This window comes from Oryza glaberrima, chromosome 4 (assembly GCF_000147395.1).
Source record: "Oryza glaberrima chromosome 4, OglaRS2, whole genome shotgun sequence".
NCBI lineage: Eukaryota > Viridiplantae > Streptophyta > Magnoliopsida > Poales > Poaceae > Oryza > Oryza glaberrima.
In genome coordinates this window covers 12,705,797-12,832,030 of record NC_068329.1, presented here as the reverse complement: position 1 = coordinate 12,832,030, position 126,234 = coordinate 12,705,797, and the positions used below count along the sequence as shown (strand labels likewise).

The window sequence follows — 126,234 nt, the reverse complement described above, 5'->3', positions numbered from 1 at the left end:
AAAAAAAGAAAAAAAGTTGTCTCTCGAGTAAAAAGAAAAAATGACAAAACAAAATTATGGCAAATTAATGGGATCCATGCTTATTAAGTTTTTAATCCAAATCCTTTTTAGCATGGATGTGAACAAATAATATTGAGGCTATGATAAAATCTTTTTAATCCACTAACCTTTTACAGGAAATAAAAAGACAACTACGGAGCAGTGGACAATAACTCCAACATTCATACCACGCTCCTTGGTCTAGGAGAAGACAAATGCTCAGGGAACCAAGCAGAACAAATGCAAATTCATACCACGCTTCTTGGTCTAGGAGAAGACAAATGCTCAGGGAACCAAGCAGAATAAATGCAAAGTTGTATTGCATTCTTGTATTCGAATCAAAGCATGGTAAGACCTATCTTGTAAGAATTCGAAACACCTTGTGCATCCTCGCCTCACATATGTCCACCCTGCTAAGGTACCCACCACCTCTATTGCTGCCATAAAAAACAAAAATAAAACTATAAAAATATAAAAATAATATAAAAATAAAAACAAAATAAAAGTGAAATAAAATAAAAGTACATTTAGACACTTCATGCGTATAGAGTTACTTGAATAAAATTTGGCTCATCGGTAATTTATCCCGGTAGAAGCCCATTTTGCTTTCCATCTTTTTTTAAATAAAGACAAGGTACAAAACAAGTGTGGGTGAGTCTTTCAAGAACTCCTGATGCGCAACAGCATCAACTCAACATGACAATGTGATGAACACTAGCCCACGGCCGTGCACAAAATTCAGCAAACAGAACCAAGTCCTGGCTGGGTTGGCCAAACCAAGTGTTCGCCCTATCCTTACCCGGCTGGGGTCTGTAACCCTTCTGCCGTGTGGTCAGGTTTGCACGTCTCCTCCCTTATCCTCCCTTGTTTGTGAGTTAAACTTGGAAGAAAATTTGAATACAATTTAGTTTGACTCCAAATGAAAATTGAAAACATTAACTCTCGACAAATAAAGATCTCCTATGATTAATCATGTATACTTTTTATTCTTTGCTGACACTTGTCACTTGTGAACAACTATCTATATAGGGAACCTTGCTCATCTAAGTAATTAATATTTATGATATGGTTATGATGAAAGAAATTCCTGTCCAACTGTCATGATACTTGGGATTTTATTATGTGAAAAATAAAAAAAATATATTTTAGAGCAATACTCCTCGGTGACTATAGTATTACCTACCAAGGCCATATATGATTCTCATTGCAAAATCCTGATTTATATTTTTAGGCTGCTTTACATTACATTGAGCTTTGTCAAATTATTGTGACTCGTGTGAGATGCATTTCATACTTTAAGGTCACACTGCTCATACAAAGTATGGGGCATGAAAAAAAAAGAAAAAAAAAGAAGGAGAAAAGATATAGCCATGCACTCTTTCAAATTTCCAATGAGAGAAAATTGGAGGAGGAGGTATGTCAAAGGAGTTGTTATCTTTCATTTTTTCTTTTCCCACCCACAAAACAACCATACACATACCCATAGACATATCACACACATGCACACTCTTGATCAAAGAGTATGACTTGCGATCTCCTTGGGTCCAGTCTTTTGGCTTTGCAAAATATGTGATGTAGGTATGCACCGATTGATCCCTACCGAGCTCCACATATACAACCTTGTAGAATAGGGACAATTCGGCAAACTATGCCTTGGTGAGGATCCACAAATCAAACCACATGAGTAACTCGAGAGAAAGTCATTCGAGGAGTATAGCTACTTTGCGAAAATATATAAAAACCCAATATATTGACAAGAGGAACAAGGACTTGAGTTATGACCGTTCCATTCATCAATTACCCAAGACGGTAAGTTAGACACTGCAAAGTTCACAGGTACAGGTATAGCTTAGAATAATTTGTGTACTTGAGTTATATCTAGGAAAAGTTTATTCCACATTAATCCTTAACCTTTACTTGGGACGAGTAAAGAGCTAAGTGTGGGGGTATGTTGACGACTGTTAATTACCAAATTAACGCCGTCAATACCTGCATAAAACCATAAATACAAAACATCGAACAAAGTGGTAGGGTTTATTTCTAACAATTTCCACGAGTGTTGGTGTATATTTATATGCAGGTGATAAACTACATAAATTGAGAAAAATATTGTGGAGATTATGGTTACCCCATATCTACATGGCGGTTATATTCCAGCTGGATATACGGTACCAAATATATATAGATAGAATATCTTTATGAGGACTCGGGTTAGATTCTAAACTTGTATGTCAAGAAAATACCTGGGATCCTAGTCGGTTACGATTGTATTTTATCTGTAATCCCATATTCCGTTAGGATATGGACTGTACTTTGTATTACGGATCCCTTCCCCTATAGAAGGAGGGGTCCGGGTTCCTCTCGGGACGATTCTTTTTCTCCCAATCATACAATCAATAACAAACTCGGCGGAATCATCCCCGGACAGGAGTAGGGTATTACTTCTTGAATAAGAAGGCCTGAACCTGTATAAAATTCCTTGTCTCCAAACCCATCCACTTTCCTAGCTTGATAGCCACCCCCTTTTATTAGTGTCGAAATCTTGTTTCGACAGTTGGCGCGCCAGGTAGGGGTAACGTCAAGTTCTCGCCAACTAAGTGCGATGGGTTTCGTTTCTAGCATCGACGACTTCGCCTTCCCTCCCGGGCAGGCATTCCGGTTCGGCAGCCTCAACTTCATCACCAACGACTTCGGCAAGATCTCTCTCCTTGACTCGGATTCAAACCAGTCGGGGAGAGACCAGGTCCCCGTGCCGTTCGGTATTCCGAACTCGGCCGAGGCCTACTCCAAGATCATCTCTCCCAAGTCGGCTTCAAACCACTCGGATGAGATCCAATCTACTCTTCCGCGACCAGATCAAGACGACGGGTCCTATCCCTCAATCCTGATGGAACTTCCTGATGATTTGGCTGCTGTCTTCACAGTCAAGACATCTCCCACTCGAAGATCTAGGCGAGCACCGGCTCCGGCCCTGATCCGATCTAGATCCAGGGAGGTTGGCGTTATACTCCAACCTCTCGGGATAGTCTCGACGGAAGAGTTGGATGGTTACCTCAGCTTCCTCGGCGTCAGTTCTCGACCAACCGAGATCCTCGACTACGATGATTTCGGCTACCACTACGACCACGGCGACCTCGACAACTTCGACGACAGCTATGAGGATAACTACACGCCCCTCTTCTTTGGCGTATTCATGGCTGACAACGAAACGGAGGAACAGCGCCAAGCCCGAGAAGCGGACCAAGATCGTGCACGGCAAGAAGCTGAACGTCGCCGACTGGAGGAAGAGCGACAGCGACAGGAGCGAGAACGACTACAGCGTGAGCAACAAGATCGCGAACGGATTGCAAAGGAGGCCGAAGATCGACGGCAACGCGCCTTGGAATCTGGGCGCCGAGCGAGAGAGCTCATTGGGCAACAAGACGTCGATGGAACAGCGGTCTTTCGCACCCCCCAGCAGAACGCGGTTGCAGCAATCACTCTCCTCGACACCCTCCTCAAGGAAGACGCACTCAACCAAGCCGATCACGTTGTCAACATCTTGAACCAGACGAAGACCATGATCGCTGCCTCGGTTCCAGCCAACTCCGCAAGCACCCGCACCCCGACCGGTAGCCGAGTCTCTCACCTCCAATCTCATGATTATCATCAGCCAAGCCTCAGCATCATCGGCACAGGATCTAGTCGTAGGAGCAGGGGTCACGACGAACGATCTGTTCACTCGCCTCCCGAACATCACAGGGGGCGCCGAGTCGAATGGCCTCGCTCTCCACCTCACCAGCGTCCCATCGACCTTCGCGACACGATCAACCAGCGCCGTGCAGCACGAGGTCACCGCCATTCACCAAATCGCTACGACGATGACGTGGATGGAGTAGCTGCCTTCACTAATGACCTGCATCGAGTGGATTGGCCAGCTGGCTTTAAGCCGACTGGAATTGAGAAGTATGACGGCACCACTAATCCGGAGTCTTGGCTCACCGTCTACGGATTCGCAATCCGCGCAGCAGGAGGAGACAGCAAGGCCATGGCAAACTATCTACCTGTGGCCCTAGCGGACTCCGCCCGGTTCTGGCTCCACGGACTACCCCATGGCACGATCGGATCATGGGCGGAACTTCGTGATCACTTCATCGCCAACTTCCAGGGCACCTTTGAACGCCCCGGCACACAGTTTGATCTCTACAACGTCGTTCAGAAGTCTGGAGAATCCCTTCGAGATTACATCCGACGCTTCTCCGAACAACGCAACAAGATCTCCGACATTACCGACGACGTCATCATCGCCGCCTTCACTAAAGGCATTCGCCACGAGGACCTAGTCGGCAAATTCGGACGTAAACCTCCCAGGACGGTTAAGCAGATGTTCGAAAAAGCCAACGAGTATGCCAAAGCCGAAGATGCTATTACTGCGTCCAAACAGTCGGGCACCACTTGGAAGCCAAAGAAGGACGCGCCGACCGCAGGAGGGAGTGGAAGTAACAACCACAAGGATCGCAAGCGTAAGCCCAAAGAACTTGTGGCGACCACCTCTCCATCTTCCCGACAACGTTCCCGCGTCAACACCTTCGACAAGATAATGAACTCCCAATGTCCGCATCATCCCAACTCCAACCACGTGGCCAAAGATTGCTTCGTCTACAAACAGTTCGCGGAGCAATAAGTCAAAAACGCACATAAGCCTTCAGACGGAGATCAAGGCACATCAAAGAAGAAAGATGATGAAGACGATGCCCTGACTGGTTTTCAAGATCCTCGCAAAGAACTTAATCACATCTTCGGCGGACCCCTGGCTTATGAGTCTAAGAGAAAACAAAAGCTAACAGAACGGGAGATCAATGCGGTTCAGCCTAACACGCCCCAATATCTTCGGTGGTCAGAGATAGCAATTAAGTTCGACCGCTCGGATCATCCCGACCGAGTGGTCCACCCGGGGCGGTACCCCCTGGTACTAGACCCAGTGGTTCGCAATGTCAAGCTCCGACGGACTCTCATCGATGGTGGCAGCGCACTCAACATCCTTTTCGCTAAGACCCTGGACGATATGCAGATTCCTCGCACGGAATTAAAGCCGAGTAATGCACCCTTCCACGGTGTTATCCCAGGATTGTCAGCTACACCACTCGGCCAGATCACTCTTCCAGTTACCTTCGGCACTCGGGAGAATTTTTGCACAGAAAATGTTTGTTTCGAAGTCGTTGATTTCGAGACAGCATATCATGCTATACTTAGACGACCGGCTTTAGCTAAATTTATGGCCGTCCCACACTACACCTACATGATGATGAAGATGCCTGGTCCTCGAGGAGTCATATCACTACGGAGCGACATCAAGCAGGCCGTCACATGCGACAAAGAAAGTTGCGAGATGGCCCAAACCCACAAGACTACTCTCGTCCGCAAAGAGATCCGACCGGCTGCGACCACGGCAAGCGAGGGAGAAGTGCCCGCAACCAAGCTGACGAAGACCGAAGAAAGTGATGCCAAGACGAAAAAGATTCCCTTAGATCCCTCCGATCCTGATAAGACTGCTGTAATAAGCGCTGAGTTAGATTGTAAATAGGAAAACGCGCTCATCACCTTTCTTCAGAATAATAAAGATATTTTTGCGTGGAAACCATCCGATATGCATGGTGTCCCCAGAGAGGTGATTGAGCACTCTTTACATGTTAAGGAAGACGCCAAACCCATCAAGCAACGACTCCGCCGTTTTGCACAGGACAGGAAGGATGCGATCAAGGAGGAATTAACCAAGCTGTTAGCAGCAGGCTTCATTAAGGAAGTCCTTCATCCCGACTGGCTGGCTAACCCAGTCCTGGTTCGGAAAAAGACGGGGCAATGGCGCATGTGTGTCGATTATACCGACCTCAACAAATCTTGTCCCAAAGACCCTTTTGGGTTACCTTGCATTGACCAGGTGGTTGACTCAACGGCCGGCTGCGAGTTACTCAGCTTCTTGGACTGTTACTCGGGATATCATCAGATCCGACTAAAAGAATCCGACTGCTTGAAGACCTCGTTTATTACACTCTTTGGGGCCTACTGCTACATCACCATGCCCATTGGATTGAAGAACGCAGGAGCAACCTATCAACGCATGATTCAAAGATGTTTTTCAACTCAGATCGGTCGCAATGTCGAAGCTTATGTTGATGATGTAGTCGTCAAGACCAAGCAGAAGGATGACCTGATTGCGGATTTAGAAGAAACTTTTACAAGCATTCGTGCTTTCAAGATGAAACTAAACCCGGAAAAGTGCATCTTCGGAGTACCGTCGGGGAAATTGCTCAGATTTATGGTATCTCAAAGAGGCATACAAGCCAACCCGGAGAAAATCAACGCCGTCCTCAACATGAAACCGCCAAGCTCCCAAAAAGACGTCCAAAAGCTGACTGGCTGCATGGCGGCGCTCAGCCAGTTCGTTTCACGACTCGGCGAGCGGGGGATGCCTTTCTTCAAGCTGCTGAAGAAGACTGATAATTTCCAGTGGGGGCCCGAAGCACAGAAAGCCTTTGAAGACTTCAAGAAACTCCTCACCACTCCACCAGTTTTGGCCTCGCCATATCCGCAAGAGCCGCTACTGTTATATGTGTCGGCGACCTCCCAGGTTGTGAGTGCGGTCCTGGTTGTTGAGCGTGAAGAGGAAGGCCATGTTCAAAAAGTCCAACGTCCAATTTATTTCGTTAGCGAGGTTTTAGCCGACTCCAAGACAAGATATCGTCAGGTTCAAAAGTTACTATATGGTGTCCTAATTACCGTCAGGAAATTATCTCACTACTTTCAAAGTCAGCCGGTCACGGTAGTCACATCGTTTCCACTCGGGGATATACTTCACAATCGCGAGGCAATAGGACGGATCACGAAGTAGGCCTTAGAGTTGATGTCTTTGGACATATCGTTCAAGCCACGAACTTCGATCAAGTCACAAGCTTTAGCTGATTTCCTTGCCGAGTGGACCGAGTGCCAAGAAGACATGCTAGAGGAAAAGATGGAATATTGGACTATGCATTTTGATGGGTCGAAAAGGCTCACAGGCACTGGAGCTGGGGTCGTCTTGATTTCCCCGACTGGAGAAAGATTGAGCTACGTATTGTGGATACATTTTTCTGCGTCCCATAACGTGGCGGAATACGAGGCGCTACTCGATGGATTAAGGATTGCAATCACTTTAGGCATTCGCCGATTAATCGTCCGTGGAGACTCTCAGTTGGTTGTTAATCAAGTCATGAAAGAGTGGTCATGTCTAGATGATAATATGACCGCTTACCGATAAGAGGTACGCAAGCTGGAAGATAAATTCGATGGACTCGAGCTCACCCATGTCCTTCGACATAACAATGAGGCAGCCGATAGACTAGCCAATTTTGGTTCAAAATGGGAAGCAGCCCCTTCTGATGTGTTCGTTGAGCATCTTTATGAACCAACTGTCACACCCTAAAAATTTCAAATATATAAATTGTTGTTTAATTGGAATTATTAGAATTGATTTTAAAAGCCTAGAAGAGAAGATCTAATTTTAAATAATAAATTCCAATATAAAATGGGGCTAGATAAAATTTTATTAAATACTTTGCTTAATTCTATAATTTCTAGATTTTTCTGGGATTTATTTGAGCTAAGGAAGTATTTTTAATAAATGGAATTGCATTTCATGAATAATTTAAATGGAAAAAGGTTTTTAAAAGTCTCTTTTGGCTTTGGGCCGAAAGTCGGCCCAAAACCTTCTCTCTCTCCTCCTCGGCCCAAGTCGGCCCAGTCCGCAGCCGCAGCCGTCGCTCGCGCGCGCGTTCGCCCGCTGACAGGTGGGGCCCGCCTGTCAGACTCGTCGTCTTCCTCGCGCCGCCGCCGCCCGAAACCCTAGCGCCGCGCTGCCGCCGTCTCTTTCCAAATCCGGCCGATCCTTTCCGTTTCCGGTGAAATCAATAGAGGGGAAATGATCTTCTCGATCTCCTCTACCTTTTCCCTTTTGGAACTTCGGCTAAAATCGTTTGGAAAGCGGAGGATTCGATCTCGAATCGGATCGGTCTCTCTCCTCCGAACCCTAGACTTTCCTTCTCGTCGCCGGCCGCCGTGGGCCTTCGCCGCCGTGTTCTTGCCCCTATAAAAGGATCCCCGGTGTCTCCGCTACCCGTCGCCACCCTCGCCTTCGCCTCTCGTCGTCCGTAGAGCCCTAGCGCCGTGAGTCCTCGCGCCGCCGTCGTCGCCGCCGCTCCAGCCGTGCGCCGCCGTCGCTCCAGTCGTCGCCGTTGCTCGGGAAGGCCGCCGTCGTGGTCGCCGTCGCGTCGCCGTCCTCGTCCACCCCTCCGCCGTCGCTGTCGACCGCCGGGACATCGTCGCCGTCGTCAAGCCGAAGGTTGCCGCCGCTTCTTCCTCGTCGCCGACGTCGTCCGGTCATCGTCCGCCGTCGCTTTGGTCGCCGGTGAGTTCGCCGTGCCGACCGCTACCCGTAGGTGCTCTCCGTTCGCGCCGCCACGCCGTCGTTCGCCGGCGAGCTCGCGCGGTTCGGTCGCCGCCGGTGGTGACGTCATCGCCGACGTCACCGATGCCGTCCGCTGTGGTCCGGCCGTGGACCGGTCGATCTCGGCCGTTCGTTTTGAATGAATCGATCTCGGCCGTCCGTTCTCGTGAACCGTCGCCGTGCACCCGGTCCACCGCAAGCCCTAGCCGCTGACGCAATAAATCCTCTTTTCCTTTTCAAAAATAATTCATTATTGCGTCATAATTCAATTAAAATCCATATAAGTGTTTTAATCCGTTTTAATCTTTAAAAATTCATAACTAATTCATCTTAGCTCGGATTTAGTTGGTTCAAGTCTCTAAATTTTTCTAAAATTGAGATCTACATGTTAAAAATATCCACATGTACTGTTCATACTTGTTTATGTGCTGTTTTGGTGTTTTGCTCTTTTCTGTTTAGATTCCGACGTTTCCGGAGAGTCCGTTTTCGCAGGAGAAGAATTTGAAGAGTTCCAAGGCCAGCAAGGCAAGTCACACAGATCCCAAACAACCCCTTTGAGCATGTTGATCCCATTTAAAGCTATTGTTTCTATTCAACTATTGCATTTATTTTCGAATGTCATTGGGTGGAATTAACCTATTGTTTGTTATAGCCCTTTTGTTCTTGATTACTTTATTCCTTGATACCTTGGGTTCTTATAAATTGACTAGTTGAGCTTTATATATTGGTTCAGCTAGATATTAGATGTGATTGCTTAGCCATGCTTAGAAACATTAGCACACTATTGGGATAACTTATGACTCCCTATTATTCAATGATGGCTTAATGATAACTCATGATGGTTAATCATGATTGGTTAATTAATTAATTTGCCTACTAAAACCTGTTAATGGTGGGTTGTGAGCACATGGTTTTGATGGTCGTGCTCATGACAATTAAGGACCGGTTCACGAGTTTCGGTTGTGAAACATTAACCGTGCCAACCACAAGCCAGCGTGGGCAACGGCTTTACCTTTTGTATAGCATGGTTCATTGCGGGGCACCAGACTGAGAAGTGGCGGAGATAAGCCCACGGGGGTCGCTGGGGAGTCCATGCCTTGTTTATAAGGGGGTGATTATGATCCAGGAACGGTGCGCTGTGGTGGATTGTGTTGTGCGAGGGGTACTGTCACAGCTCCTTTCTGAGGTACCGTGGTGGTATCAAGGCGCATGGTGACATGTCGTGGGGCTGTGTCTTGTGGGTACAGTGGTACACCTCTGGCCAGAGTAAAGCTATTCGAATAGCCGTGCCCGCGGTTATGGGCGGGTTTAACAATGTCTTTCGTGATTAGTCTCATACCTCTCATCATAATAAAAGATACTATGACTGGTAATAATTTGATTAGCTCCTGGTTTGGAATGGTATATTCCTGGTTTGGAGATAGAACTGTGCAGCCGGGATTGGTTGTTCAGAATGGTTGGGCCTATGCAACAGGGTATGTTGTATAGCGTTGGAATAATATTGTTTAATTATTACTCAACTGTTTTACTAAATTCTGAAATGTTTATTAAATGCTGTTTATGCAAATGAAACCCTATTATGCCATCCTTTGTTATCTTGTGCACTTGCATATTTGCTGCGTGGCTTGCTGAGTATGTCATATACTCACCTTGCAATCATTCATCAGAGGAGGAGTTCTACAGTGATGCTGATGGTGTGGAGGATTAGGTGTAGCCCTGGTCAAGCTGCCTGTGGAGTGGAATCGTCTGCGCCGTTTATCTTATTTTCCGCTGCTTAGATCTTTATTGATTGAGAGGAACTATCTACCTCTGTAATGACATTTTATTCGCTTATTAATTAGAGTAATAATTGTACTCTATTATCAATTTGTTATTGTGTGCCTCGGCTGATTCCTGGACGAGGGTTCGCGCACATGTAAGCGTTTGGAATTTTGGATAGAAATTCCGGGCGTGACAAATTGGTATCAGAGCCTCCTTGACCCTAGGTTATGCCAAATGGTTACCCATAGAAGCCCTCTAAAAATATTGGAAAAATAGAACTATTCTCCTCTCTTTCTCTTTTAATTAAACCAAACAAATGGCACATGCAGTTTATAATTCCTTTAATTGTTCTCATTTAAAAAAATTATTTATTATTATTCCTGTGTTATTAGTACCGTACATCTATTACTGTACTAATGACTCATTTGCCAGCAAAAGTTTTACAACGTTGTTCTATTTAATCTTGCTGCAATGAAATAAATTTAGCATGTTGATTTTACAACTTTTCTTTTATTTTATTTCTTTTGAAACCTGTTGTTCAAAAGTGCAAAATTTGTGATCTTGTTTCCACCTGTTTCAACTTACCTTGCAAGCTGGGTTTACTTTATTTACTTATCTTTTTACCTGGATTTTCTAAATTTATTCAAATTAATCCAAAAACTTGTGCTATTAATTGGACAAATGTCTTAACTCCCTCCTTTTACTTGTCTTTAGATGCCGCGCTACAAGCCTGAGTACTTGTTTGGTGTTGAGGGATTTGTCCAGGAGTTGCGTACGATGTCCTTTGCCATAGGATTTGGGACTGCCCCTATGTATGCCCAGATTCCTCATGATCGGGATGAAGAGAAGTGTCGAGTCAAAGCCACCTTAAACAGTAATAGTGAAGATATCCCATCAGTGATGTTCGAAGCTGGAGGGGGAAATTATATTCATGCATGTCAGGAGGTGGCAAGGATCGCCATAGGAGAGCTCCGTGATCGCTACAGTGATCAGTTGGCCGACACTGAGTATCGCTACCATCCTCGCCAACCCCAGGGAAGTGACCGTGGCAGCTACCTTGAGACTGAGGGGATTGAGAATGATGCTACCACAAGGCATTTGGTTGAAATGCTGTGGGCTATGGATGAGACCCGCGCGGAGGTTGTGCTAGCAGCTCAAGATCGTGAAGACCGGAATCGTGGAAAGAATTGCAAGCTAGAAGACAAGGTGGATCGTTTGGAGAAAGAACTAGCCGCATTGAAGGGGGAAGCACTGCCGCAGAAGGCCAGGGTTCGTCTTACCGCAAGGAAGAGAGCTCTATTCGTCCCTCGCTACCAATTGGCGCCAAAGGTCCGTGTGGTGGAGAAAGAAGTTACCCCAGCCCTAGCAGATCCTCCGGTCGTCAATATAAGTGATGATGAAGGAGAAGAATCGAAGCGCACCCATTCAAAGGTCGAGTGGGGAGCCACTCAAGATGATGAAGACGAGCCGAACGAGCCTTCAATCAACTCCGATGCCCGGAAGACCTAGAGTTCCTTGTCAAGCCGTTGTCCTAGATCGTTGTGTTAGTTTGCTTGTTTTAAGTTTGGTTGTGTGTGTGGGTCCTGCATGTGGTTTACATCAGTGGTGGGATGTAAGTGCATGCGTTTGTTTGCTTTCGAGTGTTAGGTAGTTGGTGAGTTTAGTGGTGTGAGAGAGTCTTCAGTTTTGTAATAATGAAACTCAGTTAAGATCAATAAAAGTTAAGTTAGTGGGAAAATTAATTCTCTGTCCTAAGTAGTTTTTCCCGGTTTCTCTTCCTGTGCTCTTGCCTGTGCCAGATGGTGCTCACTCGCAGCAACGGGAATGGCCCCAACAACAACAACAACAACAACAATGGAGAGAACCCCACACTTGCTCAAGTCCTGGCTCAACAGGCACAGCTTATGAACATGATGATGCAGCAACTCCAGAACCAGCAGAATCAGGGAAATAACCACGCACCTCCCCAGAACAAGTTAGCAGAATTTCTTCGTGTGAGGCCGCCCACTTTCTCTAGCACCACTAATCCTGTGGAAGCTGGTGATTGGCTCCACGCCATAGAAAAGAAGTTGGATTTGCTTCAGTGCACCGATCAGGAGAAGGTCTCATTTGCATCACACCAACTGCATGGCCCTGCCTCTGAGTGGTGGGATCACTTCCGCCTTAACAGGACTATTGCTGAACCTATCACTTGGCTTGAATTCACCGCTGCTTTTCGGAAGACGCATATACCATCGGGAGTGGTGTCTCTCAAGAAGAAAGAATTTAGGTCGCTCACCCAAGGATCTCGCACGGTCACCGAGTATCTGCACGAGTTCAATCGTCTGGCTCGTTATGCTCCAGAAGATGTGCGCACTGATGAAGAGCGCCAGGAGAGGTTCTTGGAAGGACTTAATGATGAGCTTTCTTACCCACTCATGACTGGGGATTACCATGATTTCCAGAAGTTAGTGGATAAGGCTATTCGTCAGGAGGACAAGTACAACCGCATGGAGCAGAAGAAACGTCGGATTGCTCACTTCAAGGCACAACAAGGGAATAGTCAGAGGCCGCGTCTTACTTTAGGACCCCAGTCCATGCCACAAGGAGGTTCTTCGTCTGTTGTTCGTCCGCAGCGTCAGTTCTTCAGCAACAATGCTGGCAACAACATCCGAAATCAAGCTCCACGTCCTGTGGCAGCTCCAACCCAACAACAGCCTGCCAAGAAGGAGCAAGGCAGCAAGCCCGGAGTATGCTTCAACTGTGGTGAACCAGGACATTACTCTGACAAGTGTCCGAAGCCCCGACGCGTGAAGGTTGTCCCTACCCAGAGTAACTTTACCGCACCTACGCCAAAGGCTCGTGTCAATCATGTTGCTGCTGCAGAAGCTCAAGGTGCTCCAGATGTGATTTTAGGTACGTTTCTTGTTAACTCAGTGCCTGCAACAGTGCTTTTTGATTCTGGTGCTACACATTCATTTTTATCTACGAGTTTTGCGGGAAATCATGGGATGGAAGTAGAAGATCTTAGACGTCCTTTGATGGTTAGTACCCCGAGTAATCAAGTACTCTCTTTACAACGTAGCCCCTCTGTCAGAATAGAAATTCAAGAAGTGCCATTCCTGGCCAATCTTATCTTGTTAGAATCCAAAGATCTTGATGTCATCCTAGGGATGGACTGGTTAGTCAGGTATAAAGGTGTGATAGACTGTGCCAACAGAAAAGTAACTATCACCAGCAATGATGGTCGAGTTGTAACAGTTCATGCACTGTCCTCTGAGTCTTTAAGGTCAAGTCTGAACCAAATAGCTTTGGAAGAGATTCTTGTAGTACAGGAATACCCGGACGTGTTCCCGGACGATTTACCTGGTATGCCGCCTAAGAGAGATATTGAATTCAGAATAGATCTGATACCCGGAACAACTCCGATCCATAAGAGACCTTACAGAATGGCAGCCAATGAGTTGGCAGAAGTCAAAAGGCAAGTCGACGATTTGCTTCAAAAGGGATACATCAGACCAAGTTCATCTCCATGGGGAGCTCCAGTTATTTTTGTGGAAAAGAAAGATCATACCCAGAGGATGTGTGTGGACTATCGTGCATTAAATGATGTGACTATCAAGAATAAGTACCCGCTGCCCAGAATTGATGACTTGTTCGATCAGCTTAAAGGTGCCACCGTTTTCTCCAAGATAGATCTTCGATCAGGGTATCACCAGTTGAGGATTAAAGAAGAGGATATACCTAAGACGGCTTTTACCACTAGGTATGGATTGTTCGAATGTACTGTTATGTCTTTTGGACTTACCAATGCCCCCGCTTTCTTCATGAACTTAATGAATAAGGTGTTTATGGAATACCTAGACAAGTTCGTGGTGGTCTTTATTGATGACATTCTTATCTACTCCCAAACAAAAGAAGAGCATGAAGAACATCTTCGTCTTGCACTAGAGAAGCTGCGAGAACATCAGTTGTATGCCAAGTTTAGCAAATGTGAATTTTGGTTGTCTGAAGTGAAGTTCCTTGGTCACGTCATATCAGCCGGAGGAGTTGCCGTTGATCCTAGTAATGTGGAATCCGTAACCAACTGGAAACAACCGAAGACAGTTTCAGAGATTCGCAGTTTCCTGGGTCTTGCAGGTTATTACCGGAGGTTCATAGAGAATTTCTCCAAGATTGCTAAGCCCATGACACGACTGCTTCAGAAGGATGTAAAGTACAAGTGGTCAGAAGAATGTGAGCAGAGTTTTCAAGAGCTGAAGAATCGCTTAACATCAGCTCCTATTTTAATTTTACCTGATCCAAAGAAGGGTTTCCAGGTGTATTGCGATGCATCTAAGCTTGGCTTAGGTTGTGTTCTGATGCAAGATGGGAAGGTGGTTGCCTATGCATCTCGTCAGTTACGCCCGCATGAGAAGAACTACCCTACTCATGATCTTGAGTTGGCTACAGTGGTTCATGCATTGAAAATTTGGCGTCATTATCTTTTCGGTACTCGTACAGAGGTGTACACCGATCACAAGAGTTTAAAGTATATCTTCACTCAGCCAGATCTGAACATGAGACAACGGAGGTGGTTGGAATTAATTAAGGATTATGACATGGGAATTCATTATCACCCGAGAAAGGCTAATGTTGTAGCAGATGCTCTTAGCAGGAAAGGTTATTGCAATGCTACGGAAGGACGACAGTTGCCATTGGAGTTATGCAAGGAATTTGAAAGATTAAATTTGGGAATTGTTAGTAGAGGTTTTGTTGCAGCCTTAGAAGCAAAGCCTACTCTAATTGATCAAGTTAGAGAAGCTCAAATTAATGACCCCGATATTCAAGAAATTAAGAAGAATATGAGAGGAGGAAAAGCTATCGGTTTCTTGGAAGATGAGCAAGGAACTGTATGGTTGGGCGAGAGAATCTGCGTCCCAGACAACAAAGGTTTAAAAGATGCAATCCTGAAGGAAGCTCATGATACTTTGTACTCCATTCACCCTGGTAGTACCAAGATGTACCAGGATCTCAAGGAAAGATTTTGGTGGGCAAGTATGAAGCGTGAAATCGCAGAATACGTAGCAGTATGTGATGTTTGTCAGCGAGTCAAGGCAGAACATCAGAAGCCCGCAGGTTTGCTGCAGCCTTTGAAGATTCCTGAATGGAAGTGGGAGGAAATCGGTATGGATTTCATCACTGGTCTACCCAGAACATCATCAGGCCACGACTCTATTTGGGTGATAGTCGACAGACTTACCAAAGTGGCTCATTTCATTCCAGTAAAGACAACATATTCCGGAAGTCGGTTGGCGGAATTGTATATGGCAAGGATTGTGTGCTTGCATGGTGTCCCTAAGAAAATAGTGTCTGATCGAGGTAGTCAGTTTACTTCACAGTTTTGGAAGAAGCTTCAAGAAGAGATGGGTTCTAAGCTGAACTTTAGCACTACTTATCATCCGCAGACAGACGGACAAACCGAAAGGGTAAATCAGATTTTGGAGGACATGTTGAGAGCTTGTGCTTTAGACTTCGGTGGAAGTTGGGATAAGAATTTACCTTATGCAGAATTCTCGTACAACAACAGTTATCAAGCTAGTCTTCAGATGGCTCCTTACGAAGCGCTGTATGGTCGGAAGTGCCGCACTCCGCTTTTGTGGGATCAAACGGGAGAACGTCAGGTTTTTGGGACTGATATCCTAAGGGAAGCAGAAGAAAAGGTAAAAATCATTCAAGAAAGATTGCGTGTGGCCCAGTCCCGTCATAAGAGTTATGCCGACAGTCGTCGTAGAGATCTAAGTTTTGATGAAGGAGATTATGTGTACCTTCGTGTCACGCCTCTTCGAGGAGTTCATCGTTTCCACACTAAAGGAAAATTGGCACCGCGTTTCGTGGGACCATACAAGATTGTCAGTAGAAGAGGAGAGGTCGCTTATCAGTTGGAGTTACCTCAATCTCTAACAGGAGTCCATAATGTGTTCCATGTGTCGCAATTGAAAAAGTGTTTAAGGGTACCAACCGAAGAAGCTAATCTTGAACAGATAGAAGTCCAAGAGGATCTGACTTATATTGAGAAACCGATCCGTATCTTGGAAACAGATGAGAGAAGAACCAGGAATCGAGTGATCCGTTTTTGTAAAGTTCAATGGAGTAATCACTCGGAAGAAGAATCAACTTGGGAACGAGAAGATGAATTGAAGTCAGCTCATCCGCATCTGTTCGCCAGTTCTTCCGAATCTCGAGGACGAGATTCTGTTTAAGGGGGGTAGGTTTGTCACACCCTAAAAATTTCAAATATATAAATTGTTGTTTAGTTGGAATTATTAGAATTGATTTTAAAAGCCTAGAAGAGAAGATCTAATTTTAAATAATAAATTCCAATATAAAATGGGGCTAGATAAAATTTTATTAAATACTTTGCTTAATTCTATAATTTCTAGATTTTTCTGGGATTTATTTGAGCTAAGGAAGTATTTTTAATAAATGGAATTGCATTTCATGAATAATTTAAATGGAAAAAGGTTTTTAAAAGTCTCTTTTGGCTTTGGGCCGAAAGTCGGCCCAAAACCTTCTCTCTCTCCTCCTCGGCCCAAGTCGGCCCAGTCCGCAGCCGCAGCCGTCGCTCGCGCGCGCGTTCGCCCGCTGACAGGTGGGGCCCGCCTGTCAGAGTCGTCGTCTTCCTCGCGCCGCCGCCGCCCGAAACCCTAGCGCCGCGCCGCCGCCGTCTCTTTCCAAATCCGGCCGATCCTTTCCGTTTCCGGTGAAATCAATAGAGGGGAAATGATCTTCTCGATCTCCTCTACCTTTTCCCTTTTGGAACTTCGGCTAAAATCGTTTGGAAAGCGGAGGATTCGATCTCGAATCGGATCGGTCTCTCTCCTCCGAACCCTAGACTTTCCTTCTCGTCGCCGGCCGCCGTGGGCCTTCGCCGCCGTGTTCTTGCCCCTATAAAAGGATCCCCGGTGTCTCCGCTACCCGTCGCCACCCTCGCCTTCGCCTCTCGTCGTCCGTAGAGCCCTAGCGCCGTGAGTCCTCGCGCCGCCGTCGTCGCCGCCGCTCCAGCCGTGCGCCGCCGTCGCTCCAGTCGTCGCCGTCGCTCGGGAAGGCCGCCGTCGTGGTCGCCGTCGCGTCGCCGTCCTCGTCCACCCCTCCGCCGTCGCTGTCGACCGCCGGGACATCGTCGCCGTCGTCAAGCCGAAGGTTGCCGCCGCTTCTTCCTCGTCGCCGACGTCGTCCGGTCATCGTCCGCCGTCGCTTTGGTCGCCGGTGAGTTCGCCGTGCCGACCGCTACCCGTAGGTGCTCTCCGTTCGCGCCGCCACGCCGTCGTTCGCCGGCGAGCTCGCGCGGTTCGGTCGCCGCCGGTGGTGACGTCATCGCCGACGTCACCGATGCCGTCCGCTGTGGTCCGGCCGTGGACCGGTCGATCTCGGCCGTTCGTTTTGAATGAATCGATCTCGGCCGTCCGTTCTCGTGAACCGTCGCCGTGCACCCGGTCCACCGCAAGCCCTAGCCGCTGACGCAATAAATCCTCTTTTCCTTTTCAAAAATAATTCATTATTGCGTCATAATTCAATTAAAATCCATATAAGTGTTTTAATCCGTTTTAATCTTTAAAAATTCATAACTAATTCATCTTAGCTCGGATTTAGTTGGTTCAAGTCTCTAAATTTTTCTAAAATTGAGATCTACATGTTAAAAATATCCACATGTACTGTTCATACTTGTTTATGTGCTGTTTTGGTGTTTTGCTCTTTTCTGTTTAGATTCCGACGTTTCCGGAGAGTCCGTTTTCGCAGGAGAAGAATTTGAAGAGTTCCAAGGCCAGCAAGGCAAGTCACACAGATCCCAAACAACCCCTTTGAGCATGTTGATCCCATTTAAAGCTATTGTTTCTATTCAACTATTGCATTTATTTTCGAATGTCATTGGGTGGAATTAACCTATTGTTTGTTATAGCCCTTTTGTTCTTGATTACTTTATTCCTTGATACCTTGGGTTCTTATAAATTGACTAGTTGAGCTTTATATATTGGTTCAGCTAGATATTAGATGTGATTGCTTAGCCATGCTTAGAAACATTAGCACACTATTGGGATAACTTATGACTCCCTATTATTCAATGATGGCTTAATGATAACTCATGATGGTTAATCATGATTGGTTAATTAATTAATTTGCCTACTAAAACCTGTTAATGGTGGGTTGTGAGCACATGGTTTTGATGGTCGTGCTCATGACAATTAAGGACCGGTTCACGAGTTTCGGTTGTGAAACATTAACCGTGCCAACCACAAGCCAGCGTGGGCAACGGCTTTACCTTTTGTATAGCATGGTTCATTGCGGGGCACCAGACTGAGAAGTGGCGGAGATAAGCCCACGGGGGTCGCTGGGGAGTCCATGCCTTGTTTATAAGGGGGTGATTATGATCCAGGAACGGTGCGCTGTGGTGGATTGTGTTGTGCGAGGGGTACTGTCACAGCTCCTTTCTGAGGTACCGTGGTGGTATCAAGGCGCATGGTGACATGTCGTGGGGCTGTGTCTTGTGGGTACAGTGGTACACCTCTGGCCAGAGTAAAGCTATTCGAATAGCCGTGCCCGCGGTTATGGGCGGGTTTAACAATGTCTTTCGTGATTAGTCTCATACCTCTCATCATAATAAAAGATACTATGACTGGTAATAATTTGATTAGCTCCTGGTTTGGAATGGTATATTCCTGGTTTGGAGATAGAACTGTGCAGCCGGGATTGGTTGTTCAGAATGGTTGGGCCTATGCAACAGGGTATGTTGTATAGCGTTGGAATAATATTGTTTAATTATTACTCAACTGTTTTACTAAATTCTGAAATGTTTATTAAATGCTGTTTATGCAAATGAAACCCTATTATGCCATCCTTTGTTATCTTGTGCACTTGCATATTTGCTGCGTGGCTTGCTGAGTATGTCATATACTCACCTTGCAATCATTCATCAGAGGAGGAGTTCTACAGTGATGCTGATGGTGTGGAGGATTAGGTGTAGCCCTGGTCAAGCTGCCTGTGGAGTGGAATCGTCTGCGCCGTTTATCTTATTTTCCGCTGCTTAGATCTTTATTGATTGAGAGGAACTATCTACCTCTGTAATGACATTTTATTCGCTTATTAATTAGAGTAATAATTGTACTCTATTATCAATTTGTTATTGTGTGCCTCGGCTGATTCCTGGACGAGGGTTCGCGCACATGTAAGCGTTTGGAATTTTGGATAGAAATTCCGGGCGTGACACCAACTGTGCCCAGAAAAGAAGCAATTGAAGCCATGGACACTCAAGGTGTAAGCATGATTGAAGCCGACTGGAGAGAACCCCTCATAAAATTTTTGACCAAACAAGAACTCCCTCAAGACAAAAATGAAGCCGAGCGGATTTCCAGGCGCAGCAGACTTTACATTATTCATGAAGCTGAATTGTACAAGAAAAGTCCATCAGGAATACTGCAGCGCTGTGTATCTTTGGAGGAAGGGAGACAATTGTTGAAGGATATACATTCTGGTATTTGTGGTAATCATGCTGCTCCATGGACCATTGTTAGCAAAGCTTACCAGCAAGGTTTTTTCTGGCCTACAGCTATGTCCGATGCAGACAAGATTGCGCGGACATGCGAAGGTTGTCAATTTTTTGCCAGACAAACTCATTTGTCAGCCCAAGAGTTGCAAACCATCTCATTGTCCTGGCCGTTTGCGGTCTGGGGGCTTGACATGCTCGGCCCATTTAAAAGGGCAGTCGGCGGTTACACGCATCTCTTTGTGGCTATCGACAAATTCTCTAAGTGGATTGAGGCTAAACCGGTCATTACGATCACAGCAGATAAAGCTAAAGATTTTTTCATCAACATTATGCATCGGTTTGGGGTACCTAATCGGATCATCACTGATAATGGCACTCAATTCACTGGCGGAGCATTTAAAGACATTTGTGAAGACTTCGGCATTAAAATTTGTTACACCTCCGTGGCACACCCTATGAGTAACGGACAAGTCGAGCGCGCTAACGGCATGATACTGCAAGGGATCAGAGCACGAGTTTTTGACCGACTACGCCCCTATGGTGGCAAGTGGGTAGATCAGCTGCCGTCCGTACTTTGGTCTTTACGCACTACTACTAGTCGGGCTACCGGCCAGCCACCGTTCTTTTTGGTTTATGGCGCAGAAGCAATGTTGCCGAGTGAAGTGGAATTTGAATCACTACGATTTCGGAACTTCAATGAGGAGAGCTATGAAGAGGGCCGAGTAGACGACATCAACCGACTACAAGAAGCTCGAGAAGTAGCTTTAATTCAATCGACTCGATATTTGCAAGAGTTGCGCCGTTATCATAATCGGAATGTTCAATCGCGAGCCTTTTTAGTCGGTGACCTGGTTCTGTGGAAAATTCAAACAACACAGGATCGACATAAATTATCTCCCTTATGGGAAGGACCGTTCATAATTGCTGAAGTCACTCGGCCGGGTTCTTATCGACTCAAGCGCGAAGACGGTACTCTCATCAACAATTCTTGGAATATCGAACACCTTCGTCGATTTTACGCTTAGACATTTTGTTTGTATCTTTCCTATTTGACTGCTAACTTCAAGTTTTTTTTCTTGAAGTTTTCAGTCAGGGGGCTACTATAATAATAATGGAGTGTGATTTTTATCAATTCAATTTGCTTACTTGATGTATCATTGCCCTGTTTGATTTCTTGGCTTAGTCAATGAGGACTAAAGGTTTTTTAACAACTTTTGCGGGTTTTAGGCTCAACAAGGTTTGACAAAAACTTTTAAGAAATCAGGAACTAAGTTAAGATATTAAGCACAGCATAAATTCATCAGTATTGTACAAATTGTGCCTCCATCGTCATTAATCGTCAAAATCATTGGTACATTAATCAGTATCAGTTTTTTCATCATCAGACTTATCAGACCCAGTCGGCCGAAGGTCGACATCTTGGAATCTCTCAACTACATCAGCAGCAATTTGTCAGCCGCTTTCTGCACATCACTGATGAGGTCAAGAGCAGCTTCTTCGCTCATCCCGTCTGCAAAGCCATCAATGGCATCAATATCAACTCTTGGATAAAGGGATTTGGTCATCGCCAACGCCAGACTTGCTCTCATACTTCCAGCTTCTTTGATGTTCTTAAAATATGTATCCGGAGCAACTCTCAGCTTGTCGAAAATTTCAGAAGCATCAAGTGCACTCGGGCCGTTGTTATTGAAGAACATCGCTTGAACAATTGGGGCAGCAGCGTTAGCAACCTCATCCCGGGCTCCTTCAAGTTTTTTGATCTTGCCAACCAGGACGTCGAATTGAGCTTGAGATTTGATCTTGCGGTCTGCATCAACAGATTCACATTAATAAGTCAGCATATGGAGGATAATGGCTTTTGAGGTATTGATTGTTGATACCTTCAACTTCCTTTAAAGCCAGGTCTCTTTGTTTTGCCAGTTCTGCCTTGTCATTTTCCAGAATTTGAATCTGCTTCTCCAACTGAGATATCTTGGCAGCTTGCACTACATTGATTACGGTTAATCAAGATTGCAAAGATAATAGTATGAGTCAGTTGAGCAGAGTTTGTGCATACCTTTTGATGAGCCACTCAGTTCAAAATTTGATTCCTAGAGATCAACGATCCGATCCCTCAGATCATGTTCATTCTTCCTGGTAAGTTCTTTCGCTTCGTGCAGTTGAATCCTGGTGGGTTCGAGGGTCCCGAGATGAGGGACTAACCTCTCTAAGGTTACTGTTTTGGCTTCGTTCCTAAGATGAATCCTCTGCAAGACAGTTTAATTAGCGCATGAATTAAATGGCAAACAAGATGGTTGAGATCAGGTACCAGAGGGCTTACATTTACAATGCGGGTTGCCTGACCAAGTGCCTTCTTCAGTAGGCATAACTCTTCGTCCTCTTTTTGCTTATTTATCACGATCCCTTGAGGCTGCATGTTGTCATCCCACCATTTGACCAGAATCGGAGGGCGTGAATCCTCAGCTGCTTGTATCCGGAGGATCTCTTCTTCATCACCAATTATTGGCCCTAGTGTATCCATGAACGAAGATGAAGCAGCCAAATAAAGTCTGTTGGATCAAAATGATTTCAGATGGCATGTCTACCTGTGATGATTCCCGGTCGGGGACGAGTGGACTTTGGTGCCTTCACAGGAGATCTGGTTTCTGATTCATTGTCAGCATCCTTCCCGAGCGGACTGTTCGTTTGAGCTTCAACCTCGGGAATCTTTTGGCTTGGCCCTGCATCCGACTGGTTTCCAGTCGGGGGCTCCTGGTTAGCACCGACTTCAGCTTCGGCCGACTAGTTCCCAGTCGGGGGCTCGTTGCTGGGTTCTACATTGTCGGTTGCCGGTTGTTTGTCATTCGGACGATCTTCTATAGGTTGCCTAGTTTCTTTTGAAGGGTTTGCCTCTATGTCAGCCGGCTCGGGGTCCTTTTCGGAAGGATCTATGTCAGACGGCTTCCTACGAGTTTGAGTTATGCTGTTAGTATTATTTCAACAGTGGGTAAGCTGCAAGACAAGGAAGATGGCCAAATGATTTGTACCTGGAAGACTTTCTGATTTTTGGCAAAGGACGACTGGAGGTTTTCTTCTTCGGATTAGTTGGCTTTGGGGATTTTCCAGTCGCTCCTTTGTCTCCGAGCCTTCCGATATCATCGCCTTCGCTTAGAACCAGCTTCCTCTTGCGAGCATCTGACTGGCCGACTGGATCGGAAGCACTTGGTCGAGCGTCAGATCGGATTTTTGGTCCTCCACTTGCCTGACCAGTCTGCTGGCGAGGTGATCGGCATTGAGCAATTGGAGGAACCGATTTCATCAAAGCAAATTCCTGGGCATGATATTTCAAACTTTCAATTAGCTTAACAGAGGGTAAAAGCTTACTTTTGAGGAAGGTTGAAATGTTTGAGTGCATACCGGTGGAGGAGGGTTGAATGCGTTGAATGGCACAACGGGCAGCAGATGTGAATAGCTGACAACAATAGCGTTTGAGAAGATCTTGTACATTCTTTCTTTCATGACCTTAAAGTCAAGAGAATCTGGATCTTCCCGATTTGGATCATGCTTGCCATCAAACTCAAAAGCTGTGCGGGACCTCTCTTTGATTGGAGCTAATCGACTTTTGATGAAGTGCCGAGTGATCTGTTCTCCCTACAAACCTTGTTCCTTCAGTTTTAGCATGCGTTCCATCAATTCCATTGCTTGAGCAGCTTCATCTCCCATAGGCAATGAGTTCAATGTGTCCTGGTAAACCGGAGGAAGATAGCAGTACTCGGGGAGTGCGGGCTTAGGATTCTGAACATAGAACCAGTTTGCATGCCAGCCTTTGTTTGAGGTTTTGAAGGGTATGGAGAAATATTTTTGGCTCAAGGTTCCTCTGAGTTGGAAACCAGCTCCCCCAACGACGCATGGTTTGCTCTTATTTGGCTGGGGCTTGAGGAAGAAGATGCGGCGGAACAAGGCGAAATGAGGCCTAATGCCCAGAAAAGCTTCGCAGGCATGAATAAAATTGGCAATATGCACTATGGAGTTTGGATTCAGATGATGCAAGCTAATCCTGTAGAAGTTCAGAATGCCCCGGAAAAATCTTGAGGTTGGAAGAGAAAATCCGCCATAGAAGAAATGAGCAAATACCACGATTTCGTGTGTATCGGGGGTCGGGAATGCCTCACCAAATGCCGGTCGCCACCCGATGATCTCTTTTGCTGGAAGAACGCCGTGCGCCACCATCTCCTTCAGATTGTCTTCCATCACATCGGAGGGTGCCCACTGACTCTCGAAGCTTTCTCTTTCTTCTGCCATGAATGTGAACTGGATGATTTGATTTAGTTCGAGATACGGCTGGAAAGGGATGGGGAATCGGAGCGGTGGATGCGGGGAGAAATTTCGTGAAGTTTTTGAGGGTGGATTGGAGCGGATTGATGAACCCTAGTTTGCCCGGCGCAGTTTTGCACTGTAGCAGGAAATGGGGAAAATGGCGAGAGTCTCGGCGGGGAAGACGAAGAGACGTTTTTCGCTTCGGTATTATTAGGGTATCGGGAGTACTAATGGGCCTGGGCCTATATAGTACTTCAGCCCAATACTATAATCAGCGTGGCCTGTTGTGATCCCTAGGGACTTAGGCACTTTTTGCTTTGGCAATTTGTGTTCACAATGGTGTGGACCAATGCTGTTAAAATCCTTTTTAACGCGATTTAATAATTCTTTGGAATTATTATGATGCACATAAAAAGGTGTCCGACAGAAAGGTGTTATACCATTTTTTGTAAGCTTTATTAGGCTGCAAAAGCTATTTGGGTTGATTTGAGATGACTGGTTTATTAATAGTCATTCTTTTAGCATGTTATATGCTTATTTTGGTTATGGTAAGGGTCACAGCCTTGGTTATTAGACTCATTAATTACCATGATTTTCTATCATGTTTGGTGGGTCATTTTATGAGATTTTTACTCGGATTCCTATCAAACATGTCTATTTTTGGACCTTTGAGTGTTTATTACTCGGCCCTTTTCATATTTTTTGTCCTTGATATATTCAAGTGAGAAGCAGTCGGCTGGGTATTTTATTGAGTACCATGCATGCTTCGATATAAAGTCGCTCGGTTCTTGACTATATGTTTAGTTTTTCAACTAATCACATAGTCAGGGGCTACACCTAATTAGGTGCGTCTACTCGATGCACCATGTTTTATTTTCGCCCTTCACAGTCTTTTAGCACTCGGCAAGCCGGAGCAAGTTGAATTGAAGCACTCGGATTATTGTTTTTTGTTTCGAGAAGACTATTTGGTCAACTGCGAAGGTCTCGGGGGCTACTGTGGAGATTATGGTTACCCCATATCTACATGGCGGTTATATTCCAGCTGGATATACGGTACCAAATATAGATAGAATATCTTTATGAGGACTCGGGTTAGATTCTAAACTTGTATGTCAAGAAAATACCTGGGATCCTAGTCGGTTACGATTGTATTTTATCTGTAATCCCATATTCCGTTAGGATATGGACTGTACTTTGTATTACGGATCCCTTCCCCTATATAAGGAGTGGTCCGGGTTCCTCTCGGGACGATTCTTTTTCTCCCAATCATACAATCAATAACACACTCGGCGGAATCATCCCCGGACAGGAGTAGGGTATTACTTCTTGAATAGGAAGGCCTGAACCTGTATAAAATTCCTTGTCTCCAAACCCATCCACTTTCCTAGCTTGATAGCCACCCCCTTTTATTATTGTCGAAATCTTGTTTCGACAAATATACATGGAGGATGAGAATCAAACTCGTATCCGAACTTATGGAGTTTTGTACCCAAAAACCCAATTAAACACCTCCAAATGGGCCAAACATTCATACCAATGGATTGAGGGGCCGAAAACCGGAGCGAACGGAGCCATCCCGGGTTCGGCCGAACACTAAGTTCAGCCGAACCCTCATGGAGGCTGCTGGCCCAAACCCAAGTTGCGTTCCGTCGATAACACTTTCCTGATGACGGTTATGACTATTTCCGGCGCTCCAACTGTCATCCAAATGGACGCTTGGCATGAGGAGAGGGAAGATGCTCATAGGATTCCATGGAGGATCTCCACACTCCCAAGCAAGCTCCACCTATAAATACCCCTCCTCATCCTTTATTCCAACACACACCAATATGTAGAGGTGATTACAACAGGCTCTTAGTATACTTTAGGTTCTTTATATGTTCTATAGTATAATTCGAATGGGAAGAGAGTGAAGTAGAAGAAGTCGGAGGAATTCCGAAGTTGTTGGTAATCCTCTCCTTATTCTTATACTTTGGTAATTACTCTGCTTCAATAGAAAAATCATTCTGAGTAATTAAGATTTGCAAATCATTCTGAGTAATTAAGATTTGCTTAGTGAGAATTATTCTTGGTTAGTTCCTAATTAGCATACGGGATCATTGTTCACTATAGTCAATTAATTATATAGTGATTGCTTTAGTGTTTAGCTAGCACTAGAGTAGTTATTAAATGCGTAAACGTGATGTCTAGGTAAGTAATTTCCAGTGGTTGCTGCGTATCCCATAGTACGTTTGAGGTGGGTGTAGAGGTGGTGACAGCCCTCAAGAGCACTTAAGTCCTCCCTGTCTGGATACGTAGTAGAGCGACATCTGGGAACAGCGTGTTGCTATTGCTTGGAGTACCGCGTTAGGATTAAAATTAAGCTTTCCTTAGACATTGTTTCTCACTAGGAAATCCTCTCTACCCTTTGCCCATATTTATCTTGTGTCCTTAGATGAACTAGAGGAAGAGATAATCACACACGTTCCCTTGGATTCGATGCCCTTGGAATACTCCATAGGGGAAGTGCTACATCGGTATATCCGTGCGCTTGCGAATTCTATCTGTGATTGTAAGAAATACCAACATTGTTCCTGTTAAATAAATCATGCTTGTTTATGGTTTACATAATGCCTGATATTTAATTTGCTCCTTATATCCTAATAATACTACAAGATTCATGCATTTTTTGAGTACGCACTCGATTTTATCTACTATATATCTTGTCTTCTACAAAATATTTTTCAGGAACAATCGAGCACTCGAGTAGATTGTGGTCGAGTACACACCTTTATTGAGAACGTTCTCGGTAAAGGCTGAGTTGTCGCTCCCAACCTACCAACGGAGACCGACGACCTATCTCATGTATAGCGCACGCAGGACATGGCTGGACTATTTGAAAATTGGTTGTTAACGGATAATTCCCCGCGAACGTTGTCGGCTTGATCACCCGGCATGATTGTGAACAGATATCCGAATATGCTATAAGTTGGGTACGTGAGTCATGCTGGCCACATGAGATGCACATGTAATAACCAACTCTAGCGCCCCTATAGGTGATTGAGAGATGCTTGCTCCTGGTTAATGACTAGACTGTTGTAGCGACGTCTTGCCGCCGATCAGTTTAAATTCACTTGTGGACCATTGAACTCCATCCAGCGTTGTCGAGGACTCCATGTCTCTACGGTCTTACACCGGGATCGACCAAGTGAGTATGACAAATATTGATAAGGGGAGTCGTGGATAACAAGAGATGCCTTTGTGGATACGGTTTGTTTCCATATGCTTATCAGTTGCCCCAAGGTGATCGAGCAATGCCTACTCCAGGTTTTCAACCAGATGGTCGTAGTGATCTTTTGACACCTAACGCGACAGTCAATATGGTCATGATAACAACAACCGAGACCGACAGGATTGCCGTAGTCACCCGGACGACAACGTCCAGGACTAACAAGATTAGGGCGACAACGGACAAGATTAACGACATCATGACATCACATGGCGACGACGAAACTCCAGATCCCAAGACTTCCAGAGGGCCCGAGGTTGAGGCTGTAGGTCCGGGAGTTGAACCTCTGACTACGATAATCCCTCATCGACTTCGTCATCATCAGGAGGCAGTTCTTGTAGGTCACGAGAACGCCGTCCATCTGTTTGTCATGCCCAGAAATTCACTGGTAATTTCTGGACTTATTTGTGCATAAAATCCTCGTCCAAGAATCAGCCGAGGTACACAAACTGACAATTTAATATACAAATTCATCATAATAATAACGTTATATACTTACAAAAGAATAGAAAACAGCAGCGGAAAAACAGTCTAGCGATGGCTCCGGCTCCACTCCCATAGGCAGCTCAACTGGGGTATAAGCCAAACGTCTTCTCCTTCTGGATCCTTTTTCTTCAACTGAGGTTTGATTGATTATTGCAAGGTGAGTACATGGAATACTCCGCAAGCCACATAGCAAATATGCAAGTGCACAAGGATACCAAAAGGATGGTATAATATAGGGCTCATTTGCAAAAGCAGCATTTAGCAAACATTCAGGAGTAGTAAAATAGTAGAGTAATTAATCATTAATATTAATCAACACTAAACAGGCTTGTACCCACTCAATTTATGACAGGATAAAGTTGAATTCTTAGTTGATGTAAGATTGGTTCTCTACCTTATTTGGGATTACCTTTGGGTACCATATGACCTAGAGTGGTGGACTTTGCAGTGTTAGTAGACAGCATAGAAAGAAGGCTGACAACATGCTCCATATTTCTGCCTCATGGAGGAAGATTAAAATTGATCAATTCAGTCCTTTCATTAATCCCAACCTACTACATGTCCTTATTGCAGCTACCAGTTCTAGTCATCAAGGCCATTGACACAGCTCGAAAGAACTATCTGTGGAGGGGGAATAACCCTTCTTCTACAAGGAAATCTCTAACCTCCTGGGACAGGGTGTGCACCCCTAAAGAGAAAGGAGGTTTAGGAGTAATCAATCTGAGAGTTCAAAACACAGCGCTCCTCCTAAAGCACATGGTCAAATTCTATAATGGTGCTGATTTACCCTGAGTAAAGCTGATCTCACAAACATATTATGATTCTAAAGTTCCACACTTGATCGTGAATAAGGATTCATTTTGGTGAAGGGATATCACATCTCTTGCAGACATCTTCAAGGGGATAGCCAAATGTGAAATCAGGACAGGAACAACTGCCCTTTCCTGGAATGATCTATGGAATGATGATTTTAAATGCACTAGCTACCCCAATCTTTTTGCTGTGACCATGTATAAAACTGGTTCAGTGAAAGCCATGTGTTCAAGACCTTTAGAAGATTCTTTTACCCTATCCCTCTCAGATGTGGCCTATTTTGAATTTTTGCAGCTACAGCAATCTCAACATACAGTCAGGAATGGGGGATGCTTGGAATTTTATCTGGGGTTCAGACAAGTACACAGCTAAGAAATTTTATAAGCTTAACTTTTCTGCGTTACAACCCTCCAAACCCATGATTTGGTTGTGGAAAACAAAATATGTCATGAAAATAAAAGTTTTTGCTTGGCTCCTGTTCTGTGACAGACTCAACACAAGAGACATGCTGGATAGAAGACACTGTGCCAAAGAAAATGATGACCTCACATGTGTTTTGTGTAATGCGGATTGCAGAGAAACAAGGTTACATCTTTTCTTCTCCTGTCCGTTCAGTATCAGTTGTTGGCAGCACCTGGGAATTGAGTGGAATCATAATTTGGAGTTTTTCTAAATGATCGCCCTAGCAAGAATCAAGTTTGCTCTGACGGGCTTCCTGGAGATTTTCTTTTTGGTAGCTTGGCACATATGGAAGCAAATGAATGGTTTAATCTTTCAAAACGTTCAACCCTCCTTCCAAGCCTAGAGATCACTTTTTGTCAAAGAAGTTCTTCTGCATATATGCAGAATGAAGGATCCCTTAAAGCAATTTGTTTTTAATTGGGTACAAACCATATAGTCTTTCTTGCGGTTTCCTCTTGTAACTCTGTAAAATTACAATGTTGGACAAAGCCCTGGCAGTAATTCCGGTAAAAAAACACTGAACAGCACACCCATGCTGCACAGGCCCAACCATCCTGAACAACCATACCCGGCTGTACAGATCTAACTCCAAACCAGGAGCTAAGTAAATTATTATTAGTTATAGCATCAATAATTATCGTGAGAGGTCTTAGACTAATCATGAAAAACATTGCTCAACCTGTCCATGACCGCGGGTACGGCTATTCGAATAGTTTTACTCTGGCCAGAGGTTTACAAATTTACCCACAAGACACAACTCCACAATATGTCACCATATCATCATGTGCCCATGCTGAACATGTCACCATTTGTATAGTTGTGACAAGACCCCTCACATAGCTCAACTCAAAGCAGTGCACCTTTCCTGGATCATAATCACCCCCTCAAAAAACCAGACGCATGGACTCCACAGCGACCCCCACGGACTTCTCGCCGCTTCACAGTCTGGCGCACCAAAATGAGCCTTGCTATACAAAGTGTCCAGCCGTTGCCCATTCTGACTTGTCGTTAGTACGGTTAATGTCTCACAACAGTAGCTCGCGAACTGGTCCTTAATTGTTATGAGCACAACCATCAAAACCATGTGTTCACAACCCACCATTAATCAAGTTTTAGTTCACAATTAGTTAATAACCAATCACGATTGACCATCGTGAGCTACCATTAAATATCCATAAGTCATAGTGAAGCATGATTTATCTCATTAATGAGCTATTGTTTCTAAGCATGGCTAAGCATCTATTATAAGCATATAGCTGAACCAAACCAATATATAAGGTTCAAGCTAATCAAATTATAACCCATAGGAAAATAAAGTCATCTTCGGCCATAATTAATTGGGAAAGGCTCACCACCCGATGACATTCGAAAATAATGCAGGAGTTCAAATAAAACAATAGCTTTAAACGGGTTCAACATGATCAAAGGGTTATTTGGGATCTGTGTGACTTGCCTTGCAATAATCGGTCTCCAGTTAGTCTTCTAGAACACTTCCGATGCACTCACGAACCTTCGACACAACGGAAACGACAAGCTAACACACAAAACGAGGAAAAAGACTAAGAAACTCCAAATAAATAGTACATAAAAAGTAAAAAAAAACATGTAGATCATTATTTTAGATGAATTATGAGACTTGAACGGCCTCATTCCGACTTTATATGAATTAGTTATGAATTTTACAAAATTAATTCCAATTAAAGCCTATTAAAGAAAAAACTATTCCAAATTGATTAAACAATTTACAAACGATTTATAACTGAGATTAAAGATTAAAACAACCTCCAGAAATTATTGGAACGAATTTAGTAAACGACATATAGTAAAAAGAACTAATATGCCATCGAAAAGGGATAACAGGATTTATATTGATTTTTGGATGGCTGAGAATAAACTTGACCGAGTTGACCAAGATCGGATAGCTCGGATTGATCTGGCAAGTGAACCTCAACGAGTCAATTCTACGTGACACGGGATCACCCAAATGATCAACCGAAACCGGCGAATGGAACCGGCGGTTCTGAACGGCTCTAAACTAAAGGACGACTCAACGTGGACGAACGAACGAAACACGAGAAACACCTCGTTTGAACGAATGAGTGAACGGCTCAACTATGGCTGCGGCTAAACCGGTGAGCTAGACACGATTCACGATAAAGCCCTGGTACTGCAAACGATAGGTCGGTAGGAATTTAGGGATGCACCAATGAACAAACCACAACAACGACGACTCGGGATAGCGGCGGTGTTGCATGGTCTGGGGCAGCGGCTAGGAAGCGACGGTAACACGGTTTAGCAGCGGCACGATTGCGGCAACGACTCGGCAAGGCGCGGCAGCGGCAATGACCCAACAACGACTTAGCAAGACGGCTACCGAGTGGTAGCAATGGCTCAGCTGAGCCGGCAATGTGGCAGCGGCTACGGTGCATTGGCGAGGCGGCTAAGCGGCAAGCAACATCACGTGGCTAGGGTTAGGGCGACGGCACAGCCGGTAGCGACGGTGCACGGGCTAGGGCAGCAACGCGCCGAGCAACAACGCGATAGGCATGGCTGCGGCAAAGCGGTAAACAGTGGCAGCGGTAGCGATGCACGACAGCGGTGGCCGCTACAAGCGGCTCGGCAAAGCGACGGCAACGCCGCACGACGTGCAGGCGCAGCAGTGGTGACACGGCAGCGATGACGCAGCAAAGGCGATGCCGCAGCAGCGGCAACAGCAAGCGACACGGCCGACGTGGCAAGGCGGCAGCCAGCACGGACTCTGGCAGCGGCGCAGGGCTTGGACAGCAGCGGCGACACTAGGCGGCGGCGTGCAGCAGCTGTGGCACAGCGAGCAGCAAGGCGGCGGCATCTAGTGGCACAGCGACACGACAAGAGATGCGCACGGCAGCGGCACAACAGCGACTGCACGAAGACATGAACGCAGCTACACAAAGATTAAACCTAGGGAACGGAAAGGAGGCCTCACCGGGGAAGACCGAAGAGGAAGAGGCGACGGCGACGATCTGGTGGCAACACACGAAGATGATGACAACGCTAGGACCAAACAAGATTAGATTAGAATAGATTAAGTCCCTAGGGATAAACTACACCGGTAAACGATATGGGAGAGAGGAGAGCTCACTGGAGAAGACGACGGCGATGACCAAGACGACAACGGCGAGGGGTGACGGCAAGCAGCGGCGGCGGCTAGGGTGCAGGAGGCGGCTAAACAGGAGGAGGAGGCTAGGGGCGGCTGCAACAAAAACAGGAAACAGGAGGGGAGAGGACGGCTTATATAGGGGAGGATTGAATAGGATTAGGTGGGGCTGAGGGAGGCACGGCAGAGGGGGAGATGGATTCTGACTTGGAACGCAAGGAATCATGGCGGGAAAACCTAGGGTTTGGTGGAGAGATAAACTCGAAAATGAATCCAAATTCGCGCCGGATTCAAAGGGATAAAGTCGGATTCTGGGGGGCAGAGGTAGAGGAGGATAAGAGGAATATTTCCCCTCAAACAATTTTCGAAAGGAGCCACAGGATCGGCCGGATTTGATGGAGGAGGCGGCGATGCACAGGCTCGGGACGGCTGGCTCAGGCTGTCTGGCGCTGGAAGATGAACAGTAGCGTGGGCAGGAGAAGTAGACTTTTTGCTGGGTAGAAAAGAAAAGAAGGAAGTGATAAGAAATAGACTTCCCCGAAGAAGAAGGAGACCTGGCTTTGTCTGGAGCTGGAAGATGAACACTAGAGCGGGGATGAATAGTAGACTTTCTGCTTGGCCGAAAAGAAAAGAAGAAAGGGACAAGAAATAGACTTCCCCGAAGAAGGAGATAGGAAGGAAGCAGAGACAGGCAAAGAGGAAGGACGGGCTGAGGACAACAGATAGACTTTTCCAGTTTCAGCCCGAAAAGGAAAAGGGAATTTAATTTACTTTTCCAATTAAATTAATCACTAAAATAATGTTTGAATTGTTAAAAATACTTCTAATTCTCGAATAATTTCAAGAAAAATCCAGAAAGTACTTGAACACTATAAGTATTTAAAAAAAAATTATAAACAGACCATTTCATGGCCGCCGGCCGGATTCCCGGCGCCGTCCCCGCCCTTGCCGTGGCCGGCTCCCCTCTGTGACCTATAAAACGGGATCCCCTCCCTCTCCTCTCTCCGTTTTGCCTCTTCCCGAGCTCCCCCATGGCCGCACCACTTCTCCCCGCCGTCCTCCTTCTCCCTCCCATGCCGCCGGCCACTTCCAGCCGCCCGTGCCGCCGTGCCAGTGCGTCGGCTGGCCGCGCCACCACCTTCCTCGACCTCGCAGGTGCCTCCTCTACGCCGGCCTGCCCTCCGTTTCCCATGGAGACCTCCGGAAGTGCATCCCCGCCGGCAACAGTGGCGTTGCCGCCACTGTTCCGCCTCCGGCCGCCTCTGCCGCATCTCCTGTGCACCGGCCGATGTCGCCACCACCTCTCCCGGCACCGGAAAGCCGTCCTCTTCCCCGGCCAGGCCATGGCGTCGCCCGTATTTCGCCAGAACACCGCCGTGCCGCGCCGGCCTCTCCATCCGCCTCGCCGGAATTTCCCCGGTCGGCCCTTCCTCCACCCGTGCGCCGTCGGCCGTGCCACCACCACCTTCGGCATCGCAGCGGCGAGCCGGCGACGTCATCCTTGGCTTCGCCTCCCATTCAGCGGAATCCACCGGCGTTCGTCGTCGCCTCCTCGCCGGTTCCCATCGTCGTCCACCCGTCGTTCCCGGTAGTCGTGGTGTTCGTCCCTCCGTCAAGCCGTGCTGTTCGTCGCCCGCCTTTCGTCAAGGTTGCTGCAGCCCCGTCGTCGTCTTCGTCCTCGGCTCCGCGTCGTCAAGCGTTGCACCGACCGCGTCTCGCCTTCGTCCAAGGATCGCCGCCGAAGTCGTTCCCTCGCCGTTCGTCTGCGTCGTCCCCGAGCCGTCTCCGCCGCCTGTTCGCCGTCCTCGTTCCCACGCCTCGTCGCGTGGTGGTAAGGGTCCGTCCTCTCGCTGCCCCCGTCCTCGTCCTTTCGGTGTCGCCCCGTGCCCGTTGTGCGGTTGTCGACCTCGGTACCCATGTACCTGTGCCGGTAGTCGTTCATGGGTGCGTGTGGTGACCGTGTTTGTGTGCCTGCTCGGTAGCCGCGTGGTTTCCACGTGTGCAGCCCACGTGGTGTCTAGTGGAGTCCGTTTGTCGGCCACTCGCCTTGGTTGACACACGGGGTTTGCTTCTGTCGACCCGTGGACCGTCTCTGTGTATTCGGTCTATCGTGGTCCATTAGGTTGACATGTGGGGTCCGCATGTCAACAGCGCAGCCTTCCTATCTTTTCCAGGCTAGCGCTTGCACATGTTTTATAGTTGCAAAACCTAATCATAATAATCCGTAAATCTTCATATAACAGCATTAAACTTTGGATGACCATATCTTGGTCATACGAACTCTGAATCGACCCGTTCAAGTCGCTTAATGTTTGTTATAACCTAAAGAACCGTGTGCTTTCTTTTTATGTATTGTTATTGCTTCTTTTTAGGCTTGTAGTTTTGCTTGTGTGCTTCGCGTAGCTTATGTCATTCCGGAGGTTTCCGAAGCATGCTTCGCGGTCGTCGCCGAAGGATCGGAATGTTGTTCTCTCTGAGCAAGGCAAGTTGCATCACCCTTGAGCATATTGAATCCCAGTTTATAAAATTATTTTGATTTAAATTATTGCATTACCGCTTTACTTAAATTCCCGCATTATCACTGTTTTATTTAGCCATGCCTATTTACCTTTGTTATGACCTTATTATTATTGCTATTGTTATTATTACCTTGTTCACCCTAGGATAAACAAAACCCCAACTAGTGGGTACTCTATTAACGGTTCCACTAGTATAAATTTAGGTAGATGCTTCGCTGATTAATTAGGCAACACTAGGTAGTTTTATAACTTTAGACTTTGGGAATTCTCATATCATTTGGACAGTATGGAATGGTTGGCTTATGTTAGAATTGGACACACACCTCCCCCTATATTCAAAACCCCTAAAATGGTTTTAGGCTGGGCTCAAGGTGCATGGTTCTGCTAGTAGCACCTCGGCCACTATAAGGACCGGTCTTCGAGCCTCTGTTGCAAAGCACTACCGTACTAACCACATGTCTAATGGGTAAGGCTTAACCCGGTGCTTAGTCTAGTCCTGGCAAGAGTACACGGATGGAGATGGACGAAGTCGGGGCTCGATGGACATCTCTAGGGCAAATGAAGGCTACACGGGCTGCGGCTCGGTAGTCGAGATGTCATGGCACAGGGCCGGTGTCCTGCTGCTAGGGGCTCAATCTTACCTACCTGTCTCGGGATTCCGGCCATAGGCGAGGTTGGGTCGGTGCTTTTGTCACGGCTAGGATGGGTAAAGGGGTTATGTCACATCCTTTACGATGGGTTCCACGGCCGTGGAATGCAGAGTAAAGATGTGTCTATTGGGTAAAGATGTACACCTCTGATCAGAGTATAATCTATTCGAATAGCCGCGCCCTTGGTTATGGGCAAGCCTAGCAATGTACCCAAGTTAGTGGTTTGCTTCTTAAAACTTGCTTAACAACTAAAATGTGGAATGGTTGGCCTGAGTTGGCTTGGGATGAGCTGGGACCCAGGTCGGGTTGCCAGTTCGGTCTGAATTATCGTAGGCCTTGGGTTAAGGCAGGTTCGTGTGGGTTCACGGCCTTGATTAATAATATTGTGTAGCTCTAGGATCGTGTTTGCAAAATAGCTTTGGGCAACTAAGTGACTTTTAAATGCTGTTTACTGCAAAACCTAACACCTATTATTAGCCCCTTGTACCCCCTTGCATTAATCATGCATCTCCTGGTGTGGATTGCTGAGTACTGTGGTTGTACTCATTCTTGCTCTATCTCTCCCCCCTTCAGTAAGAGAAGCTTTGGAGAAGAAGTCCTAGGTGGAGTCCTGGCTTATACCACAGTTGAGCGCCTGTGAAGATGGAGCCGTAGGCCCGCTAGTCCGCTGCTGTTTATTTTTGTTTGTCAGGCCTGAAGTGCCTTTGTAATAATGGAAATATTATTGATATAATAAAGATGTATCTTTTATATCATGTTTGTGTGGTGTACCCTGGCTTTTCCTGGGACGGGGATTAATAAACTAGCATTCGGGAAAATGCAAATTTTCTCGGTCGCGACACGTTGGATCCTAATCGAACAGTCTTGTTAACGCTAGAATTTGGTAAGCCCAAAGTCATCATCGGCCTAGAGTCAGTATCGGCTTTGGAGTCTTGGAATCGGCCGATGGGAGTAGTCAAATCGCCAGCAGTTGTGTTCTTGGTGGAGTGGGATCAATTAGAGGAAATTTATCCAGAAGAGTCCGAGTTCAAGGAGGATGCGGCATGGCAAATATATCTATTAATTTGGAATAGTTTGTTAGTTTCCTTTTATCTTAAGGAAAGTGTATTTAGTGTCCTATAAGGACTTTATGTTTTCCTTTTATCTTTAGGACAGTTTCTTTCTTGTCCTACAAGGACTAGTATCTACCCATGGGTATAAATATGTGCACCCGGGGTCATTGTAAATTATCTCTCTTGATCAATACAACTACTCTCGGCGCATCGCCACCCACTTTACCGAGGTTTTTTACTTATCTTCCGGTGGAATTTGGCACCTGACACGAGGCTGCATCGGTTCAGTTTGATCTCCGGTGAAGGAGTAAGTCCTACGTTCCACCAGCCCTGGTGAATCTATTGGCTACGTTGGTGTTGTTCAAGGCTGCATTGCTTCGATCTCTTGGATCGCTCTGGTTTGGTTGATATATTTGCCTACCTGATATCTCAATTCTATCTCTAATTGCATTGTGTTTAGAGACGCATCGGTTTAGTTGGGACTGTCTCGGTTAGGTCTAATCTTCTATCTTAGCCGATATATCTCTGCAATCACAATGTTGTTCTAAATAGATTTGTTATATCCATCACATTAGACAGATCTAGCTCATCAAGTATTAGATTATCATATACAATCTCGTGCTGTATCGGTTAGGTTCGACCTACTAGATTGTTGTTGATAATATAAATCTTGTTGAGCCGATAGGTTCACGCTAGTTTTTTGTCGAGGTGCTAGCCGATAAGTTATCTGGACATTGCATCGGCTTATAAGGATTACATACAAGTTGGATTTAGCTGATTACAACAAAGGTTTCACTGTTTATCTAATCATTTGGATTCTATGACATCGGACCTCCAGCCGATGTATGCTTTAACCTTCGGATCAATGCTTATTCTATCATATTGTATTGCTAGCCGATTGGTTTATACTAGATTATATTGTTATTTTATTACATCATCATCAGCCGATTGCCTTTATATCATTATCTATATTGGACATATAGCCGATTGCTTAAATCCAATCGTTATCGGCTATTATCGGCATCGGCTGGAACTACTCCATCGGCTTGTCAGCCGATCGGCTCATTGATCTATTATTTGTATATCCTGTCAGTTGCAGGGTCAAACTGATTGGCACGCCCGCATCTCACTAACCTTTGATTCTGCACTGGAGCTAAGCAGATCTCCCAGGCCAGTGTATGTTTTTCGCGTCAACAAGTCTAGATCCATTTATCAAGATGATATATCTCTACTACTTAAAAGTTCCGTAGTGGTGACGGTGACTCTAACCTTGACAGACACGCGAAATATAGAACGTCGGATCGTCTAATCGAACGGCTCAGATCGCCTTTCTCTTCCTACGCATCCAGCGCACGCGTCTCCCTCGTATCTCGATCGCTCTCTCCTCTCCCCTACCCTCAACCCCCCGATCCACGCCGCCGCAACCCCCTCAACCGCCCGCATCCCCGATCCGTTCTCTCCCCCTTTCCTCCTTCCCCACCGTCCCTGCCGTCCTCCCCGGCACTCCCAATCCCTTTCTCCTCCATGCCGCACTACCTCCCCATCGTCGCAGCCGCCCCGTCGCCCCTGCTCGCCTGCATCCACCACACCGCCTCCCTCCCCAGTCGAGACGGCGTCGCCTCCTCACCCCCTTCGCAGCCAGATTGACACCGCACCGTTCAATCCACCGCCTCAAGCACCATGCGTCGTCGTCGTTGCAGGCGTCGGCACGGGCGCGGGTGCTGCCGATCCCGAGTCGAGACGACGTCGTCCGCTGCTGCTTCTCCACCACTGACGGCTGCCCTACGTATATCCTCCCTATTATCGCGATCCCCATCTGCTCCTGAATCCTGATCCACAAAAACAGCAGAGCGCCGTCGGCCTCTTTGCCTCCCTGCGACCACCAGTGGCATCTGCCCCACCGTCGGCTCTCCCTCACCCGCGACTCACCGACGATGGTGCTCCACAAACCATTCAGGCCGTCACTGGTCTCCGGAGCGCCCGAGGCCGACGTGTCTCGCACTCCCTATAATCTTGCTTTGCTGCAGCAGTAACAACATCATAACATATCATGGTTCATACAATGGATCAGGCTGGTAATTCGATTCCAATTCTTGCTCCTGGACTTTTTTATTGGTGATTCCCTCTAATGTTCAGCAGATTGGGTTTGGTGGTGGCAGTGCGGCACCACTGATTTGTGTTAGACATTGGTCCTTATCCAACCCTCTAATCTCTTGATTATGCTCACTTACGATGACTTCAGCTCAGGTGGTTGCAAGAAACACTCCTAGACTGCTATTTAGTTTTAAGTTACAGGGATTTGGCTACAGATAGTTGCAAGCTGCAATGTTCTGATATTTGTTATGTTTTAGAGCAAAATCTGCCTTATATATAATGTTATAATTAGGCTTCGAATTTCTTGCTTATGTTCTTTAAAAATTCCAAGTAACCTTTTTAGTTCTTTATGTCAGGTTAATTGACATATCGAGTTGCACTTACACATATCTTGTTTTAGGAAATGCTCCAATGGCCCTTGAATCCAGCAAAGTAAGTATTTTTTTATGCTTGATCTGTGACTGATCTCAAACAGATAAATTGAAATGAGTAACTTGTACACAGATAAAAAAGTGACATGGGACTTGATTAGAGTTACGGTATTTTTATCTTACGAGGCGCCAGCATTATTTGAGTTTTATGAGTCAAATATTCTTCCATTTTTTCCTGTCATTTGGTTGTGTCATGTCATTATTTGAGTTTTATTGGGTAAATTGTGTCCTGACTGGTCCTGAGCTGGATGCAGTGCTTAATTGGTGCAAAAACTGGGCTTAAGTTGCAGTCAATTTCCAGTCATGTGTTTAAAACCATTGTTTTCTGATTACTTTAATTAAATAATCCATGATCACAATATAAACCATATGTGCAAATATCCAGTCATGTGTCATGTGCATGATCAGATGACTGCTATTGGCTATAATGCAGTGATTCTGAAATTGATATTTGCCAAGGCTTCCTATTTTTGCTGAACTGCTGCAGCAGTATAGTGCCACCAAATGAAAGTGAACACGTAAGCATATTGTTTGGGAGAAGATCACAGTTCGGAATTTCAGATTATAACCAAGATAAAGAATCACTCAACTTTATGATCGACTTGCTATTCATGTTTATTACTCCCTCCTTTCCTAAATGTTTGACGACGTTGACTTTTCTAAACATGTTTGACCGTTCGTCTTATTCAAAAACTTTTATGAAATGTGTAAAACTATATGTATACATAAAAGTATATTTAACAATAAATCAAATGATAGGAAAAGAATTAATAATTACTAAATTTTTTTAATAAGATGAACGGTCAAACATTTTTAAAAAAGTCAATGGCGTCAAATATTTTGGGATGGAGGGAGTATAAAATAGTTCCTACTGAACATTGTCGGCTACTTGTTGATTCTTTTTAGGTGGTGTTTGTTCCTGTGCACAAATAGGTCTGCACATGCACATGCGATTTCTCTTACAGTTATTTTGGTGCTTTAAAATGCTTTACGTATTGGTAATATTAGAGCCTAAAGGTCAAACACTATTTTGTATAGAGAAAATTATCCCACATAGCCATCTGTTGTTTATTCAAGAAAATATTCTATGTATCTTCAGGGAACCATATGTGATACACAAATTCAATTTTATGTCCATTGTTAGAGAATTCATTTGCTTGAATCAAAATTAGAGAATCATATATCTGATGGAAAATTGTCTTTTTACCAATATGTTTGCCTTGCAGATTGGTAGTTCCTCTCATCCTCCAGGCACCAGCTATGGACAATATCTATACCTCAAGGAAGCCTCTTCATGTTCCCCTCAATATTTCTTTCTGGGTGCATGCACTCTATGCTTGCTATGCAAAACCCAATGTATGTGAATGTGATCCTTATGCTGCAAAGGTGCTACTATAAACACTTCGTTCTTTTATCTATTTATTTAAACATTATTTATTGGTGTCGGTGCATTGCCTCTGAATTTTAGATCCTTTTTTAGTGCAAAATGCATATGAATGTGTGGCATTGATATTCCCTTGGAGATGAAGCAAGGTATTCAGTGTTTGCAAATTAACATTTACGAGTAGGATTTACCTAGCTAGCATGGCCTCTTTCATAGCCACTTTTGCATGTATGAATCTTGTGAATTGTGGTCCTATAGGCAAATAGAAAGGTAAAATTACGTGATCAACTCGAGCTCTTTTTCATATTTGTGCCACTCATATTTGTCCTAAGTTTTAACTATATTTTAATTTAATCTTAAATTCAGGCCAACTACTCTTGCGGATGTTATTTAATGAATTTGGATGTGATTGTACTGCAAGTTAATCTAGAAATTCATTTCCCTGTTTTCATAACAACAAAACTTTTAAAGATGATATCCCTTTATTGTCATTCAAGTCAGCATTAAGCTTGCTGGTTGAAAATTTGAAGTTTTTTTAATTCATTTTGATGTATGAAGTAGTATAGAACTTTCTGATTTTCTATTGGTGTTTAGCTCCTAATTGTTGTTTTATCTGAGAATTCACTGCTCACTGCTAGCTTAACCATCTCAATAAAGCTGATGAAGACAAGGTGCTCGATATTCAGACGATATTGGTCAAGTATAACATATTTCATATTGACCAGTGAGAAGCATCCGAAAGAAGTAAACGAATGAGCATTGAGTTCCAGAAAATGGTGTATAGTATAGATGGAATTATGAAAAGAAATCAACCTCATGTTTTATGTATAGTTTTTATTATTTTGTGAAAGGATGGTAGTGTCAATATGTAGAGTTTTTATTAATTTGTGAAAGGATGGTAGTGTCAATATTTAGTTCCAGAAAATGGTGTATTGTATAGTTGGAGTTAGCAAGAGTAATCGTCTAGCTCATGGTTTTGGGAAAGGATTTTGGTGTTAACTATTTTTTCGATCAGATTATCAAATTCAAAACTGCAAGTATTTTCACCCGAATGTTGTTCGTGAACCCGTGAACTTTATTAGCTTCAAAGTGTTTTTATTTTCTGATACAACTCACATGCTATTTTATTCACCAACTTTCGTTGTTTGTAGATTTGTATTACTACCATATGAAAACTATAAACATGTGATGTAATTATTATTCGTGCTATATTAAAGTTTTTATTATAAAGGAATTACACTTAATAATTATTTAACATTATCTTACTGTGTGCTTTTAAATTGGTTTATAACTTTTACCCGTTGCAACGCACGGGCATCTAAGAGCATCTCCAACAGCCTCTCTAAAATAGACTCTCCAAACACCTATATAGCCAGCTCTCCAATTGATTTGGCAAGTCAAACTCATTCCTCACTCCAACAGCCTTTCCATCTACCCTCTCCATTACGAGCCTATGACAATTAGGACCCACATGTCAGCCTCTACTATCTATTCTTTTTCCTCTTTCTCCCCCTTCTTCTCTATTCCCACTAGAACCATCCCCTCGTCGGTAGCACAGGAGAGCAGGCGAGCTTGCAACGGAGGGAGGCCGGGAGGGAGGAGCCGCCGTCGTCGCCGCAGCCTCCTTCGCGCCGTCGTCTCCGGGGACCGCCTCCGTGCCGTCGTCGCCGGGGCTGTCCTCCGCGCCGTCGTCGCCGCGGTCTCCTCCGCGCCATCGTCTCCGGGGAGCGCCTCCGCGCCGTCGTCGCCGGGGCCGTCCTCCGCGCCGTCGTCGCCGCGGTCTCCTCCGCACTATCGTCTCCGGGGACCGCCTCCACACCGTCGTCGCCGGGGCCGTCCTCCGCGCCGTCGTCACCGTGGACCGCAAGCCGTCGTCGCCGGGGCCCTCCTCCGCACCATCGTCACCGGGGACCGCCTCCACTCCGTCGTCGCCGCGGTCCTTCGTGCTGTCGTCGCTCGATTTGGGAGGAGGGGGAAGGCGTGGGACCCACGATTGGAGAGGCGATCCTGGCTGGCCAAAGTTGGCCAGCGTGAGGCCAAGTTTAGCCAGCCGGATGGCCAGCCATCCGGTTGGCCAGTCTGTTGGAGCACATTTTTGACCCAAAATTGCTAAAATTTAGCTTGGAGAGTGGGATAAGTAGACTGTTGGAGATGCTCTAACTAGTGATGTCTTATTTCTGGTCCAACCCTACGTCCCAGTCATTCCCATTCTTTCCTCTGTCCCGATCGCTGGAAATCCACGTCCTCTAGCCCCAGTCGAGAGTCGCCGGCATCACCACCACCACGGCACACACTCTCCCAAGCATCTCTTTCCTTCTCTTCCATCTCTCCCTCCCTTGATTCCCAGCCATAGAATCGTAGATCTGGATGGTGGATTGGAGTATTGGTGACCGGGCATTGTGGGTGCTAAATTCTCCTATAAACTTGGTCAAACTTAAAAAAATTTAACTAACAATATGAAATATTAAACGGAGGGAGTAGTAAGAAACGCTATGATGTGATAACCAATTGTTGAAATCATAGAGGCGACATGACGCTGTTGGAAGCGGATGACGATGGTGGCTCTAATGGAAGCAAATAGTATGATGACAGCGCTGGTGGAAGCCGATAGCATGGAGGTGGTGGAAGTGAAGGATGAGAGTGATGACCTATTGCTGAAATCTGACAGATGACAGGGAGATTGAAAGGCGTTTTGATCGATATACATACCGATAGACAGGGAAGAGTGAAGACCCTTCCAGGGAGGGCAATTGACTATGCAATTTGCATTTTACTCCCTCAAGATGGTATTTTACATTTAAGTTATTTTTTTGGTGTTGGACATAATTCGATAGTAAGAGATTGCCAGTACATATATATGTACCGAGTAGAGCTGTCAAAAAAGCTCAAGACTCACAAGCTACTTGAGTTTGATTCGTTATGATCCTGATTCAAGCTCGAATTTCTTGGGCGAGCCTCAGCATCCAGCGCATGTTCTTTCTAGCAGGCTTTTCCTCCCTCCTCTCTCTTAATTTGTCCGTTCAAATTATATATCTACCAGAGTAGCACTAGGACTGACAAGGCGGAAGGGCATACTCCCTCCGTCCCAATAAAAAAGGCAAACCCTGAGTTTTCGTGTCCAATTTTGACTGTCCGTCTTATATGAAATTTTTTTATAATTCGTATTTCATTATTGTTAGATGATAAAACATGATTAATATTTTATGCGTGACTTATATTTTTAATTTTTTTTATATTTTTTTCAAAAATAAGACGGACGGTCAAATATTGGGCACGGAAACCAGGGTTTCTCTTTTTTTTTTAATGGAGGGAGCATGCATTTGTTATCCCATGTCCCAAAAAGAGCATGGCTAGTACTGGTACTAGTGTGTGGCTTGCTTTAACGTAGGATCACTAGCATTACTTTCCCCATCTAATCATGCATCACAGTGTCAACTTTTCAAGTGAATGGGATGAATCTGTTATAGTATTTCACTGCACCACCAGGAAGGCTTGAGAAAAGCTCGAAGCTCGAACTAGCCGAGCTTCAAGCTCGCAGCAAACCAGGGCTTGACTTGAGCTCGACTCAAGTCTGTAGCGAGCTTGAGCCTACATATGGAAGCTTGCTCGAGCTCGGCTCGTTGACAGCCCTAGTACCAACTCTTACTTTCCACTCCCTTCATCCAACTGATCTGATCTGCGCATAAGGTTTGTCTACTTTGACCAAGGATAATAAAAATAATTTCCATTGTGAATATAAGCCACATTGATAAGGTTCCATGCACAACAGCTCCTTCAGCGTACACGTGTGTTCTTCTGTGATTCTACTCCTACAAAAACCGTCCTCACATTTTTATACGCATATCAATTTCTGATTTTTTTGTTTTGGGTTTTAATTATCTGCTGATCAAAATTGGATGGAGAGAGTAATTATTGTTGTTGGTTGACTTTGATGCCGATGATAAAATTAATACCCAGTGATAAGTGCTTTGCTATGGGTGTTGAAGATTTTCAGGATGGTTCTTAGTTAAATAAGGGCTGTCGTCCCTAGTCGGTTGCCCGTGGGATGGTTAGATGGGTGTATCGGTAATCAATTATGTTTCCTTTGCTTTTAGTCTATGATATTTAGCAGGTCGGCTACTGTGTAATCTAAAGATGTACTCCCTCCGTTTCGTTTTATTTGGCATCGTTGATTTTTTAGCACATGTTTGACCGTTCGTCTTATTTAAAAACTTTTGTGAAATATGTAAAACTATACGTATGCATAAAAGTATATTTAACAATCAATCAAATGATAGGAAAAGAATTAATAATTATTTAAAATTTTTGAATAAGACGAGCGGTCAAACATGTGCTAAAAAGTCAACGGTGTCAAATAAAACGAAACGGAGGGAGTATTATCTTTATGTTTGTCTATGTTTAGAACTTACATAAATATTTCTTGATGTCATCGCTTGAGATGAAAATGCATAACTAATTACTATCACGCGGATATGGGTTTGAAACAATTGAGATTTTTGCAAAATAGCATGAGAAGGGTCTCCTAGGGTATGCGCTTTGGGTCATTGTCATCGAGTTGATGATTAGGCGGTGCATGCCTCGGTAGGGCATTAACATGCTCATATGTTAAACATCTCCTTTGGTCCTAGTTTGGCATTGTGCTTGTTAAACCATTAATTGTTCTAACGTGGTCATGTACATGATGAGGATGGGTGCTATTCTTTTTATGGATCCCATCTATCAAATATAATGTGATGGCACATGTTAGAGAGGTCAGCGGTATAGTACTTGTGGATCTCGGCATCCTAAATTCATGAAATTTTGGCGGTACGGTATCCATTATTTTTAGTATAATTTCCTGAAATTTTAGATTAGTATTTCGTAGAACAAAAGTTTGAAAGGTTCAATTCTAATTGCCTTGTCTTCTAACTGAAATTTGGTTGTAAATTTTAATTCAGCCACATAAATTCATAAACAAGCAATCACATCACAACTTCACAAGGCTAATCTATTTTCAAGGTAAATTAAACTAGGGACGTTACAGAAGTACTCACCCTTTGTTCTTAAATATTATCCGAAACCGACAAGGGTAATGCCGAGTTTGAGGATTGTGCCTGATGTCTTAACCCTATAAGTTGCCTATGATACCTTAGACAGATGCTATTATTTCTTTTTTCGTAGCTTCTTCAGTTTCTACTACCTTCATCCCAAAATGTTCTTACCTAGAAGGCTAGGACTATTCAGATTAGTTATTCTAGGATGAATAACATATCTCATTCTAGGTAGCAATATTTTGGGATGGAGGAAGTAGTAAACTGTGTAAGACTTTTCAACTTTATCAGACTTAACACAAAATAAAAACCACAGTAATTGTGTGTATGCAACATATTATATTTCAGTGGTATCAATTTTTTTTCGAAAGATGCCCACCCTATTCTCAACTTTGGAAGATTGGACCGGCATAACGTCTCGGTGTTGAGGGGTATATCACCTACCACTACCACTGAAAGAATAATTTGTCATAAATAAGAGCACTGTTGGTATTTCTTATGACCACAGATAAATCTGCAAGCACACGGAATACCGCTGTAGTACTTCACCTTCGGGTGACCCCAAAAGGATATCGAACTCAAGGAACGTGTGTAATCTACCTAAGGCTAAGAGAATCCAAGGACAACAACTATAGGCGGGCAGGCTAGAGAGGACTTTCTATGTGCTTTAATTATCTACGCTAAGCAAGGTAATTCCCTATCTGTTGCTTCGGGCACCGACCCCTACTGGTCTGCTAGCGTGGTTCCGGCTATAGCTCTATGATGTATCCGAACATGGAGGATTACTAGGACGGGATTCAGGGCTGTCACCACCTGCCGCCTACCTCTGACAAATCCATGGGATATACAACAAACAAAGGTAATCTCTAACCTAGACACCATGTCTAAGTTATTAATTACTACTCTAATACTTGTACATGAACTTCCTTCTTTATCCAGAGTCCTAGTACTAGAGCACTTAGTATGAATACTAAACAATGTACCCGCAAAGATGGAAATCTATCTTACTCAGACAAAGTAATTAAATAATATAAGAAAGGAACACGAATGCTTACTTTATAGAAGAAGTTCTCCGAACCCGGAGCAGAGTGTATCGACAGCTCCGGTACTCCTCTAGAATTCCTCCTAGGAAGCTACACTCGTTGAGAAAGAAGTCGGAGAGGGCGCCAAACTTCCGGGCACTCCTCCAGAGCTTCCCCTCACTCTCTACCTTATTCTAATGTACAAAAGATACAATAGAGTCTCATGTAATTCAGATCAAAGTTGTATACTGGAAATGAGAGTGAGCTTCCTCCTTTTATAGGCAGGTATAACGGTTACAGCCTATGCGAAATGTCCAAAATGCCCTAGAATCGCCATCAGGAAGTAATCAGGGCCGTCCACATGGAAAATGGTGATCAACGGTGCCAGAACAGGTTTGGCCGAACTGGTGGGTTCGGCCGAACCCAAAAACACTCCTCCTGGCCTCTTCTTCGGCGGGAGGTTGCTTAATGGGCCCCCAATAACCTGTGCTTTGTTTTGGCCCAATCCTAAATGGTTTTCATTGACTTATTGGGCCTTCAATCCGTGTAAACGCGTCCTGAATGCGCGGAGGTGCATTTTGTCGCATGACTGATGTGGTTTCTCCTCAAATTACCTGCATACGCATATTTCACCTACACTAGTGGAAATGATTAGTAGTAATACCTACCACTAAGTGAGATACCATGTTTTATTTCATTATATGCAAGTATTGACGGTCAAATATTATGATTTAAGGACCATCAACAAGCACCCATGCTAAGTTTGGGATTTGAATCTAGGTGGACAGGTCCCACCACAAGATACCTTACCAGCTAATACGCTACGGTCAGTTCTCCAGTGGGATGGATATGTGGTTTTATCTACTGCTATGCGAAGGCACCAAGCAATGTATGTGTGTGCTGTTAATGCAGAAGGTTAATGGTCCTAAAACACCAGAGCCTGACATTTCTATAGTGCAGAGTTAATTTTCTCATTGATTCTATTGTAACAGGGCTGATGGTCTGATCAGAATTGAGCAGTCCAAGTAGCTAGTTAAGTCTTCTCCAACTACTTGTTGAGCTAGATAGTCAGATTGCCAGGATCATATGTTTTTAGATTCTGAGTTGGAACTAGTTGTTTTAGCTTCGTAGAGTACGTATTAATAGTTCTAGATTTTAGTTTACGTACACAACCAGTCACTACTCTTTGGCTGTCGTAGATATGAAGTTTCTTTCCAAAAAGAAACAGAGCCATGCATGGCATTTTTCATAGCCACAAAAGATAAGGAGCTTAGGCATGCAAAAAAAAAAACCGCAGAAAAAATAATGGATGGACTCGAGAACGCGAACATAGCAACATATGCACGTGCATTTTTTTTGGCTGTGTATATGGACATAGAGCCTAGACTTATATCCATTATCTGAAAAAACGCACGTGCATTTTTCTCAACCACAAAAACCATGTAGTTTCCAGTTTCCTCGTACTCTCTCCCGGCAATAATTGGTGACTGCTTCCACTTTTAGCTATTTCCTGTTCACGGTACCCCACATCTTTTGCTAGCATGCCCCTACCCATTCATATTGAAGCTCATAGAGCAGCCCATTGCCATAGATGAGGACCAGATGACGAACCAACAATTACCATTTAAAACTCCATAAAATACAAAAGGGAAGGGATGATACATACTTTCCTGAAGAGATGGCAGCTCCTTTGTTGTTATCAACAATCATTTCGGCTCTAGTGGTGGTAGCATCCTCTACTCGTGGTACCATGGCTAATGGTGTATTCCAGGTGCGCCGCAAATTCCATATCGTGGACGGTGTGTACAAGGGGAGCGACATAGGTGCATTACAAACCCATGATGGGAACCGCCATCGTCGCCGTAACCTTATGGCTGCGGAGCTCCCACTTGGTGGCTTCAGCATCCCATACGGCACTGGGTATGCTTCAATCATCTCTGCCTTTAGTCATGTCTGTGTTTGCTTGGTTGGTTGGTGTGGTTATTAGGGATAACAAATGGATCTTGGCATAGATTATACTACACAGATATAGGGATTGGGACACCCGCCGTGAAGTACTATGTACAGGTGGACACCGGTAGTGAGGCATTTTGGGTTAACGGCATCTCCTGCAAGCAATGCCCTCACGAGAGCGACATATTGGTAGGTTTCCTTCTAGTGTTTCTTTAGTTTCAGTCCATTAATCTGCTTGCAAAATCTGCTTTGCAAAATTGCTTTGTAATATGTTTTTGTTTTTGTCATGGGTACGTGTATCTGCTTGTGTGCAGAGAAAGCTGACATTTTATGATCCCAGGAGCTCAGTAAGTTCAAAAGAGGTGAAATGTGATGATACAATATGCACTTCACGACCACCATGCAACATGACCTTACGTTGTCCGTACATCGCGGTGTACTCTGATGGTGGCTTAACAATGGGCATCCTTTTCACTGATCTTCTGCACTATCATCAACTGTATGGGAATGGGCAGACCCAGCCAACCAGCACCAGTGTCACATTTGGGTGAGTTATTAAAGAAAGAGTACTGCTACACGTACTAAGTTTTTCTTACTAAATTTTTACTGACAATCATCACAACCGTTTGATTTAGCTAAATGGAAGTTATAAAAAATCTAGATGCACTCATAGCATGACACATCAATGTATTACAACCATTTTCGTACGTGAAATTTATTGATTTACAACTGAAGTGCTCGATTGTAAAATGCCATTGATAAGCAATAGTTCAACAATATGTTTTCCATACGTGCAATACTCTTACTTTTTTACCATCACATCATGGTTAACATCAAATTCTGTCTCTAGTTTTTATAAAATGACCAAAATATCATTGAGAACATAGTTATACCCTTGACAGACTTCTTTTGTTTTTTACACAGTGACCAAAACACCTTTGATAACTCTGTTACACCCTCGACAGACTTTCGTGAGTGCCTGTTGCTGTTTATGGTGAAATGAACTTTCCATTAGAGGACAACATAGGCCCCTTAATGGTTAGTTCACAGCGATGGAGAAAAGATAGAAAAATAACATGTATGGTGGCATAACATATAACTCATATTTATAAGATCGAAACACAATAACCAAACCTACCAGAGAGTGGTGAATGGTACGTACACTAAAAACCAAAATGGAATAAAAATAATCCTCTAACCTTACAGAGTCCACGATGAAGTCTGGTTGACTAACTTGTGTGCACCGGTCTGACCACTCTAGTGCTGTCGGTCTGACCGGTGTAGAGTCACCGGTCCAATCGCCTTGCTTCTCCCTTCGCCTGACACTGCCGGTCCAACCATCTAAAACTTGCCTGTGTGACCGCTGTGGCGCCGCCAGTCAGACCGCAAGGATGCTACTACTCTAACTACCGAAACAAAGAAAAACACAAATCAAACAATTTTTTAGAAGTAAATCAACTTTATTGCTTCTAATTGTGCTCACAAAGTGTAACAGTAACACTCATCTATCAACTTTCGACTATACTCAAAATTTAGGCTAAACCTTTTTTTTTTCAAAACTGTTATCTCACAAAATGGTACCAAGAGGCCTCAACCCCTCTTTTTTTTATACCTTGAAGTGGCTGCACAAAGCCACGAATTCAACATGGATAAGTAATTCTAATCTCATAGAAAACCTACCCGAACAAGTATACAACTTATCCCTTTACAAATCAAACTCCAATCTTTTCAAATTTGGACTCCTTCCAAATTTGACTCATATTTGTTGATGGCATTTCATAGAGTCGAGTGGTTGCATGTTGATGGCATTTTATAGAGTCGAGCACTTGCATATTGATGGCACTTACAATATTCCTTTTCATACAAAAGGCATTTCATTGCACTAGTACACAGTAGGCAAACACTGCCGGTCTAACGGTTGCTATAGACTAGCAGTGATTAACTATATATAATGCCAGTTCATGCTGGCTTGGATATTTTTTCCCTACCAACCCATGTGTATGGGCTATGATAGACCTAGCATCACTGTCGGTTCAGCAACCGGTAGTGGTAGGTGAGGCCACCACTGCTGGATGACCTCTTCTAGTTCAAAAACTGATAGTGATGCATCAACTACGAACCGATGGTGATTGGAGTTTCCGTAGTTGTATTGTCTTATTAAATCTGAAGCATTATTTTACAGCATCACATGGCAATAATTAAACCATACATATATTTTCTGTTCACTATTGTCTGTAAGGTGGGTATGCTGTATTGATTGTCTTTTATTGTAGATATTCTTTTCGAGAAGTCATACTATATAAGTTTGCTCACTTAGGCCCTGCTTGAAATTTATTATTGACTGTATTTTTTTATGGATTATCTACTTTGATTATAGGGATAGACTAAATATTTTGAGAAATATATTCAACAGATAGCTTAGAACAAGTGGACCAATAAGTATACATGCAATAGAGGAATGTTCAATTTTAGAGGCGTTGAGCAAATCCATGGCTATAATCCAGAGAAGGAGCAGAAGAGACATGGCATAAGTTAATGCTCCTGTGGGGGGCTACCATTGGATGTTGCATCACACAACACACTAGTTCTTTTTCATATGAATGGTCCTGTGGGGGGCTACCATTGGATGTTGCATCACACAACACACTAGTTCTTTTTCAAATGAATGGTATTTTATTGCACTAGCACACATGAGCTAATCACTATCACCCATCACTATGGGTTGCCATGCATAGTTCCAACAATTATTGACTATTAATGCCATTTCATGCCAGCCGGGTTGGGCATTTACCAAATCTATATGAATTCACTATGATAGCCTGAGCATCGCTGTCGGTTCAGCCACCGGTATTGATAGCCGAGATCACTAGTGTCGGCTGGCCTCTGCTGGTTTAGAAATTGGCGTTGATGCCGGTTAACAAATGGCTTGGAAAGTAATCTAGCCTATGCAGTAGAAGAATATTTTTTAGCAAACATATTTTTAGGGACGTGGGGCAAATCTGTGATAATAATTCGACGAAATGGCTCCCCTGTGCTTCTAGGTGTGGTTTACAACAAACTGGAAGCTTAAACAATTCAGAACTAGCGATTGATGGAATTATTGGTTTTGGCAATTCAAATCAGACATTGCTATCACAATTGGCTGCAGCAGGGAAGACAAAGAAAATATTTTCTCATTGCCTTGATTCCACAAATGGTGGTGGAATTTTTGCTATAGGAGAAGTGGTGGAGCCAAAAGTAAAAACAACACCTATAGTAAAGAATAAGTGAGTTAACCATGTACTTCTCTGCTATTAATTATTATGTTTCTTTTATGGTCACAATTTAATTTGGATCTACTTTAAATACATATAATTTTACCCTGGTTATAGCTTCTTCTGGTATACTTGTTTAAGAAGCATTTATCAAGCCCCTGAAATAGGATGCATTTATCCACTTAAACATGAACTGTGTCAAGTGGTACATCTCTGGTACAAACGTTGTGAAAAAAATGTATGTGTTATTGTTCTTGAGTGTTCTTTTTAGGCGCAATGTTTCAAAGTTTTGAATGCACAGAGCTATGCGAAAATTTATGTTGGCTGTCTTCAACATGGACTGAAGGGTGCTCTTAGGCTGGAATCGCTAGAACCTTAAACTATAATTTTAAAAAAAAAACTATTTATATACTTTAGTACATGATCTTGGCTCTCCACCAGTCCCTGTTGGATGTTAGGTTTATGACAAGTAGGGATATATGCATATAATATCAATTTGTATTGTAGTGCACGTATGCCTTCTTACATGTTGTAACCTTTTGAGAATACATGTCTTTCTGCGTGTAACCCAGGCTCGTGATTCCAACACAAAGATCATAACCAACCTTGTTTGGTTCTATTCTTGTTTCCACCAAACTAATGCTATAGTATCCATTTTGAATCTGTATAATAATCACTAGACCCAAAGCATGGATTTACAAATTTGTGGGAATATGTATAGTTTTTATAGAAGTACTTATCATGTTTATCTGTATCTTCTGAAAATTAAAAGCAGCAAGGCATCTGGAACTTTTGAGCCCACTCACACACCATGCACACTAACTCACATCAATTCACTATTCTATCACATAGTGAGGTATATTACCTTGTGAACCTCAAGTCGATCGATGTTGCTGGCACAACACTTCAGCTTCCAGCCAATATTTTTGAAACGACCAAAACAAAGGGTACATTCATTGATAGCGGTACAACCTTGGTGTACCTTCCGGAGATTGTATATTCAGAACTAATACTTGCGGTATGGCAAAAGACCTGCTATTCTTTTCTAGTGGTAGAATTGTTTGCAATTACGTTTACATATAACTCTCAACCAATTGCAGGTATTTGCCAAGCATCCAGATATAACCTTGGGTGCTATGTACAATTTTGAATGTTTTCATTTTCTTGGAAGGTATACTCTATAACACAAAATCTAGCTATAGTGCAGAGACATTATATTCACCAATGGACTATATACCAGAAGATTCATTGGATTCATATTGAGTTAATTCAATCTTTTCAATGCCTCTGAATTCCACTTTATCCATCAAATAACTCCAATTTATTAGTAGTCCGCTAACATTACCACTGTTTTGATACCCAAGTATCCTATCCATTTGTTGAACGTGAGGAAAACCAGTAATTCTCTAAAAATTCCCATTGGGTCATAACCTAATAAAGAACGCTGCCTACTCAAACCGAAACTTTGTTATGGACAATTTTAAGTCTTGAATAATACTCTAAATGGGTGAAGTTGCCCAAATTACCAAAACCTTAGAGTAAAAATAAAAATAAAAGAAACTTTTGCTTTTCTATATGAGTTTCAGACAAAATATAAGGTACGATGGAGAAGCAGTAGTGGAAATTATTTTCATTGTACGATTTACTCGGTAAAAGACACATAAACTGCTATTTCATCTGCTACAGCAGCAAAACCTATGTCAAAAGTGCAGTAGGGGTTTATTTAGAGGGTTTCCTATTTATGTTGGGATTACTTAGACTGTTCCATAGTTCTGAGGGATGGGGTATATTATATGCAACTTAGTCTTCAGATGGTAGAATATAATTATTCCATTTTACTTTGTGATTATTCTAACTATGTTGTTGTTTTCTTGTGCAGTGTTGATGATAAATTTCCAAAGATAACTTTCAATTTCGAGAATGATCTTACCCTGGACGTGTATCCATATGATTACCTTCTTGAATATGAGGTAATGACATTTCACCCCCATGCTCTACCAAAGTTGGTATAACAATTTGTTCACAAATTGGTATTGCCTTGTCTTATTAATTCTGACAACTTAACACTTCAAACTTGTCATGGCCAGAAAATACCTTTTCCGAACGCTAGTGCATTAATCCCCGTCGTAGGAAAATCTGGGGTCACCACAACAGACTTGATACAAAAGACACATCTTTATTAATTATCACGATGATATCTATATTATTATATAGGCACATTAGGTCTGTCAACAAAAGAAAAACAACAGCGGACTAGAGGATGTATGACTCCATCTTCACAGGCGCTCAACAGTGCTATATGCTAGGACTCCACTTAAGACTTCTTCAAAGCTTGTCTGACTAGAGGATGAAAGATTGAGTAAGAATGAGTGCAACCACCATACTCAGCAAACCACACCAAGAAATGCACACATAATGCAAATGGGTACAAGGAATAATGATACATGTTGACTTTTGCATAAAACCCATTTTTAAATAGTTTAGTTTTAAAACACATTTCAAAGCATGATCCTAATCTAGTCAAATTTTTTAGTCAAGCTGCACACTTGCACGATCATGCGTTAACCCAAGCCATCAAATTGCAGTTCCAATCATTCCAGTTTAATTAAATAAAATCTCTAACTTGGGACATTGCTAGGCTTGCCCATAACCGAGGGCTTGGCTATTCGAATAGATTATACTCTGATCATCCATGTCTTTTTATTTCTGACCATATTAAGCTATGAGTTAAGCCTTACCCACTAGACATGTGGTTGTAAGGAATATGCTTTGTAACATAGGCACGAAGAACGATCCTTATATATGATGGCCAAGGTGCGACTAACAGAACCAAGCACATTGAGCCCAACCTAAAACAAGTTTGAGAATTATGAATAGAAGTCCAACATGTGCAGGCTAACAACAAGCCTCTAATCCACCATTAATCAAGATTATATGGTTATTCCCAAAGTCTAGATCATTAGGAAACAACTATATGTTTCTCTTAGAGCATTGCTAAGCATAATCCTAAAATCTCTAATAAGCACCGCACATAGAGTAGTCACTAGATAGTTATGGTTTTCTAGGGTTGTCAAAGGTAATTACTCAATATTTAATAAATAAGGCAATAACAAAAAATATAGGAAAGGCTAAGTAAAACAGTTATAACGCAATAAACTTAGTAAAGTGAATGCAAAAATTTAAATTAAAATACTTTCCGTAAATTGGGATTTGATAAGGAGAGTGTGACTTCCCTTGCTCAACGAAACAAACTTCTGAGACTTCAGCAACGAACATGAACTGCATGACTGGAACCTCCGAAATGACAACAACTATACGAGCAACAAAACAAGGCCACAACTCTAAGAAATAAATGATAACAAGACATAAAAGCAACGTACATGGGTAATTTAAGTTATAACAAAAGTTAAACTGGTCAAGTTGGAGCTCATATGGCCAAGATACGGCCATCCAAAATTTAACTGTAGTTTAAATTAAGATTTCCGAATTGTTTAATTATTATTGTTCCCATAAATTATGTGTAACACAACATCGCTCGAGGAGAGAAAGGATTGAGCGACTGACAACCAGGACACACGGGTCAGACGGCTAGTTCATCGTGGATCAGGTTCACCGAGACAATCCACGGGAAAAGTGCACCTACGTGTAAGCCTCAGAGAAAAGATTGAAGACTGGATCCCACATGACACCAAACAAGCAGTCACGTGCGTGAAAACGCAGCTACATGTGGATGGAGACGATAACCAGCGACTGCGGCACATGACTGGTAGTCACCTAAGGCAAGGAAAATAGGAGGGAAAGAGCGGACACCAGATTCTCGCCACAAACATGTCGACAACCGAAATAGCGAGGAGGGAATTGTTGGCGAGGAAGACAATGGCGAGCTTGAGCAGCCACGACAGCAACTGGTCAACGACGAGGGGACAACGGAGGGATTGGCGCTGCGGACTTGAGGGAGATGGTGGTGAAGGTGACGACGGGAAGCACTTGGACGAGGAGGGGACAGTGGCTAGAGGAAGATAGTGGTGATGTCATTCGGGTCGATGGCGCGGGTGCGTTCCGATGGTCTTCACTTGACGAGAACGCACGGTTGAGGAAGAGGACGACAAGGGAATCAAAGGCTGACATCGAAGGGAGACAAGTTAACGCAGCGGGGCGGTGCTCTGGCAAGGCGGGAGGGACTGCCAAAGGAGGAAGAAGACGGCGTTCTTCTCTGATCACTAGCAAGGAGGAACTTCCAGCGATCTCCAGGCAAAATGGTGGGGTTGCTGGGTTATAGGAGGTTAATCCGCGGCCAGGGGTGGCAGCGCCGAGGTCTTCCATACGTGGCTTGGGTCGGTCTACTGGAAAGGGCAGCCGGAGCTCGCCGGCGCAGTCGAGATGCCAGGAGAGCAAGAGAGCTCGAGGTGGCTGCGAAAATGGATGGAAGGGAGGAAGACGACGCCATTTTATAGGCTGGGAGAGGAAGGAGGGGAACGGTCATGGGAGGAGCCACAGGCCAGTAACGGCGGCTATGAATTGGGAGGTTTCAAATCCGCGATATAAAGCCAAATTAATAGTGGGGAAAATATGGCAGAATTGGAGAGATGCAAGTAGGGAAATGATTTTTGAAATCTATTTGGAGGAGAGACGTCTGGCAAGGCAGATCAACCTCGGTGGTGGTGCTAGTGCTAGCTAGGAGAGGGAAACGGAACTAGCGGATTGGAGGTGGAAGACAATGATGCAACGACTTCCTGGGCTAGCTGGGCCGTGCCCACCTAGGCCAAGCAAGGGAGGCCCAGGAGAAGGAGGGGACTTTGCTCATGAGCCGAGGGAGGAGGGCAGGAAGCAGATGGCTAGAATTGGCCCAAAGAGAGGACATGCTTGTTTTTAGGTTTTTTATTTTCATGAACTCTGAAATTTTTTTGTTGCATTAAAATAGTTTAGGATGCTCTGAAAAAATCAAGGAAAAACTGAGGTGACATTTTAGAGCATGGAGGATTTAAGAAAGGTACTCTAAGCCACATTCAAACTTTTCTTGAACATGTTTTAGTGTATGATATTTCTTTTAAGCTTTTAATTATTTCTATTATTCATTTTAGAATGTGACTCTTTAATTTGGGATGAATTTATCAACACATCACAAAAATGAAACATGAAACAATTATATGATGCTAAAATAGTTCAGAGTCCAACCATGGATTATATCCCATACATATTGCGGGCCACATCATGTGCTACATAGATATATGTGCTAGTCATATAATGGGTACCCATTAACAAACATTCGATAAATTGAATATATATGCACTTCGTGTCGTATTTTTTTCTTAATTGTACTGACAGAGTAACTTAGGCTCATCGCCATTGGCAGTATAATGTAGAGAATTGTTTAATTAGTTACAAGAGAGATAATAAATAATCTATATACATTAAATAGACGATGATATCTCCAAAAGTAACTGTACAGTTTAGAGTTTCACCTTTAGCTGTCAAATTTTAGTTCTTGTTTCATACGTGAAGAGTCCCATTTTGGTCCAAGTAACTAGATGCACCACATAACCAATTGATAATCTGCATGAAAATGTGTAGAGGACAAGAGTTCTGACTTCTGCGATTCTCAATCAACTGACAGTTAGTTATTTCAGTCATACATGCTACTCTGTTTGGTATACATGCCTTTGCTTATTATTTTATAGTGCAAGTCTAGAGATATATGTTCATCACACTTAGACTTGTTTGGAGCAGGGTAACCAGTATTGCTTTGGATTCCAAGATGCTGGAAAACAGGGACACAAGGATAAGATCCTTTTGGGAGGTTTGCATATATCACTGTCCAAAAGAAAATTCCTTTTTCATATTTTTTTTGTGCTAGAGCCATTGTTCTGTTTTTTTTCAGACATGGTCATCTCAAATAAGGTGGTCGTCTATGACATGGAAAAGCAAGCCATTGGCTGGACAGAGCACAACTGTAAGTTTCAACTCGTTCAAATTTTATCGATAAAGTGTGGTAGCGAGGGCCTCAGCCCACTAGGAAGGATGCATGGAGGCTTGTAGATGGAGGCAACGAATAAAGACATTGGCAAGGAGTAAGGAGTATGCATTGGATGCTGAACTAGCTATACCCCTGCATCTTGGTTGTGCTAGCCATGGCAAGGATAGTGTTACGGCTACAATTTAGGAGGTGAACGAGGTTGTGAAGGTTGTACAATTGCCAAACTAGTGGCCAAGGCCCTAGCACCCTAGGAAGCTGAGGCACCAGACCAGAGTGAGAAGGGAATGGAAAGAGAAAAACCTTTGTTTATCCCTTTGATTATCCTCCACAATCCATTCCTTTTTAGGGGTGGAGTTACATCCAAATTATGGTCTTAATAGTAAAAAAAATACCAATTAGGAACACCAAATTAAATTGAACTTAAGCTTGATCCTGGATGTGACGGCTATGCCGTTGGTGGCTGGTGCATCTTGGATCGCAGCTTGCAATGGTGGCAAGTAATTCTAACAATGGAAGCACTTCAGCACACTGCGATGTCAGCTAACAGATAAAGGTGGTAGGCCACCTTGTTGATGAAATGCCCGAGACTTCATAAGGGCTGAAGTAACATGGACGTTGTTAATGGACTATACCCGCCTACGATATTTTGTAGAGTATGCAGATCGTTGATGCCAGTGTATACGCGAGATTGAGGTAAAAGAGATGGGAGACAAGGAATTTTATATAGGTTCAGGCACCTTAACAGACAGGTAATAGCCATACTCCTATTGGTCTGTCTAGATGTGCCGCCTCTCCTTTTAGGAGGTCTTGTATTTATATCCCTGGGTGCCCCTTATCCAAGTAGAACTAGAAAGACAAGTTTGGATGCAATCCGACTAGTCCTTATAGTGTCCATGTAGGACTTTGCTTCTCTTTCCTTATTCGGAATACCTTCCGTATATCAGGCTTGACTCCGTACAATACTTGGTATATGGTGGGCCCCGTCAAGCCTAACACTAAAATATCATGTATGTCTTATCCTCCCCTGGTTGTTCATTTGGACTTGGACACTCATGCCAACCTTCTTGGTTTGAAACGTTGATGGACATGCTCCTAACCAAAATCCGTGCACAGGAAGAGACGAGCCTTGGCCTCCGTGAACAGGAAGCAATGCGCCTAACCAAAATCCACCAAGGATTGTAGTGTGGCATTCGAATCTCGAGCAGCATGCTTTTCCCATGCGAAGCTACACCAAAATTTGGTGGGGGGGGGGGGGGTTCACCACTTGCTTCTTTACTCTGCTTTGGCTGAGTTTAGGCTTACGTAGGTGCCTGGGTTTTGAAGGAGGAGAGTGTACATATGGTGAAAATAGACGAATTATAGCTAAAAATGTGGATTTAGTTCGGAGGGAGGTGGGAGGGGGTTACAAATGGTGAAAATATACCGAAATAGACGAACCCGCTTGTGCAGTCGTAGATGTCAGTCACGACAGTGGTCGCTGCCAGCATGCTGCTGATTCCCCGGTCACAGCTTGGCTGTCCACCGCTATTGCACTGGCAGCCGACAACGTTAGTTTGGTCAACGATCATGATGCTGATGAAGTCGCTAACGTGCCCTTAGTCATGACATGTGCATTTGGTGGTTGTCTCCCCCAAATTGTCTAGTTTTTGAAGACGGATGTCAATACTCATAACTTAGGGGATCACCAAGACCAATGATGAAGATCTGTGGCTGTTAGTCCGAAGTGAAAATGTGGCGCACCCCTTCTGAGAAGTGTGGCCAGCATGGTTCGCCCTCCTCTTTCTCGAAGTGTATGTTCTAACATTGAGCATTGCCAATCGTATGGTAAGAACCCAGCCATAGCATGTCCTCCTCCATGACCTTGTGCCCGTGGAGGAACTGCTCACATATCGAAGTACAGGAACTCTAACTCGTTGTTCCGCAGAACACCACTGCCACTGGTGCTCTGATATTGGTTTGGAACAAAAGACTCCTCTCCTGTGCCGCTACCAGAGCCATGCTTCTTGATGTGTGGAAGGTGGAGATCGTGGCTCTCCAGTATTCGGTTAATGGTGGATAGATGCCCACGGACTTCATCCATCTTTTGTGAAAGTGGAGATCATGGCTGTCCAGTATGTAGATTATGGTGGACAACTAACTCAAGACTTCATCCATCTCGGCGAAGAGGGGTACTATGCCTTCAATTGTCAACATCGAGATGGTGGCGGCGAAAGAGTGCTCTAATACCAATATATTATGGATAGAATTTAGGTGGTGAATGAGGTTGCAAATGTTGTACGAGCGTCCAATAGGAGGCTTAGTCCCTAGTGCCCTAGGATGCTGAGGCACTAGCATGATGACAAGGGATCATCATGCTGTGAACACCGTCCAAGGAAGGAGATAGTTTCTTCTTATTCCTTATTTATTGTCCAATAGTACATCAAATTATAACCTAATTAACAGGAAATTACCAACTAGGGATATGAAAAACTAAAAGGAAACTTGCTGGTGCACCCGGTGTACCCTTGGATTGCTGCTTGCGACGGCGGCAAGTAATTATATGTAGGTCAGTTCAAGGGATCAGCGAATGACCTTTTCTTAAACCAAGTCTGAAAATTCACACCGGAGTTGAACCCATGAGCTCGTAGGTGCTACCAGGCATATAAGTGCAAATACTAGGCTGCATACCCACTCGCAACAACGGTTGCCCATATTTTCTTGGAGGCATGCTTTAATGGGGATCTAACATGTGATCAACCGTGCACAGACGTGCTCCCCCATCCCAACGCACGGCTTTGCCCCCCCCCCTCTTATCATATGGTTTTCAAGAAAGAATTTAATATATTTTTAGAAAAGAAAAAAATAATAACAAAAGAAGAAAAATCTGCTCAGACATATTCATGTGTATAAACTTTATACACACTATGTGCATAAACATTCAATGCAGCAAAATTCTGTATGAAATATTTGAATCCAATTGTCAGACATTTAAAATTTGGTCTATAAATTTTATGTGTATAAACTTTGGGTGTATGAACTTTGATTGTATAAACTTGGTCTATAAACTTTGATTGTATAAACTTTAGCTGTACAAACATTCCAAATTAGGAAAGCATGTGGAGAAAAAAAAGTGGTGCCCAGAAAGAAAGGGCAACCTCCTCGCGTTGATACATGAGCATGGGCTCGCTGAATTCGGGCTTTCCTGCCTTTGGTAGCCACCAAATAACAAAGAGAAAACCAATGTATGTCTAGAGTTTATTAAAAGGGATTGTTTAGATTCCTTGGGTGGCAATCCTATAGTTCTAATAACTCCACTCTTAATTAGTCAAAATATAGTCTCTTTCATATGGATAAAAGTTCAAACAACAAATTCCAGATCTAAATATGACAAACATTTTCAATTCCTAAAACTTTACAAAATTATATGTAGAAGTATTCAATAACTTGCAAAATCAAAAAAAAATAGCAAGTATAATTCAGTATTTTGAAACATACGCACAATGACCTACAAATAAACAACTGACAAATAAAAAGATTCTTATTTCCTTTATAACAACAGACAATTGAATTTCCTTTATGTGAAACATTTTTCCTTCAATGGAAAAAGACGGAAGTTCATGATATAGTAGTTTCCATCCTAGACAAACATGAATTAGAAGAAAATATTTTCTATATGAATCAAACATAAACTGAAATAGTAGTTTCTATTGTGGACAATCTTGATTTGTATTTTAGCATTTACCGTTGAAGTCAAGTAAACATTCCCAGTGCCTAGCAACATGAACATAAATAAAGAACCGAAGATACACTTCCATGACTATAAGTGGCACTTAATTTATTTAAGGAGAATATCGTGAACTTGAAAAGATGGACATATAAGAGGATTAATAGCATGCAACAATAATAAACAATAATAATGATACACATATGGATTATAAAATAGTTAGATCGGTTAAAAACATAAAATAGATATTGTGAATTGAATAGAGTAAAACTGCTGAATGATCACACATAAAACAAGTTCATGACACAATTAACTTAAAGATGGTAATATCCCAAAGTCTTGTCAGCTGTACCAGAACCCTTCAAACTTAAAGAACAAATCTACTTCTTGTCAGGCTCGTGAAAAATATTACATCTAAAATGGTCAATATAAATTTTGAAAGCCCAAAAACCTTAGTTCTGAGAAACTAGCAAAACTATATATGTTCACTTATTGTTCTTGTCATAACTTTTAAACCACTCAAATTATATATATTAATTTACATTGCACTATGTTGGCGAGTGGCCTCACAAGTCCATGTAGGAGGCATGCTGTCATGCAGGAGAGGGGAGGTGGAAGCAGTGGCTCGCAGTAGTGTCAGGGTACACTCACTGAGGCACATTCCTTTGGAGAATAAAACGATGCTAAACACCACAGAGGAAACGGCATGGGGAGAGCTCAGTGGGGGCAAGCATCTCCAGGTGTTTCTCTCATTGTTGGATCAGTACCACAGCCACCCTGCTGCTCACGTTGACACCATATCTGCACCATTGTTGGGCCAGTTGTTGGATCTGCATTGATATAAGGCTTATCGGCCGATCTCTTTGCCAGATCTGTGCCACAGCCGTCAAGCGTGACACACCACTGCCAAGCTTATCGCCAGATTTGTGCCATCAACATCTTCCTTCAGCCGAGCAGCCCTCGGCACCACAGAGCTCATCAGCCCGATGCACAAACTCCATGGAGTGCTGCTCACGATCCGTCATCCATGTTACCACAAGCCCTTCAATCATGGGAGGGGACGGTCAGTGTGGGGAGGTGGTGGTGATTGGTGAAGAGTGATGACTCAAAGCTTTGAAGTAAACAAGGATGGCAGCATTCACAGTGAATCGAAGTAGTTGGAGGCGGCGATGGCAGTGGTGATTTGGGAGTAGAGGAGGACAACGACGGTCCTGACGTGAGAGTAGATGGGTATGCAGGGTTATGGGTAGGCTATGATAGTTTAAAAGAAAATTTCTTACCATATAAACCAGGAACCACGAGATGCCGAGCAGCGGAACAAGATTTGGAGCACAGCAAACCGGTTCAACAAACTGTCAATCCCAACAACTTGATCATATCCTCCTCGCATGAACATTTTCTCCTCGCACCTCACACTCCATAGGAGTGACTACTGCTATCCACACGTCTAGGCGTGGAACGTTGTGTGCAGACACGTCTACCTGCAGCTAGTGTTTGGCTCGTGAGTGCAAGGGCGGCTAGGGTTTATCATGATGGTTCATGTACTTGCATGTCTCATTTACCCCCTCAACTGTCGCCCTTGAATGCATAGAACTTCTAATTGGACCTCCAAGGACCATTAGGACGCTTACCTAGATCCCTATCCATATGGAGCCACTATTGGATCTCTATCCAATCAAGTCATTTCAATACATTAAGTGTGTGACCCTATAGGTTCGTGTACACGCACTACATATATCATAACAGACCTAGAGACTTCCTTTATAGCCATCTAGTTACGTGCAGTAGCATTTAACAACCTAAAGTTAGCCAATATGCTTGTTGAGAATCATGATACCATGTTTGATATACAATCAAGGATGATTTAGAAATAGTAGCATATTAGATGAAGAGTATCACGAATAAGTCACATACTCATTGATCAATAGTAAGTTATCTATCTCAAGGAACACTTCATTATAATTCTAGACAAAGTATGTTTCACAATCATCTCTGTGATTGCCTCTAGGGCATATCACCAATATGGGACAACAACGATGCTGGTGCTTTGGAGGAAATGGGGATGGCGATGGTGTCAGTGTGTAGGCAGATTTGGGATCAGTATCCAATGTGCGGTGAGTGGAGTAATTGTGTGAGGGAGATAGATGAGGGTGAGGAAAATGTGATGCTTTCGAGAATGGCCAGCGGGACAAGGGTAAGGAAATGGTACATGTATGATAGTACTTAGTGCCATAAGGTTTGTAGTGTAAAATTTGAGCATTTTAAAAGGGTGAAATAGTTAAGGGTTGGAATGCAAAATTTTATAGAGGAAGTGACTTGTGCAATAGTCTCATCTACGGTTCTACGAGTCATGTTCTCTCCTACAGAAACCATATTTACAAACGGTCAAAACATAAATTTGTAAACAACTATGAGGCCCACCTGCCCTGAGGTGTCTATGAAAATCGGTATTTTCCCAAACAGGTGGCTGAACCGTGTGCGAAAACAGATTTTTTGCATAATGCCGTCCATCTACAAGAAAATAAAAAAAATCCAGAAACCCGAGCTCCCATTCGTACTGTCGTCGTTGCCGGCACAGTCCAATGTCATCGTCGCTGCCCCAGAAGCCGTTGCTGCCTCTCCTCAGCACTCCTTTACCACCCTCTATAGATCCACCCATCGCAGGGCGGGGCGGTGGATCCTGCACCTCCACTACCATCCCTTGCCTTTCCTTCACCAGCATCGCTCCTAAGACTGGGACGAGTGGATCCGCTCCCCTTGAAGCCTTTACTATTGTCGTAGTCACCGTAGCCACGCAGTTGTTGTTGTTGCCCATCGTGTTGTCGGCAGAGGCGGATCCCGTAGTGGGGCTACCCGGTGATGATGGATCCGCCTCTCCTGGGGCCAAGGGCAGTGCCACCTAATCCGTTGCCTTGAGGCCGCCACCTCCATCACTATCGCCCTAGTCATCGTCGCCCCTTCCTGCCGCTCCTAAGGACGGTGCCACCACCCGTTGGCGCTTGCTTGCACGCTCCCATCATCAATAGAGCTGAGAGGAGCCAAACGTGGTAGGGAGAGGAAGGGGGAAGAGAGGAAGGGGGGAGTACGGAGAGGAGATGCGGGAGGAGAGGTGATGGATGGGGAGTAAATCATAAAGGAAGTATGAACCGGCTGGGTGTGAAAACTTGCAGGCGGGCCTCTTAATTGGACCATCAGCGAAAATAGACCTATTTTTTAAGGAGTGTCTCTTAATAGGTCTGTTTGTGAAAATGGATTTTTGCATAGGGATTTATACTGGCTGCTTTTGATGTAGAATTACGCAGCGACACCTTGAGCACGTTATGTGCAACCTGCAGCAACACCCTGAGATGTGCCACTGTAGAGATTGGGTAGATGCCGCTGAACAAACACTTGGGAGGGACCCTGTCAGGGTGCATGTGCACCGTGTTGTCTCAGCAGGCTAGCCAGCACGTCCTATAACACCATAGAGACAAGAGACGATGAATAATTGGGGGTTTAGGAGAATAGACTTTGGTATAGGTAGCAAGGAAGGAGATGAAGAATATAGAGGGTTTGGGTAATAAATTGATTTTGACGATTGATTGGTTGTTGTTTCAATCGGCTTTAGCCCATATATTTATAGGAGGATTGGACTTGCTCCACAGGGTCCTTTTCACGTCAAATTAGGAATATAATATCAAGCCCAAGTAAGAAAACCCGTGAACCACTAAATCAGACTCGGAATCAGGGTCGGTCTAACTGGCACTGTGGCAGCAGTCAGACTGGCCTCGCATGGCAAGCCCAGGTCTTTTCTAATTTTTACCATGTTTTTTGTTCTTACTCTATGTGTCAAATTTGAAACTTTTTATATGCGGGCCTGTTTTTATGTCCTCTTTAAAAAAGTTATGTTCAGAAAAATCGGTTTTTATAGTGTCTCTCCCAGAGGCCACTCCTCTGTTGTAAATGTGCTAAGAGGATATCCAATATAAAATAGAGGCAATTCATTTTGTTAACTCTATTTTATATCAATCGTGTAAAGAGTTAACAACAAGAATTGCTACCAGGTTTTGGATCCTGTGAGTTTCAATTATAACTTTTAAAACACTTACCGAATAGAAAGAAGCCAGTTTTCGCTAGAAATATATCATCAATAAAAGGACTAACTCCCGTAAAAAAAATAAAAGGACTAACTTCTTTTTAGAATACAAATCATAATTCTCTGTGAATAAATACCATATTTCAAAACAGTACTTTATATGGAAAAATGAATTTGATTAACTATTTAGCAACCAATAGCCATTCCTATTTCAAATTTATGCATCTAGCAGCAGGAGGTTTACGAAAATGCTCGCACCTGGACGACCGACGGGTGGAGAAAAATCGGACGTCGTCTGCCACTGCAGCATGCAAAGAATCTTTTCTTTGCTTATTTCTTCAAAAGATTTTTTATCGTAAACTATTTATCTAATCTACGATCTGATTACACCACTAAATTCGTTACAATTAAATCTTTACAACAAAACCACACATGATTATATTTCGATAAAAAAGTATTTTAATTTTTTTATTGATTTTTTAATGTTGCATGTGGTCTCTTTTGATGTTTCAATCAGTAGTTTTACAATGTTTCAGCTAGTGTACTCATGATGTTTCACTGCGTACGGATCAAATGTTGCAGTGAAACGCGCCGTTGCAATAAATCATCACCCACATAGTTTGGACACCCTTTATTATGGGAATTTGGTTTATATTTTGTTTCACAAAAAATGTTTTACCTAGTGCACTCACAATGTTCCATTATGGATAGATCTAATGTTGCAGTGAACTGAAATATTTCATTGCAACCAAAAAACCCACATATTTTGGAAACCTCCAATTAAAGAAATTCGTTTCATTTTTTGTTTCACCGAAAAATGTTCCACCTAGTGTACTTATAATGTTTCACTATGTATAGATCTAATATTGCAGTGAACTGAAACATTCTTCTGCTATTTGCTGAAACATTGTTTTTACATAAGGTGAAACAACACCAGATTTAAACAAGGGAAACATTTTTGATCTACTTAGTGAAACAATTCCGATATACTTGATGGAACATCATGCAACATTTAAAAATAATTCAGTAATAAGCTAATTTTTTTTCATAGGAATATATCCATATGTGGTCTTGTTTTGAAGATTTAATTGCAACGAATTTAATGGTGTAATCGGATCATGATTTGGATAAGTAATTTAAGAGAAAAATCAGTTTAAAAGTAGTTTTGCACGTAAATCGGGCGCTGACGTTAGCGTCCGATTTTTCCCTAGAGCATCGGACGTCGGACGCATAGCCCTCTCCCCGGAGGTTTACCCATTGATTCGTGATCGAACTGGAGAACCGAAAGAAATCTCAAAATTTGTTCTTCGTCTTGTCCTTCTCTGCTCGATATTTCCTTTCATCCTACTCCTTGCCTAGCTTTCCTATGTCCTTGGCTGATAGTAGCAAAAACAACAACAGAAGCACACAACAGTGGGCAGCGCAACGGGTTTGGTGTTGCCGGTGTTGAAATAAGGCATGGGCCTCATCTTCCAAAAAAAACCGGCGGTCAGCCCTCCTCCAGAAAAAGCGGTCGGTCCTCCCTCTTCTAGTGGAAAAATAAAAAAACCGGCGGTCAGCCCTCCTCTAGAAAAAGCGGTCTGTCGCGGTCGGTCCTCCCTCTTCTAGTGGAAAAATAAAAAAACCGGCGATCAGCCCTCCTATTTCATAGTATGCAACTCTAACCACTTGATCCAGTAGAGATTTCTATTTAAACCTTAACGCTTATTTGTTTTCAAGCTTCATTAAAATTAACTATTAAATCCTGCTGCGGATATCACCTATCGTTTATATTATTCAAGCCAAAAATATGATAGATTAATTCTAGCACCGTGGTAGTAACATCACTATAGAATTGTAGTAACACGCTTGGTTACTGGAAAACACATAAGCCGTTACTGCTCTCTAGCACTAGTGTTACTACACAATTTTAACTAGGTGAGCATTGTGTCCGCATAGGGGTTTGACCAAGAATAACCTATGGTAGATTCATTCTAGCACCATCAAAGATGCAAATCAATCATGTTACACTTTCGTAGTAAAGTCATCACGGAATTATAGTAACATGCTTGGTTACTGCAAAACACATAGGTTGTTACGTCGTATAAGAACTATTGTTACTACACAATTTTCACAAAATTAATGTTACATCTGCTTAACGATTCCATAGAGATTTACTTGATGGTTTACCTCTCTCCCCTCACCCTCCCGACGCACCCTCTATTCAAATTTTCATTTACTGTGAAAGTATATGTTACTACAAAACATATAGGACGTTACTGTAGTTTTGGTAGTAACATCATGGTGAAATTGTAGTAAACAAGGAATCGAAACAAAAATGTATGGGTTAAAAGTATACATACTAACCATATACTTGTTACTGCACAAAAGTGTAAGTGTTACTACATGGCAGGTACACGTTACCACAAAGTTCGTGTAGTAACATTATTCAAGAATTGCAGTAATAAGTTTTGTTACTACATCGTGATGGGATTATAGTAACATACAACAGGAAGTAGTAACACTTATGATATAGTATTATTACTTGTGGAGAGTTAAATTTCAAAAGACCAATATTTGAAGGTTCGCTCTACCCTTGCCCCACGAGTAAAGCGAGCCAATTCCCCTCTCTACATGTTACTGCACTTTTTTTCTTACTATATATATCCTTGCAGTAACGTTATCAAGTAATTGCAGTAACACACTATGTTATTGTGCAATTTATACTCGTTACTATATCTTGTAGTAACGATATGATGTGGTTGCAGTAACACATAGTAGACAATAGTAATAATTATGTTATAGTATTACTGCTTGTGGAGAGTTAAATTTTAAAAAACCAATCTTTGAAGGGTAATATCTCTCACATCATGCACTATTTTTAAAACCCGTTTGCACCATGATGTTAGAAAAAAAATGCTTATCAAAAGTAGATCCGTCATGACTATATTATGATGATATTTCAGTATCGTTACTGCAAGTAAGACATGGTGTTACTGCACGATGAACATCACCTTACTACGTTGTTCTGAGACGAGAGCTGAGAAGAGTGGAGGTGGTGGGGAAAGCACCAGGCTGGTTTGACCGAGGTAGGGGACCTTTGACCGAGGTGGGGGGTGGGTTTTGCCCCCTTGGAGGGAGGGGAGGTGGGTTGGAGGGAGGGGGGTATAGAATAATTTTTCTATATATATATATATATATATCTATATATATATATATCTATATATATATATATCTATAGATATATATATATATATATATACTATTATAAAAATTGAATATGTTTCCACGGTCTGTCATCCGTGTTTGAGTCGGTTATAAAACTTGAAGATGTTTTTATCGGTATTTTGGTAGGTCATCCGTGTATGACTCGGTTTTTAAGTTCGTTTGCTTTTGGAAATACATATCCGTATTTGAGTCGGTTTTTAAGATCATTCACTTTTTTGGTAATACAAAAGGAATCATATAAGAAATCTATTTATAAAGAATCAGATACTAACTTGAGACAATCGGACTCCTAACTGCAGCTCATGATTTTCTAAAACATATATATCCAAGTGAACTCGCACAGTGAATTTCATCTTAACTAAACCATATAACAATAATATGATTAAAATAGACTTCACTCGTTGCAACACACGGGTATTTTGTAGTATATATATATATATATATATATATATATATATATATATATATATATATATATATAAACGAAAGCAACTAACTTTCTCCCTCTCTCTCTTTCTATAAATCCTGTAGGAATGTATTTTATTGGGTTTAGTCCCATATCGGTAATTGATGATGGGGAGCACGACTTAAGGTGGGGTTGGTCCTCACCCATCAGACTTGTCTTTTGGGTTGTGTGGGCCTAGGACCTAAAGTTGTGACTCCGATTGGGTCTGTGGTGGAGCAGGCCCAGTGTGACCTAGGTGGCCCACGGTTGGTGGTCTGGGTTGCGCACTCTAACAAGTGGTATCAGAGCCCATATTTGGAATCCGGCACAATTTCCATTGGTCACATGGTGGAGAGGCCAGGTAACAAGTCTTCGGAGTCACATGGGTTGATGTGACGAGGGAGATTGTTGGGCCTGAGGCCAGGTAACAAGTCTTCGAGGTCGCATGGGTTGATGTGACGGGGGAGATTGTCGGGCCCGATGTGTGACGGGGGAGATTGTTGGGTTTAATCCCACATCGGTAATTAATGATGGGGGAGCACGACTTATAAGGTGGGGACGGTCCTCACCCATCAGACTAGTCTTTTGGGTTGTGTAGCCCTAGGACTTAAAGTTGTGGCTCCGGTTAGACCTGTGGTGGAGCAGGCCCAATGTGACCTGGGTGGCTCACGGTTGGTTGGCCGGGCTGCGCACTATAACATATTTAAAGGGGCATATAGTAAAATCTAATAAACCGATCGATTGATAACAACCACCACGACTTTATCCAAAGATCGACAGAATGCAATACATATATATAATATACTGTTTCATGGAGATCAATTAACTCAATGCATGTACAGTACGGTGCATGATCATCCATCCGAATTATGCTTTGAAAGGTCAATTTCTGTGCGACATATATCAAATTATTTTCCAAAATTGCTAAAAAGAAGTGTGATTTTAGATTAAGGATGGTCGACTACACACAGCCTGTTACATTTTTGTTTCGTACATAAGGTTCGCAGAATACAATAAGACTAGGGAAAGAAAAGCTACTACATCTCCAAGAGTCCTATAAACATGTTCCCAAAAGTTAAATTTCATAAAACCCCTCCTATTATATATGGTCCAAGTTGCACAAAACCATAAGAATCTTAGTACATGACATATAACTTCAAAAATTATAAATTATAGTTCTAAAATTTTAGAAAACCCAATTTTGTATACTCCTATATTCATATTTAAAAAAGCTTTACTTACGTGCATATAACATTTATATAATGGATAAAACACTCATAAAGTTAATTAAGATGTGATTGTAGAACTTAAAAGTGTGGTTGATCAAAGTCAAAATGATCAATACTGTGGTTTTGTGAAACTTTATGGCCAGAATATCTAAAGTTACGTGCTACATGACAAAAATCGTGTGATTTTGTACAACTTAGATCATAATAATATTCGTGGTTAAGTGAGATTTACTCTTTGGTATAAATAAAAAACAAAGCTCTCTAACAGGTACCAAAACCCTCTCCCAAATTTTAGGCACGACCAACAACGCTCCAATAATCATATTCAGATGAGAAATCTCTTGGGTATATTGGTGCGAACTGGAGCTCAGTGATGACACAGGTAGCAGTTGGCCTGTATAGCAATTTGAAGAAATCGCAGGGCAAAATCAGAACTTGTCTCTGATAAAAAAAAATTGCAGGTGCACTTCCACCTAGTTCTAATTCCTTGATGGGTTGGAAGAAGAAATTTGTGCAGAAATACAGCATTTAATTAATAACATTAAGAAAAACCGGAAGTACTGATTGGAACTTGTGGAAACTTCTGACTTTTGGGATCATAAAGAGCTCACCGTTTGATAGTGCTAATACAATCTGAACTTCCAATTTGAACATCGGAAGTTCCTAACTAGGTTTTATATTTGAACCATTCACATCTTATATTCTGCTTTAATTTCCTAGGTTTTGGAAATTTAATATTTTATAATTTTCCTATAGATTGTTCCTTATCTCTAAGAAATTGATTTAATCTTCAGTGATTTGCTCATAATTAAATCACTTGTTCGTCACACAAAGCATGACATGTCCTTTCATAAAATGTGATTATCCATCAGCATTAGCACATGTAACTAGCTGCTGCCATCGCAATCACCAATGCCACCACCAAAGCTGTAGTCACTGGAACCGCTGCCGCCGCTGTCATTGCTGTCCGTCAACTACTGTCCGCTGTTCGCACTCCATCCCCAGGAGATAAGGATTAGTGGCCATACAAAAGAGTGAAGGCATGCACGGCTGGAAAGTTGAGCGGGAGGGGGATAATACATTTGCCGTCATTTACGTAGGCTCGTATTTCTTTCCTAATCTTTACTAGTGTGTCATTTATCTATATTTTAGCTTATATAATATGAGGTATAATCAAACTCGGTACGGTCTCCAAAATTAATTTTTAGCATATATTTTCTCATATTGTATTATACCAACAGAAATATAACCTAAATTCAAATGTTAATCGAATGATATTATTTTCAGCAAATAAAATTCAATTCATGTTATATTAATTGTTAGTTAAATGTTTTTTAAAAATTAAATCTTAAATTGCGCACAAATATTATATTATGGGATAGAGGAAATAATATCTAATGACTTGTTAACTAATTTAATTTATGTGTAATTGACTTGTTTCTTCGTTTCTAGGTTCCTCTAGCATTAAAATTAAGGACGAAAAGACAGGAGCAATATACACTGTTCAAGGAGGTTACCATTCTTCGGGATGGAGAATTCAATGGCCGATGCCCCTGGTTATGTTGTTGGTTACAAAGGTGTCGAACTTTCTACTTTTCTAACACAACGTACGCTCTATTTTCACCCAATTATTATGATTCCAATTCCTTTCCTGATAAGATCTGTATTTGATTTGCATAGAAGATATTATTCCACTATATCTGTCTTGATATGAAACAATAATGAATTTTCATATGGAATTCTCCTGTTCTAGTTTTCCTACGGGATTGAACATTAGTGTGTTTTGTCGATTGGCTAGAGTCCATTCGATGTATCTCGCCAGGTGTGCATGCACCACAGCTCCATTTCATTTATCCAATGGTTATGTGTACACATGCTATACACTGATAAATACTCCCTCTTTCAAAATATAATCGTTTTTAGACTCTGACATGGTTTCCGATATGCTACTTTAACCAATAATATCTATAAAAGAAAAATGTTTTAAAAAAAGAGTTGCATACGATGATAATTTGTTTAATAATAAATCTAGTAACATCAATTTTATATGATTAATTTTTTTTCTATTAATAATCAAAGTTAAAAATATTTGACTTGTTACTATGCTAAAAATGCTTATATTTTAGAATGGGGGGAGTATATAGTATGAACAGTAGAATTGTATAGGGGGCTAGCACAAAATTTGTGCTAGTGAAGTCGTGATTACATGACTCCATTTACCGTGCATCATATCCTAGTGCCAACAAGTATTGGATCCAACAATTACGCTTACTACAAACATTTAATACTTCACGGATTTATACATGCATCGACAATACAATTTCTTAGCCTCTCCATGCGACCAGAATGGGAATTACTTTCATTTCATCACTTCCACGGGAAATCCATGAATTGAAATGGTTAAACATAGTATTTGTGTAGGTTCGAATACAATTAACTAAGCCTACAAAACGAGATGCATGGTAGATTATGTGAGCATAAGTATAATAATCAAACTTTGATAGATTAAAACACACCCAATCTCAAAAGCCAATAGAACACACGTCGAGCAGCCTATCCAACCTTCTAGGGTCGGTTTGATTGAGACCTGGATGGTCTGACCATCGGTCTAAAAATAAGTCAATACTTCTTTAAAAATATGTGTTTTTTCGAAACCAATCGTTGGATCGATCTCAAAATTTGACAAAATATACAATACAAATTGTTTGATTAAAACAAAATAACGAACACACGGAAATAGAGAAACCCTGTATATTTTATTAATCACGATTGATGAACATGAATGTATAAAAAAATAGGAGGGCTCCTGCAGGAGTTCTCATGTTGCCTTCACGAGGATACTTAATAGAAAGGTACACTGACTGGAGATTACGTTCAGTCCGCTAAGTTCCAGTGCCTATGGAACACCTCTGATTAAGTTGCACTTGTGATCATGGTCTTCCAAATTATTTGCTCGCCGAAGGTTGAGGTTGGTGCGGATTTAATGGTGTATGTAGAATGAGTGGCTTTGTTTTGCCAAACCCGGTCATGATCGATACGTTATTATTACATCGGTATATGAAACAGGTGTCGGAATGAGGGGATGACTTTTGCCTCGTTGGTGCCTAGCAACGGTGCATCTGTTACTGTTTGTTTGGACGTATAAATAATATAGCGACCTGGCATTGCTAGCGCTCGGCCATAATTTTGTCTATAATAGAAAAATGTGGTGGCCATAGCTTTGTCAGCTTTAGCCAATGCATCGTCTGGTCTCATCGGTCTCGGACATAGAGTCAATTATGTATTTTTAATCTCCACTTCTCCTTGCATCTTGCTTATTTTGTACGGAGGATGTTTCATCTTCAGGAATTTGGGACTCGCTCCTCTAGAATTTAGGATATGTGGTCCTACTTAAAAATCTTTTCTAAATATCGTAAATGTAACAATGTTAATAAATACCATACAAGTATAGATAATATAATAGATCAAACATATACCTTGACGTCTTGCTCTTCAGTGTGTTTCCTTTACCACAATCGAGGAAGAAGACAATTTAGAAGTATTCTTCTTTGTTGTATATTTTTTAAAAATGGATGCAATATCTCCATCTTTCTTCATGTCTCAACAGTTAGCAATCTACAATATAGTAGTACAATTTAATCTCACAACGCATAAGAATTAAAATTTAAAACTGAAAATTGAAAAGTCTACACAAGTAGAAGACCTAAAACAGAAGTCGTCCAGCGGCCTCCGATTCCGATACACAATGCCATGCCATCCACCGCGCCGAGTCACCGATCGTTGATTCGATGGTCAGAAGCGGGGTCGACGACTCGACGGTCGAGTGTCGATGGCGGTCGTCGCTCGGCCGTTGAGGCTGAGACGCTATCGCTCGACGCTCGTGACAGCATGACTCATTTGTTGATGATGACGATCGACGAGAGGAGTAATGGGCGCGGTCGCCGGCTCGCCGGCCGCCGAGGACGCTGAGACGGAGGGAGAGTCAGAGAAGTGGGCACGCGACGCGGGCGCATGGCGGACAACGAACTCATCGTCTTATCTCAGGCGGCGGCGGCGAGCAGCGGTGGGCGTGGGCGAAGGCAGGCGCGGGCGGCGCTCGCGGAGTCGAGGTGCCTCGTGGACTTGCTTCGCTCTCCTGTTGCGGGCAACGGGCAGCAGGGGTGGTGAAAAAAGAGGAGTTGCGGGGGCGGTGAAAAACGAGGAGTCGAGTTGATCATGCAATGGCGCGTGTGAGTCACTTCAGTCTCCAAATTGCAGTTACGTGTGATGATTGGGATCTATATATACAGATCTGCCAGTGGACTCGCTCCCGGCATGTGCAACGTAAAAAGACGGACGTGACTCTCCGTCGGGCGCCCGACAGGAGCAGATTTAAATCGGGCGCTTACGTGCAAAACTATTTTAAACTGATTTTTCTCTTAAATTACTTATCCAAATCATGATCCGATTGCACCATTAAATTCGTTGTAATTAAATCTTTAAAATAAGAACACACATGGATATATTCCGACGAAAAAAAATTAGCTTATAATTGAATTATTTTTAAATGGTGCACGACACTCCATCAGATATATCGGAATTGTTTCACTAAATAGATAGAAAATGTTTCACTCGTTTAAATCGGGTGTTGTTACACCTTATATAAAAACAATGTTTCAACAAATAGCGAAAAAATGTTTCAGTTCACTGCAACATTAGATCTATACATAGTAAAACATTGTGAGTACACTAGGTGAAACATTTTTCGGTGGAACAAAAAATAAACCAAATTCCCTTAATAGGGGTTTCCAAAATATGTGGGTTTTTTTGTTGCAATGGAATGTTTCGTTCAATGCAACATTAGATCTATACATAGTGAAACATTGTGAGTACACTAGGTGAAACATTTTTGGTGCAACAAAAAATAAACCAAATTCCCTTAATAGAGAGTTTCCAAAATATGTGGATTTTTTGTTGCAATGGCGCATTCCATAATGTCAAAATCCACTGCAACATTTGATCCGTACATAGTAAAACATCATGAATACACTAGCTGAAACATCGTAAAAGTACGGGTTGAAACATCAAAAGAGATCCTATGCAACATTCAAAAAATATCAATAAAAAAGCTAAAATATTTTTTTGTCGAAACGTAATCGTGTGTGGTCTTGTTGTAAAGATTTAATTGCAACAAATACAACGGTGTGATCGGATCGTAAATTGGATAATTAGTTTAGGAGAAAAATCGTTTTAAAACTATTTGAAGGAGGACCGGCTGAATGCGCGGGCGCTCGGGTGCCTGATTTTTTCTTCTGCCATCGGGCGCCCGGCGCGCAGCATTTTCCTAAAAACACGTATTTTGATTAGAAAAATACAAGGATAGTACAATCTGCAGATTAGACATACCCAAGTTTGCATTCGAGAAAGAAGGGAGATCCGATTTCTAGATCGCTCCAGTTGATCCGATTTCTAGAAGGGAGACCTAGCACAATGATAAATTCCTTGTATATACCTCAAAACTTACTCAATCCCTTCCATGCCCTCCAGTTTTGACCAATCCCCTGTGTACCCTCGACATTTTACTGTGTTCCCTCCCATGTCCCTACCGTTAGACATATGTTAGATCTATTAATGTATACATCTATTACATTCGCCCTGTTTAGATCCAAGGGATATTTTTTAGCCCTCCCTCAAATAGCCCAAATAGTCCAAAAAGATCCAAAAGGGTGAGCTGAGGGCTATTTGGAAATAACCCACCAAAAAAACTATCCCACTCAAGGGGTGCTAATTGGGGCTATTTCAGGTGGAGCCCATTGAAAAAGTGTCTTCTCTCTATCTCTCTCCATGGGAAGGTACATTAAAGGCCAAATAGCTATCAAAATAACCATTGAATCCAAATAACTTAGGACTGTTTTAAACCATTGAATCCAAACAACTTAGGGCTGTTTTATTAGAGGGCTATTTCCTTGTGTTAAAAAATAGCTCTCAAAATAACTCTTGGTTAGTTCTCCAAACAGGGCCATTGTCAGTAATTTAAAAAAGACCAAAATGCCCAACGAAACCCTAGGTAGCAACCAGCAAGCCAGCAACAGTGAAAAATCCCCAAATAATCTCCAATCTCTCATCTCCCCTGGACGCACATGCTGTCCTTTCGCGGCTGTCGCTGTCGTTCCTCCCGTGGTGACATGTGCTTAGTGTGTGCCTTTCCCCATTATCATTAGAAAATTAGCGTAATGACAACCTTGGTTAAAAAGCTTGGTCATATTGTGACTCTTAAAGGTATAATGGATATTTCCAGGTACATTAACTGGTCAATGCTGTGAGAACTAACGCTAGGGACATAGGAGTGATCACAGCAAAATCTGGAGGACACACAAGGGATTGGTCAAAATTAGAGGGCATGAAAGGGATTGAGTCAGTTTTGAGAGGTGCATACAGGGAATTTACTCTAGCACACGATCATCTCCGCCTGCGAGATCAGCTTGACGACAAGGGATGTTTGATCTCCACTGCGCGCGCGCATGGATTGGCTGTGATTTCTCAGGAGCGAGTCTCTCTGTTTTTCTAGTCGCTGTGTATTTTCTCGAGTCTCCGTCTCTCCGTCTACTGCGCCTTTTAAAAAGGCAGAGGCGATGGCAGCCTGGCCTAATCCCTTCCGAGATTCTAGCACAAAGCCAGCGAAATCACGCGTTGATTACCTGCATAACACGCACGGAGGAGCATATCCACCCGATTGCTAAAGAAAGTCGCGTATTACTGCTAATGACAGTGGACCCTGCATTTGTTTTTTTAATTTCTTCTCGCTGGAGATAATCAGCGTAATACACGCGATCGTTTCCAACCGAGCAACTAATACTAGTCAAACTCTCTTATTTGAACGCCTGAAAACTTTAAACTGTGCATCAAATTTAAAATCTGTTTTCACCAACATTTTCTATTCGAAAAGAACGAGTCCAATTATTGGGTATATTCGGACACGTTTATAGATTGATAATTTTGGGCCCAGATATCATACAATCTCGCTCCATGTGCCAAAATATTTTTTTATTAATACACATTGATGTTTGTTATTTGAAATATTTATTCGATAAATTTTAATACAAATTTTTATCAAACACTAACCCAGAAACAACTCTACCAAAGGGTTTGCAAACTAATAAATGGTTTAAGGGAAAACACCCTCAAAAGCCAGCTATCTCAGAATTTCAGTAAATGTGAACTAAATGTCAAACTTAAGCCAAATTATAATGTATCAAGAAAAAAAAAATACTCGAATCCTTCCAAATCCGATGTATGAAATATTATAAAAATTTTGGATGGATTAAACTTGAACAAAACTACTGCAAAACGAAGAATCACAAGTTAATACCAAGACTGGACATAAACGCAAAACTTAAGAAACTGGAAGAGATTGATAGTATTACCATACGGAAAACGATGTTCACAGACAAGGTGATTTTCATTAAGCAGGCGGGTGTGATTTTTGGCACCAAACATCCGCTTGCAATAGGGGGGGGGGGGGGTGGCGGGGGTGAGATGGCCGCCCGCCTACGAAGATACATCTTCTCATGTGGATTTCCTAAGGTGCCACCTACGAAGATATATCTTCATAGGCAGAGGCTTACAACGTCCGCTTTGGAAAATAGTGCAGTATCCCTGGCAGACGAATTAAGAGCTTTGGAAAATAGTGTAGTATCCCAGGCGGATGAATTAAGAGCTCTGCATGCGAAGACATTTATTCGCAGGTGACACCTTAAGTCATCCGCCTAGGATAATTTACCAATAAAACCATCTACTTTTCCAAGCCCTATTCAGTTCACCCAAAGTTTCTCTCTCCAACAACATGCAAATAATAGGGGGGGTGGAGATTTTGAACTTGAAATCTGTGGTTGACTTTTCTAGAATGGTTAGATCCATGCATTCCCTCTGTTGTTATGAATTTTGTTTTATATTTTTATAGCCCTTAATTGTGATGGATCTATGCTTGCAAAATTGTAGAAGCACCATGTGTAACTTTTTTTTTGTTTTTTATGCTTTTCTATGCTACGGTTGTGATAGATCTATGTATACACCTGTTAACGGCAAAATTTGGCAATTTCCGTTAGTCAAGACCGTGTCAAACATGAAATTCATGACGTGATTTTAGTTGATTCGGTTGGCAAGTTTATCCAGGTTTTTGTAGTTACTTGCATAATAAGGAAGGTTTTTTGTTTTCTATTTTTATATATAGAGTTTTTAGCCCATGAAGATGTATTAGAATCAAACTTGGTTAGTTCCTTTTGTTACATGCCAGCCGATCGGGGTGGTGTCTGAGTTGGTGATATTATCAGTAGTTTCGTTGTTTAGGATAGAGTCCTGAATCAATCCGATCGTAATAGGGTCGGACTTAGTTTAGCCTATTGGTATAACTATGTACTCTGAGGGTCTTCGTAAAATAACAACAGTTCAATAATCACTTTTTGGATGCATCAAATCACTTTTTGGATGCATTGCCACCCTAGTTAGGTTTTGATGCATCGCCACCCTAGTTAGGTTTCGATCTTCGTGAAAAGGTAAGTTCTATTAACGTCGTTTGTATTGGTCCGACTAGTACTTTCTTGGTTAAGTCAGATATACTTATTCAGTCTTTGCATGTGTTGCCTATCTGATGTGACGGGTCTGTCATTTATTGTTTTACTATCAGAGTTAGGGTTTTTATATCAAGCACTATCAAAATAATTAATCAGCTAGCTTAAATCTATCAAACTTATTATTAATCTTGAACTGCCTTGGTTAAGTCCAATCTTTCAGGTTATAATTTGTTAGTTAAATTTGCTCAAGTTGATAAGTACTTGCCATAGTGTTGTCGGAGTTTCAGCCGATAAGGTGTCTGTTTGTCATACTTTAATCTACTTTATCGGTTAGTATACATAATATGTTATAAGCAGTTAAGTTACTATCATTCTTACTGTCAATCTTATCACTAATGGAGAAACCATTTTTACTTGGTTACGCAAAAAACCACATTAGCCCTAGTTAGAATAGGAACCAGGACTAAAAAATATCTTTACTCCCGGTTCAAAAGCCCAGGGATACTTTTTGATCTTTCATCCTGGTTGGTAACAACAACTGGGAACCGGGATGAAAGATCATTTTTAGTCTTGGTTCAATAACTGTCAGACCATGTCACACGGTCAACGAACTTTACTCCCGGTTGGGTGATACCAACTGGGACTAAAGATCAACCAGGACTAAATATCTCTCTCCCACATCTTAGGCATCTCTTGCTCTCTCTCCCTCTTCCTTTATCTACACGAGCACCACCTGCGCGCACGCCGCTCCTCCTTTTCCCCTTTCCTCCTCCACTCCTTCTCGAGATCTCCTTCTCCTCCTCCTCCTCCTCCTCCTCCTCCTCTGATTCCCTCCTCCCCTTCCGCTTTCCCTCTACGTCACGGAGGTCGGCGCTCGGCGGTGGCAGGCGGCAGTGGCCGGCACGCCCGTCGCGTGTGCAGGGCGGTGCGTGGCGGTGGCAGGCGACAGAGGCCGGCGCGGCCATCGTGCGGGGAGGGCGGTGGCGTTTCCATTCACGTGGCACTACTATCTTTAGTCCCAGTTGGTGTTAATGCTTTTTTGCTCCTGATTATTTCAACTGGTACTTAAGATAGTGATCTTTAGTCCAGGATTCGTAGTCCTGGTATGCAACCCAGGACTAATTGGGGTTGCAAACCAGGACTACAAACCACTTCTCTACCAGTGTATATTGTCTGAGTTAGGTTAGATCTATCAAGATTGTAGTTAATAAATTTACACGCTAACAATTATTACTTAAACTGTTATTGCATATATTAGTTTGTTTTACGAATAATGATAACTGATTGCAATAAGGTTAGGATATTGTCACACCCTGAAGTTCTTCTCCCAAGCCTAAAATAATTTAATAAATTGTTGTAAGAAAATTAATTGTTTAATGGCAAGAGAGAAACTCTAAAGTAATAAATGCAAATAATAATCAAAAATGGCATGTGGAATTTTTCTTGAGTTCTACATGTCAAAATAGGCTAACATGATTTTTAGTGGAATTTTCAGAACTTTGGAGATAATTCTAATCAATTTAAATCGAGCACAAGCATTAAAGAATCCCTGGAAATTCCTTTTTCCCTTTTTCTTTTTCATTTTCCTCCCTTTTTACTTCTTATTGGGCCTTCGGCCCATTTCCCTCCGGCGCCCCTTCACTGGGCTGGCCTCAGGCCGAGGCCCAACAGCCCACGCGCCCCCTCTTCTGTCTCCTGGGGTTGTCGACAAGTGGGGCCCATCTATCGGGTCCTCCTACAACCTCGGATGCTGCCGCCGCCTCCCACAACCGCCGCTCCCGCTGTTCCAGGGCCACATCCTGCCTCCCCCGCACCACAATGGCCTCGCCCCGCGCACGCCACCCACTCCCCGCACCCCACTACACCCTCTCCGGCCCACGCCTGCGCTGGAGACGGCTAGGATTCAAGTTTTGAATCCCACCTCTCTCTCCTCTCGTACCTCCCCCACTTCGCCGGTGAATCCGCGCCACTCCCGGCCGTTCCTGACCTCCCGCCCCTATATAAATGGATCCCTCCTCCTCCTCTCCCTTTTTCCTTTTTCCGCTGATCGCTCTCATGCCTTCCTCTGCTCTAGCGCCATCTCACCCACTTACCACCGCTTTTCTTGCACTCCGGTCGCCGCTAACCGCTGCTAGCTATCGTGCCGGGCCATGCCGTCGACACTGTCGGGTTCGCAAACCCAAGGGCCACATAGTCCACCCCTCCGCCGTCAAATTTCGTCGCCGGAGCCCACTCCTCCCCTCGCGCCGGTGAGCTCTCCATGGCCGCTGCCTTCGGTCGGCACCCTAGCTCGCCGCGGACCTCTAATCTCCCTCTAACCCCTCTCATTGTGTTCCCTAGGTCTCTCCTGACGTCGTCTGCCGTTCGCCGACCTCCCTTCGTCACTCGCCATCCTTGTTCGTGATCGGTGAGGCCCTCCCCTTCCTCTCCTCTCTTTTTGTCGCTCCGCCGCTAGCCGCTTGCGCGCTGCCGTCGCATCGCGGTTCCATGTCGCCATGGTGCCACCGCTAGCTGCGGTGCCGTCGCACGCCGCCCCTTGCCGCCGGTTGTCGCTGCCTGCTCCGCACTAGCGCCGCCGTGCGCCATGCCCGCCGGGCTGGCTCAAGCAGGTGCCCGTGTATCGCCATCCGATCTACCACTCGGTAGATCGGGGCCATTCGGCTGCCGCCCGCGAGGCCATCCACATGGCCACCACGTCGACGCCATGTGGTGCTGCCATCCCCCGGTTCCATGGACTTGGTTCACCATGAGCCTATGACCTGTGAGCCTTTGACATGTGGGGCCCACCTATCAGCACCACCCTCTCCGATGACATCATCTAGGACCTTTATTGCGCAATAAATTGATCAAGGCCTTTTTTGTTTATAGTAAAAACACAGATAGCCTTCTAAATTTCATGGAAAAATTCATTCGTGCTCCATTTAAGCCCATTCAAGTCTCAGTAAATCAAGAAAAATGCGAAGAATTCATTAAAAATGGTTTTGTTCTCTGTTTTAGTAGTCTTATAGCCTATTTGTATTGTTTGCCTTGTATGTCACATAGATTCCAGCTCTCCCAATGCTCCGGTGTATTTCAAGATAGTCGCCAAGGTCCCTCTAGCCGCAGAGCAAGGCAAGTCATGCTTGTCACTTGAACATATTGATCCCATATTGCAAATGCTCTATGTTTTCCTTTAAGTTATGCATTGTTTTATAATGTTACTAAATGGGATGTTGTACCTACTGTTCTCAGCCCTATTATTTTTGTACCTTATCCCTTTGTTAACTTGGGATGTAACATGACTAGATGTTGGATTAGGAATTGCTTAGCCATGCTTAGTTCAACTACCCTAGCTGTTCCTAGATAGTGGTTTAATGCACATTTTGCTTGGAATTCTGGTTTGTGAATTTTTGGGGCATGGTGTGATATAGAAAATTAGTTTTTCTCATCAAGTCTATGGTAACTAGGCTGATGGTCTGAACAGAATTGAGCAGTCCAGGTAGCCAAGCCACTCTCCAACTAGCAGTTGAGGTAGTCAGATTGCCAGGATCATAGTTTTTTTGGGATTAGTTTTCTAACTTCATAGACTACGCAGTAATACTTTTAGATTTTAGTTTAGGCAGCCAATCACTACCCTTTAGTTATCATAGATTAGCAGTTTCTTTCCCAAAAAGAAAGAGAGTCATGCATGGCATTTTCATAGCCATAATTAAAAATAAGAAGCTTAGACATGGGAGCCTTTCTCAAAATAGGTGCAAAAATTGCAAACATAATGGATGGCCTGCATAATGCCCGTAGCCCCATGCACAATTCCACTCTCAACCGAAAAAACCACGTAGTTTCCTATATTCCCTGACTCTCCCAGCGAACAATTGCTGACTTCTTCCACTTTTAGATGTTTCCTGTTCACGGCTCCCCGCATTTTTTGGCTCCATGCCCGTACCCCATTTCATATTAAAACTCATAGAACAGCCCACTGCCACGGATGAGGACCAGATGACGAACCAAGAATTACTGTTTAAAGCTTCATAAAAACAAAAAGGAAAAGGATGGTACATACTTTGCTGAAGAGATGGCTCCTTTGTTTCTATCAGCAATCCTTTCGGCCCTATTGGTAGCATCCTCTACTCGTGGTACTGTGGCCATTGGGGTATTCCAGGTGCGCCACAAATTCTCTATCATGGGCGATGGGTGTAAGGGGAGTGACATAGGTGCATTACAAACCCACGATAGGAACCGCCATCTTCGTCGCCTTGTGGCTGCAGACTTCTCACTTGGTGGCCTTGGTGGCATCAGCACATCCAGCACAAGGTATATACTTCAATCTTCCTTTGGTTCTATCCGTTTCTTCTTGGTAGATTGGCTTATTACGATCTGATAGAGTTTGACACAGACTATACTACACAGAGATAAGGATTGGGACACCCGCCATGCAATACTATGTGCAGGTGGACACTGGCAGCAGTGCATTTTGGGTTAACTGCATTCCCTGCAAGCAATGCCCTCGCAAGAGCGATATATTGGTAGGTTTAGAGTTTATTTTTCAGTACTTTGCAAAAATTCTTTTTGCCATTTAGGGTTTTGTACATTATAGATGTGAAATTCTGAATGATAATATGGTTTGTCGTACATCTTCTTGTGTGCAGAAAAAGCTGACATTATATAACCCTAGGAGCTCAGTAAGTTCAAAAGTGGTGAAATGTGATGATATGTTCTGCACTTCGCCCGATAGGGATGTGCAGCCAGAATGCAACACAAGCTTACTTTGTCCATTCATCACGACCTATGCTGATGGTGGATCAACAATAGGCGCCTTTGTCACTGATCTTGTGCACTATAATCAACTCTCTGGGAATGGGCTGACTCAGTCAACTAACACCAGCCTCACATTCGGGTGAGTTGTGTCCATCGAAGAAATTTTTGTATGTGAAATTTGTTGAATTAGAACTGAAGTGATCGATTGTAAAATACCATTGATAGACAATAGTTCAACAATATGCCATCTTACGTGCAATAATACTCTTTCTTTTTGGCCATCACATCAGGAAAACGTGAAATTATGTCTGTAGTTTTTACAAAATGACCAAAATATCATTTAAAACACAGTTATACCCTTGACAGACTTCTTTTGGTTTTTAAACAGTGACCAAAATCTATATCTATATATCCTATATATAGATATAGACATTGAGCCGTACATCATCCACAAAACAAGACCCATTGGATCATTTTCATGAGTCATCACAACCATCCAATAGACATTTAATATCGACGATTATCATTTTTCATTCATTATGAGGTAACTCAACATTCAATAACCACTTAGTGTAGTATGCTATAAAACATCCACTACAAGAAGTATTTCATTTTTCATATCTGAGGTGCTTTTATAGGTATAGATTTCTCATGTCTATACATTGAAATTTTATAACTGCGGTACACACAGGAATAGTCCACCACAACGCGCAAGGTATCATCTAGTACTATATATAAGTTGGCCCACTAAGGCTCCACTTGAAATGGATTATGGTCTGGATTATTTTCGTGGATTATCTAGGTGATTACAGGGATATACTTAAATATTTTGAGAAAATAAACTTAACACATACTCCCTCCATCCCAAAATGTTTGACGCCGTTGACTTTTTTAAATATGTTTGACCATTCGTCTTATTCAAAAAATTTAAGTAATTATTAATTCTTTTCCTATCATTTGATTTATTCTTAAATATACTTTTATGTATACATATAGTTTTACATATTTCACAAAAGTTTTTGAATAAGACGAATGGTCAAACATGTTTAAAAAAATCAACGGCGTCAAACATTTAGGGAAGGAGGTAGTAGCTTATTACAAGTGGTTCAATAAGTATAAGTGTTATAGAAGAGGTGTTGAGCAAATCTGTGGCTATAATCCAGCAAAGTAGTTGAAAAAACGTGGCACAAGTGTAGTTCATACTCTTTCCTGTTCTATCATAAAGCTACATCGCCCTAATTATTATATCCCTTGGATAATTGATCAATGGATAACTATACAATGAAGCAAAATCACCCAAAATATTTGTAGCCTTTGGATGATTGATCATTTCTGCTCCCATGAAGCCACATTATTCAATTATTTGAAGTCCATAGATAATTGACCTGTGATGTAAATCATTTATCATCTCATGAAGCCACATCACCCCCAATTATTTAAAGTCTTTGGATGATTGATCTCTTGTGCAAGTTATCTCTCTAATGTTGTTTGAAGCCAGGTCACCTCAACAACTCCTAGGTAATGAATAATAGATCTAGGGTCCAAATTTTATCTTTTCCAATGAGCCGCATCAACCCCAATGATGGATACATGTTCCAATTCTTTTTTCTATTGAATTAATATCAACAAATTTTTTGTAGCCTTTGGTGATTGATCTATGGTGTAAATTATGTCCTCTCTCACGAAGACATATTAACCAATTATTTCTAGATTTTACAACACATTTGTACCACTGCAACAGAACTTTCCCATAGCAATGCATTTTTGTTAATATATAGTTACTCTATCTATTGAATTGTTTTCAGATGTGGACTAGGGATCCCGATCTTCCGAAAGGTTCTGATAGACAGTCCATTTGGGCGGAGTCGTGACACAATTCAATCCGACTTCTTGAACGAGCACGCTCTTGAGCCCCGCAATCGCAGCACCACATCTGCTCTGGTTATCAATCGTGTCGAAACGTGATTGATCTTGCCGAGAAGGCTAATCCCTGTTTGTGAATCGAAGAACACAAACAAGAACAAGAAAGAATACAACCAATATTGCAGATGAATGATTAAGCTCACGAGTTGGGGTCTTACAAACCGATCTAGCGGCGAAACAGTTCTTGACAGAATAATGTAAGCAAAACCCTACTCTAAACGATGACGGCTACTAAATAAATATGATTAGGGACGTCCTATGGTGGCCCTAGGATGCACACCCCGTTGGGCTAAGCCCACGACACAATTACAAGGCCCAAAACCCAAGTCAAATTCGGACTGAATGAGGTACGTGGCTTATTTTGCAGATTCCTGACACCTCAGTAGGAATTTTGAAATGGAATCAAAACCATCTGAAAGTAGGCTCCATAAGCTTTCCAACAAGTACTCATGTGCCCCTAAATTCCTTCTATATCGGCGGCTAGGTCCGTTTGAAGTAGATACTATTAGGAGACCCGAATCCGAATCCAAAACGTATAGAATTTTATCTCTTATCTTCTATGGACCAAAAGTGACGTGGTGAGGTAGAAGTAGACTTAGAGAAGATCTTGGTTTAGTGCCCAATCAACTTCATTGATCATCCATACATTTTTTACGCTGGGTTTCTTTTCCTTCACCCAAGCAAGTAACTCTGCAAAAGAAAACACACAAAACTCATTGTGTAGCAACGTCTGTTCAAATATATAACAAGTAATTCTAATATAGAACATATGCACCATTGGTTAATTAATATATAAGATAGTCATGGTTATATCCGAGCTAGTTGTGTCCTCATTATCCTCTCCTTCTTTATTGGAAACAGTCCTCGGTTTCACCTTGTCATGAACCGTATTGAACTTATCTTTATCTATCACAACATTCGGTGAGGAACATCTCTTGATGGCCATATGGTTGGATCCAAAAATCTTTGTAGTCGAAAAACCACAACACTCTATTGGCAACTTTTTTGGTAAGAAGACAAAGACGATCTCAACACCTAAATGTGTTGCGGTGATATGGAGTCGCCAACCACACCGATCTAGCCAAACGGTCAAATCAAGATGGGTTTTATAAAAAAACAGCTAAACCGGCTGACGGAGCCGATTTAGAGATCAGAATCAGCCTCTAGACCGATTTAGATCAATATGAGGATAACTACCCGTCTCGTGGGCAAACGGAAGGTTTACGGGACAAACCTACAAAGGGCTAATCGCACTCTCGTAGCGATGGCGGACGATTTACAGCACAAATCGACAAAGATGGACTAAACTAGGGTAAACTAGAAAACATGGCTGAAAAGTAAAAGGAATACTGAAAAAGCGATTCAAGTAGATTGTACGTTATTTTTTTACAATTGAACCGGCCTTGTCCCTTAAGTAGACGTTGGTCTTGCCCTCTACAGGCCCTCCTCCACGTCCAACTCAGGATAGAAACCAATGGAAACCCGAAACATGCCTTCCCAAGCAAGGAAACCCGAGACCCAATGAAAATGGAGTCTGACTCGGACTCTGCCGGTCAGACTAGCAAAATACCGCTGGTCTGACCGGCCCGCAGGGCGGCGGCTTGACCGACCCACATATGGCGGCCAGACCGGCCCTCTCTGGAGGAAACTGGCAGAGCTCCAAACTTTGGCATTTTTTCCTATTTGATCCTAGGTGGCAAAATTTGGGTGTAAACACACTCCTCTTCTTGCAAACCAACCTGTAACTCATTTAAACAACTAGAGGAATTAGATAGAGTATTACTTATACGCATGCGGTTCTCTAGACAATACATCTCATGATGAAAAGGAGGGATAGTCAAATTCGAACAAATATATACTTGATGCACATTATATTCTCTTTTACTATTATAATTGCTAATAATATGAAAAATCACATCATATAGATATGGCAATTCAGATCTAGCAAATAATTTTTTTTCTCTAAACAGTTGAATGGACAAAAATCATGGAATTGAATATATCCCCAAGTATTTAAAGAAGATAGCAATTTAAGCTGTTCATTCTTGCTAGCAATGTGAATAGCATGTTTAAACTCAACACATGGTGGTTCTACTATAAAATTAACATGTTCATTCACTAGTTGTGGCATGGATATAAGTGAAGCATCGCACAACTCTTCTTTATCACAAGAAACATCAAGCAAATTGTTTTGTGACAAAGGTATTTCAACAATTGTTTCCACTATGGGTTGCTCTAACGTAGCATAAGTAGTGGACATAATTGGTACATCATAATTATGCATACCTTGAGTAGTTGTAGCACCATTATCTTTACCTTTATTATCATCATAAATTATAGGTGCATGGTCAATTGAACACTCTTCAAGCATCTATGGTGCTATAGATAGTTCTTTTTTCTCTTCATCTTTCTTCTCTTCCTCCTCACCATCTTCAACGTCGAAGGTGCTGATGTAGCCATCTTCCATAGCAACGTATGCCTGTTGACTAGGTCAATACTTCTGCACATGGCCAACTCCATGGCAGCGGTGGCACTAAATGCTGGGCGTGCATCCCGTCAAAGCGACAGATGAGGCACTCTTGGCGGGTACCTATGAAGAACCTTTATCTGAATCTACAGGTCGTGGGGGAGGTGGTTTTGGCGCTGCAAAAACTCTGGACGCAACTGGTCGCTTGCTCGTTGGTGGGGGTGCCCGGAAAGAGGTGGTCTTGGGCTGCCCCGAAGATGGCGTCACGCGTGGCGTGTATGTGCTCGCCTTGTTCTTGACCTTTGATCACATCCCTGCAATTTCTTCTCTGCAAGCATAGCAAACTGAAACAACTGGTAGACGGTGTTAAATTCCTTATATTCAACTATGTCCTGAATTTCGCGCTTTAATCCCGAGTAAAAACGACAAATAAAATCATCGGTTCCCTCCACTATGCTACATCGCATCAATCCCTTTTGTAGCTCATCATAGTAATCCTATACAGATTTATCGCCTTGTTCTAAACGCATCAGTTTCTTGCTTAAATCTCTATGATAAGATGGTGGGACAAATCCATCGCACATAGCTACCTTTAAGTTCTTCTCAAGTAGTAGGTAAAGTTGTCTTTGCAGCTAACCCAGTCCACCAAATAATAGCAAAATCGTTAAACTCACTAGTAGCTTGTCTAACTCTATGTTGCTCAGGCACAAGATGGGCACTGAACTTCTCCTCTATTGTCATCTCCCAAACAAGGTATTTCTCAGCATCATAATAACCCCAAAAAGATGGTATTTTAAACATAACCTTAGCATAAGGATCATCGGGCACCTTATTAATGTACCTTGTTGGTGTTGCTGATTTTGAGCGCCACCCATACCTGTCATGTTTGTGCAAAGTTGACATCGTAGTCGTGCTTGCTGTCTACATTGCCATTAGAATCATACACCGTGTCCTGTTCTTAATTGGATGGCTGGTCACCGGATTTGCTGCCGCTCACTTCTTCATTGGATGGCTGACGCGTCTCCAATGCAGCAACGTGTTTGGTCATCTCTTCTATGGCGCCCCCGAAGTGGAGTTCAATGAGGGCCTTGGTGACCGTCTTGGTGACTGTCTCCTTCATCTCTTTTCGCGCATTCTCTAGAACCGTATGTACTTCCTCTTGACTGACACATTCCTTGAATCCCTGAGGAGACTTATCGTTATCACCTGCCAATTTAAACACCAAAACAACAAATGGTGAAGGTTACCCCTAATAATCTACTACGCAGGTGTAGTGGTGCCTCTCAACAACTCAGCAACAAGGAGCACCTCACCAATCTCTTATAAGGTTCTTACCAGCAAAACAAAAGGATACCTAGAAGAGGTAGCCAACAATTGCAAGGGTGAAGAACCTGTTTTGTCCAGAAGTAGTATGTGTAGCTAGGAAGGCCAAAATATGTGAGTGGTACACAATTCCGTGATAGATAGTAATGCTGAATAAAAATCCCAAGTTATTTGCCCTTAGTTGCTGGTCTACTCGTGTCCTAGAATAGTAGTGGTAACAAGGATGGCTACATGAATATGACACTGGTAAACAACAAAGGAAGGACTGACAAGGCAAACTTTGGTGAGTTTCAGCAAAAACGGTAAGACCACGCAAGGCTGAAAAGCTCAATGGAGCACATCGTGAGCTCAGTGCACTAGTGTAAATCAACTTTTCCTTTTTTTTCTTTTATTTTTTCTTATCCAGGAGCATGAAAATAGGCACACCACAAAGTAACAGCTCAAACGAAGTTGATATGTGGCCTATGGAATTTTCTCCAAAAGCTCTGGATAGCACTTGATGTGGACCAGGGTTCCCGATCTTCCGAAAGGTTATGATAGACAGTCGATTTGGGTGGAGTCACGACATAATTCGATTCGGCTTCTTGAACGAGCATGCTCCTGAGCCCTGCAATGCAGCACCACGTCTCCTCTGGTTATCAACCGTATCGAAACGCGATTGACCTTGCCAAGAAGGTTAATCCCTGTTTGCGAATCGAATAACACAAACAAGAACAAGGAAGAATATAACCAAAATTGAAGATTAATGATTAAGCTCACAAGTTGGGGTCTTACAAACTGATCTAGCGGCGAAACTATTTTTCACAGAATAATCTAAGCAAAACCAACTGAAAATAGACTCCATATGCTTTGCAACAAGTACTCATGGGTCTCAAAATTCCTTCTAGATTAGCGGCTAGGTCCGTTTGAAGTTGATGCTGTCAGGAAGCCTGAATCCGAATCCAAAACGTGTAGAACTTTATGTCTTGTCTTCTATGGACCAAAAGTGATGTGGTGAGGTAGAAGTAGACTGTGCAGATCTTGGTTTGGTCCCCAATCAACTTCTTTGGTCATCCATGCATTCCTTACGCTTGGTTTCTTTTCCTTGACCCAAGCAAGTAACTCTGCAAACGAGAACACACAAAACTCATTGTGTAGCAACGTTTGTTCAAATATATAACAAGTAAATCTAATATAGAACATATGCACCTTTGGTTTATTAATATATAAGGTAGTCATGGTTATATCCGAGCTAGTTGTGTCCTCATCATTTTCCAGGTAAGAAAGGTATCCAACTTTTCTCTTGGTAAACAATCTTCATCACAAAGTAAGCACGAAAACCTACAATTAATGAGCATGATGTTGCAGAATAACGGTGTGCTGCAGCGAATTTGAATTTTATAAACCAAAGTTTTGTGGAGTGGAAGGATAAATGGCTCCCCTGTCCCTGTAGGTGTGGTTTACAACAATCTGGAAGTTTAAACACTCCGGAATTAGCAGTTGATGGAATTATTGGGTTTGCCAATGCAAATAACACAATGCTATCGCAATTAGCTGCCGCTGGGAAGACAAAGAAAATATTTTCGCATTGCCTCGATTCCAGAAATGGAGGTGGAATTTTTGCTATAGGGGAAGTGGTGGAACCAAAAGTAAAAACAACACCTTTAGTACAGAATAGGTGAGTTAACTTGGTGCTTCTATCATATTTTTGTTTCTTTTATGCTCACAATGTAATCTGGGTCTGCTTTAAATATAGATATTTTTACCTTGATTCTAGCATCTTATAAATTTTCCAAATCCTTTTACGTTGATAATACTAGGTTAACATTAATTTATCCACTAAAACATGAAGTGTGTACAGTGGTATATTTCTGGTACAAAATTAGTGAAGAAAATCATATGTACGTTAATGTTCTTGAGTGATTTTTTAAGCGCTATGTTCCCATGTTTACAATGCACAGAGCTATGTAAAATTTTATTTTTGTAGTCTTTGCCATGGACTGAAGGGTGCTCTTAGGCTGGAATCGCTACAGTCTTAACCATTTTTTCTTAAAATTATTTATATGCAATTATACATTAGTACTTGATCTTGGCTATCCATCGCCCCTGTTGGATCTTCATTCCAAGTAAGATGAATGCAGATAACTAATATCAATGTGTGTAGTATAGTGAACATATGCCTTTTATCTTCGTTTTTAAGTTTCCTCTCTTCCTTTTTTTTTTAGCATACATATCTTTGCGCGTGTAATTAACCTGGTCATGTGGTTACACCACAAAGGCCATAAACAACATAGCTATGTTTGGTTATATTCTTGTTTCCACTGACCTAATGCTATAGTATCAATTTCAAATATGTATAATAATAACTGACGTCAAAGCATGCGTTTACAAATTTAAGGGAACATGTATAGCTTTCTTTTTGAATATTTCTCATATGTATATACACATCTCGTGAAAGTTAAAGTCAATAAGGCAACTAAAACTTTTGCGTCCACTCACACAAAACACACGCTAACATCTATTAATGATTCTATCACATATATAGCTGGATACTTTACCTTGTGAACCTCAAGATGATCGATGTTGGCGGCACAACCCTTCAGCTACCAGCCAATATTTTTGAAACGGCCGAAATGAAAGGTACATTTATTGATAGTGGTACAACCTTAGCGTACCTTCCGGAGATTGTATATAAGAAACTAATGCTTGCGGTATGACAAAAGGCTGCTATTCCTTTGTACCGGTAGAATTATTTGCATTATGTTTACATACAATTCTCAACCAATTGCAGGTATTTGCCAAGCATCCGGATATAACCTTACATGATACTGATAATCTTGAGTGTTTTAATTTTCTTGACAGGTATACTCTATAACACAGAATCTAGCTATACTGACAAGTAGCAGAATAACTCATGACATTGTCTACGCCAATGGACTAGATCTCACAAGATTCATTGGGGGCACATCGAGTTTTAATTCGATATTTGCAATGCCTCTAAAATTTTCTTTATCCCTCAACTCCAATTTAATATTTCAAAAAAATAACTCCAAATTATTTGTTTTGTCCCTGATATATCCTTCGTTTGGATACCCAACCTTTCCATCGGTTGAATGTGAGGAAAACTGGTGACTCCATCTAAATTCCCCTTGGGTCATAAGTCATAAACTAATAAAGAAAGTTGTCTACTCAAACTGAAGCTTTGGTAATAAAGAAAGTTGTCTACTCAAACTGAAGCTTTGGTAGGGAAAGTTTAAGTTACAGACAATACTCTAAAGGGACGAAGTTGCCCAAATAACAAAAACTTTAGAGTTGAACAAAATTTAATTAACTTTTGGTCTTCTATACGAATTTGAAACGGGAATAGAAGAAAGGACGGAGAAGCTTAAGGAATTCTCAGCGAGGTTTGTCGTGGAAATTGTTTTCATCCTCATGATTTGCTGAGTAAAGGACTCATCAGCTGCCATTTCATCTGCCACAGTAGCAAAACCAATGTCAATAGTGCAGTAGCCAGAAGGGGTTTATTTAGATGTTTTTCTACTTCTTTTGGGAGTCGATTGTAACACCCCAGGTATTTTCTTACCTAGAATGCTACACACTACGCAACAAAAAACCACTAAGTCCTAAATTTATAAAGAATTTCGACAGAGTCTCCCCTGTAAATATGGACATCCACAACAGGAAGTTATAGATTAAACCAATAATAACATTATTCCCATAGTGCTATCCATCCATATAACCTATGGAAAGAAACTAATAGTTGTCTAAAAGATTATTACAAGACCAAACCAGGATATAGTTCAAGTGTCATTATGGACCTAAGTAATATAGTTTGTTAGTGTGCAGATAGATGTGTATATAAGGATGCTACTTCCCGCCCATGCATGCTTATCTCAATATGTACCTAAAACCAAATAAACACAAGAGTGAGTACGGAAATACTCAGCAAATACAATATAGAACTAGAAAACACAAATACACATCACTGGCAATAGAGCATGAACAGAAAGTTTTCTTTCTTTGATAAGAAACACATTTTCAAACACCAAATCAAAGAAAATAGTAGTTTCCATCCCGGATAGACATGTATTGAAATAGTAGTTTCCATCCTGGACAATTGTGAATACATCCTAGCATTTGCCGGCAAAGCCGAGTAAGCGTGATCAGCGCTTACCCACAGGAACATGAGTAAAAACCAGATAGCACATCCATGACTCACATGGAACATGAATAATTGAAACCGGAAACAAAGAACCAAATTGAAACCATATTGCACATCCATGGCAAGCATGGAACTTGAACTATTTAACCAAAACCTGAATCCGGAATATCGGAACAAGAATAACGTTGTAAACATAAGATAAACTTAAAATCTAAATACCATGAACAACAATCTGAACATATGCAATCCCATATCACACATAAATATAATGAAAATAAATAGGTAGAGCAAACATCCAAGAATCACACAATTAGTTCGTCATGCACTTGCCTTTAACCTTGACGGTAACCCGACATAATACTCTCCACATCGGATCTCTCCACACCTGTGGAGCAAAACTACGAATAAACCACTATATTCAACTAATGATATTTACAAGGGATATTTACTAAAATCGAAACCTAGAACATATAAACTTTTACCGATTGGTATTAAACAACCTATAACAGTTCCATTACTGTCTTAATGCGTAACTCGCAAACCGTCTAACGGAATCTGGCAAAAATTACAACTTCGGTCATCTAGACAAAATTGTCTACAATTTTCATGTTGCACGAAAAATCGGATTAAGCCTCTGTAGGTCTCAGATTAAGGAAAAAGAACTGTTGTCCTAGTTTTCGGACCCGATAAGCAGTGCAGTACTGTTTCTGTTATTTCTCCCAAACCGTTTATTGGAATCGAGTGAAACCAGCGGCGTTAGAAAGATATTGACGATGACTACAAACTTTATTTAGGACAACTAACCTGAATCCTGATGGTTTAATACCAGATTTAAAAATACAGTTCAGCCTATAGTCAATAACCTCAAAAATTGCACAAACGGCTATCGAATCAATTTCTATTTGAATCTTATACTTCTATGGAGTTAAAAAAAGTACCGTTGCAGCGAGAATACTAGAACTTGAGAACAAACCCACTAGTTATGAAATCACCGAAATCCCCAAAGTTGTGCTACCTTTTTCCTTCCCTTGTTCCTCTGGTTCAACTACTTCCTCTGCTGTCTGTGGCCTTCTCTCTGATCGCTGCAGCAGCAGCCAGCAGCAGACCATACAGCGGCAGCAGCAGCAAAGAAAGGTTAGCAGGGGGCAGCAGCAGCGGCAAACCAGATTGGTGGCAGCAGCAACTCTCCAAGGAGACGTGCGGATGGGGCGGCGAAGGACGACGATGGCTAAACCGCCGGCAGCGGCGGCGCCGGCGGTGGTAGGAACAGCAGCGGCGGCGGCAAAGCGCAGGAGGTGTGGCGGCTAGGGCTGCAGGAGCGATCCCCCTGTTTTTTTCTTTTCGTTTCGTTTTCTTTGGTTGATTATATAAAGAGACTAAAAAAGATCTAACGGCCCACATCTATTTAATCCTCGGGACTTCGTTCGGACTACGATTGCTATAAACTTATAGTCTATTTTGCACTACTCGGCGAGGTCTACGCATCCACGGTTCCTAATCGCTTATTCGATCAGCGGTTTAAAAGTTGAACTTTTGCGCATTTATTTTAAAATTTCCCGAAATACACTAATTCGAAACTCTGGGTATTACATCGATAGATTGTTCCACAGTAATAAGGGATAGGGTATATTAGATGCAACTTAGTACTTCAGTTGGTAGAAAAAAAATATTCCATTTTATTTTTCTTTTATTCTAACTATGTTGTTCTTCCCAGTATCTAAAAATTCTAACTATGTTGTTAGTTTTTTGTCCAGTGTTGATGATAGATTTCCAAAGATAACTTCGCAATTCAAGAATGATCTTACCCTGGATGTGTATCCACGTGATTACCTTCTTGAATATGAGGTAGCATGACAATGTGTTCATCAATTGGTATTCCCTTGTCACGTTACTTCTTACAACTTGACACTTCAAATTGAAACGTGAAACAATCATATGAAGCTAAAATAGTTTAGAGTCCAATCATGGATTTTATCCCCATATATATTGCGGGCCACATCATGCGCTACATAGATATAGGTGCTATTCATTCAATGGGTACCCATTAACCAACTTTAGTTAAATTGCATTTATTTGTACATCATGTTGTAATATTTTTTGTTTAATTGTATTCATAGAATAAGTCAGGCTCATCCCATGTACTAGATTAATGGCATTATATTATAATGTAGATAATTGTCTGATTATATACAAGAGATAAGAAACAATATGTATACATTAAATATATGATGATATCTCCAAAAGTAGATATACGGTTTCAGTAAAAAAAAGGTATAGTTTTAAGTTTCACCTTCAGTTGACAAATTTTAGTTCTTGTTTCATGAAGTGTCCCATTTTGCTCTAGGTAGCCAGATGCACCATGTAATCGATTGATAATCTCCATGAGAAGTGTAGTGGACAAGAGTTCTCAATCAACTGTCAGTTACAGTTTCAGTCATTCACTACCAGAAACTACAATGCCTCTGACGGCTAAAATCCGTCACGAGAAAGCAAAATACCATCAGGAAAATAGGTCCAGACATGTCACCGTCAGGAAAATACCGTCACAACTAGTTTGTCAGCGAAAAATTAATTTGCCTGACTTGTGTCCGTCAACGAAATTCACTTATCATGACGGTTCCAGTAAACATGTCAGGGAAATAAAATATTTCTGATAGTTTTACACCACGTCAGAAAAATTCGTCTAGTCCTAACGGCCAAATAAGAGCACATCATTAAAATATTAGCCCATCAGAGCTAGTCGAGTTTCTGGTAGTGATTCATGCTACTATGTTTTGAATATAGGCTTTTGTTAAATATTTCTATTGTAACTCTACCAATATATGTTCATCACACTTGTATGTTTGGAGCAGGGTAAGCAATATTGCTTTGGATTCCAAGATGCTGAAAAACAGGATGATGGTTTTAAGGATATGTTCCTTTTGGGAGGTTTGCATTGCTCCCCAAAAGAAAATTCCTTGTTCAAATTTATTTTCTTTTGTGGTAAAGCCATTACCTTGTTTTATTTCAGACATGGTCATCTCAAATAAGTTAGTCGTCTATGACATGGAAAAGAAAGTCATTGGCTGGACGGAGTACAACTGTAAGATTCAACTCATTCAAATTTGCTCAATGAAGTGTTATATAATCCGTACTAACTAGAAGTCATTGGCTAGGAGTAAGGAGTAGTTATTGGACATTGAAATAGCTGTACCACTGCATTCCGGCTGTGCTAGCCATGGCATTGATAGTTTTATGGCTACAATTTAGGTGGTGAATGAGATTACGAGGGTTGTACAAGTGTCGAACTGAGGAAGAGGCCCTAGCACCCTAGAACACCGAGGCACCAGCCCTGTGCGAGGATATGGGAAAGAATGGAGAGAAGATTCTGTTCATTCCCTTGGTTATCTTCCGATAGTCCATCCCCTTTTATAGGGTGGAGTTACATCCAAATTATGGACTAATTAATAGCAAATTACCAACTAAGGATAACAGACTGAAAGGAAACGTAAGCTGGTTGTGACGGCTATGCCATTGGTGGCTGGTGCACCCCGTGCGTCATTGGATCGCAGCTTGTGACAGTGGTAAGTAATTCTAAACTTGCAAGCGCTTGAGCAGATGCTAGCAAGCAGATAAAGGCGGTACACCACCTTGTTGATGATGCATGTTGCTTCATAAGGGCCAAAGTAGCGTGGATGTAGTATGGAATGAGACAATAGATCACCCTAAGTATCATAGACATGCCCAAAACCTTCGGCAATCCCTCCATGCGTGCCTGTGTCGGCACATCTAATGGGCACAGGAGGCCTGCTAGGTGGACATGCTCTATCTTGTTGCATTGGCACACCATGCTACAACAAATGAAATCCCGGATAGCTTCATGAGCTCCTGGGGTGTGGAAGTCGGCATGGAAATATTGCAGCATCGGGAGCAGCGGCTATGTCACTGGGAGGTAGATGCAACACTAAAACAGAACCAAGCCATCAATCACTGACCACGGTGCTTTACACTAACCGGCTTACACCTCATCACAGAGTGAGACTAGGCTTGGATCAGCATCGACCGGTGCAGAAGATCATCAAGTAATGCAAGGCTAGGGATAGAGAGGGCAGCCAGCATGCTCTGTGCGTCCCCATCATGGTGAGATAGCACGTCTGCTGTAGTGGCATGTCGGTGGTAACTTGTAGCGACCCGCGGCATGTCGGTGGTAACTTGTAGCGACCCGCCTCTCCGAAGCCAGACCCGCTTACATCTGGCAGCTTTCATAGGCCATAGACTGCCCTCACAGACAAACACAAGTCTTTTCTACATACTCTGTCCTCACCCGTGTGCACCCGGGAAGAATTTCCCGGTCGGTCACCCATTCGGTCAGCCATCTCGAAATTGCTCCAGGCCAAGCACGCTTAACCTCAGAGTTCTTTCGAGATCGGCTTCCGGAAAATAAGTTATAACTTGTTGGTATGAGTATTCTATTAATCCTATTAAGCCCTGGGCTAGGATGTTACATCCTCACCCCCTTAAGAGAGATCAACGTCCCCGTCAATCAACCCCAGGCCAGGAATGTCCCCCGACGTCCCCGTCGATCAACCCCAGGCTAGGAACATCCCCTCTTGGCCATGTCCGTGTGTCCAGTGCCAGCGCATGTGCCATGTTGTGTGACCACTCCGGGTCCACACCAGCCATGCACACTATGCCTGCGCAACTTCGACCACACGCGCCCATGAAACCGCGAAAGTCGGCTCTCATAGGCCATAGACTGCCCTCACAGAGGGGGCACAAGTCTTTTCTGCATACTTTGTCCTCACTCGTGTGCACCCGGGAAATTGCTCCAGACCAAGCACGCTTAACCTCAGAGTTCTTTCGAGATCGGCTTCTGGAAAAGAAGTTACAACTTGTTGGTATGAGTATTCTATTAATCCTATTAAGCCCGAGGCTGGGATGTTACATAACCCACATGGTTCGTGAAACAAATCATCAAATCCAGATTGCCCACTCCCACGATGCGCACTGCCATGCCACCGGTCATTGAGCCACACCAATGCACATGGCAGGTGCAGTGCCAAAACTCCATAGTGGGATTGCTGATGTCCGTTCCGATGGGGCCAAGCATCTTGAACCATGTGACATCGTGGTCCAAGTTGAAACCACCGAGGGGAAGGGCGTAGTAGTCAATTGTGAACTCTCTCCCAGTTGATCATATGAACTTGGCCACCCAAACCAATTGTCTTGGTTTGCAGTGTTGACTCATATGCATGAGCGGATGGGCTGCACATGCATCCTGAGTCAAGCCGCGGCCTCGGTGGACAAGAGGCAGTTTGTCAAACAAGAATCCACCAAGGATTGTCACGTGGCGTCACACATTCGGAGCTCAAGCAGCATGCTTTTCCCATGTGGAGCAGTGAGTCACCACTTTGCTTGCTTTGCTCTGCTTTGGACCGAGTTTAGGCTGATGTTGTAGCTTGAGTTTGGAAAGAGTGGAGTGTACATATGGTAAAAATAGACGAACTATAAGTAAATGTCTTATGTTAGTCACGGCAGTGGTCCCTGTCACAGTGCTGTTGATTCCTCGGCCGTGGCTTGGCCGTCGACCATTGTTGCACCGGTAATTGATAGTGCTGGCTTGCTCACCGATCATGATGCGGATGAAGTCATTGACGTGCACAGTTGGTGGTTGTCCAGGATAGTGTGCCCTGCTTGAACATGCGGGCCAGGCTGATGGTCTCCCCCAGATTGTCTGGCTTTTGAAGCCAAACGGCAAGACCAATAATGAAGATATGTTGCTATTAGTCCAAGGCAAAATAGTGGCGCACTGCTTCCAAGAAGCATGGACAGGATGTTTCGCCCTCCTCTTCCTTGAGGTGTATGTTCCAGCACCATTGCCAGCCAGTCATGGTGTGTCCACCTCTACGACCTTCTTCTTGTGGAGGAACTGCTCACATCGCTTTAACAGGGGTAGCAGATCCTCTTTTCTGTCGAAGTCCAAGAACACTAACTTGTTGTACTGCGTAACACGGCTGCTACTAGTGATTTGATCTTGCTTTGGAACCAGCGGGACCTCCACAGTCCCACTACCCGAGTCTTGCTTCTCAATACGTGGAAGGTGGATATCTGGCAGTATCCTATTGATGGTAGACAGCTACCCCAGGACATCATCCATCTTGATGTACGGAAGGTGGAGATCGTGGATGTCTAGTATCCGAATGATGGTGGACAGCTACCGTAGGACTTCATCCATCTTAACAAAGAGGGCCACTGTGACTTCAATTGTCAATGTCGACATGGTGGCAGCGAAAGAGTGTTGTTAAACCAATATTTTATGCCTTGAATTTAGGTGGTGAACGAGGATGCGAAGGTTGTATGACTGTTGAACGGTAGACTGTCCCTAGCGCCCTAGGATGCTAAAGCACTAGCTGTGAGTGACGAGCAGGGATCATTGTTGTTATTCCTTCTTTCTCATCCAATAGGACATCAAATTATAATCTAGTCAATAGGAAATTACCAACTAGCGATCAGAAACTAAAAGGAAACTTACAACTGCTATGACAGTTGTGCTACTGGTGCGCCCAGTGTTTCCTTGGATCGCTGCTTGCAATGGTGGAAAGTAAAAGAACTCGACCGGTGGGGGAAGGATCTTCATTATGGCTTTTCAAGCTAAGACAAAACTTCAGTCAAAAGTAGCCAAGAAAGGCCACCAACCTAGGTCCCTTGACTCACGGATCCATCCCACATGGTTGAGGCCTTAAGCTATACATTAGAACCCCTACTTCGTATACGATGGCCGTCCACCATATATAGGTCATTCTTAACACGTATTTCGATCAAGGGGCCAGTGAGTGACCTTTTTTTAATGCAACTCTGAAAATTCACACCGAGTCGAACCTAGGAGCTAGTATGTGCTACTAGAGCGTATAGCACTAGGCTACAGACCCATTCGCCCGTGCATGAGCCTTTTGGGGCTTTACCATCATAGGTTGCTGCTCCTAGCGTGCCACCAAACAACAAAGAGAAAATCAATGTAACTCTAAAGATTATAAAAAGGGTTGTCTAGATCCCTTGGATGGCAATCCTATAGTTCTAATCACTCCCACTATTAATTATTCAAAATAAAGTCTCTTTCTTATAGATAAAAAGGTTAAACAACAAATTACACAGAGCTAAACATGAAAAACATTTTCAGATCCTAAAAATTACAAGATTATATGTAGAAGTATTTAAACTTGCAAAATTAGAAAATTAGCAAGTATATTTTAGATTTTTGAAACATATGTAGTATGACTTGCAAATAAACAACTGATCAAATAAAAAGATTTTTATTTCCTTTATAAGAACAGAAAATTTAATTTCCTTTATCTGAAACATTTTTCCTTCAATAGAAAACACAGAAGTTCATGATATAGTAGTTCCCATCCTAGACAAATTGAATTAGAAAAAAAAAATAGTTTCTATGTGCAATACACATTAATTGAAATAGTAGATTCTATGGTGAACAATCAGTTACATCAGTTAAGAACATAAAATATATATAGCGAATTAAACTGAGTAAAATTGCCCAACAATCACGCATAGAACAAGTTCATCACACAATTGTGTAAAAGATGGTAATAACTTAAGGTCTCATCAGTGTCAATGTTTTCATTGACAATAATAAAAGGGGTGGCGCACAAGACCTAAAAGTGGATGGAAGCAGAATAAAAGGATTTATACAGGTTTCGACCATTTTGGTGAGAGATAATAACTTGCTCCTATTTTGGTGGGTTATATTCTTCCGGATATATTGATCTTGGTGTTTTTTGTGTTTTCTCATGCCCTTGGGGGACTACCTGCCTGCCTTATATAGGTTGGGGGCAGGGTTACAAAGAGAGAAACCTAGACAAACACGGCTTTAGTTTCCTAAGCCGTGTGGGTATCTAGTACCCATAGGCTTCACAGTAGCCTCTATGTCATTCACAGTCGAGTTGCGGTCTTCCTCATGGTTCATAGCCAACGCCAAGTGCTTCAGCTTTGCTACAAATTATTTCCATGTGCTTCCTTCATGAGTCCTAATTTTTAATATCATGCAAAGAGGCTGTGGTGGGCTCTGAGAAAGATGAATGGGTGCATAAATAGATGCTCCTATTTGGTGTAGCACCCGACTTTATGCTTAGTTGGGAAAAAACTAAACATAGAGTCAAGTATGACTATATCCGAATATTGAAATTGTTCGGTGCACCGAATAGATGCATCTAATAGGTGTAGCCCCCGACTCTATTTTGGGAACAACTAAACATAGAGTCAATAACAATTATTCCTTATAGCCGAGTAGGTATCCTTCATGTAGCAACCATCCGAGTGCTTCTGCCTGAGTATTATGAGCCCAAGTAGTGTCGTTCTAAGTGAAAAATATTTGCATAGCTCGAAGCCCGATGCATAGTAGACTGGTTTCCTCAAACAATACCTGCATCCCAAGTTTATGGTGACCAGCTGCCGGCTCTTTTTAAGAGCGTGTTGTTGATACCAGAGAAAATCATTACGCCTAGTTTCAACCATTTTATAACAACATCAGGTGGATCACAATTTATGTATCTGTAAGGTTTGGCGAAAATAAAACATGCATTACGATTTTAACGGAACCAGCGATAGGCCCAATGGGCGTGCTGCCAAGTTTACCAACGACATTTTAATTTAGCCCACTACCGATCCTAGCTAGAGGCCTAAGCCTGTTACGCCTAGCCTATCCTCTTGTAAATCTTCCTATCCTCTACTCCCGATTAACAAATTTCTCAAGTGACGTAGGCCAAGTCATCTAAATAGCTTCTGATCCAAGTGGTTTATCCCTCATTGGGCGTACCGAAGTAGAGGTGGTACCTGAGTCCCGACTGGCACAAGTACTCAGCTGGTGTCCCTCGTAGGGGATATCGACTGATCCATTCCTAGAGCGTAGGAGATATGCTCGTGGCTAATAATCTCTCTTAATGAGTATCTGGATGTGGACCCTGCAGTATAAACATATAGGATGAGTAGTATATGATATCCAAAACAATTACTCAAATAAAATTTAAGTCAATATGTGTTCCTTATATTGATGATTTTAATTCCCTCAAGTAGTTGACTCCTTGCGTTTAAACACTCTGCACGACATTGAGCAAAGCTTCACAAAGCAGAGAACAAATTGTTTTATCTTTATGCTTTTATTTTTATTCCAAGTAGTACTTAGCAACTTACACTATACACTCTACCTGACTAGCCCCCGAGTGTGAGGATTTGGCACAAGTAAACTATCCTATATACACCAAACAAAGACATCGGGAAATAGTGCTTCACTACTTTTTCTACTCGGATTTATTCACAAGCAGTCAAGATAAACATTATAAAAAGTTTGTGAAAAGCATGATATAATATATGTAGCCCCCGACTCACTACACACTGGGGAACCAATTGATGTAGTGAGGTAGAAGAAAAAGAAAATATCATATAAATAATGACATAACTTTTCGGTATTCTTTGGGTTGGGAACATGGGTACCGTTGTTGCATTTTAGATTATGAGCCCCTGGGTGCATCAACTATCCTTCTTTCACAACTGGTTCTCTTGCACAGCCATGATGACATCAGCAAAAGAAGCATATGAATTGGCCATCTTGAAGAGCTTCTTGATAGTAGTCAGCGGTTTCCGAGTAAACTTCGCGATGAAGGGCCCATCCTTAACTCCCATCTGGAAGGCAATGATGACAATTTCATCCTTGATCTCTGAGATTTTGTTTTTTGCTTTTAAAAAGCGCTTGATCTCCTCCCAAAGAGTCTCATTCCTCCACGGTTGGCTCTGGTATAAATCGTATTGTGTTCCAGGTCTCTTGAAGCTACCTTGAAAGTTGGAAATGAAACACTCTATCCCTAGGAATCAATAGATCCCTATAGAAGCCCTGAAAGCCAGTTCCTAGTTGATTCTACCAAAGCAACAGGAACATAATTCCCCATGACCTTATTGCCTCCCTTAGCTATTCTAATTGCAAGAGCGTACACCTTGAACCAATATTGTAGATTTTTTTGCCATCGTACTTGTCAATTTCAATCTGCTTGAACCAAGCTGGCTAGTTCACTCGGTGTAGATCAGATGTAAAAGTCAGGATTCCTTTGTCGAAGTCATCGATGCCAGTTGGGGACCTGTTCCGACGAGGGGATATTCAGCATTGTTCGCACTCTTCGTGTTCACGATGTCTTGCTTTAAATGTGCGTGATAGATCATAGTTGATATTGTTGCTCACGTCCTTGAGATAATGACTCTTGTTGCCATCTTCTTCATGTTCCAGTATCGATGACGTTGGTTGTGTTGCTCCTCCCCCAGTCGACGTTGATTGTCCTCAGAAGGATGCACACTATCCTGATATCCATCTCCTTGGTTGGCTTGAGACAAACGATGAGGGAGATCAGATATCTTTTCTTTAGTCTGATGTCTCACACCTGGAGACTTGGAATAAGCTGCCTCTGATGTGACTCCCATCGTGTGACTTCTTCTCTCGTTCTGTTGGACTTCCACCATTATAACCATATCCTTCATTCTCTGAATAGTCGAAGGCACAGCGTGGTCGGGCAACATGTTAAGAACCATATCTAGAAGAGTTAACTTAGTGACAATGTAGTGCTGAGGAGTAATAAAGACGTTGTGATCATTCAAATTTTGTCTTAATAATAGCTTGTTGGGTCTTGCGTGTACTCACGCAGCGTTCCTAGTTGTGTGTCTCCCGAACAGCTTTGCGTTGGTTTTCCTCCTCTTGCAACTTGTATCATTGCTATTCATCCTGATGTTGATGTTCCTTAGAGAGCCTCCTCGTCAACTTCTCTTGTGGCCATAAAGACATCACAAGGATGAGAATAGCTTTTGGTACTACTATCCGAGTCATCGAACTGGATCGATTGGTAGAAGACTCCAACCACCCTAGACCCGAACCCGAGTGCCTTGAAGGCATATATAAGTCGAACTACAGAGCGTAGAGACGAGTTTGACTTGAACTCACATATCATATATAAAACTTGGTGCTTCAGAAGTTTGGGGTAGACCTCAGTGGCATTCAGGAGACCTAGACTGCCGTTCCCTCCGACTGGTTTGAATCCAAGTCGGAGAGGGTGAGCCTGTTGAAGTTGTCGATGAGAAAGTCGTAGTTGCCAAAGCAAAACACCTGCTTTGGAGTAAAGAAGAAGTTGATTCCATCGCACTTGTCGATAAGAAACTGGGTGCAACCCCTACTTGACGCGCCAACCGTCGATGTTTTTATCGGTAATAATAGAAGTGAATGGATGTGGAAGATAAGGAATTATACAGGTTCCACACCCCTCGATGAGAGGTAATACCCTATTCCTATTTTGGTGGATTATATTACGTTCGGTGTATTAATCTTGGTGTTTGTGTGTTTTCTCCTACACTTGAGGGCTCCATGCCCGCCTTATATGTCAGTGTACACTCGCAGAGGCAGATTGGCTTGGAGAACTAAAATGATTGTCCACACGAGAGAGGAAAAGGCATGGGGAGAGAACATTGTTGGCTCAGCATCACAGCTGCCCTGTTTCTCACCTTGACACCGTATCTGCATCATTGCTGGGCCAGTTGTTGCATCTAGGCTTAGATAAGACTTGTCGGCTGAGCTCTTCGCTAGACCTGCGCCACCTCTATCAAGCGTGACACACTGTCACCAAGTGTATCACCTGATCTGTGCTATCACCAGCATCGTCCTTCAGCCGAGCAGCCCTCGCCAACATGGAGCTTGTCGGCACGTGCCGCACAAAATCCTTGTCTTCATGGAGGGCTGTACATGATTCGTGTTACCTGAAGCACTTCCATCGTGGGAGGGGATGGCTGGAGTAGGGATGGTGGTAGTGGATAATGATTATAGAAGAGCCTGGGAGTAAAGTATGATGGCAGCATTGGTGGAGCATGGACGTAGATGGCGATAGCAATGGCGGTGGTGATTTGGGACTAGAGGAGGATGGCGACGGTCTTGACATGTGAGAGTAGATGGGGATGTAGGGTTACGGGTCAACATAGAGGAAGTAGTCGATCTCAGCAACTCAATAATATCTTCTTCGTCCGAACATCTCCTCATGCTCCCACACCAATCAGCGCCACAACATTGCTGACTATTGGTATCCACATGTCTAGGGTTGGAACGCCGTGCGCGAACACATACGCGTGTGGCTAGTGTTTGACTCATGAGTGTAGGGTTGGCGAGAGTTTCTCGAGGTGGTTCATATACTTGCATTTCTCATTTGCCCCCTCACGCCTCACCCCAGAAAACATATAACTTCTAATTGGACCTCCAAGGCCTGTTAGGAAGCCTACCCGGATCAGTATCCAAATTAAGCCACTATTTTTTTAGATAATAAATTAAGCCACTATTGGATCTATATCCAATCAAGTCATTTCAATCCATTAAGTGTGTGACCCCATAGGTTCATATATTTGGTTGCAACCCAAAAAAGGATTTCTATTAAGTCCATGTGTGAACGGTATCTTAGGACGCATTGACCAACTGAGTGTTCATAAAGATTATATCTGCTAGACCTGTAGTGTATATGAGTACTAACCTGTTTGCCTCGCGATACTGACTAAGCACAATGAGAGATTTTGTGCCATTCTTTCAATAACTTAATCATTAACTCAATCCAGTATTAGATTACTTAACTTATGACTGACACATCAGTCATCTTGGCATGGCCATGCACTTCCATATTCTACTATATCGAGGGACCAAAGATATCTCTCATATTAACAAGGTGGTCAATCCCATCTTGTTTATTCACATCTCATTACATGTATAATAACAGACATAGGGGCTTCCTTTACAACTATCAAGCTACATAGTAGCATTTAGCAGCTTTAAAGTAAGCCACTACACTTGTTAGGAATCATGATAAGCTCAGTAACAAGGATTCTACACCAAAATAACTTGAGACCAATTGATGCAACATCATAATCCTTCCAGTGTCTCAGGGAAGGTCTATCCAACAATATATTCTCCAACACGTATCCACATCATTAACTTGGTCGGCGGTGCTTGGGAGAAGATGGGGACGGCGATGGTGTCAGTGGGTAGGAGGATTGGGGATCAGGGCTTCAATGTACACTGAGCGGAGTAATTGTGTGACGTAGAGATGAGGGTGGGCAAAATGAGATGCTTTTGACAATGGCTAGTGGGACAAGGTTAGCGAAATGGTACGTATGTGATAGTACTTGGTGCCATGAGGGACCAAAGTTTATAGAAACACTTTTAGTCAATAAAGAGACTAAAAGGGCCAAATAGTTAAGAGTTGAAATGCAAAATTACTAGGGGTACCCTCCACTATAGATGAAATGACTCATGCAATAGTCTGGGTACCCTCCACTATAGATGAAATGACTCATGCAATAGTCACATCTACAGTTCTACGAGGCATGTTCTTTCTCCCCTAGAGGCCACTCCTCCGTTGTAAATGTCCTAAGAGAGAAACTAATATTTTCTATCAGTCATGTAAAGAGTTCCAAAAATGAATTGCTACCACATTTTGGATCCTGTCAGTTTCAGTGGTAACTTTTAAATCACATACCGAATAAAAAGAAACCAGTTCCTATTAGAAATATATCATCAATGAAAGGACAACTGCTTTTTAGAATACAAAACTTAATTCTCTGTGAATAAATACCAGATTTGGAAGTAGTACTATTGCATATCGGAAAAATAAATTTGATGACCTAGCTAGCAACCAATATCAATTCCTATTTTAACATTTACCCATGAATTTGTGATCAAACTGGAGAATAAAAAGAAATCTCAAATTTTGTTCTTCCTCTTGTCCTTATGTTCTCAATCCTACTCCTTCCCTGGCCTTCCGCTGTCCTATGCTAGCAAAAACAGCAACAGATGCACATGCACAACAGTGGCACAGAAATAGCTTGCTTTTGCGGTGGTGCAGGTGACAACAACGAGTGGGCCTAGTTGATGGCATTGAAAGCACAGCCACGCAACGGCAGACCTGCTGCATCTCATTGCTTGGCATCATCATCCAAGCCTAGCCTGATTTTTTAGCACCCGGGAGGTCTTTTCGCTAATGTGAGAGGCATCGGCAACCTAAACCACGGTTCAAGCACCAGCTCACGACAGGACTTGATCATACCTGGACCTACTTCATTTTCGACTCCTATAGGTTAGGTTACCGATTTTCCTCCGAGACGAATCAGACAATAACTCTAGGTGAGGGACTTAGGCCTATCAACGGCATTCTGGACCAGCCTTTCTAAAGAGGAAAAGGCATAACCAGAAGAATTGTGAGAAATCAGTCAATTTATTAAGTTCAGGCATTTCGATTTGGATTTCAAATAAAACCCTCAAGACAGAAAAAGAACCCCCCCTCCGCCTATATTATGAAATCATAGATTTTCTTCTAGGAAAAAAAAGACTCCCTTTTCTTCCTATTGATCTTGACGTCGGCATGCTCCCCTGTCCTTCCACCCTTCTCGGCAGGAGGGATCATAGCAGGTGTGTGTGTGTGTGTGTAAACTAGGGCTTCATGGTGCCCGGGCACCAAGTTTCAAATTGAGTTTATAATTAAGTTAATTGAGTATGAAATTTTTTTAAAATGTTTAGGTATGAACATTAACTTATTAACTTATTTAGTTCAAACAAGTTTGAACTGAATTTGAACATCTTTTTGTTAGATTTTAATTCTAGGTATATAGCATCAAAACATATAATTAGTTAGGTATGTACACTACAACAAAACAACCGAACGGAGACATTTTATTTATAAGATAGAGACGTTTTATTTCGTCTCCCACAGATAACTGACACGCTTTTATAAAGCGTCGTAGGATCGTCTTTATTTACACCGTCTCAAAATTATGGAGACGCTTTTTAAAGCATACCTATATTATTTCAGACGTTGCTAGAGACGTGTAAATTGCATCTCTACAAAATATAGAGACGCTTTTATATAGGCACGCACATCTTAATATATTTGATATTAATGTTTTCATCTGGGCTCAAACACAGCACCTGCAGGTTGCAAAGTTCATGCACTAACCAAGTCATTAACGTGAACAATCTTGAAGGTAAATAGATAGTTTTTTTTATATTGCAACTATGCAAACAAGCGTCCCCTAGCAGATACTCTTATTTTTTATAATGGTATTTGATGATGACGATTAGTAACAGTGTGTTTATTTTCTTCTTTCTCTATATAAATAATTATATATTATCTAATAACGATGACACGGATATAATAAAAACGTCTCAAAACTCATTTCTACACATGAGACGTTCCAAAACGTCTCAATATTCCTCTCTAAATGATTTAATTTTGTGCTAACCTGTAAAGCGTCTTAAACTATGTCCTCAACTAATAAAGCGTCTCAAACATCGTCCCTATTTCAATTTTACTTATAAAAGAGAGACCACTAATAGAATGACTTAAGTGAAACGTCTTAAAACAATGGTTTTGTTGTAGTGGTAATAATGGAATGTGAAATAAAGTTAAATTTGAGTTGTTTTGTTGCTAGGTATAGGTATGAATCAAATTCTTATGTCTGGGTATATACTCACAATTTGAAAATTTCGAAAACTTTTGAGTGTTGTGTATTTCATACCTTGGTGCCCCAAATGGGTGTCCTATATATTACAACAACAACACTCCTCTCTTAACTTTCAACTAAACTCGAAATCTAATCTAAACAGCCTATTTTTTCTCTCAACTAGTCTATCGTAAAATCGATACCGGAAGGCCTCAACCCCTCTTATATTTATACCTAGAGGTCGTTGTCCAAAAGTCACGAATCCAACTTGTATAAACAGTCCTAATTCCATAGGAAACCTTCACATATATAAGTATCCAACTTATCTCATTACAATTCAAACTCCAATCTTTCCAAATTTGACCCTTCAAATTTGACTTTGCATCACATACACACACAATTTCACTTGTATGCCGCATGAAATCTTCATCAACCACACACATTGTTATTTAGCCTAAGCGTGTCGCATGATCTCCTCATCGTCCGGACATCAACTTCTCACAACTTGACTCGTGATCCATCATCGGCAACACCCTCCCGAGGCATCAAGACACACCTACACATGAATCAAACAATAAATCACATCTGAGCACATGTTCTTTCACAACTTGACTCAAAATTAGCACACAATAATATTATATATGTGTAGTAATCATCTAAAAGTCATAAACACAAAATAGTTATGAGTATCCAAATAAACTATTCGAAAGAGACTCCAACACAGAGCTAGCTGGTTAGACCGTCGGGGCAGCTGGTCTGACCGCATACTACAATTAAGCCGGTCTGACCAGCCAACAACACTCGGTCTGACCGGTGCCACGCAGTCAGCACCACTTCACCAATAAACCGCCAAATATATATCAAAACCAATTAGCTCACAAGTAAATTGTGCATCATAAAATAATAATTAAAACACTTTGATTTCACTTATTTGCCTTTAAATTGTACCCTATCTTCTATGAAATCGATTTAATCTCCAATGACCTGCATAGAAATCACTTATTGCTCACACGAGACATGACATGTCCTTTGGTGGTTTGCTCCAAAATTAGGTGTTCCTTCCACAAAATGTAATTATCTCATCAGAATCAGCTCACATAACGAGTTGTTACTACCACAATCACCAATGCCACCACCATCACTGCTGTCGCCGGAACCGCGCTGCCGCCGCTGCCATTGTCGCAACCACCACCGCTGTTCGCACTCCATTCTTAGGAGATATGGATTAGTGGTCATCCAAAAGAGTGAAGGCATGCATGGCTGGGAAGTTGGGCGGGAGGGGGAAACCTGGGCCGTCAATCACATAGGCTTGTATTTGCTTCTTAATCTTTACTAGTGTACCGCTTATCTTTTTTTTTTGCGGGGAAGTGTACCGCTTATCTATATATGTTTTAGATCATAGTAGTATTTAATGGCTTATTAACTAATTTAATTTGTGTGTAATTGACTTGTTTCTTTCTTTCTAGGTTCCTCTAGCATTAAAATTAAGGACGAAAAGACGGGGGCAACATACACTGTTCAAGCAGATAACATTTCTTCGGGATGGACAATTCAGTGGCAGATGCCCCTGGTTCTGTTGTTGGTAACAAAGGTGTCAAACTATCTACTTTCTAAACTATGTATGGTGTACAACATAAACTCTGTTTTGACCCAATTATTAGGATTATGACTCCTTTACTCATAAGATATGTATTTGATTTGCATAAATTATACTTCTACTATATCTGTCTTGCTATGGAATAATAATGAATTTTCATATTCCCGCAAAACAAATAATGAATATTCATATGGAATTCTCATATATTCCTCTAGTTTTCCTATGCAATTAAACATTAGTGTGTTCCGTCCATTGGCTTGAGTCCATTCGATGTCTCCGGAGACATCGCCAGGTGTACATATGCACCAGAACTTCATTTCATTTATCCAATGGCCATGTGTACACACGCTATACCATGATAAATATGTAACATGAACAGTATCGTTGTATAGAAGGGAAGCATAAAAATGTGTGGTAGCGGAATTATTGTTGCATGACTCTATTCATTGGGCACCAGATCGTAGTGCCCACAAGTATTGCAGCTAATGGTTACGCTTACTACAAAACTTTTAACACACATGCAACTCACTGGTGGAGAAAACGTTTGTAGTCTTGGTTCATAACTCCCCTTTAGTCCCGGTTTTCAAACCGGAACTACCAATCCGGGACTAAAGATCGCTATCTTTAGTCCCGGGTGAAATAATTGGGACTAAAGATTGAGCTGACCTTTTTTTTTTTTGCATGGCCCTATTGCTGCATGGTTTATATATATAAACCATGCATATATATATTTCAATACATATATATGCATATATAATATATGCATATATATATATTATATTATATTTATATATGTTTCAATACATATGTACATGCATAATATATATGTATTTATTATGCAAATGCATATGTATATATATATATATATGACCAAAATATATATTTACATTATAGAAAATGTGTACACATGCATATAGAAACATAGTCATGTATTAATTACATATAGAAACATATGTCCTAGCTAGCTACGATTTCGACGTAGTAGTAGTCGCTATCTCAGAAGCTAAGGACCTATGAATTGTATTTCCGTTATAGTAGAATTCACCCTTGGGATCAAGGATTTGTTCGTTGATGAATCCCATGAGTTGTTCTTGAACCGCCGCGATAAATTCCTTGTGTGTGATCAAGTTATCCCTCATGCGAATAAACTATATGAATGTATGAAATTGATTAGTAATTAAACAACAAATCGATACGTAATGAAATTTTGAATTTATTTGTACGTACATCGAGCTCTCTTGTGGTGATGATTTGGTCTGCACAAGTTAGTTCCCTGCTTTTGCTTTGCGCACTATAAATAAATGACAAACGACGAGAGATCTAATTAATGTACACTTGTATGTATTTGAATCGGAGAAATATAAATGTAGAGCATGTGTACTCACAGGAAATTTGAACTTCCGCCTAAGTCTTTCTCTCCATTTGCCGTGGACCAAATGACGGAACCGATACCAAGCCCTACATGGAGTTTAAAGCTATGATTCGTAGTAGCAATTAACTATAACAAGATTCTTAATTAACATAGGAACTTATGACAGTACCTGTCTATAAGTTCGAAAACCTTGTCAAACGTAGACTCTTTTTTATCCATTGAGTCATATACGTTGACGGTGCAGGCCTCCAGGTCGAAAAGTAAAAGCACCTAGTGGAATCTGCAATGTGCATGGGATGCATTACATATGAAACACTTAGCAAGTTCGTACGGGAATGAAATTTGGTATAGGAAAACAGTAAAATTAAACTAACTCTGTGTTGTACGGCAATAATATGAACGTCTTGTAATGCTGCGCCTTCAGGAGATGGACGAGATTGTCCTCTGTGGCTTGCGGATATTGGTCGAGCATTGCGACGTTTACTTTCCGAGGGTCGATGAATCCAGTATCGAAAACCCCCCGCCGTAGGGCCCTTTGAGTCTCCATTCTACAACGATAAAAGGGAGTATATATTATATATAGTCTACTTATATACAAGGACCTAATTACTTAAAGGAGACGTAGTAAGAAATCTAACTGAACGATATACTTACAAAATCCAGCAACTCATAATAGAGACGTCGAGGGCGTCCAGCTGGTATAGTTCGTAGATTCCCTTGAAATTGATCCAGAGAATGTCATCTCCTTGCAAGAAGTCCGTGTCCCTGATCCTCGCTCCGATCATCTCTCTACCGGTGGCGCTCATCTCCATGTACAGCTGATGGAACTTGTACATTTGTGTGGGTAGGGACTGCAGCAGCTCAGGCTTAACAAGCGGTTTACCGAGTTCGTACATGTATTTCACTTCCGCCTTTTCGATTGGTGCGTCTCCTAGCAATTGATCCGTAATTAGCCGGTGTCATTAATAAATTCTTGTATTCCAAAATCTTCACCGGTCACCAACGGCTCGATCTCCTGGTTTGGTTGCTCTCCAAGCTGAGGGACTGATTTGGACTTTCCAGAAGATGCTTTCTTAAGCGTTCGCTCATAGTCCGATAGCTTTATGGCCTCCTTGGCAGGTGCAGACATACCCCTGAAGAAGTTCCTGACACTCGGGTCTATAGGAATCTTCTTTTCTGGACTTCAAGGCTTGAATTGTCTCTTGACTTCTGATGCCACGTAAGCTTCAAGCTCCTCTTGCGTGCAATCGTACCCCGGGTCCTTGTTCTTGGTGGCATCAACTTTCGCCTTCTTTGTTGCCCTTGTGAGGGCAGGCGGTGGAGCTTGGGGGGCCCTTGACTTGGAAGGTACCGGAAGAGGAGCTTGCGGAGGAGTCGGTGTAGGAGCCTGAGGAGGAGTCGGTGCAGGAGCCTGAGGTGGAGACGGTGCTGGAGCATGAGGAGGAGACGATGCTGGAGCATGAGGAGGAGACGGTGGAGGAGCCTGAGGAGAAGATGGCGGAGCCGGAGGAAATGGTGCACGAGACGCCGCTTGTTGCCCAGGGAGGATGATGTACCGCTTGCGCCATAGAATAATGGCGTGGCTTGTGTCTCATAGATGTGTCTCACCATCTCCTCAAGGGTAATCCAGCTCGAGGTCCTCATACGCGCCTTCGACCAACTCAACTTCGACCTTGGAGTATCCTGCTAGAATCGGCCTGCAGTGGTAAGTACCTGAAGGGTCCGTTGGGATGGCTATGCCCGACGCCACCTTCATGTGGTGAGAGGTTATTTATTAGTAATCAACATATATAAGCAGCAACTAGCGGAATGGCCAAATCTAAAATCTATAAACTACGAGCTTACCTTTATTGATAAGTTCTTGAAAGGAATATGCAGCTCACATGGTGTCCGCTGAGTGATGTCATCAACGGGGTAGGTGGATTTGTCCTGGGTTTGCATGGCGTCCATGCTCTGTGATCCTACCTGCCCCATTGATGCGCAGCTGCTACGGTTTCCTGACGGGCTCACCATTGCAGGAGGAATGGTCGGCTGGGGATCATGGGACCGATGTGCGGCCATGTGTTCATCAACCTTCCTTGCCACCTCCTCTTGCATGCTGAGCTCGTAGCTCGATACCCTGAATTCTAGATCTGCAATCTTCACCTCGGTATCTCTCTTGCTCCTCATCCGACTCCTATACGTGTGGATGTCCTCCTTGAACCCAATCTTCCAAGGAATCACCCATTTCCCTCGTGTTCATCCTGGATGCTCTGGAGTCTGCAGGGCGAGTGACAGCTCGTCCTTCTCTCTGTCCGGTCGGAACGTGCCCTGAGAAGAGGCTTCCACTGCATCTGTTAGTCGACGCGCAGCCTCGCGTATCTGATCGCCGAAGACCAGGGAGCCATCAGCTGGGTTGAGCGTTCCACCGTGAGCATAGTACCAGAACTTCGATCGTTCCGGCCAATTAACGGTGGTCGGTTCGATACCCCTCTCAAGCAAGCTAGCCTCCATCTCCTCCCACTTCGGCATCGCGACGCTATAGCCGCCTGACCCAAAGTGGTGATGGTACTTCTTGGCGACATTTTCTTTGTTTCTTTCCATCATCGCCTGCCCTTGTTCACCTGTCTTATATGCAACGAACTCGTCCCAGTGATCCCTTAGCTTTGGGAATGTGTCGAAGTTCGGTGTCTGCCCCTTCAGGATATATTTCTGGTACAGATCTCCCTTGAAGCTCTGAAACTGTTCTGCCATTTTCTTCAGAGTCCACCTTTTCACTTTGTCCTCTGTACCCGTGGGAAGGGTGAATGTCTCGAGCATTGTGGTCCACGGCATCTCTTTCTCCGAATCTGGGACAAAGCTCTCATGATCTCCGCGTGCCCTTGTTTTGCGCCAGTACACCATACTGACAGGCACGTTATCCCGCACAACCCAACCCCTGTGACGTACATAGTTCTTGGTGGCTTCTGCTGGGGCACTAGGTCAGCCGTCTTCGTCCACTTCCGTTATGATGTGCCGACCCTCAAGCTTCTTCGCGGCACCTCGTTGCCCGCGTGCCCTCTTCTGTCCAACGGAGGGTTGACTTCCACTAGTCTCCTCCTCCTGGTTCCCCTCCACATCCCTTTCCACGTGCCCCTCCTGGTTCCCCTCCGCATTCCTCTCCATGTTCCCTTCCTCTTTCAAATACTGGTTTGGATCCTCGTTCCCCTCTTCTTCGTTCCAGTACTGGCTACTTCCCTCCGCGATTGTATCGTACAATATTTGTTCCTCATCGCGATTAGCCATCTGTTCATACAGGAAACATCTTCTAAGTCATGAGACATTTATGTTTTAACAATCTTATATGCTAACAATCATATGCTAAGTCTAGGTGACGTATATTATAGGACCCTAGCTAGTCAATAATTATATATTAAGTCTAATTATAAATATAATAATCTTATATTAAAACTCAAATAATCTCATACTAAAACTCAAATAGTCATGTATGCTAAGTGTAACTGTCGTATATTAGAACCCTACACAATCTTATATGCTAAGTCTAATTACAAATCTAATAATCTTATACTAAAACTCAAATAGTGATAAATGCTAAGTCTAGGTGACGTATATTATAGGACCCTAGCTAGTCAATAATTTTATACTAAGTCTAATTACAAATATAATAATCTTATATTAAAACTCAAATAATCTTATACTAAAACTCAAATAGTCATGTATGCTAAGTGTAACTGTCGTATATTAGAACCCTACACAATCTTATATGCTAAGTCTAATTACAAATCTAATAATCTTATATTAAAACTCAAATAGTGATATATGCTAAGTCTAAGTGTCGTATATTAAATCTAATAGTCTTAATTGCATTACAAATATAACAATCATATATATAATTACGTCACTTGCCTGCGCGAATTCCTTCGAGGGCTAGCTACCACTCCGGCTTGAGGGAGTAAAGATATTTTCCCGCTATTTCCAAATTCTTTTTAAACCCGGTTAGGGTTAAGAACCGGGACTACTGATAAGCGCACTGAATATAATTTTCCATTACATATGTTCTTCTAAAATAGAAAATAATGCATTAAAATTATTTAAAGTACAAAGATTAATGACAATTACTTTGAAAAATTATTGTTGTCTGTAATAAATTAAGTGGATAAAACGTGATAAGCAAATATATGATTTAAAATAAATAAAAATTCTAATAATCATATATACTTAGCATATGAATGATATTAAATTGGTAAAAACTCTAATTAACATATGTATATACATACGGCATGATTTAAAATTAATAAAAATTGTAATAATCATATATACTTAGCATATGAATGATATTAAATTAATTGTTAAAAACTCTAATTAACATATGTAAATGCCACATGCATGATGTAAAAATTTTAAAAATTCGAATAGTCATATATAATTAGCATATGAATGATAGTAAATTAATTGTTAAAAACTCTAATTAACATATGTAAATGCCACATGCATGATTTAAAACTTTTAAAAATTCGAATAGTCATATATAATTAGCATATGAATGATAGTAAATTAATTGTTAAAAACTCTAATTAACATATGAAATTGCCACCTGCGTGATTTAAAACTTTTAAAAATTGTAAGTATCGCATATAACTAGCATATACATGATTTAAACTTGTTAAAACCTCTAATAATCGTGCGTAATTAACATATGCCATACATCAATTGATTTATATGGATAATCAATACATCCAAAATAGTTTACATCGTGTACACAATAATTACGGCAATACATCGGCGGTGACGGTTGACCGCACGTACTTTCTCCTCACTATTGTTCCCTCCTTGTGATCGCTACGTGAGTAAGGGGTGTCTTCATTTGATAGGAGGATGCTAGGGTCAATCGTCACCGTGAAAGGGGGTTGCCCATCCAACTGATCGTAATACTCGTCAGTCTTGTCCTCAACTCCGATGATTTTTCTTTTGCCTGGGAGAACCACGTGACGCTTTGGCTCGTCAGGCCCTCTGCCCTTCTTTCCTTTGCTAGACATATCCTTCACGTAAAAGACTTGCGTTACATCATTGGCAAGGACAAAAGGTTCGTCCGAGTATCCAACCTTGTTAAGGTCAACCGTTGTCATCCCACTGTCATCAATCATTACGCCTCCACCAGTCAACCTAACCCATTGGCACCGGAACAGAGGGACCTTGAGAGGACCATAGTCAAGTTCCCATATGTCCTCGATGGCACCATAATACGTGCCAGTTGTTCCATCGTGTCCCATGGCATCGACACGAACAGCGTTGTTTTGGTTCGTGCTATTCATGTCTTGGGCTCTCGTGTAGAATGTGTACCCATTGATCTCATATCCTTGGAATGTTGCGATCGACCTAGACGGTCCCCTCGCCAGGAAGGCAAGTTGTTGGTTGATCGACTCGTTACCCATGAGATGTTGTCGTAGCCACGCAAGGAAAGTATCAATGTGATGCCGTGTAATCCATGCATCGGACTTACCGATGTTCCTGGCGCGCACTAGAGCCAAGTGCTCCTCGATGTAAGGAGCTACCAATGAAGATTGTTGCAGAACCGTGAAATGGGCTTTACGGAATAAATTGTTGTCTACCGTCATTATTGCTTTCCTTCCTAGAGTTCCCTTTCCCCGTAGTCTCCCTTCATGGCGTGATTCAGGTACCCCGATTGGGCGAAGGTCTTCGATAAATTCTACGCAAAATTTAATGACCTCCTCTGTTCCATAACCCTTGGCGATGCTTGCCTCTGGACGAGCACGGTTACGAACATACTTCTTCAGAACACCCATGTACCTCTCGAAAGGAAACATGTTGTGTAGGTACACAGGCCCGAGAATACTGATCTCTTTGACAAGGTGACAAAGCAGATGCGTCATTATATTGAAAAATGAAGGTGGAAATATCAACTCAAAACTGACGAGACATTGCATCACATCATTCTGAAGGGCTTCTAATCTATCCGGATCGATGTCACATCCTGATTTTTGTTTTAGGATTTATAAATTATTTAAGAAATTATTATTAGAATTTATATTAAATGTTCATTAATTTACAAGTGAAGTTAAATGTGGGAAATAAAATTTCCTAAATATAAAGCATGGATGGATTTAATTTTTATTAAATTCTCCATGGTTAATTATACTCTCTGGAATTTTCTCGGATTTTTCGGAGCTCAATTCTTAATTTTAATCATACAAAGAACATTTCAGTAATTACCCACATATTAAATTAATCATTAAATGGTCTAATTATAATTTTGTTAAGTACTTTGAGTGTCCAAGTATTTTCAGGATTTTTCTTGAAATTATTTGAGCATTGGAAGTATTTTTAACAATTCAAAGATCATTTAAGTGATTATTTTAATTGGAAAAGTAATAAAAATCCTCCTCCTCAGCTTGGGCCATTTTCGGCCCATTCCTTCCTCTTCTCTCCCTCCTTGCGTGCGTGCTGTGCAGCCCACGCCAGCCCAACCCGAGCCGCCTCTCCTCTCAGCCCAGCCGGAAAAGTCTACTTTTCCTCCCTGTCGCTACAGTGCGTCTTCAAGCTCCAGCCGCCGGCCGAGCCGAGTTGGCTGCCATGCCGAGCCGCTTTGCCGCGCCGTTTCCTCCTCAATCTCTCCCCTTTTCTTCCGATTGTTTGAGGGGTTTTGATCCTCTCATTCTCCTCTATCTTTACCCCCAAAAATCGGAGCTAATCGTTGAGTATCTTATCCGAATCGAACTCGTTTTCGAGTTTATCTCCAAAACCGAGTTTAGATTTTCCTGGAGCGATTTCTTGCGGGAGGAGTCCGATCTCTTCAATCCAAGGCTATAAATAGGACCCCTAGTCCTCCTCTTTCGTTTGCCCCCTTTCTCGAGCTCTCTAGTGCGCCGTAGAGCCGGCGGCGGTCGCGCCGCCATCTGCGTCGTCGCCACCGGTCGCCGTCACCGCCGTGAGGTGCGCCGAGGTGTGGGCAAGCCCGGCCACCCGTCCCCCTTAGCCGCCGACCACCGGAGCTCCGGCGACACCACCAACCGAGCCGCCGCCGCCGTCCATCTCGTCGCCGGCCACCGTCGGTCGTCGTTTGACTCGAGGGTGAGTACCGTTGGGTTCGTCTCGTCGTCCTCTACATGTACATGCCATCCAAATTTGCAGCCGAGCATCTAATCTCCGGCGAGGTCGCCATCTTGGTCCGGCCATTGATGATGTCATCATGACGTCATCATCGTTTTTTCTTTTTCCCTTTTTCCAATAGATTAAATCTTCAGAAAATCATAACTAATTCATCGTACCTCCGATTTGAGTGGTTCAAGTTGCTAAATTTTTCTAAAATCAAGATCTACATGTTAAAAATATCCACATGTACTGTTTATGCTTGTTTTTTTACTGTTTTGTTGAATTTTGTTCTTTCGCTTTAGTTTCCGACGTTCCGGAGGAGAGCGTTTTCGTTGCGAAGGTTCATGAGTGCGTTGGAAGTGTTCAAGAAGACTAATTGAAAACCGATTATTGCAACGCAAGTCACACAGATCCCAAACGACCCTTTGAGCATGTTGAACCCGTTTAAAGCTATTATTTTATTTCAACTTATGCATTATTTTCGAATGTCATCGGGTGGTGAGCCTTTTCCAATTAATTAATGGCCGAAGATGACTTTATTTTCCTGTGGGTTATAATTTGATTAGCTAGAACCTTATATATTGGTTTGGTTCAGCTAAATGCTATAGATATATAATTGCTTAGCCATGCTTAGAAACATTAGCTCACTAATGGGATGAATCATACTAAATTATTATTTATGATTATATTTAATGGTAGCTCACGATGGTTAATCGTGTTATGATACTTAATTGATAATTAAAACTTGATCAAAGGTGGATTGTGAGCACATGGATTTAAAGGTCGTGCTCATGGCAATTAAGGACCGGTTCACGAGCTACTGTTGTGAGACATTAACCGTGCCAACCACAAGCCAGCGTGGGCAACGGCTTTACCTTTTGTATAGCATGATTCATTGCGGGGTGCCAGACTGAGAAGCGGCGAGAAGTCCGTGGGGGTCGCTGGGGAGTCCATGCCTTGTTTATAAGGGGGTGATTATGATCCAGGAATGGTGCACTGTGGTGAGTTCTGTTGTGCGAAGGGTATTGTCACGATTTCCCCCTTTGCAGTGCCGTGGTGGTACTTCGGGGCATGGCAACATGTGTGGAATCGTGTCTTGTGGGTACAGTGGTACACCTCTAGCCAGAGTAAAACTATTCGAATAGCCGTGCCTGCGGTCATGGGCGGGTTGAGCAATGTTTTTCGTGATTAGTCTCACACCTCTCACAAATAATTATTGATGCAATAACTGGTAATAATTTGTTTAGCTCCTGGTTTGGAGTTAGATCTGTACAGCCGGGTATGGTTGTTCAGGATGGTTGGGCCTGAGCAGCATGGGTGTGTTGTTCAGTGTTGATTAAAATTTCTTATTAATTACTCTACTGTTTCACTACTCTTAAATCTTTGCTAAATGCTGCTTTCACAAATGAGACTATATTATGCCATCCTTTGGTATCCTTGTGCACTTGCATATTTGCTGTGTGGCTTATTGAGTATGTCATATGCTTATTCTTGCAATAATCAATCAACCTCAGTTGAAGAAAAAGGATCCAGAAGGAGAAGACGTTTGACTTATACCCCAGTTGAGTTGCCTGTGGGAGTGGAGCTGAAGCCATCGCTAGACCGTTATTTCGCTGCTGTTTTCTTTTCTTTTGTAAGTATCAAACGTTATTATTATGATGGATTTGTATATTAAATTGTCAGTTTGTGTACCTCGGCTGATTCCTGGACGAGGATTTTATGCACAAATAAGTTCGGAAATTACTAGTGAATTTCCGGGCATGACAACCGATGACCTTCAGCGAAATTGCGTTCATGAATGCACATAGCTTTGTTATTGTTGCCCGGACATTGTCTGGAAGGATATGTCACGCCAGGAAATTCACTAATAATTTCCGAACTAATTTGTGCATAAAATCCTCGTCCAAGAATCAGCCGAGGTACACAAACTGACAATTTAATATATAAATCCATCATAATAATAACGTTACATACTTACAAAAGAAAAGAAAAACAACAGCAGCGGAATAACGGTCTAGCGATGGCTTCAGCTCCACTCCCACAGGCAGCTCAACTGGGGTATAAGCCAAACGTCTTCTCCTTCTGGGTCCTTTTTCTTCAACTGAGGTTGATTGATTATTGCAAGAATGAGTATATGACATACTCAACAAGCCACACAGCAAATATGCAAGTGCCCAAGGATACCAAAGGATGGCATAATATAGGCTCATTTGCAAAAGCAGCATTTAGCAAACATTTAAGAGTAATAATACAGTAGAGTACTTTAATCATTAATTTTAATCAACACTGAACAACACGCCCATGCTGCTCAGGCCCAACCATTCTGAACAACCATACCTGGCTGTACAGATCTAACTCCAAACCAGGAGCTAAGCAAATTATTACCAGTTATAACATCCATAATTATTGTGAGAGGTGTGAGACTAATCACGAAAAACATTGCTCAACTCGCCCATACCCGCGGGCACGGCTATTCGAATAGTTTTACTCTAGCCAGAGGTGTACCACTGTACCCACAAGACACAGCCTCAACATCATGTCTACCATGCGTCGCGATACTGGAAAGTACCCGAATAGAGGCTGTGACAATACCCCCTGCACAACACAACTCACCAGAGTGCACCATTCCTGGATCAGAATCACCCCCTCTATAAATATAACCAGAGGCATGGACTCCCCAGCGACCCCCACGGACTTCTCGCCGCTTCTCAGTCTGGTGCCCCGCAATGAATCATGCTATACAAAAGGTAAAGCCGTTGCCCATGCTGGCTTGTGGTTGGCACGGTTAATGTTTCACAATAGTAGCTCGCGAACCGGTCCTTAATTGCCATGAGCACGACCTTCAAAACCATGTGCTCACAACCCACCATTAATCATATTTTAATTACCAATTAATTATCATAACACGATTAACCATCGTGAGCTACCATTAAATATAACCATAAATAATAATGTAGTATATATGATTCATCTCATTAGTGAGCTAATGTTTCTAAGCATTGCTAAGCAATTATATATATAACATTTAGCTGAACCAAACCAATACATACGGTTCAAGCTAATCAATTTATTACCCAAGGTATCAAGGAATAGAGCATTCAATGCAAATTGGCCATAACAAAGGAATAGGTTCACACCACCCGGTGACATTCGAAAATAAATGCACAGTTGAAATAAATAGAGAATTTAAATATAGGATCAACATGCTCAAAGGATTGTGTTTAGGATCTGTGTGACTTGCCTTGCAATAATCGGTCTTCAATTAATCTTCTTGAACACTTCCAACGCACTCACGAATCTTCGCAACGACGGAGACGACAAGCTAACACGCAAAACAAAGAAAAAGACTAATAAAATCCAAATAAACAGTACAAAAACAAGCATAAACAGTACATAAAAAGTAAACAAACATGTAGATCATGATTTTAGATGAATTTAGAGACTTGAACGGCCTCATTCCAACTTCATATGAATTAGTTATGAATTTTACAAGATTAAACTGATTTTAAGATTTAATTTTAGAAGGGAAAAGGGCTTTACGACATCACGATGACGTCATCACCGGCGAGAGGCTCGGGACATCACGGTCACCGGCGATCTAGGTCACGGCAGCGAGAACAGAGGGCACCAACGCGACGAGCACGACGCGGGGAACTCACCGGGGCAAGAAACAACAACGGATGACGACGAACGACGACCGGCGACGTGCTCCGAATGGTGGCGAAGTCGGGACGACGACGGCAGTGGCTTTCCGGCGATGAGCAGCGGCAACGGAGGGGTGGACGGGCTTCTCCTCGGTGCTGCGATGCTGAGGGAGGTAGCGGCACAGGAAGGCGACGGCCGAGACGGCTGCTAGGGGCGGCTGGAGCGGCTGCCGGCGGTGGACAGAGAAGACGAACGCGGCGACGGTGCTACAAGCGACGGCAGAGAGAGGGAGAGGTGGCGGCCGAAAGACGAGAGGGAGGGGACTCTATTTATAGCCATGGGAGAGAGAGATCGATCCAACAACGAGAGAATCGGAGCCAGGATTTTCTAGGGTTTGGTTTGGAGAGATAAACACGAATCGAGCTCGATTCCGCGTTGATTTCTTCGGGATAAGGTCCGATTCTTGGGGGAAAGGATAGAGGAGGATAAGAGGAATATTTCCCCTCAACTAATTTTGCAAACGGAGCACGGGATGCCGTGGATTTTGTAGAGGAAGCGACGTCGGCTACAAGGCACAGGACAGCAGCTCGGGCTCTATCCAAGCTTGAAGATGAACAGTACAGGGGGAGGCAAATTAGACTTTCGTCTTGGGCTGGCTGAAAAACAAAGGAAAGAAAGAAAGAGAAGAGGGAGCTCGGCTGGGCCGACTTCGGCTGCACTGCACGCGCGCGAGGGAGAGAGATGTTGGGCTGAAATCAGCCCAACGGCTTAGGAGAAGATTTAACAACTTTTTCCAATTAAAATAATCACTGAAATGATCTTTGAATTGTTAACAATATTTCCAATGCTCAAATAGTTTCAAGAAAAATCCTGAAAATACTTGGACACTCAAAGTACTTAACAAAATTATAATCAGACCATTTAATGATTAATTTAATATGTGGATAATTACTGAAATGTTCTTTGTATGGTTAAAATTAGAAATTGAGCTCCGAGAAATCTGAGGAAATTCCAGAGAGTATAATTAACCATGGAGAATTTAATAAAAATTAAATCCATCCATGCTTTATATTTAGGAAATTTTATTTCCCACATTTAACTTCACTTGTAAATTAATGAACATTTAATATAAATTCTAATAATAATTTATTAAATAATTTATAAATCCTGAAACAAAAATCAGGATGTGACAGGATACCCCTTATTACAACTGGTAGTAGTTGTGTCATCAACACGTGACAGTCATGAGACTTTAGGTTTGTGAACTTCTTCTCCTTCGTGCTTATTATTCGCTTGATATTCGTGGAGTATCCAGACGGTACCTTTATGCTCTCCAAGCATTCAAACATACTTTTCTTCTCTGCCTTGCTAAGAGTGTAGCTGGCTTGACTCAAGTAATGGCTTCCTTTCTCCTTTGGTTCCGGGTGAAGGTCGCCGCGTTGTTCCATATGCTTCAGATCATTACGTGCTTCCAGTGTATCTTTCGACTTTCCGTATACACCTAGGAAGCCAAGAAGGTTTACGCAAAGGTTCTTAGTGAGGTGCATCACGTCGATTGCGTGGCGGACATCCAAGAATTCCCAATAGGGTAACTCCCAAAATATAGAGTTCTTTTTCCACATCGCCGCGTGACCATCTTCGCTCTCTATAGGCTGGCTTCCAGGCCCCTTTCCAAACACTACTTTAAGATCTTTAACCATAGCAAACACCGTTTTCCCCCTGTGATGTTTAGGCTTCGTACGGTGGTCAGCCTTATGTTCGAAGTGCTTGCCTTTCTTCCGTACCGGGTGGTTTGCTGCAAGGAATCGACGATGACCAATGTATACAACCTTCCTACAGTGCTTAAGATACGTACTTTCTGTTTCATCCATACAGTGAGTGCAAGCCTTGTACCTCTTGTTGGACTGTCCGGATAGGTTGCTAAGTGTAGGCCAATCGTTGATGGTTACGAACAGCAGCGCTCGTAGGTTAAACTCCTCCTGTTTGTCCTCGTCCCACACGGGGACACCTTCATTCTTCCACAACAGTTTAAGATCTTCGACTAGTGGTTTTAGGTACACATCGATGTCGTTACCGGGTTGCTTGGGGCCTTGAATAATAATCGGCATCATTATGTACTTCCTCTTCATGCATAGCCAGGGGGGAGGTTGTAGATACACATCGTAACGGGCCAAGTGCTATGCCCGCTGCTCATCTCTCCAAAAGGATTCATGCCATCCGTACTCAAACCAAGCCGTATGTTTCGTGAGTCCTTTCCAAAGTCTTTAAATTTTCTGTCGATGTTTCGTCACTGCGAACCATCGGCGGGGTGTCTTAGCATCCCGTCCTGTTGACGCTCTTCAGCGTGCCATCGCATCATTCTAGCATTCCCCTTGTTCCTGAATAAACGCCTTAGCCATGGTATTATAGGGAAATACCACATCACCTTAGCAGGAATTCTCTTCTTTGTTAGCTGCCCGTCAACTTCTCCTGGATCGTCTCGTCTAATCTTGTATCGTAGTGCTTTGCAAACAGGGCATGCTTCTAGGTTCTCGTACTCCTCACCGCGATATAGGATACAATCATTCGGACATGCGTGAATCTTCTGAACTTCCAGTCCTAGCGGGCAGACTATCTTCTTAGCCTCGTACGTTGTCTCGGGCAATTTGTTTCCCTCCGGAAGAATGTTCTTGACGAGTTTCAATAAATCGCCGAATGCCTTGTCACTAACCCTATTTTTTGCCTTCCATTGCAAGAACTCCAGATTGGTATCCAACTTTTTGTGCCCCTGCTCGCAACCTGGGTACAACGACGTTCTGTGGTCCTCTAACATCTTGTCCAATTTATGGGCCCCCTTTTCACTTTCGCAGTCCTCCTTGGCGTCCTGCAACATCTGACCAAGATCATCCGCAACGTCGTTACCATCAGCATCCCTTTCCTCCTGATTTCCTTCAAATCCAACGTACTGAGCAAAGTCCGGAATATTGTCGTCTTCCACTTCATCTTCTTCCATTTCAACACCTTGCTCTCCGTGGGATGTCCAACAATTATAGCTTGGCATGAACCCCGACTCAAACAAGTGGAAATGAATAGTCCTGGATGCAGAATACTCCTTCTGATTCTTACACTTATTGCACGGACAACAAATAAAACCCCTTTGCCTGTTAGCTTCGGCCACTCTCAAAAAATAATGCACGCCGTCAATAAACTCTTTGGACCGCCGGTCAGCATACATCCATTGCCGATCCATCTACATGAGTCGAAAAAAAATCATACACAAATAATTATTCTTACAATAATGACAGTCATACAATAATTATAAGATAATTACAAACTCTTTCAACAGTCATACAATAATGACATATCTTTATTCATACAAAAATCATAAAATATTACACCAAATAATTCTTATTTACTATTTCTAAAGTTTTAAACTAATTTTAATGTGTTTTACTTCTTTTAATTTTCATTTTAGTTTGTTTTCTATTATTTAAGATTAACTTTCACTATATTTTCTTTCTCAATTATTTTATAAAACCTTCTTTAGCAAATCAACTAAATTTCTATCTATTCTTTCTTCACCACACAAATTTTCTCTCTCATCAACTTACAACTAAATTTTGGAGACAAAAAAGTGTGCAAAACATAGCTACAAATGTAATATGACAAAAAAAAACATT

General features: G+C 42.5%; 2 protein-coding genes across 7 annotated transcripts; both read left to right on the top strand.

The window, feature by feature from the left end:
• Positions 1-47,928: 47,928 nt before the first annotated feature.
• On the top strand, positions 47,929-110,631 carry LOC127769733 (aspartic proteinase 39-like). Of its 5 annotated transcripts, none has more exons than XM_052295355.1 (10): positions 47,931-48,323; positions 48,416-48,545; positions 48,671-48,903; positions 51,398-51,622; positions 52,463-52,628; positions 52,711-52,781; positions 53,490-53,580; positions 57,338-57,407; positions 57,489-57,560; positions 110,339-110,631. In XM_052295355.1, exons 1-10 carry the CDS (start codon positions 48,082-48,084, stop codon positions 110,539-110,541), a joined length of 1,503 nt encoding a protein of 500 aa, XP_052151315.1. In that variant the 5' UTR covers positions 47,931-48,081; the 3' UTR covers positions 110,542-110,631. The 5 variants fall into 5 exon arrangements, with proteins under 5 accessions (XP_052151318.1, XP_052151319.1, XP_052151315.1 ...); XM_052295356.1 differs by lacking the exon at positions 110,339-110,631 and adding an exon at positions 71,696-72,083 and having other exon boundaries at positions 47,942-48,323; XM_052295360.1 differs by having other exon boundaries at positions 48,227-48,323; positions 48,697-48,903.
• On the top strand, positions 82,765-91,959 carry LOC127769734 (aspartic proteinase 36-like). Of its 2 annotated transcripts, XR_008016837.1 has the most exons (6): positions 82,765-83,082; positions 83,165-83,294; positions 83,418-83,665; positions 85,332-85,646; positions 90,672-90,896; positions 91,764-91,959. XR_008016837.1 is itself a non-coding variant. In XM_052295361.1 (4 exons), exons 1-4 carry the CDS (start codon positions 82,844-82,846, stop codon positions 85,489-85,491), a joined length of 777 nt encoding a protein of 258 aa, XP_052151321.1. In that variant the 5' UTR covers positions 82,765-82,843; the 3' UTR covers positions 85,492-85,672. The 2 variants fall into 2 exon arrangements, 1 of the variants encoding a protein (XP_052151321.1); XM_052295361.1 differs by lacking the exons at positions 90,672-90,896; positions 91,764-91,959 and having other exon boundaries at positions 85,332-85,672.
• Positions 110,632-126,234: the final 15,603 nt, after the last annotated feature.

Coding starts and splice junctions, on each gene's coding strand:
- LOC127769734 (XM_052295361.1), top strand. CDS start 82,844: ATGGCTCCTTTGTTTCTATCAGCAATCCTTTCGGCCCTATTGGTAGCA. Junction 83,083..83,164: donor ATCAGCACATCCAGCACAAG/GTATATACTTCA, acceptor AGTTTGACACAG/ACTATACTACACAGAGATAA. Junction 83,666..85,331: donor AACACCAGCCTCACATTCGG/GTGAGTTGTGTC, acceptor AATTGTTTTCAG/ATGTGGACTAGGGATCCCGA.
- LOC127769733 (XM_052295355.1), top strand. CDS start 48,082: ATGGCAGCTCCTTTGTTGTTATCAACAATCATTTCGGCTCTAGTGGTG. Junction 51,623..52,462: donor ACACCTATAGTAAAGAATAA/GTGAGTTAACCA, acceptor TCTATCACATAG/TGAGGTATATTACCTTGTGA. Junction 53,581..57,337: donor ATTACCTTCTTGAATATGAG/GTAATGACATTT, acceptor TGTTTGGAGCAG/GGTAACCAGTATTGCTTTGG.